Here is a 123,165-nt window from a genome sequence, read left to right on the forward strand (position 1 = left end):
CTCCTCCCTCCCGGCAGCCCCAGCCCCGGCGAGCGCCCAGCTAGCCGCCTCCAGCAGGCGCTCCGGAGAGCAGCTCGGCGGCCCGGGCAGGGCAGCCGAAGCCATGGAAGCCTCCGCAGGTGATGACAGGGCCCCCGGGGGCCCCGGAGCCCACCGCCCAGCTGCGCTCGCCGCCGCCCCGAGTGCCGAGTGCGGGTGGGGGGAGGGGAGGCGCGGGCCGCGGAAGAGCCGGCGGAGCGCCCGGCAGGCTGCCTGCCCTGCGGGCTTCTGGCTGCGGCGGCCCCGCTGTCAGCGCTCTGGGGCTCGGCTGCCGGGTGTCCCCGCCCGCCTTCACCCGCCCCTGTCTGTCTGTTTCTCCCCGCCGCCGCAGGTTGCTGATCAGGGCCAGACAGCTGCAGCAGCGACTGCAGAGGCGCTGCGCCAAGCGGGCCGGAGGGGTGCGAGCCGGCGGGGCTGCGGAGGGCGAGTGGACTCAGGTGAGGAGGCCGCGGCCGAGCGGCAGGGGGCCCTGCCTGCACCGCGGCGGGAGGGCGGGCGGGGGCAGCTTGCGACCGCTCGCTGCGGTAGAATCCCTCTGGGGGCACCGGCCAAGGAGGGGTTAACTGTGACTCATTCTTACCCTCCCTGCATTCCCCTACATCCCTCTCAGCGCCCCCACCCACCCCCGGCCCGTGAAATTCACTAATTAGAGGATGCTGAATGCAGCAGGGAAAATACCTAAGGTGGGCGATTAGGAGGGTTTTAGGGACCATCCCATTCCTATGTCTTCCTCTTCTGGCATTTGGCAAACATGTAAGGCTCTTTCCTTCTTGGAGGAGGAGCAAGAGTACCTGGGGGTGGGAGAAGGCTGGAACCCTACAGGCAACCCAAGGTCAGGTGCCAATGACTGCTTCCTTCCCATATGCCCTGAGAGGCATCAGGGCCCTGCGGTAGATCTGGAAAACACGCCCATGACCCCTCGAGTGGGAGATCTGAGCCTCAGTGTCCCTGGAGCTTCTGTGGGATATGATGCTTTCTTCTTCTGCTCCTCAGCAGGGAGCTAGGGAGCCTGGGGAGCCCAGTATTCCCTTCCTCAACCCTGCCAACTGAGGAGAGGCCTGGGCACATGCTACCTCTTTCCTCTGCCTTCTCTGCCCATCTGGTGGTGTAGGGTGGGCTGGAGGGGCATCCCAGAGACAGATGATCTCTGCAGGCAGGGTGGTGTAGGGAAAGTGCCAATGATGGGCTTCTAGTCCCCTAGCTTGCTAGTAGGCCACAAGTAGCCATCTTAACATCCTTTAGGCGTGGGTGTGTTTACTCATCTATTAAATGCAGGAGTTGGATTAGATGGTCTGTACAATTTTAATATGCTGCTCAAGTAGCGCTTACATGTCAGGGAGATCTCTCTGCTAAAGCAACCCAGAACTTAAACTTCAGTCTATGAAATAATTAGGGTTTCCTCAGTCGATCTCTTTCAACTCTGGACTTCTCAAGTGAAACCCTGGGCTTGTGGGCCTCATGGAACGGGAGGCGTCAGACAGTCTTATATGGGCATCCCTTCCCCATCGCCGGGGGGACATTTGTCAAGTTCCTTCCCATCTCCGAGCTTTGGTTTCCTCATCTGTAAATCTGGGAAGTACATGCCTCAGAGGGTTGATGAGAGGATTAAATGAGATGTATATGGAAGCACCTAAAATAGTGCCTGTGCCTGGCATGTAGCAGGTTTTCAGGGACGCAGGACTTGGGAGAAAGACTGGGGGAAGAGAGGAGGGGTGGCTGCTTTTAGTCCTCTTCTCTCCCCCTCCCCCACCCCACCAGTCTCTTCCACATGCCTGCGATGGTGTCCCTGCCAGGGGATAATGAATGCTAGAGTGTACTGGGCTGCCAGGCTGAGGGCCTAGGAAGCAACCAGGAGGTACAGACATTTCCACTGCAAAGGCTGTGACATCATTCTAGCAAATGATGGTCCCAGGGAGGCTTATATAGCCCAGCACTGGGTTTGGAAAATCTTGACATCCGAGGGCAGAGGCCCTAAGGAAACAGAAGCATCAGAATCTTGTGTGCTGGCAGGGAGGCAGGGACCACGGCTTCCGGATTTCATATGGATCCCAGTGCTGCTCCCCTGCAGTCCCTAGAGTCTCTCACTAGAATCTCCCTGAGACAGGGCAGTCAGGGGTTTGGTGTCCACATTTTCAATTCTTTATCTTCCCTCCTGCTGTCATTGTCAGCCTAGCACTCACTCTCTTGCTCCAATTTATTCCACAGACACACTCTGCCTCTTTAGGGCATGATAAAGAAGGCTCCCTGTAGGGTGGAGCAAGGCGTTTTGCTGCTGCACCATTTGGGCCAAAAGAAATTATGTCCCCATCTGCCCTAAATCCCCTTTAGATTGTGAGCTCCTCACAGCAGAGGCCCCGTCTTTTTCCTCTCTGTGTCTCCAGCCTGTAGCCTGTGGCGAGGCACGCAGTATGTCCTCAGTGAGTGTTGAATCAAATAAGTTTGAGGAAATTATATCCCTAAGCCAACTAGGTTAGGGAGAAACTGCGGGAATGTGTTAACAGAAATGTGTAGGTATGGGCCGGCCCCGTGGCTTAGCGGTTAAGTGCACGCGCTCCGCTGCTGGCGGCCCGGGTTTGGATCCCGGGCGCGCACGGATGCACCGCTTCTCCGGCCATGCTGAGGCCGCATCCCACATACAGCAACTAGAAGGATGTGCAGCTATGACATACAACTATCTACTGAGGCTTCCGGGGGAAAAAAATAAATAAATAAATAAAATTATAAAAAAAAGAAATGTGTAGGTAAAAGCTCTTTTAAGTATAGGGCCCTGTGCAGGTTGTTGGTTGTCATCATTATTGCTGTTACTAACATCGTTATTATTGCCATTGCCAGTGGCCCCCATTTGTTTTACCTTCTCCTCTAGTCAGGTGTGAAGGGGCTAGATGGGCCTGGGAGAATGGTAACATAGGCAAACAGATGGTGCTGGCTGCTGTAGGATGAACATGCAGAGGGTTGGGAAGAGAGCGATTCCAGCCACTCGCTGTGTTTGGGGGAGAGGGGCAGATGAGCAGAATCCAGTGGCTGAAATGGACATGCAGTAGAAAATCAGGAGACCCAGTCCCAGGTCTCCTTCCACCACCGCCTCGATGTGTGACCTTGGGCCAATCATGCCTCCTCTCAAGACCCCTGAGTCCCCAGCTATAAAATGAGAGGACTGGCCTACAGGATCCCTACGGCCCCTTCTGGTTCTGGCATTTTGTCAAGTGGATTTTGTTAAATAAAGATGGGACAACTGTTATTACTCTCAGTATCATTTATGGAGTACCAGACCATTACCTAGCTCAGGTAATCCTCATAACAAGTTATACCTATTAGAAACATGAGGAGACTGAGGCTTAGAGAGACTGACTTGCCTAAGATTACACAACTACGAGTGGCAGAACTGTTATCTGGCACCAGGTCAATCTGACTTGAAACAGGGTGCTCTTCCAAAAGTTTCACTGCCTCCCTGTCCATACCTTGCTGTTGTCGCTGTGTGCTGTGTGTACACTTGCACGCATGCATAGGGAGAAGGGAAAGCTGTGAAGGAGTCATGGCAGGAAACCAGGCATTTCCCCAAAGTGATGACTGCAGGGGCCCTGCTGGGCTGAAGAGTGTGTAAGTCGGTGCTGGACAGCTTTCCTTTTGCTGTGAGCTCCCCTTTGCTGATGGGCGGTGCCCCTTTACCAAGGAGAATGGCTAGGAATGAATGACAGTCATGACAGACACACTTTTTGAGTGCTTCCTATGTGCCGTGCTCTGTTATACACAGGTTCACTTATTTTCTTCTCAGGCAGTCCCATTATGTAGGGCTATAATTTTACCCATTTCACAAGTGAGAAAGCCAGAGCAGAGAGGCAAAGAGTCTTGCCCAGAGTTACACAGCTAATGTGTTGTAGAACCTGAGGAAGTTTAGCTGGAAGCTCACTGTAGTGGGAGTCAAAAGGGTTGCTTTTGGTCTGAGCCCTCTCGTTGACTGAGTAACTGTGGGTAAGCCAGATTCCCTCTGAATGTCGGTGTTCCCATCGCGCAGGTGGACTGGATGTATCTACTGGCTCTAAAAGGCCTAAAAGCCACCTTGTCCCAGGATAGGAGTGGAGGGGATTCCTTGTCTAGCTAAATGTTGATCAGCATTTGTTTCTTATTTATTAGCCAAGCCCTGGGCTATACAGGAAAGAGTAAGAGATGATCCTTAGTTTCAAGAAGCTCACAGCTAACAGAGGAGACAAATATCTAAACGTGTAGTTATGGTAAACCGTCTGGCAGCTGTGATAATACTGAGATGGGGTGTAATGGGACAGGGAGAGGGGATGGTCTTTCCCACTCAGTGGGTCAGGAAGGCTTTAGAGCAATGATGCCACTGTCATCTCCTTATTTTCTGCATTGAATTTGTGAAATAATAATAGTAAAATGTTCTGCCTGGCTTAGGACATTTCCAAACAGTTCTAAAGACTTGGCTCTTGACCCCAGCAACCCAAAAAGTGGCCACAGATTCTTGGGGACCATTCAGGCTCACTCTGTGGCACAGTTCCAATGGAACTATCCATTTGTCCCAGGTGGACCAGAACCTTTCCTGTCCTTAGAGGCTTCTAGAGGCAGGACCCTGAACTTCCTCTGGGAAAGCCTGTCTAGTGCCTATAACCATCCAATAGGCTTGAGGAATTCTCCCTCATGTCCGTTCTCAGCATTCCACCTGTCTGGAGCACCTAACACCTCGAGAGTTGAAGGCATTTACCCAAGATTGCTCAGCAGGGCTGGGATCATAACTCGACCTAATGGGGATTGCATTTCTGAGCCATATGGGGTCTTTCTACATTCAGATCACACAGGGGCCTGAGGGGCCATTTCCCCATTTGGTGGGCAGCTTGCACTGAGTGAAGGTTTGATGCAGGTCATACGAAGCTTGAGCTGAGGGCCCTTGGAAAGAGGGAAGCCTGTGTTCCCTAGGCTGCTTTACACCTCTTAATGGACAGATATTTATGAAGTGTTTGTCACATGCTCAGTACTCTCCTCTGAATTGAGGTGCTGAGCCAACCAAAAGGGAGTGTCTGGGAAGCAACCCAGCACAGTGGAAAGAGCCTGCACCCAGGAGGAGTTGGGAGACTCAGGCTCTGCCATCGACTCCCTGGGTGGCCTGAGGAAAGGCCTCTGCTTTTCCACACCTGCAAAATGAGAGCCAGAGGTGGTGATCTCTAAGGGCTCTTCAAGCTGTGACAGGCTAACAATTCAGCAACTCTTTCTTCTGTTCTGTAATCACTTTGGGGGGTACAAGAGTGGACAGGATACAGATCACTGTAACTTGAGGAAGAATGAGATAAATATAACAAGAGGCATGAACAAATGCTCTGTGGGTTTGCTGGAGGGAGAGGGCTTGGGAGAGGCTTGGTTCAAAAGCCACCTCTTCAAAGCTAGGATGAGGTGTAGATAGAGGGTTTGTTTTTTGAACCAGGAGGAGAGCAGCAGAAGCGTGCTGTCATTCTGGGACAGGAAGGCTGTAGAGCAGAGCAGTGATCCTCAGACTTAGATTTCAAAGATCAGTACATTTGGGAATCTATCCTAGGTTGGCCAACTTTATGTTTTGCCAGCTAAGGACATTCAAGTGACACTTAGAGTTCTGTTTGCTATCAATATCATATGGTGAGAGAACAAGCATTTTAACACCACTATCCCCAAAGTGAGAAGGCTATATAATATCAGGAAAAAAGGTACTCCTTCAAATTGAATATATTTTGTGTTATTAAAAACTCAAAATGAGCATATTTTGCTCATTTTGCCACAGACTAATGTTCTTGTGTTTGGCTCTGGAGTCAGGCTGCTTGGGTTTGAATCCTGGCCATGTTACTTTTTCTCTCAGAGCCTCTGTTTCCTCATCTGTAAAATGGGGACATGATGCTATCTACCACATAAGGTCATTAGGAGGTCTGTGTGTTAGAAGAAAACACGTAAAGCAAGGGGCCTCGAACCCAGTCGTCTACAGAGCAAAACAGGTCGGTTGGGCTGTTTGGGGATCATAGCACATTGGACAGTGCTCTCTTGAAAGAGGCAGCTGCTAGCCGGCTCCCGCCATGCTGGCTGTGCAAGAATGTGGGCCCAGCGTTGTCAGATCTGCTCATTTATCAGACAGAGATCTGGATGTTTGTTTGTGACGTCTCTTGACTTTTTTATATGTGGCCAACTAGGCAACATTTTTAATGCACATATTAAAATGTGTCTGTGGCAGGCGATCAGTCTGTGTCCTCTGATGTAGTGCTCTAGATGCCGGGCACGTAGTGCTCAGTCGTTGTCGGCTGAGGCCGCGGGTGGAGAAGGGAAGCAGGCTGGAAGGGCAGGCCTGGGCCGGTGCACACCTTGTCTGCGAGGCTCGGTAGCCCGTTACTGGGGCAGCCTGTGCTCCGCTGCTGCTGGGCCCTCAGCTTCAAGGCCCTATTGGTGCCCCTTCCCTTTCGGCAGCACTGTCAGGATTGAGTCTCGAGGGACTGAGGCCTCCAGACACCTCTGCGTCTCCTTGAAGCTGGCACTAGCCGGGCCTCCCTACCGCAGGGTCACTGGAAGCTTGGTCGGCAGCCTCAGAAGAGGGAACTTGGCTGATGGCCTGTGAAGCTTGGCACAGAAGCTGCCCTTGAGAGACAGGCGTGAGGAGAGGCTCGGGCGGCTCCTCAGTGAGGGGGGTGGCTCCTGTTCTTTGGAAGCCATGCTGGCATTGTAGCTGAGCCTTCTGCTTGGGTTGTGATGAGGTGTGGACGGCAGGCGGTCTCTCATATACAGCCCTGCCACACAGCCATCACACAGGAGAAGTTGGGATCTGGTTGTGGAGGAAGCCTAGAGCACTCTCAGACAAGGATCTCAGAGGAGTTCCTAATTAGCGGGAGGAACCCCGCTGACATGGTTTCAGGGCATTCTGGGATTCAGACTGAAGCCACGGACGACAGTTTACATTTTTGTGGCTCCAGTTAATCAAATATTCATCAAGCACCTACCGTGGTGAGGCTTTATCCCGGCCACAGTAGAGGAATGCGAAGAAGTTGCATCCATTCATTCTACCAATATGTATACAGTGTCTACAGGCAGCCGCCAAGATGTGGTCCCTACCCTCAGGGGGCTTTGTAGCCTGATGATAAAGATACACAGATGGTGCGCAGGGCCTGGCTCATAGAAACATCAGTAACAGCTGCCCTTTGATTTTGTGCCTGCTGAGTGTTAGGTGCTGGCCTAGCTGTTTCAGAGGGCGGGTGTGGAGGTTGAATGGACTCTTCACATGAAGCGCTCAGCACTGTGCCTGCCACATGGTGACGCTCGATAGAAGGGTAGCCGCATTATTGTTGACCTGAAAAACCGGGCAGATGCGGAGGAAAGGCCAAGACACAGATGGTCAGAAAAAACAAGAGGAGGCAAAACAATTCAGGCCCACTTAGCGTATGTTAGCCTCATGATATAGATGAGGACACTGAGGCTCAGAGAGGGGAAGGAGTTGTTCAAAGTGGCACAGCTGCTGTTTAGCAGAGCCGACACGTAAGTGCTGGTTTGTTTGTCATGGAAGCTGTGTTCTTTCTTCTAAGCCATATTGCCTCTAAATAAGAGATTAATAAACAAAACAATAAAACTACCACATATGACAGGTGAGGCACAGTGCTGCCTGGTAAAGTAGAGAGTTTCTATAGGTGAGGAAACTGAGACAACTAGAAAGAAGAAATGGGCCAGAGTTATAGAACCATGAAGGGGTGCGGTCAGGACTCCAGCTCAGGTGTGTTGGACATGGCTTCCCACACTGTCAGGTCAGAATAGTAGGCTTCACAGGTAAAGATAATTGTCTGCAGATACTCAAAGTACCGTCACAGGAGAGAGCCTGGGCTTCCACATGTCCTGAGGGGCAGACCCCAGACCGGCCCTTACAAGTGCCAGCCAGGGAGGCAAGTTTTGGCTCAGTTCAAGGAAGAACATTCTAAAGCGAAAAACTATCTAGCAGTGGAATGGTATGTTTTGAGAGCTAGCTCCTCGCCTCTGGGCTGCTCACATAGGTCTGGATGTTTTAGAAGGAATTCTTGCAATGGGATGGAGTTTAGAATGGCTGTGCTTGACAGTCTTGCAAGCCAGAGGATCTGGAATTCTAGTATAGGACTGGTCACAGGTGATGCAAGCAGTGGGTGCCACTGGCGTTCCCAGGAGAAAGACTAGCTGTAGGCCGGGGGTGTCTGGGAAGGCTTCCTGGAGGAAGAGGAGGAACTAGAGCAGGATCCAAAGGGCTGGGAAAAGGGAGAGGAATAGGACTGTGTAAGGTCAGCAAGTCTTAGGGCAATGAGCCCACCAGTCTGGCTGAGTTACAGGACTGGTGCCCCTCAGCAAAGGATATTCCCCTGTTCTCTTTGGCTTCTTAAATGGTGGAAACAGAGGCACAATGAATCCTGGGTCTTTCCCAAAGCCTCGTTAGGAGGCCGGTTTGGCACCACTTCCCCCACTTACCTCCCGGCCACCCCATCCTCTCTTCATTGCACCCGTCACCTCCCTTCCATCCTCCCTCTCAGAAGTGGCAGACTTTGGACACTTGAGCTCAACTGGGAGAAAGCCGTGCCAAACGTGGCCTCTGCAGAGAGGCAGAGGCCGTGGGGCAGCCTAAGGCGTCCGACAGAGGCCGCCTTCCTCACATTTGGGGCGCAGAGCCAGAGCGGGGAGCCTCGGCTCCTTCCACTGAAGCTGCCCTGGGCCTCCTAGGAGCTACTCACTGCTTGAGGTGAGCACCAGCTTCAGAGCCAGGCCTGGCTCTTCTCCGGTTCTGCTACCAGTTAGCTGGGATCTCAGACAAATTGTCTTACCCCCGGGCCATGTTCTCATCTGCGGAAGAGGGATCCATCGTTCCTGCCCGAAAGGAGAAGGGATGATCTCCTGAGATCCTCTGTGTGAAAGGGCCTGGTGTACTGCACGTGTCCCCACAAATGCCCCTCCTCTCTACGGGCCTCAGTTGCTTCTCTGCCCCTCTGAGTCCCACAGGTTAATGATAAACAGCTACAGCACACACCAGGCACAAGGACGTGTGACCCTACAGCTTCCTCCCACAGCTCTGTGGAGGAGAGTAGTATTGTAGCAGAGGAAGTTGAGTCTCAGGGAATTTAAGCAGCTTGTCCAAGGTCCCAAAGCTGTTACGTGTGGCTGATGCCAGAGCCCGCATTCTCCCCACTCGCCCTTCCTCCCTTTGCTTTCTCATTCTCTTTCTCTCCCCATTTCTGCTCTCACGCCGGTGAATGTCTGTTCCTCCCTCCTCAGCCTTAGCTGGGCTCTAAAGAGCAAGCTTACTAGCCCTGGGCCGGACTGGGTGAGCGGGCCTAAGAGCCAGAGAAGGGCGTTTTGAAACTTTGTTACCTCAGAAATGTCCCTGAGCGACCCTTAGAGGCTCTACCTCAGGTCAGCTGTGTTCCACCCACGGCTGTTCCTTTCCACACATTACTTTTACTCGCCCCTGTTCTCTCTGCCTGAAAATTTCTTCCGGCCACTACTGCTGCCTCCCCAGGTTCCAAACTGTCTCCAGGCCCAGCTCCAAAGCCATCCTTCAGGGCTCCCTCTTCTGACTCCCACAGCTCCTTCACAGAGCTCAGGCTCTTAGTCACCATGCCAAGCTCTGTGCTCTCAGAGGATGGAGAGCACCTGACCCCTCCGCACCCTCCCGTTGCCTGCCCTGCAGAGACCAGCCCACACTGGGTGGTACCAGGGCCCAGACTGGAGCGCAGGACAACCTGAGCCAACTCTCTCTTCTTTCTGGAGAGCCCTCCTCTACCCCCACGGGAGGGGGCTCCTCACTCTGGGGGATCTGTGCCTGGGAGGATATGGGCCTCAGAATTCATTAGGACTGGCGGGAGATCACTGTGGTAAGGAATCCCAGAGGCCAGCATCCAGATGAAGGAGACCAGGACAAGAGCCTAGACAGTGTCAGACCCCTCGCCCTGCTCTCTGAGTGGTCCAGAGCAGAAAGCACGGACTTTGGAGTTGGCTTAGACTGCATTTCCGTCTCTACCATGGACTGACTTTGTGATCGAGGGAAAGTCACTTAATTTCTCTGACCCCTCGTCTCCTCAGTAGTAAAAATGGGCATCATGATCATAATCCCAGCCTCATAGGAGCAACACTGGCGTGAGAATTAAACTAGATTAGAAATCCCATATGTGTAAAGCCCTCAGCACAGGGCTTAGCACACAGTAGGTGCTTAATAAATGCCAGTACCCTTCCGTCCATGGTTAGAAAGACCATATAACTAGGCAAGTTATAAAGTTCTTGCCTAGTTTTCCAAGAATCCGATGCATCTTCAGTTGGTAGTGAGCTCCCCTCTCACTGGAGGTGTTCAAACCAGGTCTGGGTGACTGCAGAACAGGAATGTTATTTAGAGAAATGGATCTTCAATCAGATGGATGTTGAGCTTCGAAACCTTCAGATTCTTTCCTGCTCTGAGTTTCTGTGATTCTGTGCAGACTTGACTCAGACCTCATTAGTCGATTATTAGAAATCAGTTGAGGTTTGGCTTGGCTGTCTGTTTAGCAGAGATAAAAGAGAATTCTGCTGGAGTTGTGAGCTAATTGAAGGCTTTCTCCCAAGAGGAGGCAAGGCTGGAAACAAGATCAGGTCCAAGAGGAAGAGCTCTAATACATCCTGTGAAGGGCCCCCGGCCGCGGTGTTTGGGGCATGTGGCTAAATGTTTAGGTTGAATTTGGGGAAGGCTCCACCGTGGCTGATAGAATGAACTTCCTAGGGCAAGGACTGTGTTTGATTGACCTCTGAATCCCCCGTGCCCAGCACAACTCTGGAAAAATAATGAACAAATGACAAGTAGCCTTGGTGTGTCTTTCAGATGGAATCCTGGGCTGAGAGACTGTTGGAGCTGCCCTAGAGGCCATGTGGCAGCTTCACACTCAATGTACGTGCCTGTGTGTCAGTGTGTCTGTGTGTATGTCCATGTGTGTGCGCCCAGGTTTCTAAGAAAGACCCCCCCCAGCTTGCTGCTGCTCCTTCTCCTGCCCTTCCCCTCCCCTCCTCATGCACCCACTGATCTGCTTTCTATCCCTATAGATTACTTTGCATTTTCTAGAATTTTATATAAATGGAATCCTACAGTATGTACTCTTTTTTTGTTCTGACTTCTTTCACTCAGCATATTTTGAGATTCATGTTGTTGTGTATATCAATAGTTTATTCCTTTTTATTGCTGAGTAGTATTCCACTATAACGAAAGATAAACCCTGATTTGTTTATCCCTTCATCTGTTGATGGACATTTAGGTTTTTTCCAGTTTTTTGCTATTATAAGTAAAGCAACGATGAACGTTTGTATATAAGTCTGTGTATGGATATACCTCCCTTTTCTTTTGGGTAAATACCTAGGGGTGAAGTGGAATGACTGGATCACTTGGTAAATATATATTTAACTTCTTAAGAAACTGCCAAAGTGTTTCCAAAGTGGTTGTACCATTTTACATTCCCAGGAGCAGTGTGAGAATTCTCATTTCTCTACATCCTCACTGGCACTTGGTATGGTCAGTGTTTCTAATTTTAACCATTCTAATAGCTATGTAGTGGTATCTCCTTATGGCTTTAATTTGCGTTTTCCTAATGACTAATGATGTTGAGCATCTTTTTGTGTGCTTATTTTTCATCCATATATCTTTTTTTGGTGAAGAATCTGTTCAAATATTTTGCCTACTTTTAAGTCTTCAATCATTTGGTTATTAGTCGTCTTATTATTTAGTTGTAAGAGTTCTTTATACATTCTGGATGCAAGATATTTGTTAAATATATATTTTGCAAATATTTTTTTACCAGTCTGTGTCTTGCCCCAGAGGGCCCTGTGGGAGTTTCAGACTCGGTGTGCTTGTGTGTGTGCATGTACGGGTGTGTGTGTGAGAGAGAGACTGGCTTCCTGAGAGACTCCTGCTTCTGAATTCAGTTCTTCTCTACTACCGTCTGGAATCACAGGACAGCACCTAGAGGTACTTAAAGTTCACACATCTCAACAGTTTCATTTTGTGAACAGGGAGCCTGAGTCCCTGAGATCCCGTGGGTGTGGCGTCAGAGCCCTCACAGACCCTTGATCTCTAGAGGAAGAGGGCCCGTGGTGGGGTGCCTTGATGCCTTTTATTCTTGTGACCCCAGGCGAGTCAGGTAACCTTTCTGAGCCTCCGCACCTTGTCTGTAAGATGGGCACAGAGGTGCCTTCCTATGGGCGAGAGACCGGAGCAGAGCTCTCTAGCCGACCGTCCCAACTCCAAGGTCGAGGAGAGTGTGTGGCACTATCTATTGCCATCAAAAGGCCTTTGGGAAGCAGAGGAGGAGGAGCCATGTATACATTAAGGAAAGTTTTGTTGAGCTCCATGCTGGGCCAGGCTTGGGGATGGCCTGGCCAAGTGGCTAGGCTGGGCCACTGCTCGGAGCAGTGCTGGGCAACCTTTTCTGCTTCACTCTGGGCTATGTGGATCCTGGTTGAGGATGTCATCACCTCTTCTGCCAGAGCCCTTTCACAGCTCGCCAGCAGCACACGTGCTACCTAAACCAAATGCCTGTGTATGTATGAGTGTGTTTAGGCTTAGAAACCCTCAAAAGATGGAATATTGTGGTCCACAGGTGGAGATGTGTATGAACAGCCTGTGTCCCATTGGTGTGAAAGTGCTCCAAAAGGAGCATGTGCAATGTGGCCACCAAGGAGGGAGCCGTAAACTGTCTCCTGTGAAGCTCCGCCCAAGCATCCATGCTTGAATTGAGCTTGGAAGATGAGTAGATGGAAGAAGCTTGGAAGGGCTTTCTAGGCGGAGGGTACTGCGTAGGCAAAAGCATGGTGAATCCACAGGTGAGCTCAGTGAGGGTGGTCGGGAAGAAGATGTGACGGGAGATGAGGCTGACAAGGAAGGCAGAGGTCAGGCTGTCACAACAGCTCTGTGTGGTGGGGGGGGATGTTATCTCCATGTTATAGATGGGGAGACTGAGGTACCAAGAAGTAAGAGAGGTGTGCCCTTAGGCCTGTGAGTCAGTGGCAGAGCTGAATGTCCTGGCTCCCAGCATTGCTCTCTCTACTGTGCCAGGCTGTGTCCCAGGAGAGACAGACAGTGCAGCTCTCTCAGGGCCCCTGTTCCTGGTAGCTGGATAGACTGTGTGGATCCAGGACCCCCAGGATCATCTATTTGGCTGCCTGACTCCCTTCAGCAGGTGTCACTATGCCTTGATTCTGAATCCAGCCCTGTTCCTGGGAAGACCCCAAGCCACCAAAGGCATGATGCCTTCTTCTCCTTTGGCCCAGTGTGTTGCCGCTCACAGCGCACAGGCCAGAACTGCCACTGCCACTCTGGATACTTGTGTGTTTTAAGCTGGGTATAGTGCCACCCCTGAACAAAAATGAGGTTCTATTATTAAGGGAGAAAGGGAGACTGAACATTGGGTAGGCTCTGTCCTACCCAGAGGCCTGGACATTGTCACGATTCTTCCCTCTCCCTCGTTCCCCATAGCCCGTCTTTTCCGGGCCCTGAAGCATCTCCCTCCAAATTTCTCTTGACGCCCTCTTTGCTTCTCTCACTTCCTCTGCTCTCCTCTCCTCTTCTCTGAGCTCTCCCCATCTCTCCCCAGTCCATTCTCAGCAGAGCTGGTACAGGGTTATCTTCTATAACGTAAACCCATCCTTGTCATTCCTCTGCTCGGAACTTTTTTCTGTCGGCTCAAGAGGCGCTCCCCTGGTGCCCAACCTTCCTCCCTCCTCCCCCTCTGCCCCTGCACTGTTGGTCTAGCAGTACCCATGCCTCTGTAATGTTAACTCCTCTCCCTGCACTGAATCTGGAATGCTCCTCCACAGACCGCTCTGCATCCATCCTTCAGAACCCTGCTCAAGGGTACCTCCTCCTGAGTTCTGCAGGGAGACTCACTCCCTCCTCTGCCCAACGCCTCCCTGACATGTGCTTCAATTACTGGGCCTATCAGAGGACCGCCCGGCACAGTAGACACTGGTAAATATTGGTGGAAACAGCCCTGCGAGAGCTACCACACAGATAGAAGTGCGGTAATTAGGAGAGGGAGAAGCCCTGGGGAACCAGCTGTCAATCTTGGAGCTAGGCTACTTTTGAGCTGGGTCTCTTCAGGAGGCCTCAGTTTCCCCCTTGCCACATGGGGGTAAAGATACTTGCCACAAGGCCAAAGAGACCCAGACAGATCATCTTGGATAATTCTTGTGTTTGAGCTTGAACTCCTTGCCTTTGAGGAGGCAAGGCTGAGTGCCAGTGGTTTTATCAAGCAGAAAACACAGCTGATGTGCATATGTCAGGGGTGGGAGGATCAACTGGCAGCTCAGCCCTTTAGGAAAGCAGTTTGGCAGCACATTCATACTTTTTGACCCTATAAATCTACTACTGGGGATCTGTCCTGAGGAAATAGTTCTAAATACAGAAAAATAATTATCCGCAAAGATATCTATTGTAGCATTCTTTTCGATAATGAGAAAGTCTAAGTGTTCAGGGGGGGCAGTTAAGTTAAAGTCTAAATGGTCAGAGGGGGGAAGTTAAGTTAACCATGATGGACCCATGAAATGGAATATTATGCAGCCCGTAAAATGCTTTTTCTAAAGGATATGCCACATTCTGGGCAATTCTTAAACCATGTTAAATTTTTAAAGGATATAAAGTTGCGTATATACCATGGTTATAAGTATGTAAAAATAACAACCCCCCAAAAAAAGTTTTTTTCTGTGCTTAGACAAAAAACGAGAAGGGGCAGCAAATTAATCCATGGTTTATCTTTGAGTAGCAACACAAGAACTTTTTTAAAAGATGTCCACTACTTTTAGAATTATAATAACTACTTTCATAAATATGACTCTATTTAACATTTAAAAATTACCCAGTTGGAGCTAAGGGAGCCCATTTTAATTGTGACCTTTTTGGGATGAATTATTCACTTGTCTCTGGGCCTTGATTTATAAAATAAGGGCAAGTAGTGTCCATTGGGCAGTGCGTGCCAGGCTCTTCACGTGCATCAGCTAATTAAATCTTCACGATTGAAACCCCATTTTGCAGATGAAGAAGCTAAAGTTCATGGTCAACCCTCTGCTAAGAACTAGGTTTCTAGCTGGGTTCTGTCCTGGGACCAAGCCCCTGCTCTGCACCCTCCCCACCCCAGGGGCTCCTATGATTATGGAGATCTCTGCTGCTCAGGGGACAAGGCAGGTGAGAGGGACACCTGAGAGCACTGTGTCAACAGAGCCCTGCAGGAGTTTATCTTAGAGATGGAGCGGGGTGGGGAGGTCAGTGTTTGCCAGCAGGTGGGACGAAGAGAGCTTTTTGCTGCCTGCAGTCTGAGCTGCTGTGCTCTGCTGTACCTCTCCGGCCCCAGTAGCATTTTCCTGAACAGGATGTCCCCCTCAGCTCGAGTCCCCCGTTCTGTGTTCCCAACCTCCTCGGCGTCCCAGCACCCACCCCGACCTCAGATCCTGGACCTATAAAATGGGACTGCACGAGACTAGAGATTCCAAACGCCACTGCTAGGCAGCTGACACACAAAGCAACTCAGGTGTGAAAGCAAGAATGCTGGCAAAAAGGAGCCACTCCTTGGCCTCAGCCCGTCACTGCCAGGTAGGGATGCAGGCACAGAGCTGCAGGATCTTTGGATTTGTTCAAGACGAGCCAGAAATCTGGATTTTTTTAAAATATGAAATCTCTCTTTATAAATACTGACTCAAATTAAAATGCATACACATCAGGCCAAAGGAGAATGGTCTATAGGCACGATATGGCAATAGGCTGCCAGTGTGAGACCTCTGCAGTGCCTACCTCTGAGCACTTCTGGCTTGGCTCTCTGGTTCCTGGACTCCCGGTCAACAAACACTGCTGGAGACAGTGCTGGGCAGCATGACGCCCAGGCCTGTGAGAGCAGGCAGGTCAGTCTGCCGAGGAGGAGGAGGAGGCCCTAAGTTTGGCTCTCCTGGGCCCCCACACACGCCCTGGGCAAATACACAGGCCTCAATAGGGCTCTGTCCTGCTGCCCGCCAGACACTGTCCCAGCTGTGTCTTATCGTGTGCCAGCACTGCTCTTGGCAGGTTGACCTGCACGACCTCTTTATTGTCAAGACAATGATTAACCTTAAGTGCGTATGAGGAAATGGGCCCTGAGATTGACTGATCTAAGAGCGCACAACTGGCTGAGCTGGGATCTGAATCCAGGGGTGTGCAGTCGACTCTACCACCTGAGCTCTTGCATGTAGACATCATGCCCCTCAGAGGGCAGCTGCTGGTGCTGGTGCTAATGGCAGTGTTTAGTACATGGAGCCGAGCACACACTCATGAGTGTGATTATGTGTGCACACTGGTGCAGAAACACAGCTGGACCTATTGTATACAAATCTGTGTAATGGATAGCTGCGCTTAGTACAGTTGATTCCTGTTATTTGCCCTCGTTATGTGCTATGAAGCCACTGCAAACCCTGCGTTGGTGAAAACTGAACGTTGCTCCTGAGGGAAAATGCGTGGCTGGTTTCCCGCGAGCCTCTGATCACAGCATTTTCATCAGTCGATCGATACCTAACCTTGTTTATATGTGTTTCTGTTTAAAGACACCTTCTTTAATGCATATTTTGTTTCATTCACACTGAACTCATGCCAGCAGCACTATAACTCGCACCTGAACGAAGCTTATCTGACACCTGTATTTTCTCCATAAGGCACATCACAGCCTTCCTGTGCATAGGAACACTAGACAGCACTCTGGGACTGTGTGCTGGGGGCCATTTTGAACAGTGAAATCACCAACAAAAACACCAAAATGTTAAAACCGTAGCACTAAATAGACTGCGAAAAGGATGCTTGTTAACAGCATGAGAAGTGGAACAAGAAGGTTGTCCTGTCCCGCCACAGTGGGGACGTGCGCTTCAGGCGGCTCTGTGCATGTCCACGGGTGACCACGAGAGAACACGAGTGCTGATTTGCGGGTCACACGTAAATCTTAGTGAGTAGGTGTATCCACAGTCCGGCACCCACAGATGATGAGGACCAGCTGTAATTACATGTCTTTCGTCTTTCTCTGGGAGCCGTGGTTGGGATTTGGGATTGTTGACACACTGACTGGATTTTGTGAGTGTGGAGATGGCATTTGGAGGGGCAGCTGCAGTCAGTGCCGGTTCCACTCTCGGTGTTACGTGCCCTCGTGACAGTTCGCTGGCCTCTGGAGCCTGAACGTCCTTGGTGGTAAAATGGAGAGGATGCCCTCGAACCTGTGGGGGGACAGAAGGGTGAACTGAGGAAATAAGTGTGGGGCACCCAGGGCTGTGCCTGGCAAGGTGCTGACTAAATGGCAGCTGTACAACCGTGATGCTCTTATCCTTTCTCTTAGGATCCAGTTATTCGGAGTTTTTCTCTGCAGTCCCTGCTAGATACTGAGAACCAGAGATGAATAAAACCCTTGTGGCTCATCCTCTAGTAGGACGGACAAGCCCACCTACATAGGACACTGTGTGTAAAAAGACTATAATAATATACACAAAGGCTTTTTTTGGCCACTTTTTTGACTTGCTAAGAAACCCACACTCACTTGGGTGGTGACATCAGCCCAGGTGACTGCAGACCCACTTACTCAGCAAATGTTTATTGGGGGCCCGTGGTGTACTAGGCACCGGTCTAGGGGCTGGGAACTAAATAAAGAACAAAATGGGGCAATATCCTTACCTGCCGGGAGCTTCTATTCTCGAGACAATAAAGAAAATAAACACATGAATATATGTGTTGTTCTGCCCGCTGGAAACTCTGTCCCAGCTATGCCTTGGACTGTGCTGTTGCTAAGGACTATAGAGGAAGTAAAACATGGGAAGAAAGAGGGGGAGTGCTGGGGCAGAGGGGTTTATTTTAAAGTGGTCGAGGATGGTTCACTGAGGAGGTGGTGTTAGAGCAAAGACCTAAAGTGGGGAGAGAGAAAGATACTGGGCAGAGATCTGGGAGAAGAACATTCCAGACAGAAGGCACAGCATGTGCAAAGGCCCTGAGTGGGAGTGTGCAAGGAGGCAGTGTGGCTAGAGCAGAGTGAATGGGGGAAGTGGTAGGTGAGATCGGAGAGACAAGGGGATGGGGGCAGGAGGTACAGGGCTTTATGTCAGCCATAGTAAGGGCTTGGCTTCCGTGCCAAGGTGGGAGCCATTTGGGGGGTTTTGGGTAGAGGAGCAACATGATCTGATTCGTATTCTAAAAGGATCCCTCTGGCTGCTGTAGAGGTTGTAGGGGTGAGACTGTCACATCATCCCAGAGAGAGAGGGTGTCTCGGACCAGGGAGGAAGCAGTGAGGTGCCAAGAGGCGTCACATTCAGACCAGGAGTTCGTATTTTGGACACGTTCATTTTAAACTGCTCTGTTGGACCTAAGTGGCAATGTCCTGAAATTCGGTTGTTTGGTAGACAGTGATTGGTTTGTATTTTTTCCCTTTTTTTGCCAGTAGACCAAAGTAGGTATAAATGATTCTGTAGTCAGAATCATTTGATTGATGATCTCATCATCTCCCCCTGAGATACAAACTCTCATAATATTTCAGATTAAGATTTTGGACTGGGATAAAGATGTAATATCTATGAATAAGAAGAATGTATTTAGGTGAATAAATAATTACTACCATTTGTGGAGTGCTTTCCTTATGCCAGGTCCTTGCTAGGTGTTTAGCATGCAGTATTGCTAATCATGACCATACTCACGCACAGATGTAATTAGCCCCGTTTTACAGATGAGGAGACTGAGGCCTAGAGAAGTAAAGTGGCGTTCCCACTGTCGTAAAGATGGTGGGTGGTGGAGTCTGGAATTCAAATTGGAGCCCAAAGCTATGGTTCATTGGTCTCTCAGCGAAGGGGAAAAACTCATTCTGAGACAAAGCGCTCTTAAAATAGGACATAGATGTTTACAGAATCTCTCTTTTAAAACATTTTTAAAATGCTCACTTTAGCTAAATTAAGGGGTGGGGCAGCTTCTCTAGAGAGAGAAGACTTCTTGGGAGAGGGGTTTATGAATTACCCACCCTCTTCCAACAAGTGTGAGCCGTATTGGGCCCTGTCGAAGGCCCTGGATCTTAGCAAAGGTGAAAGAATTCAGCTTGACACGGAAATGCCTCTGGAAATCAGCTGGACAGGAATCAGCTGCTGTGGATGGCAGGGAAGCTGGCAGCTGGAGAAAGCAAGAGGATCTGGGAGGAGAGACGAAGGATGCTGAGTGGGGTGGGCATGGCTCCTGGGCTGAAACAGGAACGGTTGGGTGAGCTGAGCTAGAATCTCCACCCTGAGCCCCCAGGAGCCTCAAGGAGACAGATGAGACTTGGCTTCCAACAGGAGCCACATGCCAGAGTGGTTGGTAGGGTGAGAATCAGCTGGCCCACCTTCAGCCTCATGTCCCCTGCTCCGATAGCTCATGGTTCGGCAAGTTCTCGGTTTTCAGCTTAGAAAATGTGGCAGTTGGACTAGATTGTTGTGAAATGCCGGGAGAGAGTGCGAGAGATGGTGTGAGTTTTTGTGGTTCCCTGTTTTGGATTCCCAGGAGGATGGACACTGTCTGGTCTCAGATTGGGTGGGGGGCTATCTCCATGGAAAGCGGGTTGGGTCCCTGGCAGATCAGATGACATCTCCCCGTCCCCTTGACCGTTTGGTCCTTGTGTTCCATGGGTCCTCTGATCTCACATCAGCAAAGCACGCACACACGGGGCGACTAGGGTGAGCTTTGAGGGCACCCTCTTTCCTCTGTCTTAAGACTTTCCTTGCAGGTTCCCAAAGGGCAGTCCTCCCCGCTACAGCAAGTCCCATGCAATAATGTTTCTTTCTTTTTTTTTTTTTTTGTGAGGAGGACTAGCCCTGAGCTAACATCCAATGCCAATCCTCCCCTTTTTTCTTGAGGAAGACTGGCCCTGGGCTAACATCTGTGCCCATCTTCCTCTACTTTATATGGGACGCTGCCACAGCATGGCTTGACAAGCGGTCCGTTGGTGCACACCCGGGATCCAAACCTGCGAACCCCAGGCCACCGCAGCGGAGAGTGCACACTTAACCGCTTGCGCCACCGGGCCAGCCCCGCAATAATGTTTCTTTTAGCTTTCATTTTAGCAGGATCTCTATTTCTCCTGGGGAATTAGTCTGCTTCCCATGCTCCCTTAACCATGAGAACAAGAAGACTGGGCATAACTTCTCTTTTTGCATCCGTGGCCAGGAAGCTCGGAGTTGAATCTGAACCTTGTTATTGCTGCCATGGTTGTTTGTGGTCAGGCTGTGGTATTCCCTTCTTCCCTAGGCCTCCGTTTCAGTGTATGTTTCACTACATGTCATTTGCAAGCTGCCTTAAAGTTGGTGAGAGTTCTCCTGTCTTACCCCTAGGCTTTCCTGCCATGACTTCTTTACTCGAAAAGCTACCCTGTGTTCTTATTTTGTGAACTTTTGTCTGGATTCAAATGGGGGTGAGAGGTGGGGGCTGCTGTGCAGAAGCCTCATCGCTAGAGTCAGGGGTTGAGTCCCAGCCTAGGCTCTGTCCCCCACTTGCTGGGCAACCTCAGGCAAATCACATGTTCTCTCTGGGTTTCAGTTTCTGTAAAATGATGGGCTGTGACAAAGTCTACCTAAGATCCTTTCCATTCTAGCGTTCTGAGAGTGTGTTAGCCCCTGCTGGTACTTGGGATAAATGTGGAGAGGACGCTGACTCAGGGATCCCAAGAAGCAAGGTAGAGATCTGAAAAAAAGAGAGGATCCAATGGAATGGAGGCCCATTGTCTTCCCTTTACTGATGCTTTAGAGCTGGAACCTTGGGAGGAGGGGGCAGGGAGAGGAGCCGGGCTGAGGCTGACAGCTCTATCAGCCAGAAGCCCAGGAAAGCATATGCTGCAGCCACGGTCACTGAAGGGCCTCCATCTGCCAGGAGCCACTTGCCAGGCAGCTGCCGAGCTGGGACAGCACCACAGCCCCTCGGTTCCCCACACCTCCCTGTGGGTGACTGCTGAGGGACAGCCCCGGAGCAGCTAGACAGTAGAGGAGTGGAAACCAGTGTTCCCCTGCTGCCCCCTTCCCATGTAGGAGACCTGCCAGGCATTGCCCTGGAGAGCCACCCGGGCAGTTGGCTTGGCAAAAGGTGCCAGTAATTTCAGGATTGCCCCCTGGGCCTGCTCTGACTTCATCTGAGGTGGTAAAACAAGAACTATCCCCTTCCAGGGGTAGTGGTAGTAATAGCAAGAAGTGTTCAGTCCTCTAATTGTCCGGGAACTTCCTCCCTCCCTCCGTTCATTACCTTGGTTGGATCCCAGTGGGACAGGCAGGGTCAGAAGGGTGGTTCCCACTGAATGCACGAGGTAGCTGAGACTCAGAGAGGTCAAGGGCCCAAGGTGACAGAGAGGGACCATGTGATGTGGCTCACAGGAGCTGGGGGTCTCTCCATGGCGGGCTCTCAGAGCACCTAGGCTTCTGGGTGGGATGCAGCAGCTGTTGGGAGAGTTGAGAACAGTGGTCCTCATGGTGAAGGCTTCTCCTTTGCCCACAAGGCTGATTCGTGGAGAAATAGGGAGAGACTTACACTGGTCAGGGAGAAGCACACTTCTTTTTTAACAGTCTTCCTTGCTCTGCTCACCTCCTGTTTCTGTGGGGCCCTGCTTTTATGGAAGCATGAGGAGCCCCTCATCTCTACCATGGTATTTTCGAATCTCCTGGGAAAGTAGATTTTTCCTCTTTTATGCAACGTAATGAAATGTGTCCCAGGTCTATCGTATTATGAAACCGTCGTGATGCAGTAGAAATGCAGGTGCCCACGACCTTGGGTGACTCTGGAAACCGCTGCAGCTTCAGGTTTCTCATGTGTCTGATGGAATGGTCTCCACCTGGCCTCCGGAAGGGGAACTCATGAGGATAAGATGGGGTTGTGGATGTGCAAAAACTTCAGAAGGAGCAGCCTCGGTCTCCTCCAGGCTGACCCAGAGTCAGGAGCAACAGAAAAGCACCCTGGGCCCTGGCCCAGCTGCCTGAGGTCAGGTAGAGGGAGGAGGGCTGGTCCTAGCTCCTGTTCTGTCACAACTTGCTGAGCCATCCCGGGCAATTCCCTTCCCCTTTCTGGACCACGCCTGTCCTTTTACAACTGTTCATTTAAAATATATGTTATATAGATTTTTTTAAATTTGTTTTTTATTGATATATAATTTATATACTGGAAAAATCACCCTTTTAAAATGTACAGTTCGGGGGAGGCGTCTAGTATATTCACAAAGTTGTGTATCCATCACCACTATCTAATTCCAAAACATTTTCATCATCCCCAAAAGAAACCCCATACCCATTACCAATCCTTCCCCATCCCGCCGCCTTCCCCCAGCCTTTGGCAACCACTAATCTGCTTTCTGTCTCTATGGATTTGCCTATTCTGGATATTTCGTTTAAATGGAATCAGACAATATATGGCCTTTTGTGTCTGGCTTCTTTCATTTAACATAATGTTTTCAAGGTTCATCCATGTTGTAGCACGTATCAGTACTTCGTTCCTTTTTTATGGCTGAATAATATTCCATTTTATGTATATACCACATGTTGTTTATCCTTCATCCGTTCATGGACATTTGGGTTGTTTCCTCCTTTGGCTATTGTGAATAGTGCTGCTATGAACATTTCTGTACAATTTTTTGTTTGAACACCTATTTTCTCTTCTTTGGGGTATATAACTACTGTGGAATTGCTAGGTCATATGGTAATTCTATGTTTAACTTTTTGAGGAACTGCCAAACTGTTTTCCACAGAAGCTGCAGCATTTTACATTCCCACCAGCAATGCACAAGGGTTCCAAGTTCTCCACATCCCGCTTATACTTGTTATTGTGCATCTTTTAGATTATAGGCATCCTAGTGGACGTGCAGTAGTATCTCGTTGTGGAAAGTACATATGGCAGAGACTTTTAACCTGCAAAACCCCTTTTAAAAAGTAGCCTTACTTCAGACCTTCTATATGTAGAACAGATACAAGAGGAGCCTCTTCAGGTGAAATGGGAAAGGAGGCCTGAGCCCACCCCCTCAGCAGTCCCAGAGGCGAGTTCTCTGGGTGGTTTGAAGACCACTGGACTCCAGGCCCTCCAAGCTCTGGAATCCGAGTCTAACCACCAGAGACTTCCTGAGGAGTGGCCGCCTCAGCCCTCAATCCCAGCCTGGTTGCCGTGGGAAGCCTTTGCAACATTTGGCCAAGATGTGAGTCTGTCCTGCTGCTGTGCTGGGGTTGCCACAGTGAGAAAGAGTCCAGTGGCTCCCATCTATGGTTCCAGCTCTGAGGGCAACTTGTGCAGGACACAGGAAGCAAGCTGGAGAAAGGCCCGAGTCCAGGAAGAATGGTCCTGGGTTTCGCTGACCATGCGGAGGAGTGTTGTGGCTTCACAATGTGGCCGTGAAGCCAGTGGAAGGTTGACTGAACTCCTCAGCTGTGACTAGCCCTTGTAGCCCTAACCCCCTGAGGTCCAGAGGACGGCTGCTGGAACACTCCCAGGCTGGTCTTCCATCTCCCACTTCTCTCTGCATTAGCATTCTAGGAGCACCAGGCGCTCTGCTGTTTGACGGGCAGAATGTTCTGCATTCTCGTGTTGCCTTGACAGAGGGAGGACCCCTCCCAAGTTCTGTTCTGTTGGTTGCAATGCTCTGCTTTCCACAGCTGTCAGAGGCTTGAGTCAGCAGACACAGATTGTTCTGTTCCCTTGGATTTTAGGTTAGCTTTCTTCTTTTATTGATGGCTAATTCTTTGCAAATAGGTGGTTTATGGTACTTACAGGGACTTTCACTTAGCTAGAATATTAGATTAACACAAGTACCTGCTTTCTCTCTCGTAACTTGTTGATTGAGTAAAATGCCATAGTGTCTCTTTGAAGAATGCAGCTTCCTAATTTTACAGATGTGAAAACTGAAACCCAGGAGTTCTAGTAATTGAAGTGGGGGAAGAAAGCGTCCATTGGAAGTCATCATTTCGTTAACAGCCCAAGGATCTGGGATCCAGAAGCACCTTAGAGACCATCTAATCCAACCCCTTGCTCTATCAAACATGCCTGTTTAAACCATTGTGTTCCTAACATTTGTGTGTTGATTGTGTTTATTTTTGTGAAATTCCCCAGAGAGTGGTGTTCCATGAGTTTCAACCCAAGGCATGGCATGCTAAGTGGTCAAGACAGTAAGTGACCGGAAAAGTCCCAGGAGGAAAGGGGTGCAGGGCAGAGCCTGACAGAAAGCGTGTGAGGTGTGCATGAGGACAGCCAGGGAAGGCGCGGCAGGCTGGGCACACAGCCCTCACAGAGCTGTGGGAGCCACTAATGGGGCTTTCCTGGGGGGTCAGCAGGCAGCTGAGAGCAGGTTGGAAAGGGTAAAGATGAGAGGGCCTTGAATGCCGGGATCAAGAGTTTTGCCCTAATTTTTACTTCACTGGGGGCATCTGATGAATTTTGAGGAGGTTCCAGCCCTTCTTCTCCGTTGTTCCTCCTGCTGCCCTGACTCAGGCCCTTCTAATTTTTTGGTAACCTCCTAACTGGTCTTCCTGCCTCTGTTCTTGTCCCTTCCCGGCCATACTGCTCAAAGGACCCCCATCCAGAGGCTTTCTAAAATGCAAATCTGGTTGTGTCCCCCACTTTTAAGGGCTGTCAACGGCTCCCTGTTGCTCACAGGACAAGATCCTGGCTTATGTGGCTCTGTGTGGCCTGGCCCCGCCTCCTTCTGCAGCCTCACCCCCACTGTGCCTCCGCCTTCACCAGGCCCCCTGGTTTCCTGAGCAGCCCTGCTGTTGAATTACCACTGCCTTTGCCCAGGTTTCACCTTCCCTCCCACTCGCTTTCTCTGCCTGGTGAACTCCTATTCATCCTTCAAGACCCAGTGAAAATTTCTTTTTGGAGAAGTTTTCCCTGACCCTCCTGAGGCCACCCATTATGCCTTGAATGTGTTTCTGCTTTGAAGCTCACATTGCATTGCAGTTATCTACTTCCGAAATACTGGGCAGTTCCCGTTTTTGAGTGTTTGCTGTGTGCCCTGGGCTAAGCCCCATACGTGCGTTATCCCGTGTTATTCTCATGGTGACCATATGAGGTGCATTCTGTCATAGCTCTACTTACAGATGAGGAAGCTAAGGCTCGGAGAAGTGGCGTGACTTACCCAAGGCAGGCAGCTGGAAGGTGACAGAGCTGGGATTTGAGCCCAGATCTGTTTGACTCTATCTCCATGTCCTTCCATCCCCTGCTTCCTGGATCCTGCTGTATACCCTGGACCCCCATTGTAGGCCCTCAGGAAACTGGGCGTGTGAGGGGGTGGGCACAGCAGGGTTGCCATGCAGGTTGTGCAGGCAGCAGGTGGGTGCAGCAGGTTGGGGAAAGGGAGGGAGGCTGAAGAGAAGGGGCTGGGTTTACTCTGGGTCTGGGTGATGAGAGACTGTCAGCCCAGCCCCCTGCAGCTAAGGGTTTTCTTTCCACCTTCCATTCCAAGTGGCAGCCTCTGGCCACCTGGGGACAGGCCTGCAGGACTCCAGGCCAAGCAGGCGGCATGGTGACAAATGCCATGGCAATCTGCCTCCTCTCTGGGGCCTAGAAGGAAGGGAGGACCTGAGAGAGCACAGGGCACACACTGAGGCTTCTGAGCAGGATCCTGGAGAGGTGGCGCCCTTTGAGCCTGCGTGGCTTCTGCCCTCCCATGAGGGACCCCAGCCTGCAAGGTCTCGTCCCAGCAGGGGAAATGCTACTTCCACCTCTGTCCCAGATGAATGGCTGGCTCTGGCCTCCCAGGAGACTATCAGCTCCATCCAGGTACAAATGCTGTCCCCTTCCCACCCCAGGGCCAGAGAGGAAGGAAGAGAGAGCTCAAGAGGAGGGAGGGGCGGGGTTGCCAAGCAAGGTAGGAGCAGGGACAGCTGGGACAAAGCCCTCATTGTACCAGAGCCCTAGGCAGCTCAGAGGCAAACCAGGCATCCTGCCTGCCTCCCAGGACCCTCCCTAGAGCCCCACCCAGACTTTCCTAGTTCCTTAGCAACACTTGCCCAAGCTGGCTTGGAAGAGCGAGGCCCAACCTCCAATCTGAGTCCTGCCTCTGCTGAGAAGTCCTCTGAAGGCACAGCCTCCTCTTTGCATCCTCTCAAAAGCCAGGAAGGAAGGAGCGAGGGTGGGAGGGTGGCTGAGGAAGCAAGGCTGATGGGGGCTGGAAGCCAGAGTCTGCTGGGCCTGCAGCCATGTGACCTTGGGCCCAAATATGGTAACAAATCCTGCCTTGAAGGACTTTTATTTGAAGTAATGGGCCAAGGCACACAAAAGCATTCAGCATGGTCACCTGGCCACAGAAGGGTTCAGTCAGTGGCAGGTGATCCTTGAAGCCCTGGCCCACCCATAGGGAACAACTGTCGCCCCCTGTGCCCAGGAGGCAGTGAGGCATTGGTGGCCCTACTGACAAGTGTGGGGGTGCACCATTGTCCCCCTGCCCCTGTCCCGTGGTTCCTTCTCCAGGGTCCGGCCCTGCAGTTCCAGGAGGCCCTGCCTCCGCAATTGGGCATGAGGGTGCGATGCGTTGCCAAGCTGGGGCAAGCAGCTCAGGTGACAAGAGTGGCGTCAGCAGCTCCTACACCTGGCACCCAACACCTGCGGGCAGACAATGCTGGCTGTGTCTGTGCCCTCCAGGGGGACAGGCCGCATTCTGTATCACAGCCAGGAAACAGGCCACCTGAGCAGCACCTTTCTCAGCTCAGGAGGCAACCCCACCACTGGTCAGGACCACCAGGCTCCCTGGAGGCCCCAACGTGGGAAGGGGTGTTGTCCTGGGCTGAGGACTCCGGGGTTTGAGAGCCAGCCCCTCAGCATCTGGTATTGGCCTGGTTCAGAGAGGTTGGCCCTGCCACACACAGGGGTGTGACTTGGGCAAGTCCCTTGCCTCTCGGATTCCTCATCTGTGAAGGGATGATGAGTGCTTCCTCCTAGGGTTGTTGGGAGGAGTCGATGGCCTAATGTAGGTAGAGTACTTGTCCCGGGGCCTGGCGTGGAGCGGGGCTCAGTGAGTGCTTCTCTCCCAGCATGAGGGAAGGCCCGGGGCACAGTGTCCTGGGCTGAGTCGCCTGTAACCCGGGCTATTGTCCCTAGTCCCTGCTCTGAGTACACGAAGAAGGGACTGGGGTGTCTGGAGCTGGCACAGGACTAGCATGTTGGCTGCAAAGAGCCCAGGCCCCTCCACCTCGGACTCCAGGAGCTCTGGGCTAATGCCCAGTGTAGGCCCCCTCCCCACATCAGCCAACACCCAGCCCAACACGGGGCCTATCCCCTCCTTAAACCTCCATAGGGCTGCCCATGGAGCCCAAGGCCCTACCCAGGAAAGGGGCCTAGGGACTCCTGGGCAGGAACCAGAGGGCCTGAGGCCCCCTACCCACCTGTCAGGAGGGCCAAGGATGGGTCTCTGTAGTCATGGTCACTTCCTACTGGGTCCAGCCCACTGAGATACCCCCAGGGGAGGGATTCTGCTCCCATCTGCCCCCTTCCTCGTCTGCTTTGAGCCTGTGCCCTGAGTTCCTGGTGCATGCCAAAACCAGCACGCGCATTTACACAGATGGGTGCAGGCATGCTTTTGTGCTGCACGTGTGCAGGGGGCCCAGCTGCATGTCCTGCATCATGGGCAGGCCCCCTGAGCACGTTCACTGAGACATGTGTGACACATCTTGGAATGGCAGAGACATGGTCCCTTTTTGTGTTCATGTGTATCCATATGTCTTTCTACACACGTGTGCTGGTATGTCAGTCTATCTTGTCTCCCCTGTAGCCGGGAAGCCCCGAACCACGCACCAACGGGCACTCTGGGAAGGTGACGTCGAGACTAGCCCAGCCTAATTTGAGGTTTCTGCTCCAGGAGTCCTCCAGCCTGCAGCCCCTGTGGAGGAGGGAGGATTGACCAGCACGGGGGTGGGGGACCAAGTGTTAGGGATCTTGGGGGGCCTGGCTTGTAGCGTGGAGGACTGAGTTCTGCGCTGGTGGTCAGCGGCCCTGCCCCAATGCCCGTGTGACCTTGGGCAAGGCCTCCGCTCTCTCTGGGGCACATTCACTCATCTGGAGAACGTGGGATTGGACCATTGAGTTCTGGCCACCCCTGAGGCTCTGACAATCGTGATTTGGGTGGCGGGAGTCTGCTAAATTTGCTGGTGGAGGCAGCTGTGGCCAGAGCCTGGCCTGCCAGACCCTTGCTCCGTCCTGGGGTGTCCTGCTGAGGGGCAAGAGGAGAAGCCATGCTGGGCAGCGGCCCCAGCGAGAGGATGACGTGGCCCGGTCCGGCCCTCCCCACGGCCCCCCCAATGCGGCCTCTCTCCTCAGCCCCGGGGACACCAACCATCTCGCCCCTCACCCGGACCCGCAGCCTCATGGCCATGTCCCTGCCAGGCAGTAGACGGGCCTCTGCTGGATCCCGCAGGTGAGTCTCCCCCTTGCCCAGAACCTTGGCCTCAGAGGGCGGGAGGAGAGAGAGTCTCTGTCCCTACTCTGCCACTGACTTGCAGTATGTTTTTGAGCAAGTCTTTTCCCCAGTGTTCCCATTTTTAAAATTGCTTGCTGGCGCTCGCCTGCTCCTGGAACTGTTTAAGGGCTCAAATGACATGGTGGATATGAAAGTCCTCTGAAGAGTTAACCCATTGGATCCCCGCCATCATCAGTGTTGTTGTGTGGCCTTCACAATTACTGGAGGATGTCGCGCAGTCTTCCGCTGAGGCTCACTCGGCCTCTCCTGACTTTCACCCCTGTGTGCCCCGCCTCCTGTCCCTCCTCCTGCCTGCCCCAGTCTTCTCCACGTCTGTCTTAGTCTGTGCAGGGAGTTCCTCCTCTGGGCGTGGGGACCCTGGAAGTTGAGGACCCTTGGTAAGGGCAGGTGGGGCCCCACCCTTCGCCCGCAGTCCCGCCCAGCCTCCATTCTTGTCCTGGGGAACCAGGAAGACCAGCCTCCTTCTGGTTTTCCATCTTGATTTGCACTGTCTGTTCTGTCACCCCTGTCTGTGCGTCCCCCTCTCCCTTCTGCTTCTCTCCCCGGCGGTGACCCCGAAGTGGGGGCCCTTTGGGCCGCAGCGGCCTGGCGGTGTTCGCCCAGTGTCCGCAGCTGCCCACCAGCCAGAATGAGCACCTGCCTCTTCTTCCCGCCTCCAGGCGCACCTCTCCGCCCGTGAGCGTGCGGGATGCCTACGGCACCTCTTCTCTCAGCAGCAGCAGCAACTCGGGCTCCTACAAGGGCAGTGACAGCAGCCCCACACCCAGGTAACCAGCCCCTCCCCTCCACCCAGCCCAGCCCAGCTGGCTGGGAACCTGGGCGCCCTGGGGTGTGCGGGAAGGTGGGTGTTCTAACTGTCCTGATTCCCGCACACTCACTGGCTGTGCGACCTGGAGCAGGTCTTCTCTCTGAGCCTCAGTTCCTGTCTAAGGTGGATGTGATAACACCAGCTGCACAGGACCAGATATAGTGGCTTAGACAAACTAGGGGGAATGCTTTCAGAGCAAGGGGCCAGAGGCAGGGAGCTCCCTGAAGTGTCAGGAACCCCGTCTCCTGTCTTCCTGCTCTACCAGCCTTGATGTGCAGCTTCTGTCCTCGTCGTTACAAGACAGCTCCTGCACCTCCAGGCATCAGGTTGGTGTCCAGGAAGGAAGAAGGTAGAAAGGCCAAAGCCCCCCCACCGGGGGCTCATGTTTCTGAGAAGGGACACCTTCCCCAGGGAGTTCTGTCTACACCTGGTTGGCTGGAACTGGGTGAAGTGCCTGACTCTGGCTGTGGGACCAGGTGGTGCAGGGAGAATTTGTGTTCTCCCCTGTACAGTGCCACCTCAGACGAAACTGGAGTTCCATTGGGAAAAAGGCAAGAATGGGTATCGGAAGGCAACTCGTGGCGTCTGCCATCTTGCTCTTCTCAGGGGGACACTGAGGGTTGCAGAGGTGGGGATGGTTTAGAAAGCGAAACGTGTTACAGATGCGGCCTGTGCTAAGTTGTGCTCTCAGGAAAGGCGACCGAGACTGAAGAAGAAAAGCAGGATCCGGGTTGGGAAGACAGATAAAGGGGAGCCGAGGGTCCTCAAAGACTGGGAAGTAAGATCTGTAATGGTGGTACCCCACTCTGTTTCCCCAGCACTGAAATACAAGTGGAGGTAGGGGTATGTGGGCTTGGGGTTCAGTCACTTCCCGTCTGAGTCTCCATTCCCTTATCTGTAAAATGGAGCGACAACCCAGAGGCTTTGGGGAGTTGATATCTGTGCCCTGCTGTACACTGCAGGTGGCCTGTATCATAACTGCCATCATTAAGACTCGAGAGTGTAGGCGGGAGAGGCCCGGAGACTGGCCTGCAGCTCCCCGGCGCAGAGCACCTCCTGGGGAGGCCCGTCTTGCCCCTTCCAGCAGGGAGGGTGTCAGGTGTATGAAGTGATGTCAGATCACGCTGAGGCAGCAGCTCTCAGAGTTTTCCACCAAGACACGCATGATGGGTGACACGCGTGTGCGGGAGCATACCCCAGCCTCCTGGCCGTAACTCCACTCCAGAACCTGGGGGTGTGAGTGAGACTGATGCATTGACTTATGCTTTGAAAAGTGTATAATTGGCGACTTTAATACTTTTTCATTACTAGCAGATTTTTGTAATGCATGTCATAACTGCCGCCCTCAGGGGCAGTCCCAACCCTGAGGCGGAGAACCGCTTCCATGGAAGGGTCTTCTTCTTGCCCACCATGAGAGGTGCTGCTGCCAGGTGGGCGCTGGGGCCTCAGCTGTGGCCTCACTGCAGATAGCCAGGCCTTCCAAGGCAGGAATAGTTGAGAGACATGAATTATAGTGTATTTTTCTTATTATTTATATAGATATATATATTTTTTTTTTCCAACAAAGATACAGCTAGTGACAAAAAATGTGTGAGTGTTAAGTGTTATGTTGGGAAGAAACACTCAAGAAAGCAAAGAGAAAAAGTTAAAATAGTTACTTCTCTCTAATCCTCAACTCTTACTAGTTTAGCCAGTCCTAGTTCGTCCACCTCCAGGCAAGGGGAAAAGACCTCTTCTTACTGACCGCAGGTCGGTGCCCCTCTGCCGAAGTCCTGGCAGGGTACAGGGTGTCTGCAGGACTAGTGCTGGGGCTTCAGGGTGATCTGAGGTCCACACCCTCGCTGGCTGGCTTCTCTGTTGGAAGGATTGTGTAGGAATCCCTAAGCTCCAACCCACGCCACTCCTCTGCCCCTTGCCTCATGGAAAACAGGCCTGCCTGTGACTTGACTTGAGTTGAACACGGGGACTGGGAGGCGATAAGTAGAAGAGAATCATTTCTCTTTCTCTCCACTTCTGTTGCCACTTTCTCTTCAACAGTTTACAATTTACAAATACGTTTTCCACAATAAACTTGAGACAGCTTTCACAACACTTTTAATACTGCCTCCTACTTGGGTGCTTCTGCAAATGAGCCTCACCAGGGCCTGTCTTTTCCAGGCCCGTAAAATGTCATTGCCCCTCCCTAGACCTGGGGGTCCCCATCCCCTAAAGGAGCAGAGTTGGGTGGCAACAACGCCTCTGCCAAGTTGTGTGAGGACGTGCCCAGGTTTTTAAGCCAAGATCTCGGGTTCTTTTATGAACAGAATAGCCCATAGGCAGGAAGCTGGGAGTTGAGGAGGCCAGGCTGTGGTCTGTGGGTGGAGCTGGCTGAAAGCCTTGGCCCTCCCTCCTCCGCTGAGTGGGAATTCTTCCTCCTCGCACTGGTGGGACGGGACCAGGGCGTGCTCACCACACGTGCATGCCTGTGCCACCCGGTGCTGGAGAGCATGTGGCTGCCGGGAGCAGTGCACGTACAGCCTGCCGCCACCTCAGGGTGCAGCTCTTAGTGCGTCGATGCCCAGAGCCAGTGAGTGTTCACACAATGTGCTCACGTGCGCCCCCAGAGTGCCCATGTGTACACGCAGATGGAAAGGGTCTGCGTGTGTTTGTGTGAACAGTGTGCATGGGCTGGTGTCCTAGTACTTGTGACTGCCCCTGAGGGCAGCAGCAAGATGGTGGGGATGTGCGGGCACTGGTGTGTGTACACGTATGTGGGCCTGCAGGCATGAATGGACCGGGAATCAGTGTACTCAGATGTGCACTCCAAGTGAGTGTGTGTGCATGTGGTGCAAGGCCACGTGTACGTTGGGACGGGCGAGGAGGACGTCAGAGTGTGTATGGAGACAGCTGTGCCTGCACACATGTGTCTGCCCTCCCTGTTCCCCGTCGTGGTTCTGCAGACCAGGCTGTGAGGACTCTCAGCTCTGGGGGGGTGCTTCCTCCTGCACAGGGGAGAGTCCTTGTCACCATGCAGACCCCCCATGCGAGCCCTGGGAGAATTACGGGGAGAGGGTGGCCTCTCCCACCTACCAGTCCCCAAACTCAGTCTCTGGTTTGGGAGACTGGATGCCTGAGACTGGGATGTACCACTGGGACTGGATTGACAGAGGCAGTGTCAGTGGAGTGCTTGGCATGGTGCCAGGCTTGTGCACGTGCTCTGTAATATGTCTCCCACCCTGGCTGGAGGAGCCCTGAGCTCCCCACCCTGATGCTGTGGTCCTCATGCAGAAGACCTGTGGTAAAACCTGCCTTCCAGAAGGGCTGGTGTTCTCGTGCCCACACAGGCCCTGTGGGGGAGGCCTGGCCTGGAACCCTCTGGTGGCTGTGGGACCAGGACTCTTAGGCTGGCGTCCCCTTGCTCCCTGGAGGCGCAGGGCCTGTGCCTGGCCAGCCCCTTCCTCTCTCCCCCGTGACGAGCGTTCCCTTGCAGGCGCTCCATGAAGTACACTCTGTGCAGCGACAACCATGGCATCAAGCCGCCCACCCCGGAGCAGTACCTGACGCCACTGCAGCAGAAGGAGGTGTGCATCCGGCACCTGAAGGCCCGGCTGAAGGACACGCAGGACCGGCTCCAGGACCGGTGAGCGGGCGGCCAGGGACGGCCCTGGGCAGCCCTGGGACACACCGTTAGCTCCTCATTCAGAGGAACCAGGACCTGGGGCCTCTCGAGGAGGAAGGAGGGGCTGCAGGCACCTCCCAGCAAAGCCCCATTTGAGCCCACTTCTCGAGCCCCAGCCCATCCCTGTCCTCCCCTCAGTGGCTCTCCTTGACTACGCAGGACGGCTGCTTGGGGCCAGGCCCAGAGCACGTCCCCGTGAGGGCCTTCGGACCTCCCCCCCGCAGTGCCCTCCCGTTTTAGCCTGGCATCCCCTTTGAGTCACTCCTTACCCGCTGGCTCCTTTCCACTCGGGGGAAGGAGCACAGGGCATTCTTCCTGGCGTACCTTCTCTGTGGGGACAAAGTCTTTGGTCCTCCTTTGCTTCCTCCCAGGGAGTCACTGGGGGCTCTTGGCCCGCAGTTCAGGCCCCAGAAGCCTTCCCCCTCATCTACTTACAGATGGTGTCCAATCATGGGGAACCTTTCTCTGAGCTCCTGCCCCACCCAGGGGTCCCCCAGGAGGCCCCGCAGGCCTGTCTGAGTGCATTCTCCAGACCTGAGGACCAATCCTGACCCTCCCAGCCTCTGCCTTTCCAGGCTGGCGGCTTTGTCTTCATGGTCGAAGCTTCGGGGCTGCCCTCTGATCTCTTCATCATCTTAACCATCTTCTCCAGGCTCATTCAAATACGCAGCCGACTGTGAGCTGGACAAGGTGCTGTGCAAGGCACTGGAGGTCAGGCAGGCCTCCACGGCCACGTCTTCCTATCTTTTCTATTTTTTTTATATATAACAGCTTTATTGAGATGTAATTCACATACCGCACAATTTGATAATTTTTATTCTATTCACAGAATTGAGCAACCCTCACCAGTATCTAATTCTAGAACATTTTCATCCCCCCACAAAGAAACCCCGTTCCCAGTAGCAGTGATGCCTCAACCACCCCGGTCCCTGGCAACCACTAATCCTTCTGTCTCTATGGATGTGTCTGTTCTCTGGACATTGCCTATAAATGGAAGCATTCAGTATCCGTGGCCACATCTTCCTTGACCAGAGCCCTGCCAAGTAGCCAATCCAGTTTGAATTTGTTGTGGTTTTGAACTGCGGAAGGCTGCAGGTGGCATTCTGTGAGGCTCCTAGTCTGTAGAGCTGGGATGTCTATTTTTATTTTCCATCATCTTGGAGGTGCCCTGGGTCTGCTTGGCCTTTTGCACTAAAGTCCTCAGGAAGCAGACGACCCATCTCCCAGCTTCCTTTCGAGGGCTGGCCCGGCGGCTCGGAGCCGACCGTCTGCCTGTGTGGTTTGGGCGGGTGCCCTGTCGTGGATTCGCCCACACCTCAAGTCCCTGGCCACTCTCTGCCTGCCTGTCACTCTCGCAGGAACCTGTGGCAGGTCTTTACTGGCCGTGTGGTCACACTGCACACACTCTCTGGACATTCCCTTTGATACCGCCATCCCCACAGGGGAGGAGCCTGCCTGCTCCTCAGAGATGCATCTACACTCTGTGCCTTCGTATGCTGGGTCCCCACTTCCTGAGATGCCCTTTCCCCCATCTTGCTGCCTTGACAAACATCCTTCAAGACCCAGCTCAAATATCGTGTCCTGCAGCCCACTGAGACCTGGACAGGGCTGGAAGCCATAGCTCCCTGGGGGCCTGCTGGCTCCAAGGAGATGGGGCGGGAGCAGCCGAGCTGGGCGTGCCCAGCTCCTTGTTCCAAACTCATGCTTCCTCCCAGGGCTCGGCATCAGTGAGGAGCAGGGAGAGAGGCAGGAGAGCCCCCACCATGAGGCAGGAGAAGTGAAGAACAGGTATCCCCCATACCTGTTGGCATGTCTGTTATTGCCGCTCTGAGCAACTCTGGTCCCTGGGGCCATCCCACTGCCATCCCTCAGCTGTGTCCTGTTGGACAGTCCATCCCCTTCCAGATGATGCCATGGCTGACCTTTGTGGCCACTGCAGCCTCTTCAGCATATTGTGGCATGAGGTTCCTGGGCCCATTTCCTGAACTGAATTTCCAATCTGACTGAAAAGTACGGGGTGCTTGATCTGGGATGGTCACTCTGCCTGGCTCATAAGCCCCAAAGTGACAGTCATGCCATTTGTGGATTGTATTTATGGGAACGCAGGGTTTGGGCTGAGTGGCTGTGTGTGGGCCGTGTCACTAAGAATGTGCGGGACGAGGGACACCCGGGGCAGCATCTTCAGTCTCCTGAATGATTTTCCTCCTTTCTCCCTGCTTATAGTCCGTCCTGTCCAGTCTTGCCCTGAGTTTACCTCTGGCCTTGATGGCTTGTTTTTCTAACTTGCCTCCCTCCCCTGTGCCCTCCCAGATTCATCTATGACTCAGGGATTTAAAAAGCCTGAGGGTTTCTGGACAAGTCTTCTGTCTGCCCTGCCTGCACTCACCTCTCCTCTCAGGAGGAGCTCTGTCTTTTCCATCCATCTTTTCAGCCTTTCCTATTTACGATAGATACAGAGAACAAACATGTAGCATGGATGAAACAGAGACACCCTGTTTTCATCATTCTCCTCTGATTCATCCACCTCTTCCCATCCCCCGACTTGAGGGAAGATATGAAATTATCAGCTTCCCCCCAACATTGAAGGCAGTAATTTCTCTCATAAAAACAAAGTGATCCATCCTCTCCCCCGGGGCTCTCTGGACAAATACCCCTCCATTTAAAATTTCCACAGCCGGCTTTAGTAGGAGGCCATATTCCCTTCTATAGAGCAGAGATTTTAGGTTTAGTTTTTGTTGTTTTATGTTAAGATTTTAAAATGGATGTATTAGGTTTTTATAGCAGTAGCATTTGTAAATTGAGAATTGTTATTGTCCAGTCTCTTCTGTAGGTCATAGATTTCAGTGTGGACAGTCGTCTGTATCCCGGCCCCGGTGGTGGGAATGCGGTGGGTTTCTTGTCGCCATCTCTTCCCCACAACCCTGAGGAGGCCTCTCCTTCCCGGGCCCCCCTGCCCCGCCGCTCCCCTCGGGAATAAAGAGACAAAGGGAGGACGTTGAGTCCTTCCTCCTGTTTTTAGCTCTGAGCGGCAGCGGCACAGGCCCTCTGTCCGTGGTGACAGCCCCCCCTTGCCTGTCCTTGGTGGTGGTGACAGGCCAGGCAGTGAGCGTGGGTGTCTCCTCTGCCCGCAGGGACACAGAGATCGATGACCTGAAGACACAGCTGTCGCGCATGCAGGAGGACTGGATCGAGGAGGAGTGCCACCGGGTGGAAGCACAGCTGGCCTTGAAGGAGGCCCGCAAGGAGATCAAGCAGCTCAAGCAGGTTATCGACACCGTCAAGAACAGCCTGATCGACAAGGACAAGGGGCTGCAGAAGTACTTCGTGGACATCAACATCCAGAACAAGAAGCTGGAGACGCTGCTGCACAGCATGGAGGTGGCCCAGAACGGACTGGCCAAGGAGGACGGGGAGTCGGCGGGCGGCTCCCCCGCGCGCTCCCTCACCCGCAGCTCCACCTACACCAAGCTGAGCGACCCAGCCGTCTGCGGCGACCGGCCCCCTGGCGACCACGCCGGCACCTCCGCCGAGGACGGGGCTGACAGTGGCTTCGTGGCAACCGATGACACCCTGAGCCGGACGGACGCGCTGGAGGGCAGCAGCCTGCTGTCATCAGGGGTGGACTGTGGCCCTGAGGAGGCCTCACTGCACAGCTCCTTCGGCCTGGGCCCCCGCTTCCCCGCCAGCAACACCTACGAGAAGCTGCTGTGTGGCATGGAGGCCGGCATGCAGGCCAGCTGCATGCAGGAGCGTGCCATCCAGACGGACTTCGTGCAGTACCAGCCTGACCTGGACACCATCCTGGAGAAAGTGACCAAGGCCCAGGTCTGTGGCACAGTCCCCGAGTCGGGGGACAGGTGCCTGGAGCTGGATCCCCACCCCCTGGGGCCCAGAGACCCCGACTCAGCAGTGGTGGTGACGGTGGGTGACGAGCTTGATGGCCCGGAGCCCATCACCCAAGGGCCGACCCCACACCGGCCTGGTGCCAACCCCAACCCATCGGTGAGCGTGGCGTGCCCCGTGGAAGAGGAGGAGGAAGCAGCCGCAGCCGAGAAGGAGCCCAAGAGCTACTGGAGCCGCCACTACATCGTGGATCTGCTGGCCGTGGTGGTGCCGGCCGTGCCCACGGTGGCCTGGCTCTGCCGCACCCAGCGGCGCCAGGGCCAGCCCATCTACAACATCAGCTCCCTGCTGCGGGGCTGCTGCACTGTGGCCTTGCACTCCATCCGCAGGATCAGCTGCCGCTCGCTGGGCCAGCAGAGCCTGAGCGAGGCCGGCGCCTCCCAGCTCTGAGGAGGCCCCGCCCGGCCAGCGGCCCGGGCGGCCTGACCGCTGATTGTAGGGGTGCCGTCCTCCCTCGCACACATTCCCGTGGGGCATCATCTTATTTATTTAGTTTTGGGTTTGGAAGTGTTTTTTCCGGGGTGTTAACAGTGTCAGGGGGCTGGGAGTAGGGGTTGGGGGATGGCATCCCAGCACTTCGACAGGAGACAAGGGAAGAGAGACCAAGGGCGGGGAGGCCGCTGATTGGACAACTGGCAGAGAGAGAAGGTGGTGAGTCCCCCAGCCCGGCCCCTGTCCACCTGGCCCTTCCCACAGGGCAGCCCCTGCTCAGGAAGTCTCTGGTGTGTTGTTCCGGGGAGGCTGGGCTGCGTTGCCCTTCAGAGCCTCCCTCACCCGCTACGTCCTGTCCAGTTCCCTGCTCACTCCAGGCCCTCTCTCCCAAGCCACCCCTTGCCCTCGGCCCAGGCTTCTGGGCAGGTACCATCTCCTCAGATGGAGGCAGCTGCAGCCCGAAGTGTGGGCACCTGGCCCGGACTCCGAACAGGGTCTGGAACCACTTGGTCTGGGCTTGAAGCTCCAGCCTCCTCAGGCTGCTCCCCACTCTGGGATTCAGAAGCACAGTCAAGGCCATGGACCTGAGGAAAGACGATGATGGGCAAGGGGTGGCACAGGGCAGTGTGGGTTCCGTGTCTTGTCTGCTTGTCCCAGACCTTCCCCACGATCCGGTTTCCTCTTGGCGCTTCTGGGTGTGTCTGATAATTCCTCCTGTGAGAGCTGAGCCAGACGGGCTTGGTGCTGGGCTAGGAGCGCTCGCCTGGGCCCCAGCTCCCACCTGCATACTCTGCCAGCACGAGAAGAGGAGGCGGGGGCTGGCAGATGGGGGGGTGGCGCTCCTCCAGCCGTCTGAGATGAGGCCTTGCCTCTGCGAGGCAGGGCCGGACTCAGCGATCCTAAGCTGGTTTGAAAAGCCAGAGGCCATGACTGCCCCTGGAGAGCTCCCCGCAAGCTACTCTGGGGGCCCCAGGACCCACTTCTGCTTTGCACTATGTTCACTTGGGAGCCTGGTTCTCACGCATCCCAGGATCTCCTGTGAGGTGGCTGCTTGCTTTCCAGGGTGAGGGATCCCAAATCTTAGGCCTCTCTGCCTCTGGGGGGACTTCTGAGAGGATGAATGGCAAGATGGGGTATTGAAGCCATGATGTTTGTCCAGGCCAAAGCGGGATGCCCTGGGATGTTTCCCAGGCTGGGGTGGGGCTGGCGGGAGCCCTGCAGCCTCCTGCTCCCAGCCCGAGCCCAGTGGGCTTGGGAAGGCTCACTGTCCCCCTCCTTCCCCAGGACGGCATCTGGGACCCCCAGCAAAGCTGCTGACATTTTATTTCCATTGTTATTTTACAAAGTAAACCCATTCCTCTTCTCCTGCAGCGCTCACACCCATCTGGTCATTGCACCCACTCTTCAGAGTTCGGCCCCACATTGAAGGGGTGGGCAAGACCCTGTGTCTTAGTGACGCCTCTGGCCTAGGGGCCACTGGTTCTCTGCCAAGGTTGCTTGCCCACTCCCACTGCTCCCACAGCTGCTGCCTGACTCGTGGGCTCTGCCCTTCCTCTCTGTGCCCTCCACTCGAGGGGCGACACCTGCATGCACTGGGAGTGGGAGGCCAGCCCAGCCATCGGGGCGACAGCCCCTCTGCCACGCGCTTTGTGCCTCCAAAGCTCCCCACACCTCGGTCGGGGCCTCCGACCAGCCATCCTTTGTGGAGCACCCCGTGCCCCAGCTGAACCAAACCCGAACTCCTGGGGCCTGGCTGGGCTGCCCCACAGAACTAAGGTCGTGACATGGAGTGGCAGTGGACCAGCCCAATCCAAAGCCAAGCGGGGACTGGCCGCGGACCCAGCCTCCTGTGCTATGTACTCACGGAGCTGCATAGCATCTCCTTAGAAACAGTCAAAGCTTTGCTGAGAAAATAAATGTATGACTATATTTGACAACATAAAATCTATATATTTTTCACCACTGGAATTTAGTCAAGCTGCGTATCCCCTCTGCTCCTGTCCATGTCTTGCTGTCGGTGGCCTCCCTGTTGTGTCTTGTGTTTTGGTGGACATGGTCAGGGCTGGGGCTGTAGTCCACTCTGTCCCTGCTGCTGGAGAAGGCACTTGTGAAGGGCTAGACTGGGCTTGGACCAGACGCCTGTAGACGAGGCAAGTGGGGCCGGCGGCCACCCTCTATTCCTGCTCCGGCCCGAGACCTGCCCGTCTGGGTCAAGGGGCCCTAGTCCACAGTGTTGAGGGTCTTCTTTTTGGGGGGTCTGATGGGGCCTTCGACAAGCTTCTTTTTGTCAGTGGAGGAGGCAGCTCACCGCCCCAGACCTGGGGACTGTGGTGGCTGGTAGCCCCACCCAGCCCCTGCGTGTGTCCATGTGTGTGCTCAGTATCTGCATCCATGCAAAAGCTGCTGGTGCGGCTGCAGGTGGCGGAGGCGGCAGCCTGCGGGCTCAGGCTTCGGGCCCTGACTGCAGGGCCCAGAACGTGGGGCTGCCGGGCGAGGCCAGGGACCGGGGCACCCGTCAAGAGCTCCTCCTCCAAGCTCCCCTTTTCCTTCCTGCTTAACACCTCCTCCTGTTGGGCTGTGACCTTCCCTCCCACCCTCGGCGTCTGGAGCGGAAATCTTTGGGGCTCCCCTCTCCCCAGCCTCCAGCCGGAGCCGATTAGGACCTAAGGACCATGTTTCCAGGAACCACCTTCCGGAGCTGCTGGTCCCTTGGAGCCCAGCGGCCGGAAGTGGCTTCTCCTGAGTTGTAGGGCCCGGGCCAGAGGGGCCCTACTGCTCCTCTGGTCCAGGCTCAGGCAGGAATCCGAGGCGGGGGCTGGGACTCTGCACAGAGAGCTGGCCTTGAGTGGAGTTTAGTCCAAATATCTCCAAGGGTATAACTTAGCTTCTCACTGAACACGCTTCCCAGTTGCCACTAGCACGGGGGTATCGGACAGCACCTTGGGGCAGAGTGGACGAATAACCAGGTTCTGGGGCCAAGGCCTACTGAGGGGCCTCTGCCCGGTGAATTATGACCCCTCTCTGATCTAGGGGGACAGTGCACACGAGTCACAGTGCACTCATATTCGGCCATCCCCTCGACAGAGAATTCAGGGGACACGGGAAGGGGGGAGGTGGGGCGGGGTCTTCACTTTCGTCTCCTCTGTCCTTTTGTTCATACAGGGTCATACCTGCAGCAGACAGCTCTGAATTAAAGCATGAAAACACAGCAAGACCCTTGGCCTGTCTTCTTTATATTGTGTCTTTTTCTGAGGGCGTGAAGGGGGCTCTATCTGTCCCCGCCAGCATGGGGGTCACAACGTGCGCACTGGAAAAGCCGCGCGGGCGGAGATCCTTTCCAAGGTCGAGGGAACCAGCTTGCCACGTGCTGGTTTAGGTCTACCACACATCTGCTGCGGGCAGCTGGGGTCACTTCCATCCTGGGGGTCACGCAAAGGATCTAGAAGCACCTCCCCCGCCGCCGCCCCCCCCGCCCCCACCGAGTGTCAGACCCGCTGGGCCCTGTCAGCACATCACATCCCGTCCTCTGTAGTACCCTGGGCTGGTTCTCACTCTCATTCTCCAGGTGCAGAAGCAGGACACAGTTGCTGAGCAGGGAGTGCACCCAAGCCAGGGCCCCTCTACCAGAATCCCACGCTGTCCCCGCTCAGCCTGGCAGGCGGCATGTGACGGTGGCAGAGCCAAATCACTGTTCTCAGAGGCAAGGCGCAGAGAAGGCCTTGGTCTCCCACCGCTTAAAAGATAACCAGCCCTGGACATGTCGTGGGACCAAGGCCTCTGGAATTTTCAATAACTTTTGAGGAAAGGATTTTATTTAAAATCAAATCTTTATTCAAAAGAAGTGAAGAATTACAACTATATACAGTTTGTGACAAAGAGCAAGTAAAAGAAAAAGAAACAATTTTCACAAAGATTGTATTTCTGTTCTCTTAAAACACGGAACTATTTTTCTGGCAGTGGCAAAATCTTGAAAGGGACCCCACTACAACTTTAAGAAGCGTTTAGCGGGCCTGCCTACGTGCCCAGCATTTAAACTGGCACAGACCCGGCTGCCTGGGGCCCTGCCCGGGCCCGAGCCCAGTTGAGAGTCTGAGGCTTCAGGAGGCCTGTGTATGAATAAGGCCCACGTGATCCGATGTCGCCCCAACGGGAACACGCCCCCAGGCAGCAGGCCTCCGCAACCCGTCTGAGGACTCTGCCCCTTCCTGCAGAAGGGCGGAGGGCTGAGCTGCCCTCCTGTGGCTTTAGACATCTGGGATGGAGTGGTCCATGGTGTGGTGGAGCAGGGTCGGGGACAACCTAGATGCAGCAACAGCGACAGTGGCCCAAACTGGCAGCACCTTCTCCCCCACTGCCCCCCAGCCTGTGCATCCCATGTGGGCCTTCACTCCCATTTCTAGGGCTCAAATCACCAGAAGCCACCAGCCCTCTTGAAGGCAGGAGGGGAGAGCAAGCTGGTGTGTGCCCCACATAAGCCTGGAGGGAGCTGAGGGGGGTGAAGGGAAGGCAGGAGGGGGCGGCCTTACTTTTTGACCATGTGCTCGTAGATCACCGTGGGGATGATGGTCAGGGTGACAACATTCCCAGCCTTGGCCAGAATCTCCGTGACCTCTTTGTCCTGGAGAGAAGGCAAGTGAATGGTCACCCTGGGGGCCAGGGGCAACTCTGCGGGCACCTCTGTCCAAGGGTTCAGCATGGCCCCTGCTAGAGGACACTGCTGACACCCGACAGCAGGGGCAGGGCTCTCCATCAGGTGAGGGTCCCAGGCAGACACCCAGGTGAGGCCTTGCTTGAGCAAGATCGTGGGCCTCCCACCTGAGGATCTCCTCGGTAAAATGAGCACCCCACTCCCCGCCTCACCCGGAGGGCTGTCAAGTGGGCCTGACACACAACAGGGCCTCATAAACGCTACTCTCCTTCCCTTCCCCCGAAGAGCTCCTGGAGTCGCACAGCCCACGTCTTCTATCCCATCTCCCCAGCCCCAGTCACACTCGGGTTCTGGCCCCAAAGCACAAAGAGGATAACCATGCAGGAGGGACATGAGGCCCACCCACCCACCCGCTGGGCTCGTGTCGGCCAGCCAGCCTGAGCTGAGCCCACAGGGGACCTCAAAGCTCTCACATCTTGTTGACCAATAAAAAGAAACAGGCCTGTGGATGCCATCCATTCAGACCATGAGGAGAACAAGCAACGAAAAGTCTCTAAGCAAAGTGTGCCAAACGGTCCAACACTAAAGCCGCGGTGATTAGAAGAGCCTCTAGTCCTCACGCAGGGACCAGGGACCTTTATACACATCTCTCACCTGGCTGCACGTTTTCTGAGTGGTTCCAGGATAAACAGGAGAAGATGTGCTAGATGGGACTAGTGATGGCCACAGATAGATGTGGAAATAGATAAACTGAAAAGATAAATGATCTCAAGATGCATAGCTGTCTGGAGCCATTCAGAAAAGGGACAAAGCCAGTCCCAAGAGCCTCCCACCACCATGGCTTGGCAGGATAACTGATAAGTTCATAGCGAAGCCTTGAGCCATCCGGGAGGATGAGAGAATGCGCAGCACATTTAGAAGGACTGCTTTCCAGGATAGTTAAGATCAAAGAACTGTAATGCTTTGGAATTCACTAATATCCAAAAGAGCCAGCTACTAAGAATTGGTATTAGTGTAGTCGACTTCCTAGATATAATGGGTTCCCTTCGGATTGTCATGTCTGATTCCAGAGGGAGGGGAGGGATGCAGCAGGAGGGATCTTAGACAGTCATTAGGAAGACATTCCTGATCACAATGCTCATGAGCCACCAGAGCAAGCCTCCAAGGAAGGTGGGGAGGCTGCCAAGCACAGGGAAGCAGACATGTGACAGGAATCGCTTGGTGATGGCCCTTGTGAGGGTGGAAAACTGGCCTAAAAGACTGTGCCAGCTGCAGAGTGAGAAGCCACTGCCCAGGCCATTCTGCCGGGGGCGCCCTGCCACGTAAGCCCCAAAGCCCTGGCTGCAGGAGGGAACGAACCCTCACTCTAAACCACAACTGGGATTAAGAACCACTCCCGGTCCACGTGGCATCAAGTCAGGACAAAACCACTTTCACTTGTTCCGGGACCAACAGCCATGAGACTCATCATCCTCCATGGGCCATTCCCCAAGGCAGCCACTCTCAGTCCACATCCACAGCGCTGACCCTGGACCACGTGCTCCTTCTTGTTTTTTGAAGATAAAACTTTAAAACATGCACACACACCCTCAACAAATGAATAGAGGTCAGAAACGGATTTCTGAATAACAATTTTCTAAAATATTCCTACTGTGGAACATGACCCAGTATCAAACAGAGGTGCCACACAGAGCGGGGAGGTATCCATGCAGCCAGCAGCCCCCTGGGCGCCAGGTCCTTACACATGCCATCTGCCACACCTCTGGCCTCCACGTGTTAGTAACAGTAGCTAATGTTTACTGAGCACCCACTGTGTGCTGGCACTGTGCTCGGAGCTCTACGTACCTCGTCTTAGTGAATTCTCACAGCAACCTTAGGACGAGGAAACAGGCTCGGATGGGTCTACAGCTGCCCACAGACCACCTTCCCACCACCCAGCGGTCCCCCAGCCCCTGAAGGTCCTGGGGCAGGGCGCGGGCGCCGGCCTACCTTCAGCCCAATGACGTTCTGCCCGTTCACCTCGCACACGGAGTGGTTGGTGAGGAGCCCGTTGCGGGCCGCGGAACTCCCTTTGACCACAGAGACGACCTTCCCCTTCTTGATGACAAAGCCAACGAGGCCCGTGCTGTCCTTGTGCAAGGTGATGGTCCGCTGGAACGGCCTGGCGGGGCAGACAGTGAGCTGGGCCTGGGACGTGGCTGGGGGCAGAGAAGAGCCTCCTGGGGCTGGCTACTCACTCACCTGTCCCGAACAACCATGACGATCTTCTCCGCCGCTGCCTTCTTCACCACCCGATGGGCCTTGTCGGTGCTCCACCCAGCACAGTCACGCCCGTCAATCTGCAGGATCTGGTCCCCAAAGCGCAGCCCCACGAGGGATGCGGGGGTGTTGGCCTGGACCAGCTGCACAAAGAGCCCCTGAGGGAGGCAGGGCCCACAGTCAGCTCCCCGGCCCAACCCAAGCCCAGGGCCCTCCTCCAAGCTGTTTTCCTCCTGATCCTCTGGGAGCGGACAGGGAACCGGGACCAGAGCTCTGTGGCTGGTACAACGGTTACCCTACTTTCCTAGGGAGGAAACACTCCAGGCCACACAGCTAGGAAGCAGCAGTCAGGATTTCAACCCTGGCTGGAGGCTGCAGCCCCGCCTTGTGGACTGCAGCCTCTCACAATGGCATTGGCATCCGGGCTTCCACTGTATACAGACAGCCGCCTGGCAGCCAGATCCCTGTGAGCTCGGGGGGAGGAGGGTGAGGGAGGCTTCCAGCCACAGGAGCCCACGGAGGGGCAGGGGAGGGTCCTTGCTGAAACCCAGAGCCGGCCCTGGGGTCTTGGGGCAGGCGGATTGAGAGGAAGAGCCTGGGCGTGAGGGTTAGGAGGGCCTCGGCTCCCATGACCGCTCCGCATCCTCCTTAGTGTGGTCGTGCCCCGCGCCGCCGCGTCTCGGGCTGGTGGGCGGGCGATGCGGCCAAAGCCCGGGAAGCGCGCGGGGCAGCGCGGGGCAGCGCAGGGCAGCTGGGGCTGCGGGGTGGCGCTGTCCAGCACGTGCCCTCGCCCTCCGAGGGGCTCCTCTTCTCCCGCCCGGCCCCCAGCCCCACCTGGTCGATGGCCCGCAGCCGCAGCCCGGTCTTGCCACGCTCGTCCTTGCACAGGTGGATCTCGCGCACCCCGGGCTTGATCTCCGCACGCCGCGCGCCCAGGCTGTTCCCGGACACCGGCGCCACCACCTGGCCCGGCGAGGGGCCCGAGACCACCGTCTGCAGACACCAGGAGGACAGGGGGTCAGCCTCGTAGGGATAGGGAAAGGAGGATGGAGTGGTCGCTGGGCCCCACGCACTTCTCTGCAGGGGGCCAGAGGGGACGCGGCTCCATGAAGCCACTAGGGGGCGTCCAAGTCCACGCCCCTGAAAAACAGCCGGGAAAATGAGGAGAGAAGACAGGACAGGTATACAGCAAAAGGGCCCTCCTTTTCCAAGGCAAGTTGGTATCAGGAGAAGACCTTTTTAAAACCTACTTAAAAACAGAAAAATTTCACAGCAAATAGTGCACAATGAGGGGAAAAGGGCTCGATTTGATTTTTGCCTTGAAAAAAATTAAGCTAAAAGTATAAAAATGAATGGATGCTTTCCCCCTAAGATCCGGAATAAGGCAAGGATGTTCACTCTCACCACTACTGTTAAATACAGTACTGGAAGAATTAGCCAGAGCAATAAGGCAAGAAAAAGAAATAAAAGGCATACAGATCAGAAAAGAAGAAACAGAATGGTCCCTATTGCAGATGACATGATGGTCTACTAGAAAATTCCAAGGAATCTACAAATAAACTAGAACTAATAAGTGAGTTCAGCAAGGTCTCAGGATACAAGATCATATAAAAATCAATTGTACTTCTATATACTAACAATGAACATGTGGAAAGTGAAATTAAAAATACAATACCACTTACAATCACAAAAAAAAAAAAAGAAATACTAAGTGTAAATCTAACAAAACATGTATAGGAATTGTATGCTGCAAACCCCAAAACACTGATAAAAGATATCAAAACATATCTAAATGGATGGAGAGATAGTCTCTTTTCAGGGATTGGAGGAACAAATTGAGGAATTGTCAATTTGGGGACAATTGACAGCTTTAAAGTATTTTCTATGAAAATCTCTACAGGATGTTTTGTAGATATAGACAAGGTTAATCTAAACCTTATATGAAGAGACAAAGGATCTAGAATCGCTAAAACTATTCTGACAAAAACAGTAAAGCAAGAAGAATCACTCCACCAAATTTCAAGACTTATTCTGCAGCTATAGGAATCAAGACAGTGCGATACTGGCGGAGGGGCAGACACACAGAGCAGCGGAACAGAAGAGAGAATCCAGAAATAGCCTCACGCGGTAGGGCCAACTGCTTTTAACAGAGGCGTGAGAGCAGTTCAATGGAGAAGGCATAGTCCTTTCAACAAACGGTGTGGGAGCACTTGAACATCCATAGGCAAAAATACGAACCTTGACCTAAACCTCACACCTTTTACAAAAACTAACTCAAATTCAATCATAAATTTAAATGTAAAACTATAACGGTTTTAGAAGAAAATAAATGAGAATATCTTCAGGACATAGGGCTTGGTGAAAATTTCTTAGACAGGATACCAAAGGATGATCCACATACATACAAAACATCAATAAATTGAACCTCATCAAAATTCAAAACTTTTGCTCTGCAAGAGACCCTTTTAATAGAATAAAAAGAGAAGCTACACACTGGGAGAAAATATTTACAACCACATGTCTGAGAAAGGACTCTGGAATAAGGAACTCACAAAACTTGACTTAAAAAACAATCCATTTAGAAAATGAGCAAAAGATTTAAAGAAACATTTTACTGAAAAGAATTTACAGCTACTGAAGAAGCACATGAAAAGCTGTTCAACATCGCTAGCCATCAGGGAAATGTAAATCAAGACCATGACAAGACATCACTACACACCTATCATAACAGCTAAAATTAAAAATAGTGACAACACCAAATGCTGGCGAGGATGTGAAGGACCTGGAGCACTCATGCATTGCTGGCAGGAAAATAAAATGGTACAGCCACTCTGGAAATAGTTTGGCAGCTTCTTAAAAATATATAAACATACATTTATCATACAGCCTAGCAATTGCACTCCTGGGCATTTATCCCAGAGAAATGAAAACTTATGTCTGTACAAAAAGCTGTATACAGGGGGCCGGCCTGGTGGTGCAGCGGTTAAGTGCACGCGCTCTGCTTCAGCAGCCTGAGGGTTCCCAGGTTTGGATCCCTGGCGCGCACCGACGCACCGCTTGTCAAACCATGCTGTGGCAGCATCCCGTATAAAGTAGAGGAAGATGGGCACGGATGATAGCCCAGGCCAATCTTCCTCGGCAAAAAAGAGGAGGATTGGCATCAGATGTTAGCTCAGGGCTGATCTCCCTCACAAAAAAAAACAAAAAAACAAACAAACAAAAAAACTATATACAAACATTCATAATAGCTTAGTCTGTAATAGCCAAAAACTGGAAATAACTAAAATGTCCCTCAATGGGTTAAACAATCCACGGTACATCCATACCATGGAATACTACTCAGCAGTAAAAAGGAATGAGCTATTGATACACACAGCAACTTGGAAGAATCTCAAGGGCATTATGCTGAGTGAAAAATGCCAACCTGAAAAGATCACACACTAAATGATTCTGTTTACATAACATTCTGAAACAACAAAATTATAGAGACAGAAAACAGACGGGTGGTTCCAGGGGTTAGGGATGGTGAGGGGAGAGGGTGGGCATGATTATGAAGGGGCAGCACGAGGGAGACCTTGGTGGTGATGGAATAGTTCTGTATCTTGACTGTGGTGGTGGTTACATGAATCCACATAGGTGACAAACCAAACAGAACTAGGACACAATGCCTGTCTCTGATCCCTGTCACTGACATTTTACTACAGTTACGTAAAATGCAGCCATTGGGAATCGGGTGGGGAAGGCTGGCATCTGCTGTACCCTCCTCTGCACTATCTTTGCGACTTCCTGTGAATCTACGATTATTTAAAAATAAAAAGTTAAAAATAAAGACAATTAAAAATTTTTTTAATTATAAAAATGCATTTGTCTGTCATATTTTCTCAAAATTTAGGTTGAATGCACTTATGTCCTAATTATCGGAACAAACAGGAATTAAGTCAAGGGATTAAAACTGAACTATGTAAACATGCCCTTCTTTGCTTCACGTTTGTCCTTCACAGCATGACCATCAAGGGGGTCATTTTAGAGAATGTCACCAGTTCTTCTCAGGGTCCCACATGTCCTCATCCTTGTCGGTTTTCTCCCGTGAGGTCCTCATTTGTCAGTGGCTTTGCATGTGGCTGTGACAGTTCTCCTCGTTGATTCCATCAACTTCATGAACTCATCCAGCCTTAGCCAGAGTCGCGGTTTCCCTTTGCAATTGATTTTCACTGGCTCAGGGGGAGCTGGGCAGACAAGGACACTGACCAATGACCCACAGGGACACTGGGAGGAGGTCTGAGTGGGGACTGGGTCTCTAAGTGAACATATTTTCAGGAGAGAATATTCCTGTGCTATGATTTCTTTTGCTCCCCGAAGCCCTGGAGAGCAGGAATCAAGCGTTACTGGCTAATTTGGGGACAAGAGCCAGGTGACAAGCTCCTCCCGCCTCGGTTCTGCCTGTCCACGCAGCTGCACTTGTCACAGGCAGCCCTTCATCAGAAGCCCCCCAGCTCAGACTGGATTTAATGTCCTTCCTTCTACCCAGCAGGCTCAGGCCAGCAGCCTGAAGCCAGAGGTCAAAGGGCAGGTGGTGGCCCTCCAAACCCAAGGCCCGTGGGAAACCATGAAACCCCACAGCACTTTTAATGAAGGCTCAAAATGAGAAGTGCCATCAAGAAACAGAGCCGCAGGAATGCCGGAGAAAGAAGAGATTCAAGTGTGTTTAAATGGCCAGACCAAGGAGGGAGAGGCGGAACCTTCTGTGCCCACATTAGGCAAGAAACAAATACCTACACTGGCGTCTTCTGGAATCTGCAGCAGGCTCTGCTGGACTTCTTGGCTGGAGAGGGAAAGACCCATATAATTTTCCAGCTCTGCCAGGTTTGGGTATAAAACTGATGGGAAGGGAGGGAAGGAAGGAGAACGCTGTTACTCAAGGGCACGAGCCTAGCCACACCTGCTGGCTCCTAGGTGGTCGGTCATGTTGATGAAGAACCAGGGCCTGGGAATGCTGTTTATTCCCGAGAAAGCAGCATATCCCTGAGAACTCTCTGTGTCCGCAGGAACACGGGAGCTGTGGGAGAGGACCGCAGGGACACTGCTGGTGACGGGGGTCCTCTCCTCAGAAGGTCTGGGGAGCAGGGAGCTGCCTTTCTCCAAGAGCGGCCCGGGACACTGAGGCCCTCACGTGCCACTTTGGTGTTCAACTCAACTGACTTTATTTGGCACCGACCAGACACGCAACACAAAGCATAGAGCTGGTGCTGGGGCCATGAGGCCTGCCCCTGAGAAATGCCCCGGCTGCGGTTGCTGCAGGAGGCAGGCGTCTGAGGCAAGGGCAGCTCGGAACAGTGTACACAGTGAGGGGGCGGAGTTGGGCCTGAGGTCAAGTTTCACCACCAGTCTTGTTTGTTCAAGACTGCCGCGAACCACTCTAGGGGGCCCAGACATCCTGGCCTCCTCATGCCGCCTTCTGTGGCGGCCCAATCAAGGATGGTAGGCCCTCACTAAGCCCGGTCTTCTCGGTGACCCCTCGCAGGGTCCTAGTGAGAGTGAAATGCGCATAAGCCCAGCGCACAGTGGCAGACTTAAGAGGAGAGCATCTGGAAGTGACCAGAAGAGGTCACTCTCGGTCAAGAGCACCCCCAACTGCCACTCACTCACCTGAAGGCTGGGAGACGGCTGTCCCCTGGACTGGCAGGGCAGGCATCCTGGACGCGGCTCTGGCCTGGGCCTGGCGAGGGGCAGGGATTACTGGTCAGCTGTGGCCAGGATCCCCAGAACCCTTGGAGCCTGGGGCTCCCTGAGGCTGGGGGTCAGGGCATTAGGTACGCTGGGGGATTGAGGGGGGGCGTCTCTGAACCTTTGAGGTTGTGTGTAAATGTGGCCTCTGCAGATGTCCACGTTTCTGGGGGCAGGTTCTCCCAGGGGCCCACACCCACCAAATGTCATGATCTGTTGACCACCTGAGGCCACCAGCACATTGAGACCCACCTCCCAACCACATCCTCAGTCAAAAAGTCCCAAATCCTCAAAACCCACTGGGACCACGGGTGGGACAGAAGAGGAAGGAGCTTCTGGGGGCTAAGCAGGCCAAATGCCATGCCCATGGGGTTTACTTTGGAAGCCTGCCCTACAGTGTGGGGTCTCCCCAAACCCGACAGAGGAAGCTCTGGGACAGAGCAGGCCTGAGCGAGGCCAGTCTGCAGCTGCTCCGTCTTCTCCATTCCTGCTGTAACTCCACTGCCTTGGCCTCTGGACACCTGCTCCACCCAGCAGGTCCTGCAGTGGCGACCTGCATGCCCAGGGGCCCCCAACACCCAGCACCTTCCAAGGCAAGCCTCCCTTAGCTACCCTGGGGTAATCCCAAAGGCCCCATCACAGGGCCCAGGCTAACACAGGCCTGGCGGCTTACCTGAATTACCTGGTCCACCTTCAGGTCCTCCAGAGATGGGTACAGGGCGGACATGGCTGCTCCTTGGAACACCCTGCAGGTTACAGGGGGTGAGGAGGGGTGAGGAGTGGGAGGAGGCACGGACGTCCACCTCCTGCCCATGTGTGTCACTCAGCACTCTCAGGATGAGAAGATACCAAGAAGGTATTATTATCCCCATTTTGGAGATGGGGGAGCAGGATTTGAACCCAAGTCTGTTTGGTTCCTAAGCCCATGGTCTCCACCCTCGCAAAATTCCATCCCATGATGTCTAACTGACCCTGGGCTTTAGAACCCAGACCCAGAGGACCACCCAGGACACGCTAGCCAGGAAAAGCAGGACTAGGGGCCATGCCCTTTCTGCCATGTTTCAAAGGTCAGACAGGCTAATGAGGTCTGATCACTCGAGACCAAAATTCAATCCAGCAGGTTCCTAGTGAGCACTTGCTGCATACCCAGCCTAGGTTAGGGGTTTGCACAGCATGGTCCCACAGCAGCACAGGATTCAGGCCAGTGTTGAGTGGGTGCGGACTTCATATCACAACAGCAAGGCAGCAGGGCACTATCCCCCACACCCTTCTTCACCTCTGCGTATTTGAGCTCCTACTGTTTACCGCCCATTTCCAGCCCTGATCTTGGCTACAACGAACTAAGACCGACAGATATTGTTCAAAACAGACACACAAACTGTAGCAGAATTTAAACATTCATTGCTCCAGAGGGAGGAGGGAATGGGGGTTTGGGGAAGCACCACGAACATTTACTAAACACCTAACTGTCCCAGAGTAGAAGCAGTAGGACCTCGGAGAAAGGTACTCGAAGAAATTCAAAGGAATTACCTCGCAAGAAACGCTTAACCTCCTTTCTAGATAAAATGTGAGGAAGGAGCAGTCTGTCTTTCTGGGTTCTTTTCCATTTTCCCACTGACCCGTTGGCTCTGTCACATCTCCAGGCCTTTACTGAGCCGGTCCACTCCAACTGGATGCCCTGCCCCATCCTTTATCACCCTTGGTTCCTGCTGGACAGGCCTCCCCGGGCTCCCCAGGCAACAAGGTCACTGCTCCTCCCACCCAGGGCCGTGCCCTCTGGGAGAGACCCTGGGCCAGGCTCTTGCCTCATTAATTGTCCTGTCTCGTCTTCTTGTCTTCCCAGCTTCCCAATTGCAGTTCCTTAGGATCAAAGTGTGTCCTATCCACCCCACTGGGCCCACATTCCCTGGTACACAATAAAGGGATGGCTGGGTGTCACACGGAACTGAGTGGCCTGTGCCAGGGGTGGTGTGACTCCAGCCCCGCCCAGGTGCAGGTCATCTGGGTATCTCCCCTGAGTGACCCCAGGGGCCAAAGTCATCCTCATCCATCACTGCTCCTTCTCCTTCCTCTGCACCTGCTGCCTGACCCTTGCATCAACCCTAACCACCCCCAAACACACAGCACCCCTCCTAATCTGCCACCAAATCCCATCTCTCCCACATCCCATCCCTAATCCCCATGATGTTGTGCAGACTTCCATCATCTTCCCACCCCCTCCCCAGGGGCCACGAGATCCTCCCACGGGTCCTGCCTCCTCTCTTGCTGTTCTCCAGACAGCAGCAAACAGGCCCTGTCTGCATGAGCCTGGGATGTCATGCTCCTGCTTAAAGCCCCCCAGTGGCTCCCCACTGCTCTCAGGATCTAGCCCAATTCCCTAAAGTGGCCCACAAGGCCTTCATGATTCCTCCAGTGATAGGAACAGGCCAGATGCAAACAGATTTTATTTGACCTTGCAGAGTACTTCACACATTCAAATTAGCGGCCTAATGTACAACTCAAGACACAGCATTTAATAATCTAATTTTGCTGCTCCTGAATAACAGGAAACTTTGGCAACCTTGGACTGCAGCTGAGTAGCTATAGCGAAGCAGCAGCAGACTGTAGGGTGCCCCAGGCCCCACTGCTCTCTATTGTCTCTTACATCTAGACCATTTTACTCACTGGTGTTGAGTCCTCACAGACATCTGTTTGCAGCTCCTGTCTAACTCTCCAGCTTCATTTCTTGCCACGTGTCCTTCTCCTAACCCCCAATCTCAGCTCCAGCCACAACGAGCTCCTTTCAGATCTTTGAACTAATTGAATTTTCTCAGGTCTCCAGGCCTTTGCCTGTGCTATTCCCTCTATGTGGAATACTCTTCCACGCCCTCCACTCCCTGGCTAACTCCTAATCATTTTCAAGTCCCAGACCAGAGGACTCTTCTCTCAGGAAGCTTGCCTTGATTTGCACCCCAACCTCACCCATGTCCTCACTCCTGTGGATTGTTCGTTACACCTGTAGTAGCCTCTTGACTTCTCCATCTACCTTGTTAGACTGGGAGTTCCAAAAGGGCAGGAAGTGGGCCTTCTCATTTGCTGTGGAACCCCTAGCCCCTAGCACGGACATTCACTCAATAATATTGCCAAAGGCAATGCATTCTGCCTGGGCTTCCACTCTTCTCCTTGTAAATAAAGTTCTGATGTCCTCAGACTCCCACCTTCCTAGGATGCAAACAAGGACCAGAGGTCTCAAACGTGTTTCATTTGCTTCTCACAGTTTCTTTTTTAAATTTAAATTTAAATTAGTGCCTTCATTTTAAAATCTGGAAACATAAAATTCTTCACTTCTAACTGTATTGAAAAAAAACCAAAATATTTGGCAATGCAACAGCATCATTCCTGGCAACACACAGCCTCCCTCTTAGATGGGGCTCTACATGCTTTCTTGTTTCCCGAAGGACCCACCCAGCCAATTTACGTTGCCTGCTCAGCTCCTAGAGGCAGGCAGTTCCAGATCCTTGCCCTAGCCTGGCCTTTGGGACAGAAATGATCACCTCAAGAGGATAGGGATTGTCCCAGGGGAGGGGGAGACTGGCTCTGACCTCCTTTAAACTGGCTAGGGGAGAGACTCCTTTTCTGTGGCCTTCCCGCTGGACACACCCTCTGGGAGATTTTCACCTTCGGACAGTCCTCAGGAGGTACCATCTACCAAAAACATGCCCTGCCACCAGGATCAGGCATGAACAGCAGATGTGAAAGTAAGAGGCCACCTCTGCCCTGCTTTTTCTAAACTGAAGCAGCAGAGTGGTTAATATTTTTAGCAGCTGCCCTCTGGGAGAGCAGAATCAGAGATCCACTTCCAGGGCTGGCCCCGTGGTGTAGCGGTTAAGTGAGCGCGATCCGCTGCTGGCGGCCCAGGTTCTTATCCTGGGCGCACACTGATGCACCACTCATCAGGCCATGCTGTGGCGGCATCCCACACAAAGTGGAGGAAGATGGGCACAGATGTTAGCCTAGGGCCAGTCTTCCTCAACAAAAAGAGGAGGAGGATTGGCATGGATGTTAGCTCAGGGCTGATCTTCCTCACAAAAATAAAAAAGAGATCCACTTCCTGGAAACCACTTCCAGGCCAGGACCACACAACCCTTTCTCTGTGTCTGGGACCCTTTCACTACTGCCACCTTCTCTGGGCCCCAACTCAGTTTTAGAGTTCTGGGCAGAATCAGGAAGCAGGTATTCCTCTGCCTTGTAGCAGTTCATGACATAGTGAGGAACAGCTCCCTGCCAGCAAATATGTTCTGTGTCTCCTTCAACTATCCATTTATTCAGTCATGACATTTGAGAGTCTGCCGTGTGCCGGGGAGCCTGGACCTGTTTTAGTCATGCTGGTCCCTCTGCTGGCACACCACCCTTCCCTTCGTGGTGCTCTTTCAAGGCTCAATTCAAATGCTACTTCTCTGGTTGGCTTTTCCAGGCCATGGGACCCCCTGCTGGTTGGCTGGGTCTTCTCCTGTGTTCCTAACCCTGACTTGTACTGCTTCTATTGTCAAGCTATTTATCATATTGTATGATTAATACCTGGGTATTTTCTCACACTGGACCCCCCTCAGAAGGGCAGGGGCTGCACCCCATTCACCACACTATACCTCCCCACCGAAACAGTGCCCAGCACATGTACGCTGGCAAAAATTGTTATTTGACTGAATAAATCAGTGGTTTTCCAAGGAACAGATTAGAAATTTGTCTAAGTATTTTTTGGTGTCACAAGACTTGAGGGGACACATTCAGGGAGCAGAGATCTGGACCTCTTGTAATGCAATTGTCCTCTGTCCCGCACAACTTTCCAGTATCCTGCCAAACCTGCATGTAGGCAAAAAATCTGTTTATAACCTGTTTTATATACAAATACAATGAGGTTTTTTTTCCGGTTTTAATATACAATATATTACCCAGAAGTGTATATACCAGGTTAATCCGGGAAAATTATACTTTATTTTGACCACCATTTTGGAAAACCACTGTTGATCCTTCTCACCACAGGTGAGTCACCAGAACACGCCCACGTGTGTCTGCATTGTAGCCGTCACCGTGACTCCACGCCCGTATACAGACATTTAGCCGTTGATCCAAGATGTCAAATATAAACTGTTGGGAAAATTCAGTTGAATATTGTCTTCCATTAAATCCAAACGTACTCCTTCTGTTAGGTACAAGCACGACTGGGTGTAACCCAGTCTGAACTTTTACACAGTGAAATGCATATTCTTATTATAAATTACTCTCATTGCCCTCATTTCTCCTTCATCATAAAGACAGGGCATCATATTGATTTTTTTACCCAGGGAGAACGGCCCCTCAGGACGAACCCGCCCCCTTCTCCAGCCTCAATTTCCCGCTTTGTGAAACGGGAACAGCCAGGCACAAACTCCATGCACTGGGACACCGGAGAAAGCCCCAACGGTCCCAGGACCTCTTCTTCACCCCAGGCCTCAGTTTCCCAATCTGTCACTCTGCTCAGTCATCTCCAAAGGACTCCCACACCGACCCAGCCCTGACTGCGAACCGGGCCAGAAGCGACAACTCCCGGTTGCTATTGGCTACGGCGCCTGCGCAGAGACCCCGCCAGGCCGCTAGGGCGCGCTGCGTCATCTAGAGCGCATGCGTCTCGCCCACCCTGGCCTCCGCGCGACTACGGGCGGCTCCCAGGATGCCCCGCGGCTGCGGGGTGGAAAAAGGTGGTGTTTTCGCTCGCTGGTTGTTGCCCAGTGGTTCTTAAGAATCTCTCTGGCTTCTCGCTTTCTCCAGACGCCTGTGGCTGGCGCCGGCATCGCCAAAAAGAGATCAGGTAAAGCAGAAAAGTAAGGGATGGGAAGGCTCTGTCCGGCTCCGTGTCTGCTCTTTACCGGGCTGGAGGCTGCGCGGGTCAGATCGAGCTTTAAAGGGGCGAACGCCCCTTCCCCTCCCCACGCCCCTGACCCCTGAGGGCCCGTTACGGCTCCGAAGAAGGGAAGGTGCGGTTGAGCCGCCCGCCGCTGACCGATAGGATTCTGTACTGAGGCAGCTGGCAGAGGGGAGGGGAGGAGGGCAAAGTTCCCACGCTGCGCTCCCCGCTGCCTGCTGGTGGAGCTGAAAAGGACGCCCCCTCGCTGCCTACGCTTTCGGAAGCGCCTTCAGTCCCGGGTAGTTCCTACCCGTCGTGACGTCACCATCCCTCCCACTCTTTCTCTCCGGGGTTTCTAGCCTGGCCCCGACTCCTGACCCTCTGCTGAGCTGCAGATGCCTCGCCTCACTCCACGCAGATTCACCCCCGGATCCCACCCAACAGTGCCTGAGTGACTGAGCCCTGCAGCTCAGGGGAGGGGTCTTGTGCTTTGCTGGGCAGATCACTTCCCACAGCAAAACTGGACCCACTGCTTGTTATGAGGGACCCAGGCAGTCGAGTCTGTGGGGTGCGGGACAAGAGGCTAGGGCAACCAGGAAGGCGTCCTGGTGGAAGGAAGGAGGGTTCAGGAGGGTAGAAGTGGAGTGTGCTACTCCAGGGATAGAGAGGCCTGGGCCCAAAAGTCCAGCTGCCTTCCAGATCTTTACTACCTCCTGTGGGTTATTCAGACTGGACTCATTTTTCCCCAATTTTGCTGCTGCTCTACAGCTGCCCCACCAAATCCACCCCATGGTTTGAGCCAGAAGTCTGGGAGTTACCCTGCTCTTGAAGCCATACCCAGCTCTTGCCCTCAGGATAAATCTCAAACTTCAACTTGGCATTCAAATCTCCGACTCCTGGTACCATCTCCAATCTCACCTCCTCACTCTTCCACACTCACGCTGCATTTAATACATTCCACACTGCTGATCCCAGAACTCACCCTGCTAGTTCACGCCTACGTGCTTTTGCAGATGCCTCTGTCTTGAATGCCCTCTCCTTCCCCCTTGTTCATCTGGTGAACTGCTCTTCCTTCAATTCTAAGCTTTCCCCCAAATCCCCACATCCACACACACACAGTTAGGCAAGCCTCCCATCTCTAGACCACAGAATCTCATATTCACCTGTTGATCCTTCATTCCACTAATGTTTATTAAGCACCTCCTGTGATCAAGGCCCCCTGCATTTCCTGGGTTGGATTTCCACTGTGTTGTATTTCTTGCCTGTCTCCCTCTCTGGTCAGGAATGTGGCTCATTTCTGAATCCCCAGTGCTGCACCCAGTGCCTGGCATACAGCAGGCGTTATTGTTTCTTTTTTTTTTGGTGAGGAAGATCAGCCCTGAGCTAACATCTATTGCCAGTCCTCCTTTTTTTCCTCTTTTTCTCCCCAAAGCCCCAGTAGACAGTTGTATGTCATAGTTGCACATCCTTCTAGTTGCTGTATGTGGGACGCCGCCTCAGCATGGCCGGACAAGCGGTGCGTCGGTGTGCGCCCCGGATCCGAACCCGGGCCGCCAGTATGGAGCACACGCACTTAACCGCTAAGCCACGAGGCCGGCCCCTGTTTCTTAAAGGAGTGGAAAAGCAGACACAGAGGGCAGAGGAAAGCCCAAAAAAGTCCTTTAAAGGAAAACCCTGGGCCTAGAAAGAGAAAAACCACTGCCCCAGTGAGGTAGATTGAAAGGTTGGCTCCTACCATCTGACAGTGGAAGAGTTTGCTCAATTTCAGTGCTATTGGCTTCCGGCAATTAATTGGCTCCTCTGAAAGGAAAAGAAGCCATCTAACCCGTCTATCCCAGAGGCATTTTCCTCTCCCGCTGTGCTTTGCAGAATTTCCATCCCTGAGCTTCTGTACTCTTTGGTATTATAAGCAATAACAACCAACACCCACAACAAAGCAGCAGTCAGGTCCTCAGAGATCAGCAGGGGCTGGCAGCCCCCATCTTTGGAATAAGAACACTCCTTCAGAACACTTTGTTCCAGAGAGCTGAAACTCTGGGACTCCCACTTGTTCCTGTGGACACCTCATCCATCCTTCAGGAGACTGTGCAGGAGGGAGGCATGGGTTAGAGTGTCAGAGGAGTAGCTCCTAGAAGGCCACATTAGCCCCGGGGTATGGAGGGGTGGGAAGGAAGAGGCTGCTGCTAGGCCACCAGCATGTACCCCTTCCCCCCAGGGCTGTACTGCCTGCTGGAGAAGAGCTGTGGACTTCAAGGAATGCAGAGGCTCCCAGTCCAGGCCCAGGAGGGCCAGGGCAGGAGCAAGGATGTTGGAGGCAGGCAGTACTGCGTTCAGACTGCTGCCTCTGACGGGAGAGCAAGCATGGACAAGTCCCTTTTGAGTGTCATTTCTTCCTTTGTGATATGGGTAACAATACTTGCATCACAGAGTTACTGTGGAGATTAAAAGATTCTTAAAAAGAGGTCAGATGTGTTTGGAAAGCACCCAGCACAGTACCTAGCACGTAAAGGGCATGCAGTAATCGTTAGCTATTGTTCATTTATTCAGTACATGTACTGAGTGTCCAAGTCCCAGTACTGTTCTAGGTACCAGTAATAAGGCAGTGAACAAAAGAAAAATCTGTCCTTGAGGAGTGTCACTTTCTAGGTGGATAAATAAGTGGGTATGCTGTGTTAGATGGTGGGAAGTGATGGGGAGAAAGATAGAGCAGGATGGGGGATAGAGACTGTCAGGAGGTCCAGAAGAGTCTCACTGTTGGCGGGGAAGGTGGGTGGAGAGTGACTTTTGAGTAAAGTGGTAGGGAAGAGCATTCAGCATTAGCCGCTGTGGCCGCCCTGTGGTGGGAGTGCCTGTTGTGACCAGTGAGACTAAGTCAGTGTTCAGAGGGGAGTAGCCGGAGAGGAGGTGGGAGAAGTGGTGTGAGGGCCCGATCCTGTAGGGGCTTTGGGGCATGGCGAGGACTTGGCATTTACTCTAGTGAGATGTGAGCCACTGGAGAATTTTGAGCAGCAGGGTGGCGTGGTCCAACTTCCTTTTTAACAGGCCCCCTCTGCTGATGTTTGGAGAACAGACTAGAGGGGCAAGGGTGGACGCAGGGAGCCTAGGTGAGAAGCCATGGTGGTGTTAGAATTGTTACTAGTTTGGGCCACTGGGTGGGAAGCAGCCAGTGTGGTGCCGGCCTGGCACACAGCAGCCTCATTTTAAGCACCATATTCTGAAACTGCTGTGTGGAGGGCACATATTGACCTCTTAGGTCATTATCTCATTCAGTTCTGATTGCGTGGGGATATTTCCAGTCTCCAAATGAGGAAACCAGTTCTCAGAGAGGTCAGGCCACCGGCCCAGTTCCCCAGCAGATTTTCCCTGCCATGGTAGGACGTTGTTGGTAGAAATAGCTTCAGGCAAAGAAGTGAGTAACAGAAGCTGAGGACTGGCTCTTTGCCTGGCCTTCCAAGGCCTACTTCAAGGAGCAAAGTGGGGGTCCGACCTCCTTGAGCACTGTCATGCGCAGTCAGAAGGAGCCGGGGCCCTCGTGATGTTTGGATAAAGGTCACTCAGCCCTCACTCCTGGCCCAGGGCCGGAGTCAGAAGAGGAGACCCCAGTCACACTTCCCTCCCAGAGTGAAGCACCTTGAGAAGAAACTGCCTGGAAGTCCCAAAAGGGGCGGGCCAGGGTGGGAATGAGGCAGGTGAGAGCAAGTCTCGCTTCTCCCTGTCCCAGCCACGACGGGCCCAGCCCGGCTCTTACCTGCAGGCCAGCTGCTGCTGCACGTCCTTCTCCAGCCACTGCCCAGAGTGTCTGTTCCTCTCCCTGGAAGGTGGTGGCCCTTGTCCCAGCTGAGTTCCTGCTCTGGGAAGGGTGGCGCCTACCCTGCTCAGCTGACTCACCTGGGACTGGGATGGGCCAGGTAAACAAGGCAGGTGGCCAGGCCTGGAGGAGGACTTTGGCCTTACTCTAGAAGTGGAGGTGGGTTGGGGGCACACACAGCTGCTGCTGGGAGGGGTGTGAACAAGACTTGGCCTTGAGGAAAGTGGATTTGGATTGGACACCTGGTCCTGCTGAATGTGAGGGGAGTTTGATGGGTATCCAGGGTCTTAAAAAATGGCCAAACCTTGTGACCCAGTATTGCTGCTTCTAGGAACTTGTTACAAGAAAATAAACAAGTAGGCAATGAGGGCCCATCGCTGTGTGGCTTATAATAGGGGAATCTGGAAATCCCAAATGCCCATCACTAGGGTCTGGCCCAATAAGCCAGTTTCTATGGAAGTTCACCAAGCTGTTAAAGTCGCTTAAGGAAACAAACCATGAGGAAATGTTCCTGAGATACTGCAAGATATTGAAAAATCAGAATTGCGGTTCTGATTTTGGGTTTGGTTTTCATTTTTGAAAAGTGGATGTGTACTGAAAACAGTCTGGAAGGAAATATACTAAAGTGCAGAAAATCTGGATGGTGGTGGGATTGTGGGTGTGATTTTTGGTTTGTACTTTTGTGTAGATTCCAAGGTGGTGGGATTTTGTTTTGTTTTGTTTTGAAGTTAGTTTTTGCTTTGAATGCTTATGATTTTTGTAAGGGAGGAGCAGCAAATTAAGTTTAATTGTTTTAAAAAGGAATGTAGGGGGCTGGCCCTGTGGCGTAGTGGTTGAGTTCGTGCACCCCGCTTCAGCAGCCTGGGGTTCGCATGGTTTGGATCCTAGGCGTGGACATACACACGGCTTCATCAAGCCATGCTGTGGCAGTGTCCCATGTGCAAAATGGAGGAAGATTGGCACAGATGTTAGCTCAGGGACAATCTTCCTCACCATAAAAAAAAAAAAAAAAAGGAATTCAGATTGGTTGTCTCCAGAAAGGGGAACTAATGGGGCTGTGTGCTGGGTTGGGAGGGGATTTAATTTTATAGCACACTTTTTGGTGCCTTTTAAAGTTTGAAATATTTGAATGTATTACCTATCCCAAAAAGAACCATATAAAATTAAACAGAAAAGGGGGAGGAATTTAGTTTAGGTCCTGGTGGGTTTGGTTGGACAGAGGTGCCTGTCACACATGGTGCCTGGGGAGGGCCTGGGACCCATGGTGCTGGGCAGTCCCGTGAGGAATGACGCAGGGCCCCCACCCAGGGTGGGGCTGCTCACCAGGCCAGGCAGACTCACGTCACAGTCCTCGTGACTAGCTGGGCAGAGGTGCACTAGCCTTGGGTGTCAGATCCTGCCTGGGGGCCCAGCTGGTGTTCAGCCCCATGGAGGAGACACTGCCAGCCTCTGAGAAGTTTACAGCCGAGAGTCCCACACAGGAGCCCCGATAGGAGCAACAGCAAGAAAGGCAGTCGCCACCAGTTGAGCACTTACTGCCCGCTGAGCGCAGAGGTGCTGCCTGTGTGCCCGGCAGCTTTAAAGGCACTATCTCCATGGTGTGTATCATGCCTGTGAGGTAAGTAGAGAGGCCAAGTCCATCTCCAAGTACACAGCCAGAAAGTGGCTCCAAGGTCATGTTTTCTCTTCTGTGAGACAAATGGCTCTGGAAGCTCAGGCGTGGACACAGCCTAGGGCTGAGCCACAGGAGCCTGAAGCTTGAGGTAAACCATGGGTGGACTCGCCTTAGTCCAGGTCTTCAAGGCCAAAGAAAAGTAGAAAATGGAGACCCTAACTGAGCCAAGTGACCCCCCCACACACACCTGAGTTCACCCAGTCATGGTCTGAAAGGGCCGTTAAGAGAAGACGGAGAAGGAGACCAGCCCAGAAGGGTAAGGGCCTTGCCTGTGGCCACACAGCACGTCAGCATAGACGAGGGACTGGAAGCCAGGTCCCCTAACCCCCACCTGCGTGCAGGGGCCCTCTTTCATTCCATGGTGTTATAGCCACCTCCCATTTCTAACTTCTCCCCTTATTCCAGGCACCAAGAAATATCTCATTGGGTATGCCCTTGCTCGGGGTCTTCGGTGGCTCCCAATTGAAAGGGGGTGGACGGGGAGAGGCAGGGTCAGGCCTGACACTGAGGCCTCCGTGGTCCACCCTTGTTATTACCTTTTCACCTTCATTCCCCCAACACCTTACCCCAGCCAGGCCAGAATCCTCTCTTCTCCCACCCCCACCTCACACCCACTTCACACTTCCATACCTTTGCCTGTGCTGCTGCTTTCTCCTGAAATGCCTTCCCCCTGCCCCCACTCCACCTAGCCAAGTCCACTGAGCTCCTCTTCCAGGAAGCCTCCCTGATCATCCCCATCTGTGTGGCCTGCCCCAGCTCTGAGCTCTGGGTCAGGCTGTCCTGTTCCTGTGGACCTTAGGCCACCAATTAGACCCTAAGTTCCTTGAGGGCAGGGCCTACTAATTAGATCTACAGTGGCTATTTTCAAAATAAAAATCGGAACTTGTGCTCTGACCAGGATGTATTTCTGCTTTGTTATATACATTTGTATGAGCAGTCTTCAAAAGTCTAAAACACGGGTATCCAACATGCAGCATACACGCAGAAACTCCCTGACAGCACCCTGCCAAGCCCAGAGCTGGCTCAGAATCCTCATAATGTGACAGGCAGCTGCTGCCACCTGGATTTGGCCTGTGAGAAACCTCTGTGCCATCTGGAATGGGCACGCCATGAGGGTGGGGCCTTGTCGGTGGGGATCTTATCCCTAAGGTCTAGCACCATGCCTAGCACACGGTCGGCTCTCATTAAATATTTATTGAATGAATAAATGCCCCTCCAAGAAAAGTCACTCATAGTTATAAACTGAAAGGCTCACTCCTGTTTAAAAGATGGGCTGGGCTGGGCTATCAGTCTGAGCTACAGTTTCCACATCTACAAGCCTGCTTTACAGGCTTGTCCTGATGATTAAATGGTTTCATCATGTACAGTGCCTGGGACACTACTGGCACTCAATAGATGTAAGTTTCTGACGTCCTCTTGGAATCAGTCCAGCTACAAGTTACAGAAGCACAAGTCATCTGTTCAAGTGAAAATGGAGATGCCCTTCCTGGAAGAAGCGGGGATGGTTGCTGGGTGGGGAGCTGCACCAGCTGTGCACTCCTGCCCTCTGTGTGGAATCTGGCTGTGGCAAAACCCAGGTCCATTGTCATGTGGCAAAACCCACGTCACCGCAGCTGCCTCCACACTACTGAATGATGACAACAGGGGGAGCTCCTGCTGGGCACGGGGCATAACCCCGTCTCAGCTGTCCTTCACAGCACAATTCAGAGAGTGAAGCACCTTGCCCAAGGCCACACAGCCCAGTGGTAAGGCCAGGCCTGTGCTGAGAACGGAACGGAGCCGCCTGAACTCCAGGAGTCTCCCATCCCCACAGCTGAGTCATAGATTTCCCAGGTGGCAGCTGGGGGTCCTAGTGAGTCAGGGACCCGTCTCTGGCTGATGTCCCCCACTCCCTCACACTTGTCCCCCACGTATTCCCACCCAGCGCCTCAGCCTTTGACTGGAAGCATGGACGCCAGCTGGAGACCCTCACCTCTAACGTCCTCAGGATACCCCAAAGTGATATCCTGAAGGGGGCACAGCTTATTGCATGGGCTGTGGAATCCAGCCTGCCTGGACTCAAATCCCTACTTTTAGGCCATGTGACCTTGGGCAAGCCAATTTACCTCTCTGGGCCTCAGTTTCCTCACCTGTGAGATGGGGATAATGACTTCACTTTGTGTTTATTAGCACAAAGTACTCGCACAGAGCCTGGCTCATGAGAAGTGCTAACTAAATTTGAACTATTTTAATACCCACGTTACTAGATGATTGCGTTATCCAAGTGAGAAAAATGTATCCATTGCTCTTCTAGATGTGATTGAAGGTCAAACACAGAAATTACCTGCATCCTTTCTGGAACACAAGTCCAGGTTGGACTCTTCCTGAGACGGTTACTATAGAAACTTCCAGTGAGAGAGAAGCTAATGTCTTGAGAGACCCCACTCCTTCCCCTTGGATCCTCTATTTCTCCAAGTGCAGTGGCCCCAGGCCCCTGCAGCAGAGACCTCTGGGCAGGGGACACTTGTTAAAAATACAGATCCCAGGGGCCCACCCAGCCTTGCTGCGTCTGACTCTGGGAGTGGGTCCAGGAATGGGCATGACTTACCTTGCCAGGTGATTCTGATGCAAATTACAACCATTGTCTTGCCCCTCCTTCCTGACTCAGTTTCTTCTCACATCCAATGCCTACAATGTGTTAGGCAAGGGGCAAAGGGCTTTCCATCGCTCACCTCTTTTTAACCCCAAAACATACACAAAGTGACAGTTGGGGTGCTGTGACATAAGGAAACTGAGAGGTGTGCTGTGGGCCCAAGATCACACACGTGGTAGGTCGTGGAACTGGGATTCAAACCCAGAACATGACTGCATTCCCCTTGCAAATGTGCACTCTCCCATAAACGCGGCTTGTGCCACCCTCATTACTCTGGGCCTGGGTCTAATTTTGTAATTTCCTGGTGGAAGCTGCTCGCTCCAGCCAGCTCCTTGGCTAGAGGCACAGGAGGAGCATCTAAATACACAGGCAACTTGGGGGAGGAGAAGGTCAGCAGTTCAGAGAATAGCCTTAAAAGGGAGTGTCAGCCTTCGGGCCTAGGGAGGGGAGTCAGTGGGGTTTGTGGTCGCCGTCAGCAGAAACCAGCTGTGGGTTACTTAAGCAGGAAAGGAACTTATTAAAGGCCACTAGAAAGCCCACAGTCTCTAGGAGGCAGAACCAGAGAAGCTAGCTTAGAGGTCTCGTGGCCCAGATCACCCCTCAGCCCCCCACCATGGGGCACCAACATGGCAGCCCGTCCTGCTGACACCCAGTCTTGGTCAGTCCCTGCAGAACCTCTGTCCCTAATGACCCTAGACACTGGATGTAGGCACCATCAGAATAGGTCTGGGTGCTCCTGCCTACTTGGGTCAGAGATGCCCCCGTGGGAAAGGGCTAGGGGTGTGTGATTCGTGGAGCCTGGGTCATGTGCCCAGGCCCTCACTGCAAAGCATGCTGGTAAATTGAGGCTGCTCTATTGGAAGCATCATTAGGTGGAGGATTCACCAGACAAGGGAAGAGGTTCAAAACCAGGGCAGCCAGTAAGAATGCAAAAGTCCACTAACACCAAGAATGGGTGGTGGAAGACGAACCAGGTATTGGGGGCCTACTGTGAGCCAGGCACTGCACCAGGCAGTTCACATCCGTTAGCTTCAATCCCTGTTTACAGGAAGAGTGCCCAGTTTACAGAGGAGAAGGCTCAGGCCCGGGGTCACAAGGTGTGTGAGTGGTGGGTCACGCTGTTGAACCCAAGTCCATCGGACACCTGAGTCAGGGCTCATAACCACCAGAAAATACGTCACTCCAGGGGCCGGGGGAATGGAACAGTCACCGTCTCAAGGCTTCAGTAGCCATGGCAGAGGGAACGAGGGTCTCCACCTGGCAATTAAATGTTCCAACCTGAGATGACAAATGCCACTTCTACTCTCACCTTATTGGCCAGGGCTAGTCACATGACCCCACCCAATCACAAGGGGGCAAGGAAGTGCCATCCCACCACATGCCTGGAGGGCAGAGCGTGGGAAATAACATGGAGAATGACATTAAGGACGACCTCAGGCCTCTGTTGGGGTGTCTGCCAGGCAGTTGTGATCACCTGTGCAGGGCCAGAGCAAGCAGCTGTGTCCCACGGGGGCTGCATTGAGCCCAGCTGGGACCTACCTGGGGCTGAGGGGGCTGAAGAGAAGGAAAGACATCTGACATTCCAGAGCCTGGGGCTGTGAGCCAGACAGCCCTACCTTCCAATCCAGCCAGGAGCCTCGGTTTCCACTTCTGTTACATCCAGACAGGATTTCCTGACCTGCAGAATTTTAGTGAAGATTAACTGAACTGTATGAGTAACATGGGGACACGTTTATACTCCCAGCACTTCCACGGAAGGAGATACTTTTTGGTGGAAGACTCTTTGCCCTACTGAGCCCTTTGATGCATTTGGGTGAGCAAATCTGAGAGCAGGAGCTTGGCAAAGAGGGGCTTGGGGGAGGCAGGCTGAAGGGGGCTTATTTTAAGACTGTGCTTACAAAAGCACAATATATTCCTAAGATGTCTTTGGGGGTGACTGTTTGTTTGGGATGGTTTTGGGGAGTTGATGGAGATTATGGGGGCATCCAAGCCCTCCACAACCGTCCCCGTTGAAACTGGGAACAGACCAACTGTTCTGTACAACAGAGAGAGAAGACTTGGGGGTTCCTGTGGCAGTCCACAGAGGGGAGAGGAAGAAGAGAGGGAGCAAGAGAAGGCAGGCAGTGTGAGGGACAGAGGTGGGCAGGTACGGTGACCTTCAGGGAACGTCCCCTGGGAGCGTGAAGGTGCAGGAGGTGCTCTTAGAAGAGAGTGAGGCTTTGAATCTGTTGCCTTGCTGTGCTATAAGCCCCCGGTCCTTCTCACTCCTCAAATCTTGCGTAAACTCCCTCTGCTGACGGGAGGTTCACTCCCACACGATGGGCACTCAACATGCTGCCCGGTCTCCTCCACGTTGTGTCAAACCCAACCTGTGGCCACAGAGGCCCTCTCTGCTTCCCTGGGGCCGACGCGGGGGCCGGGAGAAATCACGTCAAACGCCAGGTCCTGGTCTGGCCTGGTGTGAGGGACGTGCTGCTAAGGCTTGGATTTTACTCTTCAGAAGCCTCAAAAAGCCAGCCCCAGTCTGGTGGCACAGTTCCTCTTCTGAGCAGAGAACTGGGGGAGAGGGCGGCAGAAAGACAAGAGAGAGAAACACCCTGAGAGCAGGAGTTATCTCCTTAATCTCTGTAGGCATACCAATTTGCAGATAAGACAAACTGAGCCCTGGAGAGGTCAAACAACTTTCCCATAGTAACCCAGCCAACCAGTGATACAGCCAGGGTGAGGAGTCACTCCTGCCTTCCTACTGCCATCAGGAGAGGGAAACGGGGGCACAGAGAGGGGGAAGGCCTTGCCCCAAGTCACACAGCAATTCAGTAGCAGAGCCAGGATGCAAGGACTCCGGATCCTGGTCTCTTCCGGCTGCCAGTCTGGGAAAGCTGCCCAGCTCTTTCACCCACTTTTTCCTTGTGCTGAGGGAGAGAAAGGATGATCTGACAAATCCACTGAGGCCAGACACTGGGGCTGAACCGGTCCCCCTTGCACCCTGGCTGGAAGCGGCATTCTGAAAGCTGCCCCGAGGGAGACAATGCCTGTGAGGACAGACGTGCTCATGGGGGCAGCCAGGCCTGGTGCTCGGCCGCGTGCACGCGTGCGCTCACCGCCCCTCGGGCGGCCCTGTGAGGTGGGCGTCTCCGCTGTCCTCTCTCTCCCGGGAGGCGACTGAGGCGAGAAGGACCGAGGCCCAGGTCTCCCAGTCCGGGGCTTGCACCCCCCGGCGGGCGGGGGCGCGGAGGGGCCTGGCTGAGCGCCCGGAGCGGCGGCGTCGGGGAGGGCGCCAGGGCCGACGCTTTCCGGGCCGGGCTGGAGCCGCTCCCGCCGGGTTCCCGGAGCGGGGCCGAACAGGAAGGCGGGAACAATGGGCAGCCGGCGGCGGCGGGGAGCTCGGGTTCCGGAGCGGGGGTGGGGCCGGCTCGGGCCCGCCACCACCAGCGGCGTGGGAACAAGGACCTTGCGCAGGAGACTCAGTAGGTTAACGACCAACAGCGTGTGAGCGCCTACTGTTGCCAGGACCTGCGTTAAGCGCTCTAGATGGATTATCTCAGGGAACCCTCACCGTGACCCTATTATTAGCCCCATTTTACAGATGAAGAAATTGAGGCACAGAGTTTAAGTAAAATGTCCAAGGTAAGAGGTGAAAGCAAGATTTGAATCCAGGTAGTCTGGCTCCAGATCCTCTGCTCTTACCCACCGTACATTTTGCACACACATATATTCGTGCTACGTATGCTTTCTCGTACTTTTCCTTTTTCACTTATATCATCGACAGCTTTCTGTGTCATAAATCTAGTCCTCAGTTATCATCCTTGTTAAAAGTCCTAACCTGCTGGGACGGTCTTGTCCGTGCGCCCCGCCCCGCCCCGCCCCTCGTGTCTTTCCCACCGCTGTGGCCTGGATTTCCACCGCTGGTGCCCGGCATTGAGTTAAGGGTGGCTCCCCTGATCTAAGCTGGTGGTAGCAATGGTGGCACCAAGGGGCGGGCTGGGGCGTGCTTAAGCCCCTCCTCATCTCCATCAGAAGCCCTTCTACCACCCAAGTAGAGGCACCCTCTAGATGAAATGGCAGGTTTATTATGCAAGCGAAGCTTTAAGACAGGCCCCCCTCCCAGGTCCAACCAGATTGCTGCACCCAAGCCCCTCCCTCCCACAGAGGCTTTCCGGAGACAGCCTGGCTGGGTTAACGCTTGAGTCTTCCGGCTTCGAACACAAGGTGTGGACACACTGCGGTTTCTTAGGGTCCGGTCGGGTGGGGATCTGGAGCCCAGGCCGCAGAAGACACAGGGCGGTGGCGGCTCCAGCCTCTCCAGAAGGGATGCGGCCGCTGGAGCTGGTAGAGGCGCTGGCCTGGGGCTGCTCTGATGCATTTTCTGTAAGATCAAGGCCTCGGATTGGCGCCATCAACGACTGGGAAGGCCTATGGGAATCTAGGGCACCTCTTACCCCTCTCTGTTCCATCTGAGACAGACTGGGAGACCCCAGTGCCGTGAGGGTGGGGGGGAGCCTTGTTCAAGACACTCCACTCTAGCTGCTGGGAGAAAGCCCTTTCCCCAGGAGAGGCTGGTGGGGCTTCTCCTCCAAGAGCGATGAACCAGCTGGAGGCCCCCCTTCCAGAGCCCACTTTGGCCCTCACAAGGCCAGCTGGGAGCACCGGATGAGGAACCAAGATACCTGAGATTTGTGTTCTGGGTTCATCCCCACCTGTGGGCTGCAGTCTGGCCTTGGACCAGTCGTTCTCCCTCTCTGAGCCTCAAGCTTCCATGCCTACCACACCCTGGACCTCCAAGGGCTCTTCTTGCTCTGACAACTGGTTTCCTTTCTGGGGTTACCTGAGCTGCCAGGTAGATGATCCGGTAGAAGTCACCTCTCTGAACCTTCTTTTCACCATCAATTTTCTTCCAAGGATGGCTGATAATTTGGGGTCACCCAGCTCCATTTCTCCTTCTTATGGTAGCAGGCCCCAAGTTTCCTCTGAGGAAGCCTCCCTCCTCCACCTCACCCAGGTGCAGTGGGTGGAGTTGACTCCACCGTGACTCCCAGGCGAGGAGGGTGACCAGGTGGGCAATGTCTGCTTTCCATTCCCTGAGCCTCAGATGGAGCCGTCCAGAGGGTGGTCATGTGACCCAGTTCCAGCCAACAGCAGTCAGGCTTCGGACTCGTGTGGAAGCATCAAACCTGGCAGGGTTGGAGGCTGGAGTTCTGGCAGCCATGGGGAATGGAACCCTTGCAGAGAAGGCAGAGCTGGGGGCTGAGAGATCAGGGCCTGCTGGTATAGCTTAATCCCTCCAATCCAGTCGGGCCTGAAGCCAACTGCCTACCCTTAGGCTTTTCAGGTCCAAGAGCCAATATAATGCCTTTTTCACTTAAGTTAGTTTGAAGTGGGTTTTCTGTTGTTCACAACCAGAAGAATCTTGACTGTTTTGTTGGATTTACTTGATTCTATGACACAATCAATTGTAAGATGATTTTTTAAAGAAACATATCTATTTAATAATAGCTTTTTCATGAAAAAAGAAGCATATCAGGTGTGCCCTTTAAAAAACTGACAAGAGTATGTTTTTATTTATAAAATTGCACATCAGTTTCCTTTGGTGATTTGATCAGAGTTCTTCATATTTTGAGTCTAAACTTTCTTTGGGTCAACTCGGCAATTTTTACTTCTTCTAATTGCATTGCCTGGCTGGTGATAGCCCTCGTACACGTGATAATCTTTTATTTCCATGTGATATCATTTTAGAAGTCATTTTAAGTGATAATTAGGGATCCAGTCTGGTAAAATTCCATCAGGCTTGCTCACGGCCACACGAACAATTGGACCGCAGACAGTGACCACACCTGACTCCCCCTCCGCCTGCTGGCTGGCATGTTCCTGGGACATCAGTTGTGGGGCACATCCTCATTCCAGAAACATTAACGTGTGTGGGGCCAGTGTGTCAGAATTAGTTATGATCACAGTTACCATTTCCTGTGGGACAGCAGGCGTTGAGCTAAGCAGGACAGAGGTATGACCTCGGGCAAGGAACACCACCGCTCTGTTTCTCAATTGCCACGTCTATAAACAAGAATCATAGTAGCTTCATAGAGTTGTTAAGATTTAATGAGAAAAATTGATGTAAAACTCTTAGAACAGTGTTGGCACAGAAGAATTGCCCGAAAAATATCAGCTGTTATTAGGTTATTTTGTTTAACTCTCACAGCTACCCTTTGAGGGCAATATGATGATCCCACTTTATGGTTTAGGACACTGAGGTCAGGCATAAGAAGTGGCATGTCCAAGGTCACTCATCTGGGAAGGAGCTGGTGGATCTGGGACTCAAAGCCAGGCCTGTGCAGTACCCAGGCTCATGTTCTTACCCATAACACCATCTGGACTTCCAGCCAGGGGGACTTAGACATGGAGCAGGGAAAAGTTATATTCACTCACCAGCGAACCTCGCTGCCCAAAACACTGTCTTAGCCTGATTCCTGGAATCTTGGGCCTTTGAAAACTCCAGAGAGGGAATACCAAGGCCCAGGGAGGGAAAGGACTCGTCCCAGGCCATATAGCCAGAGTGACAGGGCTCGGGCTGGAACCCCCGTTCACTGACTCCTCACATGGTCCTCAGGCTTCCCTGTCCTCCCCTATGGATGTCCCTCCCAGTACCTCATCCTCCAAGAAGCCCTCCCTGACCACCCCAGTCCACGCCCCTGTGCCTTGCTCTGGCAGGTTCTCACACTTGCTGGCATTTCAGACATGGACTGTGGAGTCAGGCTGATCATGGGTTTGAATCCGCCTTCTGCCACTTATTAACGGTGTAATCCTGGGTTCATTTTTCCCCCTCACCGAGCCTCAGATTCCTCACTTGTAAAATGGGCTAGAAAAGCCCATCTGATGGAGTCTATGTTAAGTTTCAGGCGAGGTCAAGGCTGACACTGAGCACAGCCTGGCACGAAGTTAGCCTTTATGCAGCAGCCATTTTCTCCCTTCCCTCACCTCTATGCAACATAATTATTGTCATCAATAATCACGAAATAAAATGAATAATAAGAATAATGGCCAGGGGCTGGCCTAGTGTTTAAGTCTGGTGTGCTCTGCTTTGGTGGCCCAGGTTTGGTTCCCAGGGGCGGACCTATACCACTCATCGGTGGCCATGCTGTGGCAGTGACCCACATACAAAACAGAAGAAGACTGGAACGGATGTTAGCTCAGGGCAAATCTTCCTCAAGCAAAAAGAGGAAGGTTGACAACAGATGTTAGCTTGGGGCGAATCTTCCTCAGGAAAAAAAGGAAGGAAGGAAGCGGGGGGAGGGAGGAAGAATATAATGGCCAGAAAAGAAATACAAATAGTGAAAATTTTCTTTTACTGGACTTTGCATAGATATAATTGTAGCAGTGAAGATAATGAATTAAACAAATACAATATTATAGTACAAAAAAAGAAAACAGTAATGAATTAATACTTTTAAGTCACATTAATGTCTTTTTTTGCAAAAAGGAAAAACAACACATTAAGAAACACTTGCGAAAGAGTGAATCCATGAGGTTCAGTGTGATTTGCACATGGAATGAGAGCGTGAGGTCACTCGAGCTCTGTTTCTGCTTCTCTCATTTTCGTCATTGCTTATTTCATATTTGCTGTTTAAATGCAGGGGTACGTGGAACACTGGATGGAGCACCAACTGTGTCTGCGGTTGAGTTGAACAGTTCCAAATTGTTACCCAACTTGAAACAAACGCCTGTAGTTGAGTCTGGGTGTGTTGGGAGCCAAGAGTATGATGCAGTTGTCTGGATTAACTTCCACGTAGAACGCAGTGTTTATTACAGGAAAAGTTGTTTTAAAATGTGCTAATACCATGTTGTTAAAACTTGACAGTAACCACAGTGATTGTTTGGAATTTAGACTAACGAAAGATTTTTACCGGGAGGAGTGATTTAATCACTGACTTCAGTTAGAATTGCCAGCGCAGAGTGATAAAAAGCAGGCCGACTTTTAGTGGTTTCATTCTTGCTTTTGAACTCTCTGCAGACAACGCCCCCCTCACTGCCTGCACTGGGTGGACCTCCCTCTGCCCACCCTCGCTCCTCCGTTGTGTTCATTTCATGGTAAGGGTCGTTTTGATGATCATAACAAGATGTTACCATTGGGCATCCCCCAAAATGGGTGAATGAGTGGGTGAGAAAGGGAGCCCAGAATAGGGAGCCACTGCTTCTGAGTCCTAGGACTAACTCAGTTATCACATGCTGCGTGTCTTTGGGAAAGTCACACCCTCTCTGTGCTTCAGACGGGATGGGGCATCCTTTCCCTGCTTTACTCAGTGTGGACGATGGATCTGTCAGGCCTAGGGGCAGAAGCAAGGGACAAATACATGACTGCTCCAACCCAGGGCACCTCTCTAGGAGTCAAACCCATGCTGGTGCTGGCTGGGCCTGGCCTCCTCACCTGCTGTCATGCCTCCTGCTCCAGTGGCCTAGCTATCTATAGGCCTTTAATGCTCTGCAGGCCCTCACGTGAAGGGGCTGATCTCCAAGGCGCTGGACGCCCCCAGCTCTCGATGACTCTGCCATTGGGGTTGCCCCACTGCTGCCATGGCGCCACCTCCTTTCCCAGTCTGTACAGAAATGCCTTCCCACCATCCAGCTGTTGCAGAGGCCCCCACAGCCCCAGGCTGGGGCCCCAAATGACATCTTCTTTCAATCCTGTCACTCAGCCCTCTCCTTTCTGGTGGGCTGTGCTGCAGCTGAGGTTGGTTAAAGGGCGGCCTCATTCCCTGCCTGCAACCTCTGCTCCTTTCTCACTTTTAATCTGATGGCTGTTGGATCCATTGCCGGGCTGTGGGGACACCACACGGCCTGGGAGAGAACACACACGCTCAAGTGTACGCCCTGTCTCACAGTGATTTAGCCAAGGGTACAGACGTTATCAGAAGCAAGGTGGCCACAGGGCAAGAGCGGATGCAGAAGCTCGTGGCCCGCTTCTCCCTTTCCCCAGGTTCCCTGTGGGACCTCGCAGTTGCTGCTACTTTCTCTGAGTAGCCAGCATCCTTCCAGAGCAGAGAAAAAGGCCGAGTTACTGCTATGCCACAAAGTCTTCTATTTATCTTAGATTGAGATATAATTGACATATAACATTATATTATTTCAGGTGTACAACATGATTTGATATTTGTATATATTGTGAAATGATCACCACAATAAGTCTAGGTAACATTCATCACCACACATAGTTACAAAAATTTTTTTCTTGTGATGAGAACTTTTAAGATCTACTCTCACAGCAACTTCCAAGTACCCAGTACAATATTATGAACTGGAGTCACTGTGCTGTATATTACATCCCCAAGACTTATTTTATAGTTGGAAGTTTATATTTTTTAACCTCTTTCACTCCTTTTGCCCCCCTAACCCCACCTGTGGCAACCACCAATCTGTTCTCTGTATCCATGAGCTCAGTTTGTGTGTTTTTTGTTTTGTTTTTAGATTCCACATATAAGTGAGATCATATGGTTTTTGTCTTTCTCCGTCTGACTTATTTCACGTAGCATAATGCTCTCAAGGTTCATCCATGTTGTTGCAAATGGCAAGATTTCATTCTTTTTTATGGCCAAATAATATTCCATTGTATATATACACCACTATTTTCTTTATCCATTCATCCATCGATGGACACTTGGGTTGCTTCCATATCCTGGCTATTGTAAATAATGCTGCAATGAAGATGGGGGAGCAGATATCTTTTCGAGTTAGTGTTTTCATTTTCTTCGCATAAATACCCAGAAGTGGAATTACTGGATCATACGATAGTTCTATTTTTAATTTTTTGAGGAACCACCATACTTGTTTTCCATAGTGACTGCACCAATTTACATTCCCACTAAGAGTGCACAAGGGTTCCCTTTTCTCAACATCCTCACCAACACTTGTTATTTCTTGTCTTTTTGATAACAGCCATTCTAACATGTGTGAGGTGATATCTCATTGTGGTTTTGATTTGCATTTCCCTGATGGTTAGTAAGGTTGAGCATCTTTTCATGTGCCTGTTGGCCATCTGTATGTCTTCTTTGGAAAACTGTCTGTTCAGATCCTCTGACCATTTTTTAATTGGATTGTGGTTTTTTTTGCTATTGAGTTGTATGAGTTGTTTACATATTTTCGATATTAACTCCTTATCAGATGTATGATTTGCAAATATTTTCTCCCGTTCAGTAGGTTGCCTTTTCACTTTGTTGATGGTTTCCTTTGCTGCGCAGAAGCTTTTTAGTTTGATGTAGTCCTACTTGTTTATTTTTACTTTTGTTGCCTTTGCTTTTGCTGTCAAATTCAAAAAATCATTGCCACAACCAATGTCAAGGAGCTTACCACCTGTTTTCTTCTAGTTTTATGGTTTCACGTCTTTCGTTCAAGTCTTTGATCCGTTTTGAGTTAATTTTTGTGCATGGTGTGAGAGAGTGGTCCAGTTTCATTCTTTTACATGTAGCTGTCCAGTTTCCCGACACCATTAAATGAACTGTCCTTTCCTCATTGTATATCCTTAACTTCTCTGTCTTCTTTGCTGATATGAATTTAACGCTGTAACTTTCCCTCTAAGCCCTGCTTTTGCTACACCCTACACATTTTGATAAGTTGTATTTTCATTTTCATTTAGCTCAAAATATTTTTGAATTTCTTTTCCGACTTCTTTGCCCCATGTGTTATTTAGAAGTGTGTTGTTTAATCTCTAAATATTTTTAGATGTTCCAGCTATCTTTCTGTTATTAATTTATAGTTTAATTCCACCGTGGTTTAAGAGCAAACTTTGTATGATTTCTATTCTTTTAAATTTGTTCAGGTGTGTTTATAGGCCAACATAGGCCCAGAACGTGGTCTGTGTTGGGGAATGTTCCATGTGAGCTTTATAAGAATGTGTATCCTGCTGTTGTTAAGTATTCTATAAATGTCAATTATATCTAATTGATCATAGTGCTATTCAGTTTGACTATATCCTTACTGATTTTCGCCTGCTGGACCTGTCAACTACTGACTGAGAGGTGTTAATATCTCCACCAATAATAGTAGATTCATCTGTTTATCCTCACAGTCCTATTAGTTTTTGCCTCACGTACTTTGTTGCTCTCTTGTTTAGTGCCTACAAATTGAAGATTTTATGTCTTCTCGTAGAGTGACCTATTTGTCATTATGTGACATCCCTCATTATCTCTGATAATTTTCCTTGCTCCGAAGTCTGCTTCGTCTAAAATCAATATAGCTACCCCAGCTTTCCTGTAAAGGTATATCCCTTTACTTTTTATCTATCTGTGTCTTTATAGTTAAAGTGGGTTTCTTGTAGACAACATATAGTTGGGTCTTGTTTTTTTTAATCAACTCTGACAATGGATTTTAACTGGTCTTTTAGTTGATGTATTTAGGCCATTCACCTTTAAAGTAAATGTTGATCTAGCTGAATTAATATCTACCATGTTTGTCACTGTTTTGTATTCATTCCACTTTTTTTTTTTTTAACCTTCCCCTCTTTTTCTGACTTCTCTGGTTTTAATTTTATGATTCCATTTTCTCTCCTCTCAGCATATCAATTACTTCATTAAAAAAGTTGTTAGTGAATCCACTCACTCCACGTTGTCTGGAAATGGAAGCCCTATATTTTTTTTAAAAATCAACTTTTTGAGGCAGAATTTACATGCAATAAAATGTACCCACTCAAAATGTATATTCCCATGAGTTTTGACAACTATATGCACCCATGTAATCAATCAAAGTCAAGATAAAAAACATTTCCATCACCCCAAAAGGTTCCCTTGTGCCCCTTCCCAGTCAATTCCCTGCATCACAGGCCTCAGACAAGCCGTGATCTGATTTCTGTCCCTACAGATTATACTTGTCTTTTCTAGAGTTTCAGAAAAAGAAAATCACACAGAATGTACTCTTTGGTGAAAGTCGGCCTTCTTTTACTCAGTATAATATCTGTGACATTCATCCATATCGTTGGGTGTATCAGCAGTTCATTCCTTTTTATTGCTGAGTAGTATTCCATCACATTTTTGTCTATGCTTTCATTTGGATTGTCACCATCTTCTGCTCTTGCCTGACAGACCCCAAGAGCCAATGGACCGCAGTTGCTCCTGCCACCACCACTGCTGTGTTTCTGCTCTCAAAGGTCCTATTCTTTGATCCAAGGAAGGAAAAGTTTGATGCATCACTTACTACTTATTTCAAGGCAAGGTTAGGATAAGATTTCAGAGTGAAAGGATGGTTTCTTCTGGATTTATCTGAATTGATCTGCTTTGTCATATACTTACTAATCACATGCTCAGATCAAAGTACATGAAAGACAGTCATTCTCTTACCAGGGAATTTTAGGGGTTTGTAACCTTGGCCTTATATTGCTGTCTGTGTCTATGAGTTAGCAACAGGAGTATGGACACAGTCTTCTTCATCATATGCAAGAATAACTAGCAAATCGCAGTCCTGCATAACTCTCTCTCTCCCTCCATGCTGAATACCTGGTGGCTTGTGTGAGTTGAGTACCTCTCTGAACAGTCTTATCCACATCCTCAGGTTCTCTAAGGTTTATCTTCTGCCCAATCCATGCACTCAGATCCCTAGTGGAAGAAGTCTGTTATTCATGCCATCACTTTGTGATGGCAATTGTCAGACTAGCTAGGGGGTCATCTGACCTTGCAGATTCTCTCTTGGCTGGTTATATTTACAAAGTGGATACATGATTTCTCTGACTGTTCTCTTCACAAAATTCTACATTCAGACTGACAAATGAAGTGATAAGTGGTTTTATACAGGGAAACAAACCCAGTTTTGTCTTCTACAATGTGAGGTTGGATAGTCTTTTCAAAAAAGATGACTGAATATTTCCCATTTAGCAAGTCCTAAGATAAATAGATGGTTGCCAGGTTTCTAGTTCTATTGCTTTCTGCACTATTTATCTGTTCAGACACAAGCCTCTTTTAAAATGTGCCTAGTCGCAATTTCTTCATATACTTCAAACTAAACAACATATTGCAACAGAAGGAATGCAGTAGTTGTGAGAATTCAGCTGTCTTCTATTAAGCCAAGCATTAAAGAGATTTGCAAAAAAGAAAAATAACACCACTCTTCTAATATGTTTTGTGAAAAAATATATTTGTGCAAAATATAGCTATCAAAGAAATAACATAAGAAAAATCCCCAAACTGAAGGACACATGTTTCTGCATTAAAATGACTTTCCAAATGTCCAGAAAAGTAAATGAAAAACGAGGAGGAGATAAAAGAAAAAAAGAAGACCTACGCAACCATATTATGAAACTTCATTATGCCATCAATAAGCATAAGATCTTGAAAGCTTTCAGAGAGAAATAAAAGAGATCACATGTAAAGGAACAGAAATTAAGATGGCATCACCCTTCTCAACGACACTGGAAACTACAATGCAACAATGCCTTCATTATTAGGGAAAATAATTACCAATACAGAATAACAGTCCCAGCCAAGCTATCAACCAATTTCGAGGGCAGAGGACATGTTAGTCATGGTGTGGTGGAGTGTTACAATGGTCCCCAGGGAACCACACCTCCCTGCAGCCACACCACTTTGCCATGTGCCTTTGTTGATCCTTGCAATGAGAAAGGGAGTCTATTTCTTCATCTCCTTGAACGTGCGCTGGCCTTGTGATTTGTATGACCAACAGCATGTGGCAGAAATGACACTGTGAGTTCCACAGCCAAAGCTTTAAAGAGGCCTTGAAGCGTCTCTTCTTGTCTTCTTGGAGCTGAGACCACCACGCTGTGAAGCCTGGGCATGTCTACTGGATGGCAAGAGGCCATAGGAGAAGATGGCTGAAAGTGATACATCAAGATGCAGCAACATCATGCAAAATTCTTAAAGCAGCTTAATGTTATTTTTCATTAGATTGTCTTTTTCTTTAGAATTGTTTATATATTTAGGGTATAAGAATTTATTATATTTTGCAAACATTTTTCTCTCCATTATGGCTCAGCTTTTAACTTTATGGTATCTTTTATGATATAGAAGTTTCGTTTTGTTTTTTCATTTTTTGGTGATTACATCTATTAATAATTTCCTTTGTGTTTTTGAGGTTTTGTTTCTTGATTAAGAAGGCTCTCTCCACTCAAAGATTTACTTTAATCTTATTTTCTTTCTTTAAAAAAAACAACTGTATAAGCAATTGGTGCAATATGGTGGTAATTGTCAGAAGAGAGAGCTAAGAGTTTAAAATAGTTGTCTCTACGGAGTGGGCCGGAGCGAGAAGGGCCAGGCAGGGAAGCACTGCTTTCCTGTTGTGACTCTTTCCCTCACAGTCCAGCCTGCCAGTTACACTGATAAAGTGTATCCTGCATCTGACCACTGACTACCCTCACTTCTACCAGTCTGGTCAAGGCCTCCATCATCTCTGGCCTAAATGACCCCAACAGCCTGCTCCCTGGTGTCCTGCTTCCACCCCTGCCCCCGTTTCAGTTATCCATTGCTGTGAAATAAACCACTTCAAAACCCATTATTCAATCTCACAATTCTGTGGTTTTCCTGGGCTGGGCGAGGTGGTTCCTCTGTTCATGTGATGTTGCTGGGGCTGTGGGCCTGTGTGGGCTTGACTGGGCAGAATGTCCAGGTGGCTCTCTCAGCCTGGCTGGCAGTGGGTCCTGGCAGTTGGCTGGGTCCTCAGCTGGGACTGAGGGCTGCGGGCCTCAGTTCTCCTCCGGGGGTCCTGTGTAGCTTGAACCCAAGAGCTAGTGTTCCAAAAGGAAGCAAGTGGAAGCCGGGAGTCCTCTTAAGGCATGAGCTTGAAGTCCCAGAACATCCCTAGCACCACCTCTAAGGGTCAAAGCAGTCACGAGGCCAGCCCAGACTCAAGGGGGGTGGAGAAATCTTTAGGGGCCATCTTTGGAGAGTAGCTACCATGGTCCCCTTCAGTCAATTTTCCAGTTTCCAGAGACATCTTTTTAAAACAAATAATCACTCCCCTGCTGAAATCCACCAATGGCACCATCACGCTCACTACATCCTGTAATGTAATGCCCTGCCTCCCCTGGCCAACTCTATCCCTCACACCTCTGCTCCCCCCACACTGGTCTTACTGTTTTCCCAGCACTCCGAACTCACCACCCGAGAGCCCTTGCACTTGCTGCTCCATTAGCCTAGAACAGTTTTCCTCTAAGCCTTCACTGGGCTACTTCACTCTCCTCACTGATGTCACACTGGATACCTGACATTCTTTACTTGTTCATGTTTTGGGTCTCCACTAAAATGTAAGTTCCTTGCAGGCAGCATCTTTCTCTGTCCTATCCTGTATTCACTCCTAGCAGCTAAAACAGCTCTGATCACAGGGGTAGCAAACCTATATAAACACACTCTGTGGTTAACTGAATTTATTTCCCTAACTCTTGGGCATGTACTGCTTTGAGAAATAGATGAATTAATTCTAAAATAGGAAAAACTACAGTGGTAATTAACAGACAGATCCAATAATATTCCAGTCCTACATACCCACGGGCAAATATTTCTACCTTCCTAATAAAAGCTGACAGCTGTTTTCCTGTGTGCCATATGGGGCAGCTGCCGCCGCCAGCCCAGCCTCTGATGGGTCCGTAATCAATCTGCCCCACACACGCATGGAACTCAGGGCCTAACTCGGAGGGCCTTGGAGGAACTCATCAGACACACTCTGGGCAGAAGCCAGGGGAGTGCTGCCCTTGGCATTTTTATTTTAATCCATTTTTGGTGTCAGCTGTCTCTCATTAATTCACTGAATTTAATTAGAGGGCTGAACGAGAATCCCTAAACTATGGCTTCTTGATGGTTCCTAAGAAGCTAGTGTAGTCCAAGGTTGTCAACCGAAGTGAACTCACATTTATCCAGGAAGCAGGTGTGTGTTAAGGGCAGAATTCTTACAGACGCATATCCCACATGTGTCAAAGACAGAAATCTAAGTCCAAGATAAAATTAACCAAGTCTGTTTATTCATAAACTTGCAGCACGGGACCTCTTCTGCCATCATCTTTGTTTCAGTAGGAGTTCAAAGGTGTCAGGGAGTATGTTTTATCGAGTAAAAAAGAAATACTGTGTCTCACTGGAAAACGTTCTGTTAGGGTAGGATTTGTGGAGAGAGACCAGTTGGTATTCAGGTTCATCTGGCCATCCTCGGTTAGCTGCAAGGGGGCACGCAAGCAGTTTGGGGACATTTCAAAAGAGGAAGGGGCGGAGGGTTCTCTGTGGCCAGCCATTTCCTAGAACAAGTGGGAGTCGATGGGATGCTTTTTTGTAGTCAAACCATCATCACGGTTATTCGGTGTCTAAGCCTTAGCAGAGGTCAGATGCAGAATCAGCAAGTTTCCCTGAATCCCAGGACTGTGAATGTGACCATCATGCTTCTTAAAAATAAAAGAAACTACAGTCAGTAGCAACATAAGCCAGTTCTAGCTGGGCCCACTGGTGCCCCAGCTTCTTTAGGAAGAACCTGATTCTGTTCTGGGGTTCAGGGGGCTCTGGGATTTGGGGGAGCCTGAGCCCTTCTCCAGCACTGTGTGTGTGTGTGTGTGTGTGTGTGTGTGTGTGTGTGTGTGTGTGTGTGTCTGTCTGATTCTCTCAATCGGTTGAGATCAGTCAATTCTCCACAGCTTTAACTCAGGCCAATGAACATGAGGGAAAAGTGGGTGGGTGGGAGGGCATGTGACCAAAAAAACTTTGTTTTTTTAGGAGATCATGGAAGTGACAGCCCATTTTCTGCCATAGGACATGCATGGGGTTTGTTTTCAGTGTGTGGGAAAACGCTTATACAACTTGGCAACATGAATTTAAAGTCACAAAAATCTCTTTTGACCCTACAGTCCCCCTTCTAGTATCTTATCTATAGAATCAAGGTAGTTAGGAAAGAAAAAAATTACACGTTCGAAGATTATTGGCTTTTTGTTTTAATAAAGACAAAGAATTGGAAATAACCCAAGTATCCAACAATAGGGTGTCAGGAAACACTGTGAAAGACTTTGCAACAGGTCCCCCCCTCCCCAATTACAGGTGCTCCATCTAGCCAGCCCACCTTTCTGGCTTGTCTCCACCCTTCACTCTCTTTAAGCTACTTTACAATGATGTAAATTGAGGGAAACTGACAATGCAGGCAATTCTTGTCCATTAAAATGCAAATTGCATCCAGTGGAATGTAACTGATTATTGCTCTGTGGATATTGCCCAATTTTGCCAGTTTTGTATCTATTAAGCAAATTCATTTCAGCATCCCTACTGGGTTTATATATTTACTTGCTATTTGGATTCTCCTATGAACCAATGAAAACATCCTACTGGTGCTCCCATTAATTAACGAATTAAATAAAATCTTTAACATGTTCATTTTGTATGAGTCATGATTTTACTTTCTAAAAAACATGTATCCTTTAACAAGGTTAACCACCTATTGGAGATTGTTTAAAAATCCAGATTTGTTATTGTGTTCTCTGTTATACATTAAAACTAAAAGAAACGTGGGCCCAGCCCTGTGGCCGAGTGGTTCAAGTTCCATGCACTCTGCTTCGGTGGCCCAAGTTCGAGGTTCGGATCCCGGGTGCAGACCTAATCCACTCACCAGCTGTGCTGTGGTGGTATGCCACATACAGGTGGAGGAAGACTGGCACAGATGTTAGCTTAGGTCGAATCTTCCTCAGCAAAAAAACAAAAACAAAAACTAAAAGAAACAAAGGCCCTAACGCAAGTTTCCTATCATTGCTGTATCAAATTATCACAGATTTAGTAGCTTAAAATGACACAAATTTATCATCTTACAGTTCTGGAGGTCAGAAATCCAAAATGGGTTCACTGGGCTAAAACTAAAGTGTTGGCAGGGCTGGTTCCTTCCGGAGGCCCTGGGGGAGCATTTGTTTCCTGGCCTTTTCCAGCTTCTAGAGGCCGCCAGCATTCCTTGGCTTGTAGTCCCTTCCTCCACCTTCAAAGCCAGCAGCACGGCATCTTCGGATGTCTTTCTGTCCTCACATCTCTGACTCATTTAAGGACCCTTGTGATCACACTGGACCCACCCACATAATCCATGGTAACCTCCCCACCTCAGAGTCCCTAACATAATCACATCTGCAAAATCCCTGTGCCCTGTAAGGTAACATATTCAACAGGTTCTGGGAATTAGGATGTGAACATCTTTGGGGGCCATGGTTCTGCCTGTCACAGACCCCCGGGCCTGATCCAGAGGATTTCTCTGAACTTTAAGTTCAATGAGAACTAACAGCTTCCCTATGTGTGAGTGAAGGTACCACGCTGAGTGCAAGAGGACATAGTGTAGGATCCCATTTAAATTAAATTCTATAATAGGCAACACTATGGTAGAAAAAATTAAAACAATTGTTGCCTCTGGGGGTAGGGTGGGGACTGACTGGGAAAGGGCATAAGGGAACCTTCTGAGATGATGGTCATATTCTGTATCTTGATAGGGTTTTAGGGTACAGAAGTCTAAACAAATAATGAATTCTAATGATATGTATTTAGGGGGAACTGTAGTGATGTCTGCCATATATTCTGAAATGTGATATAAAAGCATGGGTTGGTAGAGGGATGGATAAATATGTGATAAATAAGTATAGTAACATGTTTATGGCAGAGTCTAGATGGTGAGTATATAGGTGTTCACTGTAAAAATCTTTCATTTGTTGTTTGACGATTTTTATAAAAGAATTTTGGGGAAAAGATATGACTCTGAAATATCATCCAATGACTTAAATTAATAAAGGGACAGATTTGGAAAAATCATTAAGTTCTTCAACTTTTCTATTTAATCAAAGGCTCTCAATCAGAGCAATTTTGGAAGGTGTCTATAAAGGTGTGGGAGCATTTCTGGTGGTCTCCGTAATGGAGGAGGAGTACAACCAGAATGTACAGGGGAGGGGCCAGGGAAACCTACTGCAAGCACCCAGCCTATCCACACGATAAAGAATCTCCACACCAAATGTTACTGAGGACACCGATTTAAAACCAAATCTTCCCTTCATAACTCTTCATCAATTTGCGGGCAGCACATCTCCAACTGGTTGTGACTCATTTCCTGAGAGTTGGCTGCATCTCCCACTTCTTGATAAACGCCCCCCAGCATGGTGCTCTACTCGACGATGGGTGAGGGGGTGCTCCCTGATGACTCCAGCCCGAACTCCAGGTAGTTCCCTCCTCAGGTGAAGATGCAAATCTAGTGCCCCCCACGCTCCCCGGAAAGGCCAAGAGGGAAGGGTGTTCCTGCAGTTCTTTGGCCAAGAAACCACCTCCAACACCACATCCCACTGTCACACCCCAACCCCATCCCCCTGCACCAAATGGCAGGGGGAGGCACCTGAAAGTAACCACCATCACACCGAGCTGAGAAAAGCCAGCATAAAGCACTTTTATTGCAATAATAAAACTTGAAACTCATATGTAGTGCAGGGGGTTGGAGGTGAGGGTGGGGGTAGGCAGCAATAATTTCTCTCACCAAATCACTACACAGGACAGCAAAGGGGTGAGAGAGGGGAAGGGAAAGCCAGGAAACTCTGAGATCAGCAGAGGGAGCTGAGCATCAAAAAACAGGAGATGCTGAAGCTGCGATGACCAGCATCATTTTCTTAAGACAACACTCAAGGATTTGTCATGATGGCTGGGCTTTCATTGGGTGTTAAGTGTCTACAAACAGCACCTTCAATTTAAACTCTCGATTAAAGTTCTTAAAATTTAGGAAGTGGAGCTTGGATAGATATGAGATTACAAAAGTCCTGAATATCCATTAGAAAAACTACAGGATGGGGGAAAAAAAAGCCAGGCCATGAAGAAGGCTTCAGAGGTCCCTGCTGGCCGGGGACAGATACCTGTAGCATCCAACATCGCAGTGAAAACGATCTGCTTTCAAAAGGCAGAGGTTTCAGGGGAGGGTGGAGTGGGGCAGAGGATGCAAAGGCTCTCCCCTCCCCACTTCAGTTTTGGGTAGGGCTTTTAATTCAACCAAAGGACATCTCTCAACTTGGAGAATAATTCGGCCCTCAACAGCGCCTCAAATCTGCTATGGCTTTGCAGCGCAGCAGCAAGAATGTTTAATATATAATAGATAAAAATTTCATCAAAAAAAATAAAATAAAAATAAAGATTCTTGCATCCCCCACCCACACCAATTCCTATTCTAAAGTTAACCCATTACTTGTGCTGTTAATACTCGACTAATACTTAACTGGAAACCTAGATCCAGAAGACTGAAACTGAATCTTCACCCCAAAATGAAAACAAAATAAAATGAGTAACTTGAGGTTTATGGCATATCGTTTAGGTCAACACACATACAGGAGGAAGGGGAAGAGCAAAGCCGGCTGACAGAACACGTTCAGTCGGGTGGATGTTTATACAAAGAGTGTAGTGGAACATCAGGAAAAGCTCCGTACGGACTCGTGCGTGCGCATCTGGAGGCGCCAGATCCCTCCGTGGCACATCTGTTGGGGACAGAAAGTTTGTGAGTTCCAGCAACTCAGTGGTCTCTGTGTGTGGTGGGGAGAAGGTCTGTCACACCAAGTCCCTCCCCAGTGGCTGCAGGTCTCACTGGGACCAAGCCACTTCTGCTGCAGGGGGAAGAGCCAGCTGGGCTCAGGCTGGACAGCAGGTGAGCAACCTCCTTCCCGCTTCAATTGGCCAAGTGTTTTTTCAAAGCCAAGGTTCAGTTTACCTTGCTGAGGACAGCAGGAGGGGCAGTCCACAAAGCCACTGACAATACAGTTGCCCATTATCATTGGGTCTCCAACGTGGTTATATATAGGAATCACCTGGGGGCTTTAAAAGATCTTAATGATGGGACCCCAGTCCCAGTGACTGCGGTTAACTGGTCTGGGCATTAGGAGTCTTAAAAGCTTCCCTGGTGACTTTAATGTGCACAGCCCTAAGCTGGTATTCCTCATGTTAAACTGACTTAGAAAACATGTGCAGTCTTCATTCATTCATGCAAACCTGTAACCTCCTGGGTTTGCCCTTGGGCTTTCCTTCAAGACCCTTGCAAGACGCTCAGATGTTCTTTGGCAGTGTAGGGGAGGCTTAGGCCAGGGTGATGCGTAGCCCTTTATCCCTCTCTCCCTTCCTTCCCCTGCCTCTGTCCTACCAAATTTACAGAAAGCCTGTTCTCAAATCAGGAAAACTCCAAGGCTCCCTTAAGTACACTTATGTTCAAAAGACTCAGCTCTCAAAGAATAGGAAAGAGGGTTTGGACTAGGTGTAGACCTCTGGGTAGACAGAGGCTCTGTAAAGTGCCAGGAGTTCCTTCCTGGTAGAAACGACAAGTGGAGAAGCCAGAGTCATCAAACCCGACCAGGCCTGTAAGACCCAGGTGTGGAGGGCTCAAACCACTGACAGAGAAAATAGCTAGTAATAAAAAAACCCCTTCTACTTAAACAAGTCCACAACAGGACAAGGTTACACCATAACAGACAGGCTGGCAGCCACTTGTTGCAGCTTTCAAACAAAAACATTCTCACCCAGCCCCTGGCTGTGGCCCCATGGTTCCAGGGGCAGGAGGGGAGCAGATGTAGAGGTCTAGGGCCAACTGGAAAGATGACGCTTCCTGTGTTTTAAGATTCTAATACCTACACGAAAAGTTATGTGCCATTTGGATATTGAGTTTGGCTTTCTAGAAATGAGGGGAGAGGAAAGAAAAAACGTCCATGATGGGGAAGCAGGAAAGAGCTGGTCCTAGTCTGTCACTGCCTGGATGCACCCCTGAGTAAGCCCGTGCTCTCTGGGCCCGTTTCCTCACCTGCTGCACAGGAAGGCTGACTCAGGTCCCTGGGATCCCTTTCTAGGACTGTCTGAGAGCATCCTTTATACTTCACAAGCATCTTCTGGCATCACCTGTCAACCCACTGATAACAAGCTGGCCTGCTGTCCTCAAGTGTCCTAGGCTTGCTCCCCGAGGCAGGTGGCCCAGGTGGTAAAGCGCCTCTCGTATCATCTACCAGGCAGTAATCACAACTGTATGAACGAGGGAGCTGCACAGACTAGGACAGGGCAAGCAAGTCATCAACAGTCTTACTTCTAAAGAACTAAAATGGTGGCACTAAAAATTTGGCCTATATTTCCAGTTCCCATCTCAGTTTCAGTTTATAACCTACATATAAAAATACTTCATTTAAACAGCTGCCATCAGCTGCCCCATCCCCATGAGTTCATTTGAAAGTATATGCCATCCTTTTCCACAGGGTGACCAACTTTTACATTCAAAGTATACACTAGTAACTAAAACCGAAAGGCTACCCGATAGAGGAATAACGTCGAGGGCAAAAAAACCCACAGCATTTCTGGGTCTCTTGCTCTCCATCAAACACTGGGCATAACACAGGAGGAGCAAAGGTGGTTACAGGCCTTTCAGCTTCAAGTCTCCTTACCCAAGGACAGGGAGCACAGGGAGGAGGCCATTGCTGTCATTCCAGTTTTAGAAGCTCCACGTCAAAGACAAGGGTGGCATTTGGTGGGATGATGCCTGGGTGCCCAGTGGCACCGTAGGCGTAGTCTGGGGAGATAGTCAGTTTGGCTCTTTGACCCACACTCATCTGTGAAAAGAAAGAAGAAAGAATCAGCTGGACGCACTCCCCAACTGTCTCTGCAAGAAGCTGAGCTGTTTGCCTGGATATCCCTTGGCCAGGATGGTGTGACTAGGACATTCCAGGGACTGCGTGGCTGCCTGGGTGCTGGGCACCCCCCGTGCAGAACGTGGAGGTTGGCAGTCAGGCTGGATGACCCCTGCAGCTGGCTCCAAGGGGCCCAATGGCAGATAAAAACTCCTCTCAACTCCCAGAACGATCAGGGCCTCAACCATTCTGCCCAAGTCTTACTGACCTCACTCTGGGCAGCCAACATTTGGAAAGTGTCACTACCTACTCCTTCAGTGGCCTGTTACTCAAAGGACATGTTAAGTGGCACCTATGCTCTTGAAAAAGGAACACTTTGATCAAAATTTTCCTTTAAAAGAAAACACACAGAAAGTAGTATTTGGGGGTAGTTTACTTTTCTGTACTTTCTATATTTATACTCACACTCAGAAATACAGAAAAACTTTAAAAAACCCAATATGATTTTCTGGGGTACCCAGTAGCAGGTACAGTATGCTTCCATTTGTGTGAAAAAGAAAATATTTGTAATCGCCTGTATAAACAAAAAAACATCTTTGAAAGGAACACAAATAATACCAGTGTTTTTCTATGGGAGAACAGAGTATAGAGGCTAGGATAGAGGGAAAATTTTCACTTTTTAAAATATATTTGAACTTTTTTCATTTTCTAATCAAATACACCATTAAGTTTAAATACCTACTTTCCGAACAGTGAGCAGGTTCTCTGTTCTGTTTCTACCCTTTTACCTGTCTCTTTTAAGTGTCCACGTGTGCATTCCTGGCTCTCTAACCTAGCCCAAGAGATGGTGAATGAAGAGCAAGCCGCAGGCTGTAATGAAGTTTACAAGGCCACTCAGAAGCCTTGCTTCCTACACAGCTCCCTTCAGAAACTGGGATGTGCTGGACCAAGGTGGTAAGGACAGTTAAAAGCATATGGCTTTATCTAATAAAATTCAAAAGGATCATATCCTTTACCTAGCAATTTCACTTGCAGAATCTTCTGTTAACAACCCAAATGCCCATTACAAGGCACATCTGCACCACAGGTTAGCCACTAGAAAGAATATAGCAGCCTTACATGTACTAACATGGAAGGATGCCCAAAATACATCATCAGACGAAAAAAGCAAGCTGAAAATACTACTTGTGACAGGATTGTATACCTACAAACATAAAAAACCAAACCAACAAAATTATCAAAAGAAAAGGAAAAGGGACACAAGACAACCCCTCTTTTCTCACTTGCTGAAGAAATGTTCTGTGGAGGAGTTTAAAAGAAGATGCTCTGTGTGGGTCAGACCACTCAGACTTCTCACAAGTGGCCGAGCTGTGACTGACCCCAAAGCACACTAGGTCCAGTGGGAGACTGGGACAGCATCCTGTCATGCCTTGCCAAGCCTGGGATGTGACACATGCTGATAACACTATCTCAGGGCAACTATGGCTCTTGGAACACACAATTACTGTTCCACTGCAGAACAGCCGCAGAAGATGAGTTGTGGTGTGGACAATGGTTGGTACAGGAGATGGGGGATGGGCTACAGACTCAAGGGCTGGCCAGACGTGGGGGTTGGGGACAGGATGGGACAGAAAGGAACGGTTGGTGAGGTTCCAAAGGGAAGTAATCCACAAAGATCCTCTCTTTCTAGTACTGCCAACCCTCTGCTCTGCAGCAACAGAAATCTAGACACCTGGGAGTGGGATGGCTTAAAGTTTCTGAAAGTTAAGCAGTTTATTTGGTGATAAATCAGCGATATTTTATAGAGGAAGCAGAGCAATGTGTGTTCTGGAGAAGAGAAAGATTTCTATCTTTCTCTTCACTTTGGTTAAATCTCCAATTTTCTTTGGTGAAAGGGAAATAGATTAATTACCCACCATACAGGGCCTAATTATATAGCCCCCTGGGTCTCAGGCCACTATAAATATCCTTTTACCTGGTTAGTGCCAAGAAAAAAATTCCTGGGCTCGATGGGAGGATAGACTCCAACTGGAATTTGGCAAGCTTGGGTCCCCTACTATCTACTGGGAATTTCGTAGAGTTGGCAGAACAAAAGCTGTTTACACAAATGGGGAGGCGAGAAGTGACGAAACAGACTCAAGACAAACGAAATGACTTTCTACATGAGTAGGACATCTCAGAAGCGGTCTGACACCACATGGTCAGTAATAAGACAAATACAAATTAAAACTACAAAAAGATAACATTTTTCACTCATTATATTGTCCTGAAGTCAAAAGTTTAACACCACACTGTGCTGGCGGGGCTGGGACGAGACAAGCACCTTCATAACCTGCTGATGGCAATGCACAGTGTAATCCCTAAAGATGGCAACTTGGCAATATGTCAAAAGACAGTGCACACAGCCTCTGAATCCCTCACTCCACTTCTGAGGATCTGCCTATGGCAACATTTGCACAAATGTAAAATAAAGTCCAAACAAGATTAGTCACTGCAGCATTGTTACAATACTGCGAAATACTGGAGACGCCCCAAACGGCCATCGATAGGGTGCTGGTGAAGTGCATTACAATACACTCCTGTAAGAGAGCGTCCTCCTCTTTTAAAGGGATCAAAGACAGATTAAGTGAAAAAGCCAAGTGCAGAACAATGTGTGTGTGTGTGTGTCTAAAAGGAAAAAAAAAAATAAATAAATAAAAGGCATATGTTTTTGTGTATGCTTAAAGACCACAAGATGTTTATACAAGAAACATTAATAACAGGAGTTACTTGGGGAGGAACACTGGAAAGACAGGGCGAGATGGGAGTGAAATTTTTCACGTATACTTTTCTTGATTTTTGAGCCATATGAATGTCCTACCCATAAACATAATTTAAAAGGTAGACACTAGAAAACAACACAAAACAAACGAGAGCATACCTGGGCAACCCCTTCTTCCCAGCCCCGGATCACCTCCTGCTTGCCCAGCATAAACTTAAAGGGCTTGTTTCTGTCCCGGGAGGAATCAAATTTCTTTCCATCTTCAAGCATCCCTGTGAAAAAGGGCAGTTGTAACATGAGCAACAAGGAGTAATCACACGAGGCAAGTCAGCAGCCAGCAGCAGAGTGCCCATCCCAGATGCCAGCACTGAAGGGCCCAGCAGGGTGTCCTGGGCCTGAGGAGGAACTGTGGTGTCCAGGGGGATTTCCTCCGTCCTCAGTGGGCCTCTAAGGAGCTGGGGTAGTCCCTCTACCCTGGGCTTGTGGAAGCTCTTCCCCGACGCCAAGCAGAAACCTGACGACCAGAGGCAGGCAGTACTCTACCCTGGTCTGGAGAATAGGGAAGTGCATACACTCCTGGCATGAATTTCAGCACCCTGTGGATTTCCTCCCAGACTAAGAATAACTGGGAGCCCTTTAGGTACGCACAATGGCTCAAAGTCACATACAGTGCAAGAAGCAATATTCCTTCCTCAATTCACCTGTCATCTTTTACAGAAATGTGGGCAGTGTCAGAACTGAACTGAACTGTACGATACCAGATGGTGTGGGAGAATCAGAGAGGCACAGAAGTGGTGTTGGCAAACCCCTCCCCAGTGAACTGCTAACTACTCCAGTCAGACTGTGGGCAGCGCTTCCACTCCGAGTCAGGGACTGGGCTGGACACTTCCCATACATGAATTTAATCCTCCCCATAGCACTGTCCCCATTTTACAGATGAAGGAACTGAGGCAGAGGGAAAAGAAGTAACTTGCTGAAGTAGTAAAGCTAGACTATTAATCCAAAAACCACATTCATTCTACTATTCCAGTTTCCCAGAAGCCAGACAAACCACAACGACACCCTGCACTGAAAGGGGGAATTCCAGAGATGGAGATGCCAGAGGGTGAGCGCCACGAGAAAAGAGAAACAGACACCTGCAACTCCCTGTTCAAAAAAGACCAGAGCACTGGTTTCTCTGGAAGCCAGTCTCAGCCAACTGTAACAGCTGTCACTGACGGCCTGAAAACTCTCACACCAGCATCCCAAACTGGAAGGGCCAGCCAGTTGTTGACACACAATTAACACAAAGCTGATTTCACTGGAGGCTGAGGGTGGGCACCCACCATGGTTCTAAGCGTCACTCAGAAGACCCAGCAAAACACTGAATTCTGTTGTGTTTCTGTTTTTAGAGGGAAATCCCAACAAAATCCCAACCTAAGAAACAATGTCAACACTTGTAAGTGGGATGGGGAAGCAGAGGACAACTGAGAGCTTTATCACCGTCTCCAGACGATCTGTACTTGGACAAAATAGGAAACGGGGAGTGAGGGGGACGGAAACTGCTGTCCTAACAGAGCAGGAGGGGAGACAGATGTCCTGGGGCAGGGTGGGTGCTGACACTGCTTAAGCCTGCAGCTGGGAGCTGAGGCCTGAGAGGGAGACAGGAGGCTGGGGACCCACCCCTGCCAAGTCAGAGCAGAGCCAGGAACTGGCACCCCACAACTAGCAAGCTGGGGTGTACATGTGGCTCACCTTTTACCAGAACACAATCACTACCTGATAAAGGAAAGGACAAATGGCAGGACTTGAGTAGTTTTCTATAAATGAGTAGCTGGGAGCAGGGCCCCACTCTCCACAATACTCACTGTAGACATTCCCTTTAGCGCATTTCGAGCTCTGCTTCATACACTGACCCCAACCCAACTGAACTCAGCGTTAAAGGTGAGAGTAGGCAATGAACCTAGAGCTAGGATTCTCAAAATCCTTTCTCTGGCCAGGCAGGGAGCCTTTGCATCCACCTGCCCGAGACTGCTTGTTTCAGAAACAAGGAAACCAACTTGAAGGCTCAGTACCTGCCCAAGGTCAGAGCCAGTGAGGAGTGGGGCCTGGCTCTAGCAAAAGGCTTTATTTAGCCCAACAGGGACCGTGAGCTACAACGAAGACTGAAGACCGGAAATAGCCCTTTCCTGGTCTGTGCCCTTTAGAGCAGACCTTCAGGAGAGCCCCAGGGATTCCTGAGCATCCACAGTGGAGAAGTCACTGGGTGAGGAAGCCCCCTGGGAAGGAGCCAAGGATGGGAGGGTGGTCCCTGGCCCCTGAGCCATGACTGTCTGCAAAGCCTGGCTGGACAAAACCCAGAGAAAAGCCTGCCCAGAGGGGCACCTGGAACCCAGGCTGGAGCACATTCCAGACCCTTGGAAAACTCAGACCCAGCACCCCCACCTCCCCTTCTAACCGAACATCAACTTTCCAGGAGCAGCAACAGCCTGGCCCAGGAGATGAACTAGAATCAATCTAAGCCCTTCTCCTATGGCAAGACTGATGCGGGTTGGGAATATGGGCCAGCCTGGGCACTCAGACCAACTGTGAAGTCTATTGGAATCTTGCAGGAAAGACCTGCCTCACCAGTAAAGAAGAAACACATTCAGGAGGAAAGCTCCTTTCCACCATTCCAGTTGAAGGTTGTTGCATGAGGATGTAATGTCCAGAGCCATGGCAGCCACCCTGTAACCATGAGAAAGTCAGGAGCACCAGAGAGGAGTCGTCACATTGCTCTGAACCAGCCCCAAACTACCTCCCTCAAGACTTGTGTTCTGAGGTGATTAAAAGTCTGCTTTGCCGTAAGTCAGGTTTTCAGTTACCTGCAGCTGAAAGTAACCTAACTGGTATGAGGTAAACCTTTATTTGACATTTACTTAGCACACCCCACTGTAGTGCTGCCATGAGACTAACAAAGAAATGGAACTCAACAACCCACACCACAAAGGGCTATCACTGATTGAGACGACAGACCAGTGTTTACATCAGGACCCAGTACACACACAAACCTGTATAAATGAAACAAAATTTACATGTAATAGTTACTACATGGGATGCACTTCTCATTTTTAAAAAGAATGCTGATTGTGACCCCCAAATTTATTTCATGATACACTAATGGGCTGCAACTCATAGAATAAAAAATACAATATATCTACAAAAAAATTTATCTTATTTCCTGCCAAATTTGAACATGCACCCACCCAGGACAAGACTGTATTTTGACTGCAATGAAAAACCACAGGGTACTGAGACAGACACCCTGCACTACCCTTTTATTCCTGATCAAATGCATTGCCAAGCAACCTCCAGATGTTACATGCATCCATCCTGCTTTGCCTGAGGGTGAAATGCTTCAACTGTCTGACTGGTACCAGGCCGGGGGCACAAGGTGGGACCCAGCCTCTATCTGGGGCTGAGCCAGCCTGGAGACGTGGATGCTCCTCAGCACAGAGACTATGGGTCTGGGAAGGTGTCTATTTAACCCCAGCTCTCTCAAGCTTTTCTGGGACATGGAGGGGCAAAGCCTCTCCCTACTATTTTAAGAAACTATAAAAGCCAAGAAGCAGGATTTCTAAGTAAAGGGGCTTTAGTCCGGAGCTTTGCCGAGGATCTTTATTCTCCTACCCTATTTCAGATGAGCTGTTGTCCTGGGAAGAGACACAAGCCTCGCTCCAGAACATCAGACCACAGTCACCATCTGTCAATCTCACCTACTTCCTCAGAGGAGAAATCTTCAGAGAGAAGGGTTGGGTGGTGTTACTGGTAATGGTGGGATGCTTTAGGCCTGAGGAGGGAATTTCCTATAATCTAAGTCCAAAAGGTAAACAATATCCCCAGAACTGAGCAGGATGTCACACAACTGCCAGCGGCTATAGGGGGAAGGAGGTGCTAGAAGGAGGGCTTCCCCAATAGGGAGGAACAGACCACTATGTACACAGCTGTAAGCTACTGGGGGAGGAGGTGATGCAGGAGAGGAAGCAGTGTCCGTTAAGAAGCAGGAAGGAATGTGCAGACAGTATTTTCTGGAGTGCGAATCAGGCTGGTCAGTGCTGAATGCAGAACGTAAGAGAAGCTGGGACATCAAAATAGGCAGTTTTGGCCAAGATGGAGGGATATGGATCAGATTTACCCTGCCACCTAAACAACCAAAACCAAAACCAAAACACACCAAGCAAAGAAAACACAAAATAGGGCCGGCCCCGTGGCTTAGTGGTTAAGTGCACGCACTCTGCTGCTGGCGGCCCGGGTTCGGATCCTGGGCGCGCACCGACGCACCGCTTATCCGGCCATGCTGAGGCCGTGTCCCACATACAGCAACTAGAAGGATGTGCAGCTATGACATACAACTAGCTACTGGGGCTTTGGGGGAATAAAATAAATAAATAAATAAAAATTATATACATAAAAAAACACAAAATAAACAAATAAAAAACCCCACCAAAAAAAAAAAAAAAGGGAGAGAGAAACAACCCAGAGACAGGACATTGCAAAGGACAGCGGTCCCTGAGAGATGGAAAACTCGCACCAGAAGAAGGCAGCCCTATGACTGCCCCAGCTTACATCCTCAGGAGTTTCCAGGGAGAGGGAACTGGGATGGAGCTCAAGGCAGTTTGAGTCCAGAGGACGCGTACCAGGGAGGAGAAAGCTGTAGAGAGACAGATCCCCATAGATCTGCAGTGGGTCCCCCTTGAGTATTCAGCAGAATACTAACCAATGCATGTGTCTGAGAAAACTACTCAAGGCCAGGAAAAGAACCATCCAAAACGTTTAGAAGGAACAGTGCCCAGCGCTTACACGGGGCTGGGATCAGGGCCTGTTCCCACCAGCCAGACTGGAGAAAGTCATGGTTCATGAGGCACGGGGTAGGACACCCAGGAAGATCTCATCTCAGTAGTGGGGACTCATCAGCTCCAAACTAAGCACTGCTCCAGATCCCTCTAACAAATCATAAAAGCAAGAGCCCAAACGATCAAACTCTTTCCAAGTAACTTAAGTACTTCCCAGTACAAAGCTCAAGAAGATTTACAGAAATAAAAATATGTAGCAGCCCAAAAGGTAAAATTCATAACATCTAGCATCCAGAGATTACCAGGCATGCAAAGAGGCAGGAAAACACGAACCACAATGAGGAGACTAGTCAATCAATTGAAACCAACCCAGAACTGACACAGATGTTAGAATTAGTAGAGCAGGACAGTAAGATTTAAATTAAACTTACAGAGATGAAAACTACGATGCCTGAGATGAAAAATACACTGGGCTGGAACAACTGGATATCCACAGGCAAAAAGTAAAAACCGGATCTATACTTCACATCATAATCAAATATCAACTCAATACAGTATAGACCTAAATATAAACACTAAATCTATAAAATTCTAGAAGAAAACATAGGGAAACAACCTCTGTGACTATGCTTTCTTAGATATGAGGCCAAAAAGCACAATCCATAAAAGGATAAATTGAACTTCATCAAAATTAAAAACTTCCACACTTTAAAAGATACTTTTAAGAGTGAAAGGTCAAGCCACAGACTGGGAGAAAATCTCTGCAAAGCATACACCTGATAAAGGATTTGTGTCCAGAATATATAAAGAGCTCTCAAAACCCAACAATAAGAAAACAAACAAGTCGATTAAAAGAGGGCAAGAGATGTGAACAGATACTTCACTGAAAAAGATATACAGATGGCAAGTAAGCACCTGAAAATATCTCAACATTATTAATCATTACAAAAATGCAAATTAAAACCACTAAGAGATATGACTAGTACTCATTAGCATGAGTACAACTAAAAAGACTGATCACATCATGCACTGGTGAGGATGTGGAGGAACTGGAATTCTCATACATTGCTGGTGGGAATGTAAAATGGAACGACTGTGGAAAACAGCTTGGCAGTTGACGTTAAACATACACCTCCCATATGACCCAGCTATTTTACTCCTGGATATTCATCCAAGATAAATGACAGCCTGTGTTCATACAAAAAACTTCTATACAAATGTTCATAGCAGACTTACCTGTAACAGCCAAAAACTGGAACAACCCAAACATCTGCCAACTGGTAAATGGATAAACAAGTATATCCACACAATGGAAAACTATTCAGCAATTAAAAGGAATGAACTACTGATACATGAACATAATAATATCAAAATAATTGTGCCAAGTGAAAGAAGCCAGCCAAAAGAGTACATCTTGTACGATTACATTTATATAAAACTTTAGAAAATGTAAACTCATCTATGCTGACAGAAAAAGCATATTTGTGATTGTGGGGGATGGGAAGGGGGGGTTTCGAAGGGTAGAAAGAAACATAAAAACTTATAAAATTGTACGTGTTAAATATGAGCAGTTTATTGGATGTCGATTATGCCTCTACAAAACTGCTTTTTAAAAAAAGAAAAAAAGTGAGATTTACTAAAATCCTACATATGTTCACCTCCTACACCCAACCTGGCAGTGGATGGCAAGGTGCTGCCTCTGGGGAAGGAGCAGGTAAAGCAGGCAGCGAGTCAAGTCTCAGCAGCTGCTCCCCTTTAACTCGGGACACCTCTGTGCCAGGACCTGGAGCCCTTGAACAGCAAAGCCACCTGCCAAGTTAGTGCCATAATTTCCTCAAGAAAGCAAGCTCTGCTGAGAGAAGGCAACTGAGGTTCAGTTCAGACACGGCAGCCGACACTCTTTAAGCTCTGAAGGCCACTCTTAGCAAAAACCATCACCAACATAACCTTCTACCTGCAGAACTGACTGATTTCATTTCTAACTACACACAAACCCAGAAACTGCCTGGGGTAGCTCCATACTTTTGATTTCAAGAATTAATTCTTGTTTCCTGCTGAATGCGGCTTGAGGTCACAGACAGGGACTCAGAGGCTCTATGTCCCTGTGGCACTCAGCTCAACCCCTGGCATTCACAATGCTGGCATTCATTAGCACTTTAGGATTTGCCTCACTTGCACAATTTTTAAGAACAAACACGAGACTTTCACATTTAGACCTCTTCCCTATATGGGAGGAAGAATCTGAGGGGTAATCTCAGAACGGCAGCTTTTACTTTCAGTACCTTTAAATTACTAATCAGTGAGGAAAATGTGAAAATCTGGGGGTCTCCAGTTAAAAGCACAAGACCATGAAAGGAGCAAAACCTATGGCTGCCTGAGGGACTGTGAAAGCAGCTTCTGGCTGCAAGGCAGCTGATGTCACCTTCTCCTGGGTCTCCTCCCAAACTGTTTAGCTGTTCTTTTGGGGGAAGAGCCAGACTCAAATTCTTGGAGAGGGAGCAGGAGGGCTTAAAATTTAAAAAAACGGAGTGGGGAAGAGTCTCGAGTTCCTCCTCCATGGCTGCCTGCTCTTTCCTGCTGCTCGTCTGACAGTGCTCTCGCTGAGAAGGACCAGCAGAGGCAGACTTGGCCAGCAGCTGCTGACAAAGTGCCCCTGGACTGTGTTCCTGGTGCTTGGCCCAAGTTACAGAAGCAGTGGTTAAGACACAAGGTCAGGATTTGGAGATTCAAGAAGACCACTGGGTTATTATTTCACTAATAATCCAACAGAAAAAGAGCCACTTCCAGTGCACTCTGCTTCGTGGAAGGCAGTCACCATACACCCTCTGCTGAGTAAGGGAAGATGACTGAAGAAGGCAACTCGAGCGTTAGGGCTTCAGCACTTGCTGTAGTTGAAGCTCATGACCACAGTGTGTTTTTTAATTCCTGATGAATCTTTGCAGGTGGTTTTCACAGGCAGCATCGAACAGGGTCCAAAATACGGAAAGTTTTATGATTAGAAAACAAAACACCCAAACCTAAATCAAACAATAACAACAACAAAACAGAACATCCTAAACCCCAAACATTCAAAACAAAATAAAGTTCTTGCCATTTACAGTTGGGAGAGGGAGAAAGGATTTCTATTTTCAACTCAATAGGTAGTTTCCTAAGTACAAACAGAATGGTTGAATGGAGTTGGGGGAACCAAACTGAAAATCACCAATTTTTCTGCAGATTTGCATTTGAAGCCCCTTGGAACATTCACACATAAATGCACTAACCTAGGTACATATGGGTACACTGAGCTAGGTTTAGCTATTTCCCCTCTTTCTTCTCATTATTATATACAGAAGTTCTCTCAAGCACCTTTTATACTTAACTGCCCCACCAGAGACTCATAAAAACCACAGCCTGCACAGCCCCAGTGCGGTGAACAGCGTCTTCACGCCCCAGTCTCCAGCTCATCCTCACTCCTTCTTTCTCATGTGAGTTTTATGCCTACCAAGGATCGGTCAGCTGTATTTGTTCCCAAATCCATTTACGTCAGCTATACTTATTGAGTATAGATAATGTAATTAAATAGCATGTAAATAAATGAAATATGAGTGTGATTAGGTGGTCCTAGCTGACTGTTTGGTAAGACTCAATAAAGGCAAGTCACTAAAAAATACTGCTAGTGAATAATTGTGTGTGGATGAGATCAATGTATGTTTAGAGAAAGAAATCTTAAAAATCTAGAAATGTTTGACATTTAGATGACCTTACAATAGTCTTGCTCTACTTTAAAAGAAGGCAAAATTAGTTTTTGCAAGAATCTTGATGGGAAACTCCACCAAAAGAACCATCCTCAAAGACAGACGTGGCCCTTTAATAAATGATTTCTGTTTGGATTTGAAATAAAATGTTTAGAATTACAACAGATACTACAGAAATACAAAGGATTATAAAAGAATACTATGAAAAGCTATACATCAACAAATTGGATAATCTAGAAAAAATGGACGAATTCTTAGAATTATATAACCTTCCAAAATTGAACCAAGAAGAAACAGAGAATCTGAATAGACCGATCACTAGTAAGGAGACTGAAATAGTAATCAAAAACCTCCCAAAAAACAAAAGTCCAGGACCAGATGGCTTCCCTGGTGAATCCTACAAAACATTAAAAGATTTAATACCTACCCTTCTCAAACTCTTCCAGAAAACTAAAGAAAAGAGAACACTTCCTAACTTATTCTACGAGGTCAACATTACCCTGATACCAAAACCAGACAAAGACAACACACAAAAAAGAAAATTACAGACCAATATCACTGACGAACATAGATGCAAAAATCTTCAACTATTAGCAAATCTAATACAATGATACATTAAAAGGATTGTACAGCATGATCAACTGGGATTTATTCCAGGGATGCAAGGATGGTTCAACATCCACAGATCAATCAATGTTAATACACCACATTAACAAAATGAAGAATAAAAATCACATGATCATCTCAATAGATGCAGAGAAAGCATTCAACAAGAAACAGCATCCATTTATGATAAAACCTCTGAATAAAATGGGTATAGAAGGAAAGTACTTCAACAAATAAAGGCCATATACGACAAACCCACAACTAACATCATACTCAGTGGTGAAACAATGAAAGCTACTCCTCTGAGAACAGGAACAAGACAAGGATGCCCACTTTTGCCACTCTTATTTAAAACAGTATTGGAAGTCCCAGCCAGAGCAATCAGGAAAGAAAAAGAAAATAGATCCAACTTGGAAAGAAAGAAGTGAAATCGTCACTATTTGCAGATGACATGATTTTATATATAGAAAAATCTAAAGAATCCACCAAAAACTACTATAAATAATAAACAAATACAGTCAAGTTTCAGGGTACAAAATCAACAAACAAAAATCAGTTACATTTCTATACACTAATGATGAAATAGCAGAAAGAGAAATCAAGAAAACAATCCCAACTTACGATTGCAACAAAAAGAATAAAATACCTAAGAATAAATTTAACCAAGGATGTGAAAGATCAGTACACTAAAAACTATAAAACATTGCTGAAAGAAATTGATGACATAAAGAAATGGAAAGATATTCCATGCTCATGGACTGAAAGAATTAACATAGTTAAAATGTCCACATTATCTAAAGCAATCTATAGATTCAATGCAATCCCTATCAAAGTCCCAACAACATTTTCCACGGAAATAGAACAAAGAATCCTAAAACTTATATTAAACAACAAAAGACTCCAAATAGCCAAAGCAATCCTGAGAAAAAAGAACAAAGCTGGAAGTATCACATTCCAACTTCAAAATATACTACAAAGCTATAGTAATCAAAACAGTATGGTACTGGCACAAAAACAGACACACAGATGGATGGAACAGAATCAAGAGCCCAGAAATAAACCCACAGATCCATGGACAGCTAATTTTCGACAAGGGAGCCAAGAACATACAATGGAGAAAGGGAAGTCTCTTCAATAAGTGGTGCTGGGAAAACTGGACAGCCACATGCAAAAGAACGAAAGTTGACCATTATCTTGCACCATACACAAAAATTAACTCCAAATGGATTAAAGACTTGAATGTAAGACCTGAAACCATAAAACGCCTAGAAGAAAATGTAGGCAGTACAATCTTTGACACAGGTCTTAGCAGTATATTTTTGAATACTATGTCTCCTCAGGCAAGGTAAACAAAAGAAAAAATAAATAAATGGGACTACATCAAACTAAAAAGCTTCTGCATAGCAAAGGAATTCCAACAACAAAATGAAAAGACAACCTACCAACTGGGAGAAAATATTTGCAAATCATATATCTGATAAGGGGTTAATATCCAAAAATATACAAAGAACTCATACATCTCAACAACAAAAAAACAAACAACCTGATTAAAAAATGGGCAGAAGATCTGAACAGACATTTTTCTGAAGATAGACAAATGGCCAACAGGCACATAAAAAGATGTTCAACATCACTAATTATTAGGGAAATGCAAATCAAAACTGCAATGATACCACCTCACGCTCGTCAGAATGGCTATCATTAAAAAGACAAGAAGGGGGCTGGCCCAGTGGCATGGTGGTTAAGTTCGCATGCTCCACTTCTGGCGGCCCAGGGTTCAGATCCCGGGCATGGACCTATGCACCGCTTATCAAGCCATGCTGTAGTAGGCGTCCCACATAAAGTGGAGGAAGACGGGCACGGATGTTAGCACAGGGCCAGTCTTCCCCAGCAAAAAAGAGGAGGACTGGCAACAGGTGTTAACTCAGGGCTAATCTTCCACACACACACACACACACACACACACACACACACACACAAAGACAAGAAATACCAAGTGTTGGAGAGGATGTGGAGAAAAGGGAACCCTCATACACTGCTGGTAGGAATGCAAACTCGTGCAGCCACTACGGAAACCAGTATGGCGATTCCTCAAAAAATTGAAAATAGAAATACCACGTGATCCAGCTATTCCACTACAGGGTATTTGTCCAAAGAACATGAAAACACTAATTCGAAAAGATATATGTACCCCTATGTTAATTACAGCATTATTCACAACAGCCAAGACTTGGAAGCAACCTAAGTGCCCATCAACGAATGAATGGATAAAGAAGATGTGGTATATACACACAATGGAATACTACTCAGCCATAAAAAGGGATGAAATCTTGCCATTTGTGACAACATGGATGGACCTTGAGGGTATTATGCTAAGCAAAATAAGTCAGAGAGAGAAAGTCAAATACTGTATGACTTCACTCATGTGGAAGACAGAGAAACAACAAGGACAAACAAACACCTAGACACAGAGAAGAGATTGGTGGTTACCAGAGGGGAAGGGGGGTGGGGGGAGGGTAAAAGGGTAAAGGAGCACACGCGCACTGGGACAGACGGCAACGAGAGTTTTGGTGGTGAACACGATGTAGTCTATATGGAAGTCGAACTATAATGATGTACACCTGAAATTTATACATTATAAACCAATGTTACCTCAATAAAAGAATAAATTAAAAAAAAGGTTAGAGAAGCCCTGTCACTTTTATGATTAACATATCAACTACCCACTTGTCCCAGTCATGATGGGTGAAAAGACATTCTACGCTGAGGTAAGTAAAAGGAATTAATTTGAAAGCTTATGTCTTTGTTCCATTTCTGGGCCTCTGTGGTTGCATTCCCAGGACAACCCTCCTGAACTGGGGTTCTGAGAACCCCATGTGCACAGTATGATCAAAGGTCGAACATCTACCCAAAGAGGAAACCGACTTCTTCCTCCTCACCACACAAACTGAGTGCAGGCATACTTCCCATCTGTTATCTGGAAGTGCTTCTAACCTTTGGCTAAATCCCTTTAGATTGTATGACCAAAAGTATATTTTCAAAGGAGGGCTCATAACGGGAAGAACATGCAGGACCCAGGATACAAACCAGAATGCACGTCCTTGTGGGCATGCCCTTCTATTTTCTGTTATCACAACATAAATAAGAGGACTGCCACATCATGTCTCAACTGGTGGTGGCAGCGGGGAGAGGCACACAGGGAAACACGCTGTTTAACAGTGGCTATCTAGAAGTGGTAGAAATATGCACGATTGTTACCTTTCTCTTTTCCGTTTTATAGATGGTCAGCAAGCACTTGTAGAAAAAGGCACCTTTTCCCCTCCAGACCTTTGCGCACACTTGGCAAGCCCTCTCCTTCTGCCTGAGGAAGCCACACACATCAAAGACCATGCGCACTTCTAGCCAGGTGCAGGCTGCTCAAGGCACTCCCCTTGTAATGGACCATTCCCTACGAGGCAAGCACCTCGATCGAGGGCGGGGCTGGGGCTTTCCCCAGCTCCTAACACATGTGCTGAATGACGGAGGGAAGGGTTTGGTGTGTTGACCTGTGTGCAGTGGATGTGAGAGGAAGGAGTGGCCACAATTTTATTAATCCATAGGGACTGAACAAAGTCCAAAATGTTGTAAATGCTTGTTTTCTTATTCTAACCTAAAGGAAATAGAAATATTATACCAATCATAACAAGAATGTGGGCTTTCCCCACTGCAGCTAGAGACCAATCCAGGTCCTAAGTGACTGCGCATTCAAACAGTCACTGAGTACCTACTCCACGCCAGGTCCCAATGGAGAGACCCTGGAGACCACCACCACTGCAGGTCTGGCCTCCTGGAGCCTGCTGGGTAAAGAGCAGATATAATATCCCCACCCGACTGTGAGGAAGGCTAAAAAGGAAATGGACGGGTGCTTTGTTGAAACTGGAGGTTTGCATATGCAAAGAACCACTTTAGCCAAGGGTCAGGGGAGACCCACTGAGGGGTGTCATTCAAACTGCGATAAGAGCCTGCCTTAGGTGGAGAGTGGGGGCATGTGGTGGCAACTAAGCCTAGGGCACAGACCTTCCTATGGGGAAAGGCTGGTGTGTTTGAGGAACCAAATGCAGGCCAGGGTGGTCTGAGCTCCTGGGAGGGGAAGAGTGAAGGCAAGGAGACAGAGACAGCAGCATCCAGGAGCTGATTATTTCTCCCTCTCCCTCCCATTCTTCCTCCTACTTTTTGCACTGCTAGAGTTTATCTGACCAAAATTAAAGACGGCTGGGGGAAGGAAAGCAAGGACTCAGTTGAGTTCCTGAATAGGTAAAAAAACAGGAGAGAGGAAAAGTAGAAATAAAAATAACAAACTTTGCCATGAGCGCCAAAGGGAGAAGGGGGATAGTACACGTCTCAGTTATCCATAATACCCCTGACCTTTTCCATGGGAAACAGCAGCTAAACTATTTTTAGAGAAAATCCCAAGGCAGATAAATGATCCCCAGTTTACGGATATAATGAACCCATTAGCACTTCACAAAAATCAGTTTTCAATCACCAAAAATGTTCAAGTTAAAAAGCCTATGGGTAAATGAGTGAATTTTATGGTACATAAATTATATTCAATAAAGCTCTTAGTGAAAAAAAAAAAAGTCAATGAGACCCACTGAAAGGAGCCAGAGCTCTTTGGAGAGATGACTGATGCCAGGACCAGGGCAGTGAAACCAAGGAAGCAATTAAGGAACAGTGCGAGCATGTCAAAAAAGTATTGGAACCAGCTTGAAGGGGCTCCTACTGGCTGAATTTGGGACAATATGAATATCAAAAAGAATAATGAATATCAATGACTTTAAGGCCCTGAGTAAAATCGGAGTTCACAATATACTAAAAACAGGGGGAAAAAGTAAAAAGCCACTTGCCACCACTGGGGGTGACTATAAAACCAATTCCTCACTTTAAAAATTGGTGATCAAAGGGAAAAAATGAAGTTTTACCCTATTTTATAGAGGAAAGGCAGCTAATAAATGCAGAGGGTATGAAAGAATTTTAAAATCACCACTTTGTAAATGCCACTGAAATCCTTTCTTCAGGTAAGAACCATCAATTGGTGTAAACCCCAGCAGGTGAAAGGCTGAGAAGGAACAGGGTGTTTGCAACATGTCCAAGTGCTCCACAGAGGGCCTGCTGACTGGGAGGGGAAACACACCTTCACAAGATCAACCTGAGCATCACACACAGTGACATTCCCCACAGTGTGTGTGCTGAGTACGAAGTAGACAGCATCACGTATGAAGTCTTCCCACTAAAATGTTTAACCAGAAACCATTCAGACATTTAAAACTCAACTTCCAGTTTACAGGAAATCCAGGCGGTGGAAGGAATAAGGCAACACCAGGAGAAAACAATGAGACAGACGGGGTAGTTCTGTAAGATAACCAGCCTGCTCTCTTGGAAAACCAGGGTCAGTAAGAAAAAAATCAGTGTGAGATTGATACTACAAACATAATATCCAACTGCAATGAGTGAACCTCAACTGAATTCTGTTTAAGAAAACAGACTTAAAAAACACCTTGACGACAACTGGGGTAGTTTCAGCATGAATTTGGTTTTAGATGCTATGGAATCATTTTAAATCTTCTTAGACGTGACCAGTAGGAGGACAAGGAGAATATTCTCATTCTTCGAGCATGCTCAAGTATTTCGAGGTAAAGCATCATGATGTCTGCAACTTAAACGGCTCAGCAAAAAAACACAGACTATAGCTCAATGTATGTATTCTGTAAGTAGACAAAAACAGCATACATGACAAAATGTCAACCACTGTGGAACACAGGTGGTGGGCACCCACCCTAAAGTGCATGTGAGTTTGGGGCTGGAGCGCTTAGCCCAGGACTCTGCCTTTCTCCCACTTTAGACATCACAGGTGGTGCTGGCAGGACGAAGGACGGGGGGGATACATCACTCAGTGCCTGGGACACAGGAAGCCTCCATGACTATATATGCAACACGGCCTCACAGGTACTGCCCCTCCCAGAATGCACTCATCCCAGCTCTAATGCTCCAGCTACTCCTCACAGGAGGCGCTGTCACTTGCGTTTTACAGATGGTACACGGACACTAAGACAAGAGGGACAATCTGCCCAAGCTCTCATAAGATGTCAAATGGCAGAGGCAAGATCTGAACTCAGCAAAGGACTCACATTCTCTTTGGGGATCACTATCCACTTGGCACCACCTCTGTCCACCTGCCCAGGCTGGCACACTCTACACACCCAGGAAACAACCAGGGCCCTGTTTCTGCCCTTGCCCCCAACAGTTCAACGTCCACACGGCAGCCAGAAGGGAGGGGTCCTGTTAAAGTCCAAGTCAGCTCATGACCCTCTAACGGCTCCCACCTCACTCAGAAAGGCAACATTCTTATAACAACCTACCAGGCTCCACCATCACCTCAACTCCTGGCACTTCCCCCTCACACATCCCATTACAGCACACCGGTCTCCCCGCTGTTCCTCTAACGCGCCAAGCATGCTCCAGCCTCAGGGTCTCGGCACCAGCTCTTCCTCTGCCTGGAACTCTTCCCCTGGACAGCCACACCACTCACTCCCCAACTTCCGTTGGGTAATATTAAAATGTCATTTGGTCAGAGGCCTTCTCCAATCACCCTAAGAGCAGCAAACCCCCTCCCCACGCCCTCATGCTTTAATCTCCCCACAAAGCTTCTCACCACCGAACGTGTCACACCTTCACGCCATTAGTCTATTAGTCTCACCCACAGATGAGGTCTTTGCCTATTTAGTTCACTGACCATGTCTCAAGTGCCCGGCTTGTTGCTGTTGCTCAATAAACATGTGCTACAGGAAGTAAACGGTCCTGCTGCAGCCCTGCCCAAACAGCCTCAGCCTGTCTGCCTCAACACAGCACAGGGGGAAGCCATCTGGGGAGTCTCTGCTGATGGTGAGCCTTCCTCCAGACATCAGATCATCAGCCAAGAAACACTCAGCAGGGAAGTGAACAGAATAAAGCAGAGAGGAGAGGGGAGACCGAGGCTAAAGAAAAGCAGAGAGTGGAAGGGGGGCTGCAGGAAGGTGGCCACACCTGTCCCGGGAGCCCCAGCATCCCTCCAAGTGGACATCTGGAGATGGGGCTGGGGGACCCTCGGTTTTTCTCAGAAGCCAGACTACTGACAACTTAAACCCGATCCCAAGGACAAGATGTGAACCACCTTTTAAGAGGATAAAAAAGAATTCCTCCAATCCACTTGAGGCTGCTCGGACAATGGCAGGCACATGACCTGCTGATGTGAGTAAAAGGGACATAAGCCTAGCTGTGTGTCAGGACAAGCTCAACAATAAAGATGACGAAACTACTGGAGGCAAGGAGGGAGCTGTGAGAATCCACTTGATCCTCAAGGCACATATTTGCCAGGTTACCTTTCCACCTCCTCCCTCCCACTTCAATGCCTGTCATTCTACTAGGAGGTGCTTGGCTGGTGACAGCAAAGTTTTCCTTTTCCCTTCTGGCATCACAAAGAGGTGGCGCAGCCTTCCTTTGAGGCCATGCTCATGCTGTGCTCTGCTGCAGGCCACAGAAGGCACCAGAGGGAGCTTTGAGAGTGGCACCAAGGCTACTACTGGCAGCCACCAGTAGCATTTAAAACGTCCATGTGGTAAAAGTCAGTCTGTGCTATGCATATCTCTGGTGGCTGAGAGGGGATTTTGGCTACCTTACTTCCAAATCAGCAGTAGTGGACACCCAGCCAGAGCAGACTGGATCAAGAGTGTTCACCTGACTCGAACCTGGGTCAATCAGACTCTCTCTTCTAGGAACTGTAATCACTGGAGTCACACAGCCAAGCAATCTGAGCTAGATATTCAAAAGGAGACAGAGAAACTGGGCATGGGGGTGGGAGGAGAGGGGTGGGCACACACGGGACTTTCACCATCCACCACTTGGGAGAAGCAGAAAAACAAATCTGTAACAAGAGACTACTGAGGCAGCCAGGCAGAGATAAACAGAGGTGAAAAGAAGAGGAATCGTGAGCATTTCTTCTTGCTTCTTGAGGCCCAGTGGGCTTCCCGACTCTGCAGATCCTCAAATCTTTATGGGATTTCTCATCCCCCCCCATCACGCTGCCTCAAGATGGATTCTGTTCCCAGGGGCGTAAAAGCCTTAACTGCTACAGATGAAATCTCAAAGCACCTACCCATTCCTCTCACACCCCCACAGGTCTCAAACAGGTTCTTCCTGGGAGGCAGGTGGCAAAGACCCGCAGGAACAAAGCCGCCCGCCCAAGAACAGCCTATTCTGTGGGCATGAGGCAGAGCTGGCTTCTCACTAAGGTGTGTTTGTAGGGCTTATCAAAAATGAAATAAAAAAGAAAGCTTTTGTCCTAATGCACACCAGGGTCCTGCTGCTGTTCTGGGAACGTGTGGGTGGGTGCCACCCTCAAAGAAAACAGACTTGGAGAAGAGGCACTGGGAGCCCTGATGGTATTCTGGGTCCCACGACAATCTGTTCTCTCAGAAAAAGGCTCCAGACATGCTGTGTGGGGACATCTCACCAAGAGGCACAGTGAAATGTGGTTCTGCCTACATGACGGTGTCCAGTCCTGCCATCAGCACCAGGAGGTGGGTAAGCCAAGGACGAGAGGCACAGACTTGGGAGTCGGAGAGATGTAGTCAATTATCCTAGTGTGGCTACTTACAAACTGCAGGGGACGGGGGGCTGAAGTCACCTCATCATCTCTGAGTCCCTGTCTCTGCCCCAGTTGGCTGTGGGAACTAATCAACTGCTCACGCACCCCAGCCCCACTGTAAAAGGCAATGGTTACTCTTCCCATCCCACTGATCAAACAACCAAACTGACAAGCTTTCCTCTACCAGACCTAAACTCCGGCGCTCACCGTGGCCTACAAAGACAGCCATTTACAACACCAAAACCACTTTCCAGTTTTGTTCCCAGGCATGAGACTGTTTCCTACAAAGAAGGGTTTCAATACCTCCTCCTTTGGTAGCCTTTTAAAAGGTTCAGTCCTTAACTCCCTCCATCCCCTGCCCTCATTTCTACCCATGGAGAAGGGCCAGAGAAATAAAAGAGCCAGAGAAATAGAAGGCAGGGGGCATGTTAGTTGCCCTTTTTCTCCTTCCCAGTGAAAGTCATTTCCCTCAAAAGAGGGCTCCCCCATGATCTGGGAGAGAAACATAGAGCATATCCCTGAGCAGCAGGGTCAGAACTGCCTACAGCCTACTACCCAGGAGGAGGAGGAGGAGGAAAAGGGAGCAAAGGAGAAGAAACAGAGGAAGGAGGAGGAGGAACAGAGGAAAGAGTGGGAAGGGGGAGAGAGGGGGAGGGGGAGGAAAGGGGGAGAAAGGCAAGGAGGAGGGGAAGGGAAGGTTATTCATATCAACAACCGTGGCTACACCAATCAGCACCCCCCGCCCCCAGCCACAGAGTCTCCGCCTGCTCAGCCTCCCCCCTCCTCCCCAATACAACCCAGGAGGTCCTTGTAAGGGCATGGAGTAAAAGATGGTCCCAAGGCACATGACTGTGATGTCTGAATTGAATTCTGGCTGAGGGGCTACAATTTCCTTTCGCTTACAGTACTGTTTGTTACCCTAACTGGGCCTCAGTTTCCTTATCTCTAAAATGGGGATGAGAAAAGTCTCTACTCCTAGAATCCGAGAAAGGCTGGGGGCTAAATGACATGTTCTGTCAGCCTGGGCCATCACTACCACTGAGGCTTGGATTTGTAAGCGGCTCAAGAGTAAGAAGAGGAAAGCGACCGTGCAGATCCAGTTCCTCCAAGGCCGGCTGAGCCAGAGCAATGACTTAGTTAGCGGGACGTCGCCCCACCCGCAGCAGAGAGCAAAGCCCCAGTTCCCCGGAGGGAAGAGGCAGCTCCGCAGACTGGGAATTACCTCGCCCTTATCTCCATTGAAGACAGGGCCGGAAGCGGGGGTAGGGTGTCAACCGGGACACTGAAGTGGTGCAAATCCTTTCTGATGGTCCCTGGCCAGGGCTCTGCCCGTTCCTGAGCGTGTGACCTTGGGCAGGGGACTTCGCCTCCCCAAGCCTCAGTTTCCCCGTCTGTGCAGTGGGCACAGAACTGCTTCAGAAGTGCGAGATCACGCCCGGCCCGCAGCCGGGGCTCACAACTGCCGACTCAGACCGTCCCGGTTCCGGCGGCCCGAGGCTGCCCCTCGGGGGCGCTGCCACCGCCCAGGCCTCGGCCTCGGGCCACGCGGGCCCCGTCGTCGCCACACCCCGGGCCTCTGCCCCCCGGCCGCGGGGCCGGCCGCACCCGGGCCGGACCCCCCGCGGGCCCGCCGACTCACCCGTGTAGTGCACCACGCAGGTCTGGCCGCGCTTCGGGAAGGTGCGCCCTGAGGAGACAGACAGACAGACAGGCGGGCGCGGTGAGCGGATGCGCGCGGCGGCGGGGCTCTCGGGGACCGCCGGGCGCGCCTACTCACCGTCTCCGGGGGAGATGGTTTCCACCTGCACTCCCATGGCTGCGGCGGCGGACGCGGGGCGAACGGCGCAACGGGCGGCGTGGACCACGGACGGACCTGGCGGCGGCTCTGCCTCGTCCCTCCGCGCAACGCCTGCGCACGCGCGCGCCCCCGCTCGCCCCGCCCTGCGTGCGCGCTCCGTCCCGCGTGCGCGTCCCCGAAGCCCGGGCCGCGGGGCAGGGGCACCGGAAGCCCGGAAGCCCCGAGGCCTCCGGATGCAGCCGCTCTGAGCGGTCGGCTTGCTTTCCCCACCCTTCCTGTCTCTGTGCTTCCAGCCTGGCGGGCATCTCTGTAACCGAGTTTCCGCGTCTGGGAAAGGGGAGTGATAACTAGGGGTCCGCCAGTTTCCGACGGCGTGACTTTGAGCCGGTTCACACCGCGAAGTACAGAGTTGCTCATCCTGTAAAAAGGGTGGTTGCGGGAGGTCCTCGCATTTGTGCATTCATGTTAGCTTTCGATAAATGGTTCAAGATTCCGAGCTCTGGTGTTCTGCGCTGGAGGAGGAGCCAGTATTTACACTGTCCTGCGTGAATCCTGTCCTCTCTGGTCGGGATTCATTCATTCATTCATTCATTCATTCATTCATTCATTCATTCATTCATTCATAGCTTGCATACATATATTCTTATTGAGCACCATGTGCCATGCACTGTGCTAGGTGCTGTGGAGTCGGCAGTGAAGGAGACAGACTCAGTCCCTGACCTCACAGAACTCAGTCTGGTAAGGGAGAGACAATCAACCATATAGATAAATGTAAAGTTGCTAATCTACAGGTACTGTGAGAGAGCCATACATGGCGTTATGCTAAGAAAGACATGTAACAGAGATGCCTATCTTAGCCTGGAGTGTGGTGAAATGCTTCCCTGAGGTAGCCAGGTTTAGCCAAGGTCTGAAGGAGTTGACCAGCTGTCTGTGTGTCAGGATGGGAGGGGCAGAAAGAACACTCAGAGGCATTTTGGCTGGAGGGAGCATTGTGACACAGTCTAGGAGCTGAGGGAGGCAGGTGGACTAGTCCTCTGCATCTCCCTCCCTGTGCTCCTGAGGTGTTTTAAACACGACCTCAAAGTTCTTTGACACTCTTTCCATCAACAATGTCCCCTTCCCTAGAATCTCAGGGAGCTTGTGACTGCTTTGGCAATTTTCATTATTATTTAGGATACAGGCTGTAACAGAAACCAAATTAACAGTGGCTGAAATGAGATAGAAGTTGCTGTCTCTCTCTTATAGCAGTCCAGAGGCAGGTTGGGCAGCGCGGCTTCGTAGGCTGTCCCGGGACCCATTCTCTTTCTAATTGTGCCTCTCCTTAGGATACTACCCTCTTATGCGTGGTCCAAGCTGGCTCTCCACCATGTTTGCTTTCCAACCAGCAGAAAGGGGAAAGGGAGAATGTGAAGGCATATCCCCCTTCCTTTAAGTGCATGACTTAGAAGTTGCATACATCTCTTCCCCTCACACCTCATTGGCTACAACCTATTGTATGGCCAAATTTAGTTGCAGGGTGGCTGGGAAATATAGTCTTCACTCTGAGTGGCCCTGTGCCCAACTAAAAATCGGGATTCTGTGCCTATAAAAGAAGGGAAGAATGGATATTAAGAGACAAAATTAAAAAAGAAGAGCCCAGCAGTTGCCAGGACGCTGCTCCCCACCACCACCACCTAGAGAAAGTCAGACTGCAGAGAGTTCCTGGGTCCGGTTTTCCCTGAAGCCCAGCAGCATGTGGCTTCCCCCACTTTCCTTCTGTGATCTGTTGGTTCTCTCATGGCTCTGGAATGGGCATCTGTTCAAAACATAGATCTGCCTTTGAGACAGTGTCCATCCCAATCCACAGATATAAGACTTTGTTTACCTTTTCCTATGGGGATTCACCAAGAACCTCATGTTTGCATCGCCTTTTGTTCACTGCTTTGAGGAAAGGAAAGAAAACATATGGCTACCATTTCAGCCACTGGTGGTGATATGAAGCACAGGCCTGAGGTAGGATGGATGTGTGCTGTGCAATGACACAGGGGACACATATTAAACATTTGTAAGATTTTTTAAAATAACTGGAGAGTTCCTTTCCAAGTTGGTTTTGATTCTATGTTCACATATAGCCTAGTTATTAATTATGATTTATTTTCTTATGAGATTTAATTTGTTATTTTAAGCCTAGTTATTAATTAATACAAATGTTAAGTATTCAAATCTTGGGCTGGCCTGGTGGCATAGTGGTTAAGTTCACGTGCTCTGCTTGGGCGGCCCCAGGTTCGCAGGTTCGGATCCCGAGCACAGACCTACACACCGCTTATCAAGCCATGATGTGGCAGGCGTCCCACGTATAAAGTAGAGGAAGATGGGCATGGATGTTAGCCCAGTGCCAATCTTCCTCAGCAAAAGGAGGAGGACTGACAACAGATGTTAGCTCAGGGCTAATCTTCCTCACACACACACAAAAAAGTTAAGTATTCAAATCTTTTAAAACCACCCTTTAGGGCCGGCCCCGTGGCTTAGCGGTTAAGTGCGTGCTCTCCGCTGCCGGCGGCCCGGGTTCGGATCCCGGGTGCGCACCGAGGCACCACTCCTCCAGCCATGCTGAGGCCGCATCCCACATACAGCAACTAGAAGGATGTGCAGCTATGACAGACAACTATGTACTGGGGCTTTGGGGGAAAAATAAATAAATAAAATCTTTAAAAAAAAAAATAAATAAAACCACCCTTTAGCAACCAGAAGAACTTAAAACAGAAATAGTGAGTGACTGTAAGAGGTGGGACTGGGAAAAAGGAGAGGAGATTCTGACTTTTTATTTAATATCATTTTGAACTGACAGAATTTATTTTTTACTTTCTGTGTGTATTATTTTTGTGGTTTATAAAGGAGACAGGGAGTCATTTGAGTCTGAAGGTGTAAGCATCTCTGATGACAGGGGAAGTGATTCCTTCCTTGCAGCTCCGAAATCTGAAAAATGGGGCTAAGACTTCTTTGGGTTTATCCTGTTTGTGGTTCATTCAGCTTTTTCAACATGTAGGTTTATGTCTTTCACCAAATATGGTAAGTTTTCAGCCATTATTTCTTCATATATTTTTTTCTGCACCACTCTATTTCTCATGTTCTCAGATTTTTATGACACAAACAGTCACTCGTTTGGAGTTGTCCCACAGGTCCCTGAAGTTCTGGTCATTTTCCTCCCAATCTTTTTTCTCTCTGTTGTTCAGACTGGATAATATCTATTTTTCTATCTTTAAGATCACTGATTTGTTTCTCTGCCATCCCCATTCTGCTATGTACTCATCCAAGGAGTTTTAAAATCTTTATTATTTCATTTTTCAGTTCTAAGATTTCTATTTTGTTCCTTATGTGTTCTATTTATTTGCTTACACTTTCTATCTTTCCATTTGTTTCTAGGTGATTTGCCCTTACTTGTTGAAGCACTTTTATAGTAGCTGCTTTAAAGACTGTAAGATAATTCCAACAGTTGTGTCATCTCAGCATTGACATCTATTGATTGTCTTTTCCCATGTGAATTGAGATTTTCATGTTTCTTCATATGTCAAGTAATTTTGGAATTTATCTGGAGATTCTGAATATCATGTTATAATATTCAGAGTCTTTTTAAAATCCAATTGAGAATGTTGATATTTTTGTTCTAGCAGGCAATTGACCAGAGTGGGCTCAGGCTGTGAGTTCCAAACCAACCTTCTGTGGGCTGTGACCCTAGTGACATTTCTATTTTCAAAGCCTTTCCAGTGCCATTTGGGTCTGTCCTGTGTGTGCACCACTCAGGGCTCTATCTGGAACCTGGGTGGTAGTCTATCCTGTAGTAAATTCTCAAAGTCTATGTGAGCTGTTTAGTGTTTAATTTGCACATGCAAAAGAGGGAGAGGAGCCCAGAGGTTCATACACAACTTTATTAGGTTGCTTTCCCAAGCTCATCCCTCTCTGTGATTGCCTCAGTAAACTTTTGGTTCCCTGGGAATCCCCTTTTTGGTTCTCCAACTAGAAATCTGGGACCTTATTTACCCTATTATGTCAGTCACTTCCCATGACTGCATCTGTGCTTGGGACCAAGCAGTGAGCGAACAGAGAGAAAGAAAGAGCAACAGGAGCTTGCCCTACCCTCTTGGGACCATAGCTCCTCTGACTGGAGGGGAAGGCTCCCATCTATCCGAGTTTTAGGCTCCTGCAGGCGCAGGCCATCGTTGCTGTTGCTTTTGCTGCCATTCTCACATTGGGATTTCTTGGGAGCTGGGGTACAAGTGAATGGAAAAAAGAAAAATAAAGCTGGGATATTTCCCCTATTCTGAGCACTAGGAGACCTTTTCCTGCTCCTCACATCAGAATTAGAGGGCTTTGCTTGGAGCTTTCCCTGTCTGCCCTGGTGTGCACTTCCAGGTTGCAAGCTGCATTGAGTCCAGGCTGGGAAATACTGGAGGGAAAAAACCTCACTGCTGCCTTGGTGGTACTCCAAATTCTGGTCTTGTTCCTCAATCTGTCTGCTAGGATTTATTTTTCAGAGTTCTTAAATAGCTACTCCAAGCATTTTGTCCAGGTTTTATAGCTGTGTTCATTGGGAGAAACAAGGTGCAGTGTGCTTACTCCATCTTACCTGAGTCAGACCCAGTCCTCTTTGATCTTAAAAAGGTCTCTTTCCAGAGACAGAGAGGGAGAATGATAAAGCAAGTGTAAAATGTTAACAGTTGGGGAATCTGAGTGAAGGCTATAATGTGAAGTCTTCATACTAATTCTGCAACTTTTTTGATAAGTTTGAAATTATTTTCCAAAAAATATTTTTAAACTCTGGGGAGAACAAATGTGGCTGGTATGGAAAATCCTTATAAAAAAGGATAATAAAAAATAAAAATAAGAAAATTCTTTTCATTTAAAACAATCTCTCTGTAAGGGTCAATATTGAAAGCACTCCTCGAAGCTGTTGCTTGCCTCCCTATCCTCCTCCCAAGATGGCGTCTGGGAAGGTAAAGGTTTAAGATCCTATTGGAGTTGGGGGTTGGGGATGCTGCCATGGGTGCTCATGTGCGGTACCCATGGAGAGGTGGCCAGTCTGATATTCCTCTGGGTGTCTGTGGCTAAAGATGTTTCTGGTTATCCATTGCCCCAAACGTACTGCCAACATTTATTTTGCTCATAAGTTTTCAATTTGAACAAGACTTGGTGGGGAAAGCCAGTCTGTGTTCCATGCAGTGTCATCTGGGGTAGCCTTCTTGCTGTATCCTCGCGTGGCAGAGAGAAGAAGCTCCGGTGTCTCTTTCTCTTCTTATAAGGGCACTAATCTCATCTGGGGGCTCTACCCTCAGGACCTCATCTAAACCTAATTAACTCCTAAAGGACTCACCTCCTAATACCATCACATTGAGGGTTATGACTTCAACATGTGAATTTGGGGGAGGACACAAACATTCAGACCACAGTAGCCAGAATACCTAGACATGGCCTCTCCGTGTGAGTGTCTGGTTTTCCTACAGCTTGGTAGCTGGGTTCCAATAGGGAGTGTCCCAAGAGAACCAGGTGGAAGCTATTCTCATTTTATGACCTAATCTTGGAGGTCACATCACGTTACTTACTCCATAATTAAGCCCCTTCTCCAGATTAAAGGAAAGGGATCTTAGACCACACTTCTCAATGGGAGGAGCATCAAAGTCACATCATTAAGTAGAGCATGTGGGATGGGAGATCCTGTTATGGCCATTTCTGGGACATATAATCTGCCACAAAGATCTCAATGATTATTAAAATACTGAAATACCTCCAAAACAGTTACTACTTAGCAGTGCCCCCAGACCCCTATTGCCTTTCTCCCTACTCTTCCCTGGGACACTGCCTTCTCAGACCTCTCTATGATCCAGCAACTGAAGAGCTGATAACCCGGCACAGCAGGGACCTCTAGGAAACTGCTCCAGCCTAGACCCAGTCGTATGATTGGCATTGCCCTGCTAGTTGTTAAATCTTTTGAGTATCACCTCCGGCATTGGGGCACCCCACTCTGGCAGGCTCACCAGAGGGAACTTCAGGGAACCTTGCATGCCATACCCAAGATGGGGGGTTTTACCTCCTGGTGTGACCTTCTCTAATGCTTTCGACCTTCTTCTTGTCCTAGCTAACCCTGCCTTCTCCAGGATTTGTGCCCTTAGTGGGGAAGCCAGACACATAGACCCCTATCCACCTGCCCCCCACACTTTGTGACCCCACCCTTCTCCCATGGTGGAATCTTTTGTCTCATCTAGCAAGGTGATAGGTAGCTGACATAACCACATGAAATGCAGTGATAAGTCTTTTGCATACAGTGGTTTACATAATCCTCATCCCAACTTCACTGTTATTAACCTTTTCTTACAGAAGGGAAAGCTGAGGCTTAGTGACACTGGATAAGTTGTCTATGGCTACATGTGGTAGCCTGAAAAAATAGTCTTCCAAAGAAATCAGGTCCTAATCCCTGGGAGCTATAAATGTTACCTTATACGGAAACAGGACCTTTGCAGATGTGATTAAGTGAAGGGTCTTGAGATGGGGAGATTATCCTAAATTATCAGGGTTAGGTCCTAAATGCAATTGCATGCATATAAGAGGGAAGCAGAGGGAAATCTGACACACACACACTCATGCACACACACACACCCAAACACACAGAAAAGAAGGTGATGTGACCACGAAGCCGAGAGATTTGAAGACACTGGCCTTGAAAACTAGACTGATGTGGCCACAAGCCAAGGAATAACAGTCACCAGAAGCTGGAAGATTCAGGGAGCAGATTCTCCCCTAGAGCCTCTGGAGGGAGCGTGGCCCTGGCGGCACCTTGGTTTTCTCTCAGTGATACTGATTTTGGACTTCCGGCCTCCAGAACTGTGAGAGAATAGATGTCTATTGGTTTAAGCCACTCAGGCTGTGGTCATTTGCTACAACAGCCTCAGGAAACAAATGCACCGCATAAAGCCAGAAACGTGCCCAGGTCGGTCTGGCCCTAGTGGCTCTGCTGCTTCCTCTGCACCGCGGAGCCACAGCAGAGAAAACGAATGGTACCCCCATGGTCTGCATGAATGGAGGTGCAATGGGCATGGGGAACCCACATGGGCCCATTATGTGGCTTGGGGAGCATGGTGTGCTTTTTAAAAATGATTATTATGAAGATTAACTTGGCTACATGTGGTGGTCTGAAAAGTGCTCCCTGGTTCAGGCTGGGCCCTGCCTGGGCCCCATGAGCCCCAGGTGGCTGGATCCTGAGGAGGGTGGTGCGCAGGGACAACCCACACTGAGGGATGCATCACAGATGGTCCTCAGAGGGGACAATCATGCTGGTGTGAAAGTACTATTGTCAGACAGGCTAAGATGCTAGATTCCAAGTATCAGAAGCTGCTAGGTTAGCGTGCCACTCGGCCATAGCTTTAGCACGTGGGAACACATCAAGCCCAAATGGATTGAGACTGTTTATTATTTACATAGACAGCAAAAGCAAGATGGTGTCAACACCCCACGTCCCTTGTCCACAGGATGACACTGAAAGGAAAGGGGTGGATGACGTGCAACAGGAGTGATGGGGCACCTGTTGTTGAGGAGCCAATTCCATGCTGCAGCTGAGCAGTTTTACAGCCTGCAGCTGTACCCTACTGGAAGGAGGGCAGTGGGAAGCCCCACCTCATCAGAACCAGGGAGGCAGATGAGAAACAGCCTATGACAGCCTCCCTGGAGATAGAAATGGCCTTGTGGCAGCTCCTCACAAGATCACCTGGCCTCCCATGTTCCGGGAGGGCCCCAGGGTGTTCCACAAAGGCTTAGGTCAGCTGTGGTTAAGCCTTGCCTATGTGGCCAAGGTGGATATGTGCAAGATTAACAGGGCCAGCATGGATCAGTGCCCCTACAAATATGAGCCCTTCACAGAGAAGAAGAAACACAAGGTATCCCATGGAAGCTTCAGGGTGAGGTGGGTGGTACAGTGGGAAGAGCTGTGGGCAGGGAGGCAGGAGTCTTCTGCATGCTTGACACTGTCCTAGGCTTGGGGATGGCGCAGTGATTGTCTGGAGAGAGACCAAAAAGAAACACACATATATATGTTAAGAGATAAGTCTAGGAAGAAAAATAAGGTAGGTAAAGGAAAAGTGTGGGGTGAAGGGTATTATTTTAGCTGGGGTGGTCAATGAAGGCCTCTTTGAGGAGATGACATTCAGATGACAGTGACCTGAAGGAAGCTGAGGGAGGCTGCTATGCAGGGATCTTGTGGAAAACCATTTGTGGCAGAGGGAACAGCAGATACAGATGCCCTGGGTTGTGAGCTTGCTAGGTTAGTCCAAGCGGCATCCAGAAGGCCAATGTAGCCAGAGAGCAGGAGCCTGGGGTAGGGAAGGTGGCTGAGGTATTGCAGTGAGGCCTTTGGTTTTAATTTGAATGTGATGGGAGCCATTGGAAGGTTTTGAGCCAGAGAAAGCCAAGATTTGATTTGTCTTCTTAAAGCTTTCATCTCTTACATTTTCACAGAACTTACAGGCTATCCAGCCTGTTGAAAACATGGATTCTCTGAAAGATGAGAATTATTATTCCTATTTTACAGGAAAGGAAATTGAAGCCCAAAGAGGGGCAGTGGCTTGCCCAGTGAGATCAGCTTAGCCAGGATTGGGACCTGAGTCTCCAGGCTCTCTTGGGGCGGTGCCTGTTGTATCATAGTTGCCTGGATCTGCCCCACATCCCCTACCCCAAGGACTGGTGGCAATGATCACCAGTGACAGGCAGGAGTCCCCACACTTGGGGACTCTGAGTCCACACTTGCAGTGCTCACGGTAGCCTGGAGTCTGAAGTATTCTAACACAAACAATGGAGGGCTGGAAAGGGCAGGAGCAGGGGCTAAGGGCAGAGCATGGCAGGACATGGACATCTGGCTCCAGGATGTCCCCTCTGGACTGGTTCTTCAATGTTGGGCCTGGGTTCCCTCCCTTCCCAGTTCCCCCAGAGAGTGAACTCCTGGGTCTACTCTCCTGGCCAGACTGTGAGCTTTCTGGAGCTCTGGGGGATGGTGCTGAGCATGTGGGCAGCAAATGGGGGTGTCAGGGAAGAACACAGGATTTGGGCAAGACTCTGCCCAAATGTGCTCCTGTATGACACTGGGCAGGTGACCTTACTCTGAGTGTCAGTTACCTCCTCTGTAAAATGAGAACAGTGGGCACTCTCATGCATTGTTTGTGGGAATACATATTAGAATGGCCTTTCAAGAAAGCAGTTTGGCAATACAAATCAATAGCCTTAAAAATGCGCCTACTGGACTTTGGGTCAGATAGGTTGACATAGACCCATTTCTCCGTTCTTCTCCCTGTTGAGCACAATGATAAAGCAAGAGCATTTGGAAAGGTAGTGGAAGACGGTGAACTGGTTTGGAGCCCAAGACGGGAGGAAAACACAGACACAGGGTGTCTTATGTCCCCTCACCCCAACAGACGAAGGCAACCTAGACCCCCCATTTCCCGATACCCAACCGAGCATCAGAAGGCAGCCCAGGTAGGCAGCCCTGCATTGAAGGGGAGCCCGTCTGCAAATATCAGGTAGCCCAACACCACTGGCAAGGGGGCTTGATGGGGAGCCCCGCTAACAGTAAGCATGCAGGGAAGCACTCTCCTCCTCCCCAGAGAGACATGGGGGTGACCACGTAGAAAGGTGGGAGAGACCCCATCACAACAAGCAACCACAGCAGGTCTGACACTTCCCTCCCCACCGAGAGACACACAGCGACTAGGCCTGGGGTAGCTCCTCCCACCCTCTTGGCAGCATGAGCAGAGGCCAGCAGGAGACCCAGTAACACCAGATAAACCAAGCCGACCAAAATAATACCAAAAGGCTCTGAAAACTAAACTGTCGTTGGAACCACAGTCCACAAAAACAGCCCAGGACCTGAATGTTAAACCTAAACAGGGTGACTGCCTGCTAAAGTAAAGGATTTAAAGAGGACACAGAATTTTTGAACATAATAGAAACGATGACCAGGATACAATTGAAAATCACCCATCATGATATGAACCAAGAAAATCACAACTTCAGTGAGAAAAACAATCAACTGACTCCAACACTGAGATAAATCAGGTGTTAGAATTATCTGACAAGGATTTGAAAGCTGCGATCATAAAAATGCTTCAACAGGAGGCCGGCCCCGTGGCGTAGCGGTTGGGTGCACGCACTCCACTGCTGGCGGCCCGGGTTCAGATCCCGGGCGCGCACCGACGCACCGCTTGTCCAGCCATGCTGAGGCCGCGTCCCACATAGAGCAACTAGAAGGATGTGCAACTATGACATACAACTGTCTACTGTGGCTTTGGGGGGAAAAAGGAGGAGGATTGGCAATAGATGTTAGCTCAGAGCCAGTCTTCCTCAGCAAAAAGAGGAGGATTGGCATGGATGTTAGCTCAGGGCTGATCTTCCTCACAAAAAAAAAAAAAAGCTTCAACAATCAATTACAAATTGTCTTGAAACAAAGGGAAAAAAAATAGAAAATCTCAGCAATGAAATAGGCATAATAAAAAAGAGCCCTCAGTAAGAACTAATGTTTAATTTAATACAGATACAGATGGTTACATATAGAAACATTTATAAATATGTGTGTATTAAGGGTTAGTATATACATATATTTCTTTGCTCTGTTAGCTGAGATGGCCTAAAAGAAAGACCCTGAAGAGCGATGAGCACACCCAGTGCCCAGATCTTGGCGTCTAATACCACTAAACCAGGGTTCCCTGGAGAAATAGCTGATTCTAGCCCTGGGGTAGGAAATATACAAGCCTGGATCATCTTGTAGTGATAGAAAGTAAAAAAGTGCTTAAAAAAGAAACCCAACCCCCGCCCCCCCAAGGATCTGGCAAAGGAACCTGGGAGGGGGTGGTGAGTGACAGTGGGGCATCCTAGCAGCCCCAAGGGGCCAGTGGACCCTAGATGGAGGCTTCCAGCAAGACGAGGGGCCAGAGCAGTGGCCATTGGACTTGGCAGTGTGGAGATGGTGGTGACCTTGACAGAGCAGAAAGGTGGGAGCAACACTATCCTCTCACCTGGGCTGCTCCATCCACACCAGGGCGAAGCGGCTCTGGCCAGGCTGGCCTCTGCTCTGTCACCCTTCTGGGGCTCGGCCAAGTTCAGGGGTGGATCGAGCACCATTTAGTGCTCTGGTGACATTTTTCCTCTGTCTGGATGTCCCCACAGCCACATGCTCACAGTCCCCAAAGCATAAGGCCACCCCACTTCGTCGACCCATTAGCCCCCTCACTCCCTTACCTGGCTGTTCCTTCACCCCAAGAACAGCGCCAGGCAGGAGAGGCAGTAGAGAGCACCCAGCCATCATGTGCGCCCTCCACTGCAGAAAAGGAAGGAGGAGGAAGCACACTTAGGCCTCTGTGCTCAGTCCCACCTCTATACCTCTGTCTGTGCAGTGACTCCCGCCTGGGGGGCCCTGTCTCCCCATCTCCCACCTCTCCAAATCCCACCCCCTGAGTCCTGGCTCTACTCCTGCTTTCTCTCTAATGCCTTCTCTGCCCTCATTGATGTCTCTGCCTGCTCTGGAAAACTTTGGTGTCACAGGGTCATCTCTCGTATGTCATTCCTGACTTCCTAACTCATCTACCACCTCCAGGAGGGCAGAAATAGTGACTACTTCTTCTGCCTCCCCCCAGAGCCTAACAACAATAACAACCACCATAACAATAATTGCTAACAATTATTGAACAGTTGCTATTCTACTGGCTCATTTCATCCTTGCAACAGCCCTCCAAGGTGGGCTCTATGATTAGCCCCACTTTACAAATGAGAGGACTAAGGCTCAGAAAGGGTAAGGAGCTGCCCAGGTCACACAGCTCTTTTTTTTTTTTTTTAATTATTTATTTAAGCCCCAGTAGATAGTTGTATGTCATAGTTGCACATCCTTCTAGTTGCTGTACGTGGGACGCGGCCTCAGCATGGCTGGAGAAGTGGTGCGTTGGTGCGTGCCCGGGATCTGAACCCGGGCCACCAGCAGCGGAGCACGCGCACTTAACCGCTAAGCCACGGGGCCGGCCCTCACACAGCTCTTAAATGGAGCCAAGATATAGGCCACCTGGTAGGAGTCAATGGAATAATGTGCACAAGGCCCTTAGAACAGTGCCTGGATATAGAAAGTGCTCAACCATTCAGAAATTATTTATTGAGCACCTACTATGTGGCTGACTGTGCTACATGCCGTGGATTCAGCTGTGAGCAAAACAAAGTCCCTGCTCTCCCAGTGCTCATAAGCTGTTCCTGCCTAAGACTTCTCATTGCTGTTCCCTGGACCGGGAATGTTCTTTCCCCTGGGAAACTGTGTGGCTTGCTCCCTTGCCTCCTTCACATCTGCTCAGATGTCCCCGTATCAGTGAGGCTTCCCCGGAACTCACCCCCCAAAATTGCAGCTCGCTCTCCCCTTCCCTGCTTCCCCACAGCACGCACAGCCCACGCCCGTCATGTGCTGTGTGCTCCTCACACATGTGTAATGTCCGTCACCCCCACAGACAGATGTCAGATCTGTAGGGTGGAGTTTGGGTCCGTCCTTCCCTGCTGCAGCCCCAGTGCACAGAACAGGGCCTGGCACACAGTGGGGGCTCAATAAATATGTGCTGAATGGATGAATGAATATGGCAAGTGGTGAAAATTGTTACGAAGCAAAACGAAGCTGGTTGAAGGGGGTGGGGGTTGAGGAGGCCTCTGCCAGGAGGTGGCATTTGATCAGAGACTTGAATACAGTGTGTGTGTATGTGGGGGAACAGGCCACGTAAAGCTCTGGGAGACGTGTGCTCCAGGCAGAGAGAAAAGCGTGTGCAAAGGCTGCGAGGTGGGAGCGTGCCGGCACGTCTGAGGAACAGCAGGGAGGCCCAGTGTGGGGAGAAGGGAGGGAGGTGAGGGAGAGGGGCAACTCAGTTTACCTCTCTGTGCCTCAGTTTCTTCATCTGTGCCACAGAGAAAACAATGTACACACCTCATCAGGTTGTTATGCGAATTAAATTTATATTCTGTTGTGGAAAATTTTCATTTGAAGCTCTCAGACTAGCATTGGGCAGGAAGCAAGCACTCAGCAAATATTAGCTATCATCAGAGAAAGGTCAGGAAGGATCTCCATTAAATGATAAGTGGTCGTTATCTTGGATGGTGATGATGGATTACGGGGGATGGTAACTATCTGTATTGTTTCTGTTTCAAACGATCAGGTACAATCAGAAAAAAACTATTAATATATTTCCTTTAAAAAAATTTCCTTTAAAAAAAAAGTTTCCCTGTGCAGCGTGGGAATTCTCATAGCTTGAGCTTGGAAGACATAAGGGTGTAGGTGGTGGAGATGGAGGTGGAGCAGGGGGAAGGCAGGAGGAGGTGGTGACGCCGCCAGTGCTGCTGGCCATGGTGGCGGTGCTGAAGGTGATGGTGCAGGTGATGATGGTGCAGGTGGAGGGCAGGTGGTGGCAGTAAAGATGATGGTGGAGGTGGTGGAGATGGTGACGGACGTGGAGGAGGAGGAGGGGGGGGTCCAGGTTACAGTGGGCGTGGTGGTAAAGGTGATGGTGGAGGAGTGGAGGCTGGGGGGGAGGTGGTGGAGGATGGTGGAGACGGTTGAGGAGGAGGTGGTGCAGGCAGTTTTGCATGTGGTTAGGTGCATTTCATCTTGTGACCACTTGGATATAGACACTTGTTATGGGGTCCTCAGATCCTCTCTAAGGGGGCATATTTGAGGTTCTGTAGTGAGAGCACATTCATCTTCCTGGTGAAACATCAGTTTCCTTGTGTCCATCCCCTTGTTTGTGGTACAGATGGGCCCCAGGGGCCCTCAGTGGAACCACCTGGCAGAGGCCAACTGAGTTCCTATAACTTGGCCCTTCCCCTGACTCCTCCTAAAGCCAAGGGCTCAGGCCCAGGGGACTATCTCCTCCACCCTGCTCACGCACTGACCTTCCTGAGCACCCAGCCCCAGAGCCCTGACCACCGAGAAAGGCAGGTTCTGTCCTCCTTCCCTCAACCAGCCAGACCTGCCAGGTTCCATCAAGCCAAGGGCTCCAGGGACAATGCTCAGAGGCACAAGGCTGTGTTTTTTCTGACCCGATAGATTCTCAGTGAGTAGCATTTCTCCTGGATTGGGCTCCAGGTTGGACTTTGTAAAATCAAAGATTCCAGATCTTTTTTCTGAACTCAGACCCATCCAGCCATTTCTCTGCATGACATCTTTCCTGAACATCCCACAGGCACTGCACTCTCACCATGTTCAAAGCCGAACTCATTTCGCAGGTCTGTGTCTCCTACCAGCTTCTCCATCTCTCTGGCCAGCACCACCATAAGCAGCAGGCCAGAAGCTAGGTGCCCTTCCGGCTTTTCACGCCCCCTCACCAACCAAGGAAATCCTCCCCCGTTACCACCTCTCAAATCACCCACTTCTCTCCAC

The 123,165-nt window shown here is 50.0% G+C and overlaps 3 protein-coding genes across 5 annotated transcripts; 1 reads left to right on the forward strand and 2 right to left on the reverse strand.

The window, feature by feature from the left end:
- The first annotated feature begins 370 nt into the window (after positions 1-370).
- On the forward strand, positions 371-37,348 carry SNPH (syntaphilin). Of its 2 annotated transcripts, XM_087444892.1 has the most exons (5): positions 371-476; positions 28,286-28,382; positions 29,105-29,212; positions 32,723-32,872; positions 36,043-37,348. In XM_087444892.1, exons 2-5 carry the CDS (start codon positions 28,333-28,335, stop codon positions 37,202-37,204), a joined length of 1,470 nt encoding a protein of 489 aa, XP_087301018.1. In that variant the 5' UTR covers positions 371-476; positions 28,286-28,332; the 3' UTR covers positions 37,205-37,348. The 2 variants fall into 2 exon arrangements, with proteins under 2 accessions (XP_087301018.1, XP_004433903.1); XM_004433846.3 differs by lacking the exon at positions 371-476 and having other exon boundaries at positions 27,941-28,382.
- Positions 37,349-41,060: 3,712 nt separating this feature from the next.
- SDCBP2 (syndecan binding protein 2) lies at positions 41,061-59,543 on the reverse strand. Its single transcript, XM_004433845.3, has 9 exons — positions 59,486-59,543; positions 50,551-50,623; positions 49,800-49,869; positions 48,930-49,030; positions 44,988-45,146; positions 44,136-44,311; positions 43,884-44,055; positions 41,773-41,864; positions 41,061-41,545 (listed from the first exon to the last, which is right to left on the reverse strand). Exons 2-9 carry the CDS (start codon positions 50,602-50,604, stop codon positions 41,491-41,493), a joined length of 879 nt encoding a protein of 292 aa, XP_004433902.1. The 5' UTR covers positions 50,605-50,623; positions 59,486-59,543; the 3' UTR covers positions 41,061-41,490.
- Positions 59,544-83,175: 23,632 nt separating this feature from the next.
- FKBP1A (FKBP prolyl isomerase 1A) lies at positions 83,176-108,898 on the reverse strand. 2 transcript variants are annotated; one of them, XM_004433844.2, is made up of 5 exons: positions 108,741-108,898; positions 108,603-108,650; positions 89,307-89,419; positions 86,204-86,368; positions 83,176-84,268 (listed from the first exon to the last, which is right to left on the reverse strand). In XM_004433844.2, the coding sequence occupies exons 1-4, from the start codon at positions 108,775-108,777 to the stop codon at positions 86,240-86,242; spliced, it is 327 nt and encodes a 108-aa protein (XP_004433901.1). In that variant the 5' UTR covers positions 108,778-108,898; the 3' UTR covers positions 83,176-84,268; positions 86,204-86,239. The 2 variants fall into 2 exon arrangements, with proteins under 2 accessions (XP_004433901.1, XP_087301614.1); XM_087445488.1 differs by lacking the exon at positions 108,603-108,650 and having other exon boundaries at positions 108,741-108,863.
- Between the last annotated feature and the right edge of the window lie 14,267 nt (positions 108,899-123,165).

Source organism: Ceratotherium simum, chromosome 21, assembly GCF_057802395.1.
Source record: "Ceratotherium simum simum isolate JZ-2026a chromosome 21, ASM5780239v1, whole genome shotgun sequence".
NCBI classification, from domain to species: domain Eukaryota; kingdom Metazoa; phylum Chordata; class Mammalia; order Perissodactyla; family Rhinocerotidae; genus Ceratotherium; species Ceratotherium simum.

Coding starts and splice junctions, on each gene's coding strand:
- FKBP1A (XM_004433844.2), bottom strand. CDS start 108,777: ATGGGAGTGCAGGTGGAAACCATCTCCCCCGGAGACG. Junction 108,651..108,740: donor AACCATCTCCCCCGGAGACG/GTGAGTAGGCGC, acceptor CTGTCTCCTCAG/GGCGCACCTTCCCGAAGCGC. Junction 89,420..108,602: donor CTGCGTGGTGCACTACACGG/GTGAGTCGGCGG, acceptor CCTTTTTCACAG/GGATGCTTGAAGATGGAAAG.
- SNPH (XM_004433846.3), top strand. CDS start 28,201: ATGCTGGGCAGCGGCCCCAGCGAGAGGATGACGTGGCCCGGTCCGGCC. Junction 28,383..29,104: donor GCCTCTGCTGGATCCCGCAG/GTGAGTCTCCCC, acceptor TCCCGCCTCCAG/GCGCACCTCTCCGCCCGTGA. Junction 32,873..36,042: donor CAGGACCGGCTCCAGGACCG/GTGAGCGGGCGG, acceptor CTCTGCCCGCAG/GGACACAGAGATCGATGACC.
- SDCBP2 (XM_004433845.3), bottom strand. CDS start 50,604: ATGTCCGCCCTGTACCCATCTCTGGAGGACCTGAAGGTGGACCAGGTA. Junction 49,870..50,550: donor AGGTGGACCAGGTAATTCAG/GTAAGCCGCCAG, acceptor GCCCCTCGCCAG/GCCCAGGCCAGAGCCGCGTC. Junction 41,546..41,772: donor TACGAGCACATGGTCAAAAA/GTAAGGCCGCCC, acceptor TGCTGCATCTAG/GTTGTCCCCGACCCTGCTCC.